Here is a 144,179-nt window from a genome sequence, read left to right on the forward strand (position 1 = left end):
GGACAGTTAAGCACTGAGGGAAGCGATTTTCACCCATCATATCCACCGCTGCTCACGTGCCATGCCAGAGCCATCTACAGCAACAACTTGCATTTATATAGCGCCTGTAATGTAGTAAAACGTCCCAAGGGGCTCACAGGAGCGATTATCAAACAGAATTTGACACCAAGCCACATAAGGAGATACTAGGACAGGTGACCAAAAGCTTGTCATAGAATGGTTACAGCACAGAAGGAGGCCATTCGGCCCTTCGAGCCCGTGCCGGCTCTCTGCAATACCACTTCAGCTAGTCCCACTGTCCCTGCCCCTTCCCCGTAGCCCTGCAAATGTTTTTCCTGCAGGTACTTATCCAATTCCCCTTTGAAAGCCGTGATTGAATCTGCCTCCACCAGCCTTCCAGGCAGTGCATTCCAGATCCTAACCACTCGCTGAGTGAAAAAGTTATTCCACACGTCGCCTTTGGTTGTTCCGCCAATCACCTTAAATCTGTGTCCTCTGGTTCTCGACCCTTCCGCCAATAGGAACAGTTTCTCTCTATCTACTCTGTCCAGACCCCTCATGATTTTGAACACCTCTATCAAATCTACTCTCAATCCTCTCTGCTCCAAGGAGAGCAACCCCAGCTTCTCCAGTCTATCGACATAACTAAAGTCCGTCATCCCTGGAATCTTTCTCGTAAACCTTTTCTGCACCCTCTCTAAGGCCTTCACATCCTTCCTAAAGTGCGGTGCTCAGAATTGGACACAATACTGCAGTTGAGGTCGAACCAGTATTTTATACAGGTTGAGCATAATTTCCACGCTTTTCTACTCTATACCTCGGTGGCAGGACATATTGAGAGAGTGGTTAACAAAGCATATGGGATCTTTGGCTTCATAAATAGAGGTATTGAGTAGAAAAATTAGAGAAGTTATATTGAACCTTTATAAAGCGCTGGTTTTTCATCCTGGATATATTGCATCCAGTCCTCGTTGTAATGTATGTACCTATAAGGGGAGAACTACTTTTTACAGCTCCTGTATACTGTAGTACCGGCAGTGACCACACCTGTATATAAACCCTGAGTAGTGATCTGTACCGTTAGTTCTAGAGTAACCCTCATTCAGTAAACACCTGTTGAATCGTTCCTGCAGTCTGTTGTCTGATTATTGAAGGACACAACATTCAGATACACGGACCTAACATTGGCGACGAGCAGATTCAAACCTACCTGCAACTCTGCATCACCTCCCAGGGATTCGCTCCTGGAGAACAGTGGAAAAATGCCGAGTCCAGAAGCACGGGCGTCGACCACGGGAAACCCCCCAGTCATCCAGCGGAGATTTGAGCATCGCAGGGGAGGCTGTCGAGAGCCAGGCTTGGCTTTCCAGTCACGGTGGTTGATGGGCCTTCAATAACCACAAAACTAGCAGTTATAGACTTAAACAAGTTGGCTTTTAATCACTAAGATCAGAGCTAACATCTCAACAGGCCGACTGGTTCACAGGAATGAGGCATACAGATCCTAGGATCTTTATGTAAGAGAAGTCAGGGGCGGAGCCAAGAGCCAAGGCCTGGAACCTCCCAGGTTAGTCGGGAAAGAGGAAGTGAAACTATACACAGTGGGGGAGGGTAATATACATGAGTGCAAAATGAATACAGGATCAAGACAAACAGATTTCATTACATTCACCCCTTCTATAGATTTAGTCCATCGGGGTGATGTTTCTTAAAAGTTGGTATAAGTGAGTCTGTCAGGAGGTTTCGCAGTTCTCAGTGATCGGCGCAAAGCCGGTCGGGGTGCCTCTAGGGGAGTGGATTCTGGTTCCTCCGCTGTCCGGGCCTCCGCAGTGTCTTCCAGGTTATCTGCAGTGTCCTCCAGGTTAAAGTTGGGTATTGATACCTCTGGGCGTCCTGTCTCTTTGTAGTGTAGGTCTTCATCGGGTAGTCTCCCATCGTTCTCTCCGCTCCCCGAGGGAGCGAGGTCTTTTATGGAAACAGTGTCCTCTCGCCCGTCAGAGTATTCGATATAGGCGTACTGAGGGTTTGCATGGAGGAGCTGTACCTTTTCCAGAAGGGGGTCCGTTTTATGGCCTCTCACGTGCTTCCGCAATAGTACTGTCCCCGGAGACGTCAGCCACGTAGGTAGAGATATGCTCGAGGTGGATTTCCGGGGGAAAACGAACATCTTTTCGTGAGGGGTAGCGTTAGTGGCAGTACATAACAGAGACCTTATGGAGTGGAGCACGTCTGGGAGGACTTCCTGCCAGCGGGAGGTCGGAAGGCCTTTTGACTTTAAGGCTAACGTGACAGCCTTCCAAACAGTAGCATTCTCCCTTTCCACTTGCCCATTACCCCGGGGGTTGTAGCTAGTGGTTCTGCTAGTGGCTATCCCCTTCTAGAGCAAGAACTGGCGCAGCTCGTCACTCATGAATGACGTCCCCCTATCGCTGTGTATGTAGTTCGGCATGCCAAACATGCAGAATAGATTACAGAGACACTTGATGACCGTGGCACTGGTCATGTCTGGGCAGGGAATGGCGAAGGGGAAGCGGGAATATTCATCAATGATATTGAGGAAGTATACGTTACGGTCGGCAGAGGGAAGGGGTCCCTTGAAGTCCAGACTTAGGCGCTCGAATGGCCGTGTGGCTTTGATAAGGTGTGCACGGTCAGGCCTGTAGAAACGAGGCTTGCATTCCGCACAGATGCGGCATGTTAAGTCTGTGTGTTATATTGCGAATTACTACACAGACCACAAGAGTAAACTTTAACAGGACTTTACTGGTTGAAGGTCAGGGCGGAACTGCCCAATAAATCATTACACAGCACTTATATACCGGTGTGGTCACCGCCGGTATTACAGTATACAGCAGCCAAGATAAAGTAGTGCAACCCTTAAAATAGTTCTCTTAAAGGTGGAACGGTTACAAAATAGTTCTCTTAAAGGTGGAAAGGTTACATACACTACAATCCTCCCTTTTTAGCTTAAACGTATATATTCCCCATTAAACATAATATCATAACATATATACACGACTTCATGTAAAAACAGTTCACAGATTCAGTCTCTGAGGCGGCGCCTCCTGCGCCTCCTGACTCGGTCCGGATAACGCCTCGGTGGCGTAGTAGTTTCTTGTTGCTGGGGTGACTCATCTAATAGTCCTTCACTGGACTTAACAGCTTGAACTTTCGTAACTGCAGAACCAGCATTGCTGACTTCTAAAGGCTCGAGTACCTTGGGAAGTTTTTCTACTTCCAGCCTGATTTGGCTCAGTTCGGAGGGACCACGTGCGTGACAGCTCAAAGTAGCAGACTGTTTCTCTTCCACTGTAATGTTCTGTAGTTCTTTGACTACCTTTGACGGAGGCTCTTTAATAGTCAGTCTCGCCTCAGATTTTGATTTCCCTGCGATAAACTGCAGCAAGCCGGTCATCTTACAAGTTGTTTGTTTCAGAGTGAGACGATGAATAGTGCCACGATGCTCAATGTCCACATCTTCAGAAGCATGAAGAATCTCACCATTTAGTATCCATTTTGGAGGCTTCACGTCTGCAACTGAAAGCTCACACTCAAGAATGGCGTCACTTGGCTCTGTCACTTCCACATCACATATGGGTTTAATGATGGCAATTGATTGCTCTTCTACATATAACTTTACTGTGCTTTGGTCATCTATGGTATCGCACATGTAGTTGCCTTCATCTTCAAAAGCGACATTATTAATAACGAGCTTCCTGTACACGTCTTCACTCCCAATCTCATATTTATTACTGGGATGAATCTCTTTGTCTTTGTAATACCACTTGACAGCAGCATTTGGCCTGGAAACCTTGCATTCGAAAATGACACGATGTTTCTCCATGCCAATCTCCTCTCTTAAGGGTTTCACAATTTTAACTGGCAATTCTTTAATTCGAAGCAAAGCTCTGGAAGTAGCGCTTTCAGCAACAAACTTGATCTCTGCAGCATCTTCAGTTTTTGCCTCTGCCACCACTTCCCTGAGTGGCTTATTACTGCTGACACTGCTCACAAAAGGGTGCTCTGTCTTCTTAGCTTTCAACTGATCGATGAATTTGACATATTCCCCTTCTTGCTCAGCTTTGATTCGTTTGGCCTCATCGCGCAGACGGTTTGTGTGTTCCTGTTCCATTTCCTCAATCAGCTGCTTCTGTTGTCTTCCCAGATTCTCCCACTCTGTGTCAAAGAACTTTTTCTTTGCATTCATCTCTTGCTCAAAACGGCGAATCATTTGTTCTAATTGCTGTTGTAATTTGAAATTGAGTTGAGTTCGAGCCCGGTGTTCCTCAGAAATGTGCATGTCTGTAGACTGGACAGACTCAGAATTCTCTGTCAAACTATGTTGTTGTTGTTCAGTAGAATTCTGTTCTGATACTTTGTTCTCTCCTGAAGCATTCATGCTCTCCTTCGTTTTTCCATCATTAGACTGCAAGTCCATTTTAGACTTGTCTTTTGCACCTGGGCTGATCTTACCATCATCAGTTCCAGAGTCTGAGCTGATCCTGGGTAGGCGGCAATCTTCCTCGCCGTCAAAGAAACTGCACGGCTCGAGTCTTCCCTCGCGATCGGACGTGATGACAGTTCTGGTGAAGTTGTAGTCGTATTCCATATCCTCGTCAGAAGATGTGCTTGGATCATCGGCTCCGTCTACCTGCCCTTGAGTTGACTGCTCTCCTCTTTTCTTCCCCGAAGGATCTCGGCAGAATGGAAAATCCTCTTCACCACATGACTTGCCACCATAAAAGGGAGTCAACCCGAAAAATGTAGTTGAGTGGGCCCGGCCACTGCGTCGGGGGTACCTCCTTTTGTTTGAATCATTATCCTGGGCTTTGTTCCCGTCACCATCCTCCTGTGAAGTCTGGTTTCCGCACTGCAGCACGTGCTTCTGAAACAGGTTTTTCACCCTTTGTTTGTAGGCTTTGTTGCACGTTGGACACCTCAGGACTTCCCGCTCATTTTCTGGACTTTCCGTCATTGCTTTTAGGGGGTGCCAGTCCATATTTATTTTCCTGATCCACTCCCGTCCCAGAAGTGGTGGACCTCCCTCAGGTAGTACATATATGTCCATTCCTTGGTGTTCCTTGCCCTTGTGTCTCACCTTGACTTTTATCCTTCCGATGGGGTATACTCTTTGCCCCGTGTATGTCTTTAATACTATCTTCGTATTCCGTAGGGGAATATGTGTGAATAACCTTTTGTAATCTTGCTTATTCATGACCGTCAACGCCGATCCGGTGTCCACTTCCATCTTCACCTGGACCCTTGCTATCTGAAGTGTGACCCAGATAGTTTGTCGGTCAGCTTCCTTACTCACATTGTGAATTCTCAGACTACCCAGTTCCTTGCTGTTGGAGTCTGAATCCGAATTCTGTTCATCCGAACTCTTCTCAGCCACCTTGTGTACCTTGCTGCACTTTTCCTGCGGTGACTTTTTGTTGCTGGTCTTCTTTCCTGACCGGCATACTTTAGCTATGTGACCAAGCTTGCCACATTTTCTACATTCCTGGTTTTTAAACCAGCATTGGTTCTGATCGTGTGTTGTCTTCCCACAACGATAACATTTCGTTGTACCCAAAGCCATTTGATCTACGCTGAGTACCGCTGCCTTCAGCTGCATTTCCGCAGTGCCTCTCGCTGCGGCTTCGTGCGATGCTGCAATAGAGACAGCCTTATCAAGTGTAAGATCATTCTCTTCAAGTAGCCGCTTTTGTGTTCCTTCTTTCGACAATCCGCACACGAATTTGTCTCTCAGTGCCTCTGTCAGTCCTTCCCCAAACTGACAGTATTTCGCTAGCTTACGCAGTTCAATTAAGTACTCCGCGTTGCTTTCCTCTTTCAGTTGCGTTCTCGCATAAAATTTGAATCGTTCCGCTAACATCAGCGGTGTGGGGTTCAAATGATCCTTCAGGACAGCAACAATATTAGCGAAAGTCTGATCCGCCGGTTTAGCTGGTGATAGAAGATGCTTCAATAGCCCGTATGTCTTCGCACCCATTGAGTTTAGTAAGGTTAATGCTTTATCTTCATTTGATATTTTATTTGCCTTACAATATATCTCTATGCGTTCTACATACATGGCCCAATCTTCCACATCGGGATCGAAATCGTTGATGTTACCACGCTTAGGCATCTTCGCAACCTTCTTGAGAAACAAAGAATTATTTTTTTTTACAAAATGGCGGTTTCCCGCGCTTGTCTTCTTCCCCGCCTCCGAAAATGACGGTTTCCCGCGTTTGCCTTTCTCTCCCGCGGCTGTCTCTTGTCACTCCCACTCGCTCGGTCTCGGTCTCCCTCGCTCGGTCTCCCTCGCTCGGTCTCGTTCTCCCTCGCTCGCTCGGTCTCCCTCGCTCGCACGGTCTCCCTCGCTTGCTCGGTCTCGTTCCCCCCTCGCTCGCTCGGTCTCGTTCTCCCTCGCTCGCTCGGTCTCCCTCGCTCTCCCGCTCGCTCGGGCTCTGTCTCTCCCGCTCGCTCGGGCTCTGTCTCTCCCTCAGCGGTTTTCAATCGTGCCTCCCAGCCCCTCTTGCAGTCCAGTCCTTTCCCCCCCGGCTGCGGCTGAGTTCTCCGCGATTTAAAAAAAAAATTTCTCCCGCGCCTTACGATCCCGGTCGCTGCGCCTCGCGGCCTCGGTAGCTGCCCGGCCTTTTTCACCGGTCGCGGTCGAGCTGTCTCTCGACGCTGTTGCATCTCCCAGCCCGCTTGTAGCCTGGTCTCTCACACCGGCTGCGTTCCCGCTTGTAGCCCGGTCTCTCACATCGGCTGCGTTCCCGCTTGTAGCCCGGTCTCTCACACCGGCTGCGTTTGCCTTCACCGTGGCTTCCATGCCCTACGCTGCCCCAGTCTCAGCGCCTCTGGCCCCGACTTCTGTCCGGCTCCTTTCCCCGGCCGTGGTCGAGTTCTCCGCCCTTATATCCTCCGTTTTTTTTATTTTCTCCCCTACTCACAGTCAACGTGGCCGACTTGCTTCTCGTCGCTGATCGGCTCACCCACCACCGTGATAGAAGGGACGATCACTGCCTGTTGCTGATGGAAGGCTTCGTGTCAGAATTCTTCCTTCTTCCTTTGCTCTGCAGACTCGAGTCTTCTCTCAGCAGAATGACGAGGGCGGATGCCTCTTCTCGACGCCCGTTAAACTGCCTTGGATGTATCTCTGCCGCAGGGTAAGATCGAACTCATCGCCACTGTTAAGTCTGTGTGTTATATTGCGAATTACTACACAGACCACAAGAGTAAACTTTAACAGGACTTTACTGGTTGAAGGTCAGGGCGGAACTGCCCAATAAATCATTACACAGCACTTATATACCGGTGTGGTCACCGCCGGTATTACAATATACAGCAGCCAAGATAAAGTAGTGCAACCCTTAAAATAGTTCTCTTAAAGGTGGAACGGTTACATACACTACACGGCAGGCTCTGGTCATTGCCCTGACCTCCTCGATGGAGTGGGGCAGATTGTGGGACTTTATAAAATGGTATAGTCGGGTGGCCCCTGGGTGAAAGAGGTCATTGTGGAGACCCTGTAATTTGTCCGTATGAATGCTGGCACACATTCCCCGCGATAGGGCGTCTAGGGGTTCATTAAGGGCTCCCGGCCTGTACATAATATCACAGTCGAACGTGGATAGTTCGATCCGCCACCTGAGTATTTTGTCATTCTTGATTTTCCCCCTTTGTTTGTTATTAAACATGAAAGCCACCGACCGCTGGTCGGTGAGCAGGGTGAAACGTTTGCCAGCTAGGTAGTGTCTCCAGTGCCGCACTGCCTCCACTATAGCCTGTGCCTCCTTCTCGACAGAAGAGTGCCTGATTTCAGGTCCCTGAAGGGTTCGGGAGAAGAAGGCCACAGGTCTCCCAGCCTGATTGAGGGTCGCAGCTAAGGCAAAGTCTGACGCATCGCTTTCGACTTGAAAGGGAATGCATTCGTCCACTGCACACACTGCAGCCCTTTCAATGTCCTGTTTAATACTGGTGAAAGCCTCCCGAGCTTCAGCTGATAGTGGGAAGGACGTCGATTTAATGAGGGGTCGGGCCTTATCAGAGTAATTGGGCACCCATTGGGCATAATACGAAAAAAATCCCAGGCACCTTTTTAAAGCTTTGGGATTGTGTGGCAGGGGCAGTTCCTTTAGGGGGCGTAATCGGTCAGGGTCAGGTCCAATTACCCCATCTTCCACCACACAGCCGAGGATACAGAGACGGGTTGTGTTGAAGACACATTTGTCTTCGTTGTAGGTTAGATTCAGCTTTAGGGCAGTTTTTAAAAATCTCGCAAGATTTAGATCGTGGTCTTGCTGGTTGTGCCCGCAGATAGTGACATTGTCCAGATAGGGGTAGGTAGCTTGTAGTTTATTCTCGTCAACCATGCGGTCCATCTCGCGTTGGAAGACCGAGACCCCATTTGTTACCCCGAAGGGCACTCTGAGAAAATGGTAGAGGCGCCCGTTCGCCTCGAAGGCGGTGTATGGGCGGTCCTCCGTTCTAATGGGGAGCTGGTGATACGCGGATTTGAGGTCGATAGTCGAGAAGACTCGGTATTGCGCAATCTGGTTGACCATTTCTGATATGCGGGGTAAAGGGTAGGGTCCAACTGGGTATAAATATTAACAGTCTGGCTGTAGTCAATTACCATCCGTTTCTTTTCGCTATTTTTAACTATGACTACTTGGGCACGCCACGGGCTGGTACTGCATTCAATAATGCCTTCCCACAGGAGTCTGTCCACTTCCGCCTTGATAAAGTGTCTGTCTTCCAGACTGTACCATCTACTTTTGGTCGCTATGGGCCTACAGTTCGGAGCGAGGTTAGCGAATAAAGCAGGCGGGCTGATTTTTAAGGTTGATAGGCCACAGGCTGTGAGTGGCGGCTGGGACCCGCCATATGCTAGCGTGACACTTTCGTGGTGGCGCTGGAAGTCCAGGCCCAAGATTACATTAACACAGAGTTCTGGCATCACGAGGAGTTTAAAATCCTTGTAGTCCGTGCCTTTTACAGTCAGTGTTACCACACAGTAGCCCAAAATGTCCGAAGTGTGGGGCTTAGCAGCCATAGCAATTCTGCTCCGTGTAGGGGTTACCGTTAATGAGTGCCGCCACACCAGGCTAGGGTGGATAAAACCCTCGGTACTCCCACAGTCAATTAAACATTTCGTTAAATTCCCGTTTACCTGTATGTCCATCATGGATTTTGTCAACGGGTGTGGCCTGGATTGATCCACCATGATCGAAGCCACTGTTGGGCCCTGGGCGGCCGTTGAGTCGGGAAAAGATGGCGGATCCCAAGATGGCGGCCTGCACAGCACGCATGAGGCGGTGACGGAGTTGGAAATCGGATTCCCCCTGCAGACTTTGCTAAAATGCCCCTTTTTCTTACATTTGAAGCATGTAGCGTCCTTCGCTGGGCATCGTTGTCTGGGGTGCTTGGCCTGGCCGCAGGAGTAGCATTTCGGGCCTCGAGACATTGCCGCTGTAGTAGGACTCCTGGGTGAACTTCTGTGTGGGGACTCTGGCGGCGTAGAGCTGGTCTGAGACCTTGATGGGGAAGATGGCTGATTCCAAGATGGCGGCCCCCTCGGCGTGCACGAGGCAGTGAGGGCCGCATAGTCGGAAGAATAAGAGTCAGAGTTTCTCTGGGCCACGTCCAGCGATCACGCAGTGGCCACTGACTTTTTTAAGTCCAGGACCTCCTTCTCCAGCAGTCTCTGCTGGATATAATTCGATTTGAGGCCCGTGATGAAGGAATCGCGGACCAATTCGTCAGAGTACGCGTTGGCCGTCACGGCCTTGCAGTTACAGTCCCGGACCAGGTCCTTTAGGCCCTGTAAGAAATCGTCCATTGATTCCTCTGGTCGCTGCCTGCGTGTAGCCAGCAGATGTCTGGCGTACACTTCGTTTACCGGCCTCTGGTATTGGGCCTTCAGGATAGTGATGGCCTCTGTGTAAGAGGTGGCGTCCCGGATGAACAAATAAATCCGATGACTTACGCGAGTAATCAGTAGACTCAGTTTATCTACCTCGCTAGCGGATGAGGCCCCCGCGAAGAGTTCAAAGCATTTGAGCCAGTGTCCAAATTGATTTGATGCTTCAGCAGAATGTGGATCCAAGTCCAGATGCTCTGGTTTTAGGAGTCGATCCATCCTAGTATTCTTTAGTGATTAAAATTGATGGGCCTTCAATAACCACAAAACTAGAAGTTATAGACTTAAACAAGTTGGCTTTTAATCACTAAGATCAGAGCTAACATCTCAACACGCCGACTGGTTCACAGGAATGAGTCTGATGCGCCTCAATAACTTCAAGGCTCAAAGTTAACTGGATAAAACAAGGCTTTTATTAGCAAAGAAAGATGCCTGTGTCTTCACCTAGCTTCACCTAGCATTCTGCTGTTCTGCTGCAAGACAAGCCTGGGCTTGTCTTAAGTAGGGCCAGGTATGGGCGGAGCCGACACACCCAATGGGGAGAAAGGGGGCGGTGCACTATATACAATACAAGGTAAAACACAGGAGCAGGCGATACAAACACAGGAGCAGGCAATACAATATATGTAGTTAAATACAGAGTCTGATGAATGACATATTTCATCACATTCACCCCTTCTACAGATTTAGTCTGTCCGGGGGTGTGATAGTCCTCTGTGACTGACGTAACGGTTGCGGTGCCGCGGGTGCCGGCTGGGTGTCCCAGGTGACCTCCTGGGTCTCTGCCGGGGGCGCCACCGGGGTTGTTGAAGGAGTAGGTGGTGGGGGTACCGTTGGCTGGTGTTCTTCCGGGGGTGATGAAAGAATAGTGGGTGGAGTGGGTGGGTAATAGCTGTTGTGGTTGTTGTCGTTGTTGCTGTTGTTGTTGTAGTCGTTGTCGTTGTTGCTGTTGTTATCGGCTGGGGCGAGGTCTTTTATGGACACAGTGTCCTCCCGTCCATTGGCGTGCCGGACATACGCATATTGTGGGTTGGCGTGGAGCAGGTGCACTGGCTCCACGAGAGGGTCCGTCTTGTGGCCCCTCACATGCTTCCGCAAAAGTACCGGACCTGGGGTGGAGAGCCATGACGGTATGGATACGCCTGAGGTGGATTTCCGGGGAAACACAAACATTAGCTCATGAGGCGTGGCATTAGTGGCGGTACACAATAGTGACCGTATTGAGTGGAGCACATCTGGGAGGACTTCCTGCCAACGGGAGAAAGGGAGGAGTGTCTGATCTCGGGCCCCTGGAGGGTCCTCGAGAAGAAAGCTACGGGCCGCCCCGCCTGGTTGAGGGTGGCCGCCAAGGCAAAGTCAGACGCATCACTTTCCACTTGAAAGGGAGTGTTCTCGTCCACTGCCTGTAGCGTGGCCCGCTCAATATCCTGCTTAATGCTTTTGAAGGCAGCATGGGCCTCAGCAGAGAGCGGGAAAGAGGATGCTTTCAAGAGGGGGCGGGCTTTATTGGAGTAGTTAGGGACCCATTGCGCATAATACGAGAATAACCCCAGGCACCTTTACAGGGCTTTGGGAGTGTTGGGCAGGGGCAGCTCCCGTAGGGGGCGTAATCGGTCGGGGTCTGGTCCGATTTCCCCATTCTCCACCACGCTGCCTAGTATGCAGAGGCGCGTGGTGTTGAAAACGCACTTGTCCTCGTTGTAAGTGAGGTTGAGTTTTTGTGCGGTTTTCAGAAACCTTGCGAGGTTTGAGTCATGGTCCTGTTGGTTGTGGCCGCAGATGGTGACGTTGTCGAGATAGGGGAAGGTTGCCTGCAAGTGGTGGTCATCGACCATGCGGTCCATCTCCCTCTGAAAGACCGAGACCCCATTCTCCCTCTGAAAGACCGAGACCCCATTCGTCACCCCAAAGGGGACTCTGAGGAACTGGTAGAGGCGTCCGTTTGCCTCGAAGGCGGTGTACGAACGGTCCTCTGGTCTGATAGGGAGCTGGTGGTACGCTGACTTGAGGTCGATAGTGGAGAACACCCGGTATTGGGCGATTTGGTTCACCACCTCGGATATGCGGGGTAGCGGGTAGGCGTCTAGTTGGGTATAGATGTTGACTGTTTGACTATAGTCAATCGCCATCCGCTTCTTCTTGCTACCCCTCACCACCACCACTTGGGCGCGCCACGGGCTGTTACTGCGTTCAATAATGTGCTCCCTCAGGAGCCTGTCTACCTCGGTCGCGATAAACCGCCTGTCCTCCCAGCTGTACCTCCTGCTTTTGGTCGCTATTGGCCGGCAGTTAGGGGTAAGGTTCGCGAATAGCGAAGGCGGCTTTACCTTCAGGGTAGCCAGACCGCACACTGTGAGGGGCGGCTGGGTCCCACCAAAATTGAGCGTGATGCTTTGGTGGTGGCACTGAAAATCCAGGCCCAAGATCACGCTCACACATAAATCCTTCATAATTAACAGTTTAAAATTATTATATACAGTGGCCTAGAAATTCACTGGCCTTAGCGCCGCTTTTGAGGCGCTAGAGGGCCTAGCGCCGAAGTTATGGCCACTTTAGAAATTGACAGGGGCCCTAAATCGGCGTTAGGCCGGTAGCGCTGCGCCGGCACCGATGACGTCATCGGTGTGCGCAGCGTCCCGGTTGCCATGGTAACCCGCCCGAACTCGGAAATTGAGTTGCGGCCGCCTCGCCCGTGGCAGCCGCAAGCAACGTTCTGGCAGAGGTGCCTTACAGAACTTTGCGCCGGCGCATTAAAGGCCCCGCGGCGGCCGGCCGCTTTCCCGCCGGCCGCCTGGCCGCAGCTCCCTCCCCGGACTTCCGCCCGCCCCCCCCGGAACAGAAGCAAGCCCGGCACTTGTCCGAGGTGCCGGGCTCATTTTTAAAAAGATTATCGCGGGCCGCGGCCGGGTGCAGGCAGCTCCTCCTTAACGGAAGGAGGAGGCCTGCACTTCCCGAGCCTGCCGCACCGCAGCGGGCGCCGCAGCGCCGGAATAGCGCCGCAATGCGGCGCGTGGCGCCAGTTTTGAGGCGCTGAGACCCCTCAGTAGCGCCGGCAGCCGTTTGGGCGCGGCGCTACTGAATTTTTGGCGCACGCAGGGGGACTTAGCGCCGGCACTAACTTCCGGCGCTAAAGCCCTCGCTGCGCCAAAACCGAATTTCTAGGCCAGTGCCTTTAACGGACAATCGTACCGCGCAGTAACCCGCAATAGTCGATATCTGGGTTTTGTCGGCCATAGAGATCATGCCCTGAGTAGGGACTATAGTTAGAGAGAGTCGTTGTACCAGACCAGGGTGAATGAAGCTCTCCGTGCTCCCGCTGTCAATTAAACATTTAACCTTGCACCCGTTTACCTCGATGTCCACCATCGATTTGGATAGTGGGTGCGGTCGGGACTGGTCCACTGTGATCGACGCCACTGTAGGGCTCTGATCGGGACAAGATAGTGGGCCACACGAGGCCGGGTAAGATGGCGTCCACGATGTCTGCTCGCGAGATGGCGGACCCCACGAGGTTGGACAAGATGGCGTCCCAGATGGCCGCTCCCACGGCGCGCACGCGGTGGTGGCGGGTTTGCCTGTGGGGTTCCCTCTGCACACCTTCCCAAAGTGCCCCTTCTTACCGCACTTATAGCAGGTGGTGCCTTTCGCCGGGCACAGGTTCCTGGTGTGCTTCGGCTGCCCGCAGAAGTAGCATTTGGGGCCCCGATGCGTCGCGGCGGTCGTAGGGCTTCTGGGGGGAGAGCAGGGCCCCGACGGTGTTGGGCTATCGGGCGGGGAAGATGTCTTCCAACATGGCGGCGCCCTTGGTGCGTACGAGGTGGCGTGGGCCGCGCGGCCTGAAGAGTAGGAGTCAGAGTTCTTCTGAGCCACATCCAGCGATCGCGCTGTGTCCACAGCCTGTGTCAGATCTAGGCCCGTTTTCTCTAGCAGTCTCTGCCGGATGTAATTAGAGCTAAGGCCTGCGATAAAGGCTTCCTGAATAAGCTCGTCTGTGTATACCGTGGCTTTCACATCTTTGCATTTGCAGTCTTTGCCAAGCACTTTTAGGGTGACTAGAAAGTCCTCTAGCGACTCTCCGGGTAGCTGTGTGCAGGTAGCAAGCAGATGCCTGGCGTACACCTCGTTGGTAGGCCGCTGATAGTGGGCCTTTAGAATGTTGCAGGCATCCAGGTAGGTGGCGGCGTCTTGGATGAGTGTAAAAACCCGGTGGCTTACCCGATTCTGCAGGATCCCGAGTTTCACATCTCCGGTGGCTTTAGAGGCTGTGACGGCTTTGGAGTTGGCCATAAAAAATTCCAAGCACTGGAACCAGTGTCCAAACCGTGCCGATGCATCCGAAGTATGCGGGTCCAAATCCAAGCGTTCCGGTTTCAAAAGTTGATCCATCGTTGAAAGTTTGCTAATAAAATTGATGCGCCTCAATAACTTCAAGGCTCAAAGTTAACTGGATAAAACAAGGCTTTTATTAGCAAAGAAAGATGCCTGTGTCTTCACCTAGCTTCACCTAGCATTCTGCTGTTCTGCTGCAAGACAAGCCTGGGCTTGTCTTAAGCAGGGCCAGGTATGGGCGGAGCCGACACACCCAATGGGGAGAAAGGGGGCGGTGCACTATATACAATACAAGGTAAAACACAGGAGCAGGCAATACAAACACAGGAGCAGGCAATACAATATATGTAGTTAAATACAGAGTCTGATGAATGACATATTTCATCACAGAGTCATACAGACCCTGGGATCTTTATGTAAGAGAAGTCAGGGGCGGAGCCAAGAGCCAAGACCTGGAACCTCCCAGGTTAGTCGGGAAAGAGGAAGTGAAACTATACACAGTGGGGGAGGGTAATATACATGAGTGCAAAACGAATACAGGATCAAGACAAACAGATTTCATTACAGTGGTCCAGCGAAACGGGTTGGCAACAGGTACTGCGCAGGCCCTTCCCGGACAGCGGCGTCTAGAGGCGACCGATGGCACAGAAAAAGGCCCAGCAGCGTCAATGGGGGAGAGAGAGAGGGTAGAGCGCACAGGGCACAGCCGGTGTTCAGGACCGAGCGGCGTCAACGGGGGAGAGAGGCGAGAGAGAGCAGAGCGCAGCCGGTGTTCAAGGGCCGAGCAGCGTCAACGGGGGAGAGAGGCACGCAGGAAAACGCGCAGAGCGCAGCCGGTGTTCAAGGGCCGAGCAGCGTCAGCGGGGAAGAAAGGAAAGCGCAGGAGACGCCATTTTAAGCCGCAGCAGGGAAGAAAGGAAAGCGTGGGAGACGCCATTTTAAGCCAGTCTAACCACACCCAAAAATGCCGAAGAGTGGCAGTATCACAGCGTTCGACAATGAAGTCAAAGATTGGACGACATATGTCGAACGCATACAAGTATGCTGCAAGGCGAATGAAGTGCCAGATGACAAGAAAGCGCTGGTATTGTTGAATTCAATGGGTGCAAAAACGTATGGCTTACTACGAAACCTAGTAACCCCAGAGAAGACACTCGGGAAAGGCGCTATCCAGAAAGGATCAGGAAGCCTCCCCAAAGACTGAATTTATAAGTAGACTATTTTCAGCTAATGTTGCATGTTAAAAGTGTTAATTGTAATTAGTTTGATATTTAATTGTTAAATGAATGTTATGGACTGTTAATCTAAAAGGGGAGGAATTGTAATGTATGTACCTTTAAGGGGAGAACTACTTTTTACAGCTCCTGTATACTGTAGTACCGGCAGTGACCACACCTGTATATAAACCCTGAGTAGTGATCTGTACAGTTAGTTCTAGAGTAACCCTCATTCAGTAAACACCTGTTGAATCATTCCCTGCAGTCTGGTTGTCTAATTATTGAAGGACACAACATCAAGATACATGGATCTAACACTGGCCACCACACTTTAGGAAGCATGTGAAGGCCCTTGAGAGGGTGCAGAGGAGATTTACCAGAATGGATGGGGGATCTTAGCTATAAGGACAGGTTGGAGAAGCTGGATTTGTTTTCATTAGAGCAAAGGAGGTTGAGGGCTGATTTGATAGAGGTGTACAAGATTATGTCGGGTTTGGATAGGCTAGACGGGGAAAGGCTCTTCCCACTAGTTGATGGCACAAGGACCAGGGGACACAGATTTAAGGAATTGGGCAAGAGATACAGGGGGGATGTGAGAAAAACTTTTTTACACAGTGAATGGTGATGACCTGGAACTCGCTGCCGACGGAAGTGGTGGAAGTGGAGACACTCAATGTTTTCAAGGGGAGACTGGATAGGCACTTGAGGGAAATAAACTTGCAGGGCTATGGGAATAAAGCGGGGGAATGGGACTGACTGGATTGCTCTAAAGAGAGCTGGCACGGACTGGATGGGCTATGGGAATAAAACGGGGGAATGGGACTAGAATATAAGAACATAAGAAATAGGAGCAGGAGTAGGCCAATCGGCCCCTCGAGCCTGCTCCGCCATTCAATAAAATCATGGCTGATCTGATCCTAACCGCCAATCTACTATCACAGAACTATCTCCTGAATCTAACAGAATTAGATAAATGAAATAGGAGCAGGATCAGGCTACACGGCCCCTGGGCCCGCTCCGCTACCCACAGGGCCATGACCGATCCGAACCTGGACTCATGTCCAAATTCCTGCCCGCTCCCCGTAACCCTTAATTCCCTTTACTTCTAGGAAACTGTCTATTTCTGTTTTAAATTTATGTAATGATGTAGCTTCTACAGCTTTTTGGGGCAGCATATTCCATGGACCTACCACCCTCTGAGTGAAGTAGTTCCTCCTCATCTCAGTTTTGAAAGAGCAGCCCCTTATTCTAAGACTATGCCCCCTAGTTCTAGTTTCACCCATCATCGGGAACATCCTCCCCGCATCCACCCGATCCAACCCCTTCACAATCTTATATGTTTCAATAAGATCGCCTCTCATTCTTCTGAACTCCAATGAGTAGAGTCCCAATCTACTCAACCTCTCCTCATATGTCCATCCCCTCATCCCCGGGATTAACCGAGTGAACTTTCTTTGTACTGACTCGAGAGCAAGTATGTCTTTTCTTAAGTATGGACACCAAAACTGTATGCAATATTCCAGGTGCGGTCTCACCAATACCTTGTACAACTGAAGCAATACCTCCCTATTTTTATATTCTATCCCCCAGCAATGAAAGCCAACATTCCATTGGCCTTCTTAATCACTTGCTGCACCTGCATACTAACCTTTTGAGTTTCGTGCACCAGGACCCCCAGATCCCTTTGTACTTCAGTACTTTCAAGTTTCTGCCATTAAGATAAGAATTTGCTCTATGATTTTTCCTGCCAAAGTGCATAAACTCACACTTTCCAGTATTGTATTCCATCTGCCAAATCTCTGCCCATTTACTTAGCCTGTCTATGTCCCCTTGCAGGTTTTTTATGTCCTCCTCACTCACTACTTTCCCTCCCATCTTAGTATCATCTGCAAACTTTGATATTTTACACTCGGTCCCCTCCTCCAAATCGTTAATATAGATTGTAAAGTGTTGGGGACCCAGCACTGACCCCTGCGGAACACCACTAGTTACTGATTGCCAGTCTGAGAATGAACCATTTATTCCAACTCTCTGCCTTCTGTTAGATAGCCAATTCTCTATCCATGCCAGAATATTACCCCCAATCCCGGGATTTTTTATCTTAAGCAATAATCTTTTGTGTGGCACCTTGTCAAATGCCTTTTGGAAGTCTAAATACACTACGTCCATTGGCTCCCCTTTATCCACTCTATATGTTACTTCCTCAAAGAACTCCAGCAAATTTGTCAAACATGACTTCCCCTTCATAAAACCATGCTGACTTTGTCCTATTAAATTATGATTATCCAAATGTCCTGTTACTGTCTCCTTAATAATGGACTCCAACATTTTACCTACCACAGATGTTAGGCTAACCGGTCTATAGTTTCCAGCCTTCTGTCTACTGCCCTTTTTAAATAAGGGTGTTACATTAGCAGTTTTCCAGTCTGCCGGGGCCTTTGCTGAGTCCAGAGAGTTTTGGAAAATTATTACCAATGCATCCACAATCCCTACCGCCACTTCCCTCAAGACCCGAGGATGTAAGCCATCAGGTCCAGGTGATTTGTCCGCCTTGAATCCCATTATTTTACCGAGTGATTTTGATCGTGTTTAGCTCCTCCCCCCCATAGCCCCCTGTTTGTCCAGTGTTGGGATATTCTTAGTGTCCTCTACTATAAAGACTGATACAAAATACTCATTCAGTGTTTTTGCCATCTCCATATTTCCCACCATTAATTTCCCAGTCTCATCCTCTAAGGGACCAACATTTACTTTAGCCACCCTTTTTCTTTTTATATAACTATAAAAACTCTTACTATCTGTTTTTATATTTTTTGCTAATTTACTTTCATAATCTATCTTCCCTTTCTTAATCAATCTTTTTGTTATTTTTTGCTGTCTTTTAAAGTTTTCCCAATCCTCTATCCTCCCACTAGATTTGGCTAGCTTATATGCCCTTGTTTTTAGTCGAATACTATCCTTAATTTCTTTACTTAGCCACGGATGGCTGTCTTTTCTTTTACACCCTTTTTCTGACTAGCTTGCTCTCAAGAGAGTCGGCACGGACTGGATGGGCTGAATGGCCTCCCTCTGTGCCGTTATGACTCTAAGACTGTACAACTCCATTCATGAAGCCCAGGATCCTGTAAGCTTTTTTAACTGCTTTCTCAACCTGCCCTGCCACCTTCAATGATTTGTGTACATACACCCCTAGTTCTGTCTGTTCATGCACCCCTTTAGGATTGTACCCTTTAGTTTATATTTCCTCTCTTCATTCCTTCTACCAAAATGTATCAGTTTTCTGCGTTAAATTTCATTTGTCACGTGTCCGCCCATTCCACCAGCCTGTCTATGTCTTCTTGAAGTCTATCACTATCCTCCTCACTGTTCACTGCACTTCAAAGTTTTGTGTCATTTGCAAAGTTTGAAATTGTGTCCTGTACAAACTTTACTCTGGCTGTGCAGTTTGGGTTTGATTGATTACCTACCGTAGTATTCGGGCCACATGGGAAGAATGGGGTGAATCGATTCATTAGCCACCCAACAATGTGCATTTTAAATCCTAATCAAAGATTTTCTGTCTGCGGTGAGAATAATTTGCCCTGTAAATAATGATTTGGCTGTCACAAACTGACCCTTAAGTCTCATGATTTTCATTGCTTTGAAAACAGCCCCAGTGGCCCAATGGATAAGGCAATGGCCTCCTAAAGCTAGGGCTTGTGGGTTCGAGTCCCATCTGGGGTGAAGTACTTTTAAGATTGGCACTATGGTATTGCCGTCAAGGCCCAGAATGTCAATGCAACCATCCAAAATAAACTTGTCGATGGCCAGGGCAGTGGTTTGCAAGTTGATGGACATTCTGAAGGGATTTGTGAGGGCAGAGCAACCGAGAGGTACGCTGGAGGTTTTAATGTGGAGAAGTGTTGTGTGGCAGAAAGCACTGGTGAAGTTGGAGGCCACCATAAGATCCAGAAATGGACGTCGGCCCAGGAGAGTGAATTTCTGGTCAGGACCCGGACAGCAGCAAAATAAACCAGTGGGACAGTCACAGACTCAACAGGTAACATGGGGGATGGGCTGCAAACTGGACAAAGTTACCTTCAAACTTAAGCAACTGAATAGAAGATCAGAGTCACAGCAGCTGAGTATTGCAGTGTAGTTTTGATGGCAGAAAAGGCCAGGAATTGGGAATCAAATTTGAGCAAAGTTCCAGGGCTCACTGATGAAAGCAAAGACCAGGCAGGGTTGGGGAATGGACAGTGGGCACGGTGTCTCCCTAAACATCTCCGCCTCGCTACCTCTCTCTCCTCCTTTAAATGTTCCTTCAAACCTACCTCTTGGACCAAGGTTTAGGGCACCTGACCTAATCTCTCCTTATGTGGCTCGGTGTCAAATTCTATTTGATAATCGCTCCTGTGAAGCACCTTGGGACATTTTACTATGTTAACGGCGCTATATAAATGCAAGTTGTTGTTGTAGGTGGCTCTGGTATGGCGCGAGCAGTGACAGATATGATGGGTGAAAATAGCTCCCATCTCTGCTGAACTTTCGAAGACTCTGAAACTGAGGCAGATGTCACATTTCGGAGCGGTCAATTGCCCTCAGGCGGGTTACATTGTGTATTCAGCCCCAGTGGCCTAATGGATAAAGCACTGGTCCTCCTAAGCCAGGGATTGTGGGTTGAAGTCCCATCTGGGGTGATGTGTTTTTAATGATTGACACAACAGCAGTTTAGGCGGGGCAAGTGGTGGAAGGTGCTGCCAGGCGGGGAGGCTGCATTAAGGAGGATTGTATTATCACCTGTAGCCAAGATTCCATCAAGGCCGTAAGGTCAATGCAATCATCCACAATAAGGAGGGAGAGAGAAGACAGGCCAGTTAGCCTGACATCAGTCATCGGGAAAACTTTGGAATCCATTATTGAGGAAGTGGCAACAATGCAATTAGAAAATCATATGATTAGGTTTTTGTGAAAGGGAAATTGTGTTTAACAAATTTATTGGGGTATTTTGAGGATGTAACTAGCAGGGTAGATAAATGGGAATCAGTGGATGTTGTATATTTGGATTTCCAAAAGGCATTCAATAAGGTGCCACGTAAAAGGTTTTATTTTTATGTGTTCCTGGGATGTGGGCATCGTTGGCAAGGCCAGCATTTATTGCCCATCCCTAATTGCCCTTGAGAAGGTGGTGGTGAGCCGCTGCTTGAGGAACTCCTGCAGCGATGTCCTGGGGCTGAGATGATTGACCTCCAACAACCACAACGCTACGCAAGATAAGATATCCTGGGGTTGGGGTAATATATTAGCATGGATAGAGGAGTGGCTAACAGATAGAAAACAGCGGGTAGGGATAAACGGGTCATTTTCCGGTTGGCAGGCTGTAACTAGTCGGGTGCTTGGGCCTCAGCTATTTACAATCTATATTAATGACTTAGATGAAGGGACCGAGGACAATGTATCCAGATTTGCTGACGATACAAAGCTAGGTGGAAAAGTAAGCTGTGAGGAGGACACAAAGAGCCTGCAAAGGGATCTAGACAGGTTAAGTGAGTGGACAATAAGGTGGGAGATAGAGAATAATGTGAGGAAAGGTGAGGTTATTCACTCTGTTAGGAAGAATAGAAAAACAGAATATTTTTTAAATGGTGAGAAACTATTAAATGTTGGTGTTCAGAGAGATTTAGGTGTCCTTGTACAGGAAACACAGAGAGTTAGCATGCAGGTACAGCAAGCAATTAGGAAGGCAAATGGCATGTTGGCCTTTATTGCAAGGGTGTTGGAACACAAGAGTAAGGAAGTCTTACTACAATTGTACAGGGCTTTGGTGAGACTACACCTGGAGTACTGGGCACAGTTCTGGTCTCCTTATCAGAGAAAGGACATACATGCCTTATGATGCAGTGCAATGAAGATTCAGCAGAATGATTCCTGGGATGAGAGGACTGTCGTATAATGAGAGATTGTGTAGAATGGGCCTATACTCCCTGGAGTTCAGAAGAATGAAACATATAAGATTCAGAGTGGGATTGACAGGCTGGATGCTGAGAGGTTGTTTCCCCTGGGTTGAGTGTCTAGAACTAGGGGTCACAGTCTCAGGATAAGGGGTCGTGCATTTAAGACTGAGATGAGGAGGAATTTCTTCACTCAGAGGGTTGTGAATCTTTGGAATTCTCCACCCCAAAGGGCTGTGGATGCTGAGTCGTGGAGTATATTCAAGGCTGAGATCGATAGATATTTGGACTCTAGGGGGAACAAGGGATATGGGGTCGGGCGGGAAATTGGAGTTGAGGTCGAAGATCAGCCATGATCTTATTGAATGGCGGAGCAGGCTCGAAGGGCTGTATGGTCGACTCCTGCTCCTACTTCTTATGTTCTTATGGCGATGGACATTGAAGTCCACCTGATGGTATGAGAGGTCATGGGGACAGGAGTCAGCGTTGAGGACTCCCAGGGCCACTCCCTCCTGTCTGTGTACCACTGGGCCGCCACCTCTGCTGGGTCTGTCCTGCTTGTGGGACGGGACATACCCAGGGATGGTGATGGAGGAGTCTGGGACCTTGGCTGATAGGTATGATCCTGTGTGGTTGCATTCTAGCCCAAGCTACAAGTTTAAAGTTACCTGGGCCCACTGACCATCCACCTCTTTGTTTACGTCAGTCAGCCCTGGAAATTTCCACGGAAATACCTCCATAAACCCTCTTGGTCACTCGGCCCTCCCAAATCCCTACTCCCGCTTCCTCGAATTGTCAATACACTTGTCCACAAGGCCCTTACCACCCTTGAGCTTATTGCGGATGGTTGCATTGACATCACAGCCTTGACGGAAACTTGGCTCACAAGTTACAATTAATGCAGCCTCCCCGCCTGGCTGTACTTTCCACCACTTGCCACGTCTAATCCGCCATAGTGTCAATCATTAAAAACGCATCACCCCAGATGAGACTCAAACACAAAATCCCTGGCTTAGGAGGCCAGTGCCTTATCCATTAGGCCACTGGGGCTGAATACTAACAGCGCCCCACCTGAGGACAATTGACCGCTCTGAAATTCCCCACATTTCTCAAATCCTGGAAAGTTAAGCACTGAGGGAAGCTATTTTCACCCATCATATCCGCCGCTGCTCACGTGCCGTGCCAGAGCCATCTGCAGCAACAACTTGCATTTATATAGCGTCTGTAAAGTAGTAAAACGTCCCAAGGGGCTCACAGGAGCGATTATCAAAGAGAATTTGACACCGAGCCACATAAATAGATACTAGGACAGGTGACCCAAAGCTTATCATAGAATGGTTACAGCACAGAAGGAGGCCATTCGGCCCGTCGAGCCCGTGCCGGCTCTCTGCAATACCACTTCAGCTAGTCCCACTGTTCCTGCCCCTTCCCCGTAGCCCTGCAAATGTTTTTCCTGCAGGTACTTATCCAATTCCCCTTTGAAAACCGTGATTGAATCTGCCTCCACCAGCCTTCCAGGCAGTGCATTCCAGATCCTAACCACTCGCTGAGTAAAAAAGTTTTTCCACACGTCGCCTTTGGTTGTTCCACCAATCATCTTAAATTTGTCCTCTGGTTGTCGACCCTTCCGCCAATAGGAACAGTTTCTCTCTATCTACACTGTCCAGACCCCACATGATTTTGAACACCTCTATCAAATCTACTCTCAATCCTCTCTGCTCTAAGGAGAACAACCCCAGCTTCTCCAGTCTAACATAACTAAAGTCCCTCATCCCTGGAATCATTCTCGTAAATCTTTTCTGCACTCTCTCTAAGGCCTTCACATCCTTCCAAAAGTGCGGTGCTCATAATTGGACACAATACTCCAGTTGGGGTCGAACCAGTGTTTTATAAAGGTTCATCATAATTTCCACGATTTTGTACTCTATACCTCGGTGGCAGGACATATTGAGAGCGTGGTTAACAAAGCATATGGGATCTTGGGCTTCATAAATAGAGGCTTTTGGTTTTGAGTACAAAAGTAGAGAAGTTATGCTGAACCTTTATAAAGCGCTGGTTGGACCACAACGGGGGTATTGCATCCAGTTCTGGTCACCACAATTTAGGAACGATGTGAAGGCCCTTGAGAGGGTGCAGAGGAGATTTACCAGAATGGATGGGGGATCTTAGCTATAAGGACAGGTTGGAGAAGCTGGATTTGTTTTCATTCGAGCAAAGGAGGTTGAGGGGTGATTTGATAGAGGTGTACAAGATTATGACGGGTTTGGATAGGCTAGATGGGGAAAGGCTCTTCCCACTAGTTGATGGCACAAGGACCAGGGGACACAGATTGACGGAATTGGGCAAGAGATACAGGGGGGATGTGAGACAAAACTTTTTTACACAGTGAATGGTGATGACCTGGAACTCGCTGCTGACGGAAGTGGCGGGAAGTGTAGACACTCAATGTTTTCAAGGGGAGGCTGGATAGGCACTTGAGGGAAATAAACTTGCAGGGCTATGGGAATAAAGCGGGGGAATGGGACTGACTGGATTGCTCTAAAGAGAGACGGCACGGACTGGATGGGCTGAATGGCCTCCATCTGTGCCGTTATGACTCTATGACTCGACAACTCTATTCATGAAGCCCAGGATCCCGTAAGCTTTTTTAACTGCTTTCTCAACCTGCCCTGCCACCTTCAATCAGTTGTGTACATACACCCCCAGTTCTGTCTGTTCATGCACCCACTTTAGGATTGTACCCTTTAGTTTATATTTCCTCTCTTCATTCCTTCTACCAAAATGTATCAGTTTTCTGCGTTAAATTTCATTTGTCACATGTCCGCCCATTCCACCAGCCTGTCTATGTCTTCTTGAAGTCTATCACTATCCTCCTCACTGTTCACTGCACTTCCAAGTTTTGTGTCATCTGCAAAGTTTGAAATTGTGTACAAACTTTACTCTGGCTGTGCAGTTTGGGTTTGATTGATTACCTACCGTAGTATTCGGGCCACATGGGAAGAATGGTGTGAATCGATTCATTAGCCACCCAACAATGTGAATTTTAAATCCTAATCAAAGATTTTCTGTGTGCTGTGAGAATAATTTGCCCTGTAAATAATGATTTGGCGGTCACAAACTGACCCTTAAGTCTCATGATTTTCATTTCTTTATCTGCAACCCCAGTGGCCTAATGGATAAGGCACTGGCCTTCTAATCAGAGATTGTGGGTTCGAGTTCCATCTCGGGTGATGTTTTTTTAAAGATTGGCACGATGATATAGCCGTGAAGGCCCAGAATGTCAATGCAGCCATCCAGAATAAACTCGTAGATGGTCAGGGCAGTGTTCGCAAGTTGATAGACATTCTGAAGGGATTTGGGAGGGCAGAGTAACCGAGAGGTATGCTGGAGGTATTTCTGTGGAAATGTGGAGAAGTGTTGTGTGGCAGAAAGCACTGGTGAAGTTGGAGGCCACCATAAGATCCAGAAATGGACGTCGGCCCAGGAGAGTGAATTTCTGACCAGGAACCCAGACAGCCGCAAAATAAACCAGTGGGACAGTCACAGACTCAGCAGGTGACAGCAGCGATGGGGGATGGGCTGTAAACTAGACAAAGTTACCTTCAAACTTAAGCAAGTGAATAGAAGATCTGAGTAGTCCAGTGGAGCAGTGTAGTATTGGTGGCAGAGAAGGCCAGGAATTGGGAATCAAATTTGAGCAAAGTTCCAGGGCTCACTGATGAAAGCAAAGACCAGGCCGGGTCGGGGAATGGACACTGGGCACGGTATCTCCCTAAACATCTCCACCTCGCTACCTCGCTCTCCTCCTTTAAATGTTCCTCCAAACCTACCTCTTTGACCAAGGTTTAGGGCACCTGACCCAATCTCTCCTTATGTGGCTCGGTGTCAAATTTTGTTTGATAATGGCTCCTGTGAAGCACCTTGGGATATTTTACTAGGTTAAAGGTGCTATATGTTATGTTCATTAATAACTAGTCGCTTTTATTAAGAACAGCTAGCTTTTGCTAGACACTTTATTGAGCACATGTGGACTAGGCACAGTATCTGTAGAGGCCTCCATCTTGACTGCTGCCTTGTGGGTAGCCTAGTGCATCAAGGGTAGCCCACTCTTATATACATACAGCACCACCTAGTGTACCATTCCAGAATGACAGGTCACTGATCATTACATCCCCCTTTCTTTGAGGTTAAACCAAATCAGTATCAATCAATATCAATCAATAACAACATAAACATCTTCAACAGTCAATGCATTTTCAATGTAGTTTTCTTTGTACTCAAAAATTAAGTCTATCAGGCTTTTTTACTTCACGTGTGGATCTTCTCAGCACACGTAAGTCTGATGTGTTTTCATGAGAGCCTGTATGTGTATTTGTGTTTGATTGTTCTGGTGGTGAGTGACAAGATTCAGTTGTGGCATTGTCATCGATTTGCTCTTCGATAGTCTCTTGTGTTTTTAGGAGGGAAAGGCGGTTCCTCCTGAGAATCTGTCCTTCCTCAGTTCTAACAGTGTATGACCTTGGTCCTACTTCCTCAAGAACTGTAGCTTTCCTGTTCCATGCATCTGGATCCTCAATCTTGACAACATCATCCCTTGTCAATGGTTTCAGAGTTTTGAATGACTTTTCATAGCGTGATTTCTGTTTCAGCTTTAACAGTTGAAGTCTCTGTCTCAGTTCCTTACTCTGCTTTTCTTTTGCACAGCAGGGTAGCGTGGTACGCAACTTGCGACCCATTAGGAGTTCAGCAGGTGAAGAACCAGAGTCTAAAGGTGAGGCTCGGTAGCTCAGCAGGGCGAGATAAGGATCAGACTTGCTTTCTGTCGCTTTCTTCAGTAGCTGCTTGAGAACTTGAACACCTTTTTCTGCCTTACCATTCGACTGAGCATACAAAGGACTGGATGTGATGTGTTGAAAGTCATAATGTGCTGCAAACTGTTGCCACTCCTTACAGTTGAAGCACGGACCATTGTCGCTAACGGCAATCCTGGGAATTCCATGTCTGGCGAAGATGGATTTCACATGCATTATGACACTGCTTGCTGTGGTGCTTGAGAGCAGCGCCATCTCAGGATAGTTAGAATAGTAGTCAATCACTATTAGATAATCTTTACCATTTAAATGAATAAGGTCCATACCAACCTTTTGCCATGGTGCTGTTGGTATGTCAGCTGCTATCATTGGTTCCTTTGCTTGTTTGTTTTGGTGTTTCTGACATGTCTCACATTTGCCTATCATGTTCTCAATGTCCTTATTTATGCCAGGCCAATAAACAGTGTCTCTTGCTCTCCTTTTGCATTTTTCAATTCCGAGGTGTCCCTCATGAATCCTTTGGGGCATGTCTTGACGTAGAGCCTGTGGAATGACTATTCTGTTCTGTTTTAGTAATAGTCCACTTGCGACACTCAATTCTGACCTTATGTGAAAATATTTTGGACAGGAAACTTTTGGCCAACCATGATGAATGTTCTCTATTACTGTTTGCAATACTGTATCTTTTACTGTTTCTTCTGCTATTTGCTTTGATTTTGCGTCTGACACGGGCAGCGCAGCAGTGACCATACTCACATGAACATCCACGTCTTCTTCAGTACAGCTCACATGACTCATTGTGGGTGCTCGGGATAGTGCACCTGCTAACATTATGTATTTGCCTGGTGTGTAGATCAGTTCAAAGTCATATCTTTGCAGCTTCATCATGAGTCGTTGAATCCTTGGAGACATCTCATTCAGGTTCTTTTTTATGATGGCAACCAGTGGGCTGTGGTCTGTCTCAACTGTGAAGGTGGGAAGTCCATATATGTAGCCATGAAACTTTTCTCGTCCAACTACCAAGCCTAGACATTCCTTTTCAATCTGGGCGTATCGACACTCAGTATCAGTCATAGACCTGGAGGCATAGGCAACAGGCTTCCAATCTTCACCCTCTGCTTGAAGCAAGACCGCACCCATGCCATCTTTTGATGCATCCGTTGACACTTTGATTCTTTTTGTTGGGTCAAAGAAGGTGAGTACAGGTGGGGTTGTCAGCACTGTTTTGAGGTTTATCCACTCTTGTTCATGTCTTTCTGTCCATGCGAACTCATTTGTTTTATGTAGCAGGTCTCGCAGACAGGCTGTCTTGGCTGACAAGTTAGGAATGAACTTTCCAATGAAGTTTATCATCCCCATGATGCGTAGCACTCCTTTTTCATCAGTGGGTCGGGGCATTTTGAGTATGGCGTTTACTTTTTCCATATCTGGCTCTGTTCCTTTACCAGATAGATTATCTCCTAGGAAAGTGACTTCCTGGACGCCAAACTGACATTTGGCTTTGTTGAGCTTCAGTCCATTCCGGCGTATGCTCTGTAGCACTATAGTCAGTCTCTCATTGTATTCTTTCAGTGTGGAACCCCAGATGATGATATCATCAACATGGACCTGAATTCCTTCCAGACCTTCAATTATGTGTTCCATCGCTCTATGAAAGATTTCAGATGCAGATATTATCCCGAAAGGCATTCTGAGGAAACAATAGCTGCCAAATGGTGTCTTGACGGTACAGTATTTGGTGCTCTCTTCATCCAGTTTTAGTTGCCAAAATCCTTGTGATGCATCGAGCTTTGTAAAGTATCTGGCACCTGACATTTCACTGGTGATTTCTTCTCGCTTGGGAATCTGGTAGTGTTCACGTTTTATGTTTGCATTTAAGTCCTTTGGATCCATGCATATTCTTAGATCATTGTTCTTTTTCTTTACACATACCATGGAGTTAACCCAGTCTGTTGGCTCTTCGACTTTCCTGATGACTCCTAGTGTGGTCATTCTATCCAGTTCATTCTTGAGCCGGTCACGCAGGGGTGCTGGAACTCTTCTTGGAGCATGTACCACTGGCTGAGCATTCTCCTTTAGCTGGATCTTGTAACTGTTTGGTAGAACTCCAAATCCTTTGAACACATCCTGGAAATTATTTACTACAGAATCCACTGAGTCATCTGGTCTGCTTATGGCACAGTTTATACGGTATACTCTCTTGACCAGTTCTAAGTCCTCACAAGCTTTGTCAGCCAGTAATGAATCAAGTCCTTCAGCCACAACAGAAAACATGAGATGATGCACTTTGTCTTTGACTGTCACTTTAAGTCTGCATACACCTAAGCTATCTATTTTCTGTCCATTATAGTCCTTCAGTAGTACTGACTTTTTCCTGTATTTTGGGCTTTTCTTTCATGTTTTTAATGTCACTCATACTGATTAAATTTGCTTTTGCCCCAGTGCCCAGTTTCAATGTAACTAATGCTCCATTTACCTGCAGTGGGATCATCCATTTGTCCTCTTTTACTGCACTAACTTTATGTTCAGCATTGTCCATATCTGAGGGCTGCATATTTTCTGTATCATTTTTGACATTGTCACATGACACCATTGATACAAAAAATGTCTCACTTAAATCAGTGTCGTCAATCACATTAACTCGTTGCCCTTTCTTTGTTTTTAGTTTTGAAAAGCATTGTTTGGCAAAGTGATTCTTTCCATTACACTTTGTGCACGTTTTTCCAAATGCTGGGCATTTTCTTAACTGGTGTTTGTAACCACAGCATTTACAATTAAAAATTTCATCCTCCGATTGCTTTTCATTTCTGTTCTGCACACGTTTCTTCCCCTTGTAGGGCACAGCACCGACAGCAGCATTATCACTCATTACAGTCGCATCATTATTGATTTCACTGAAAGTCTTCGCGTGCTTTTGAGCTCGCTCGCTGGCTTGGCATATTTTCACAGCTATTTCCAATGTTAGTTCGGTTTCTCTCAACTGACGTTCCCTGACTTTTTTTTCATGAATACCAAACACAATCTGGTCACGAATCATGGATGCTTTCAGCTCAGAGAAATTACATGCCTGTGCTTTCAGTTTCAGATCAGTTATAAAGCTATCAAAAGTCTAATTTTGCTGCTGTGTCTGATAACAGAAGAAGTACCTCTCATAGGTTTCATTCTTTTTGGGAGAACAATGTGTATCAAACTTCTTTAGCACATCGTCTAATTTTCCTCTGTTCTCCTCTGGATTAAATACAAATGTATTAAATATCTCTATCACCTGTGGACCTGCAACCGTGAGCAGCAACGCTATTTTCCTTGCGTCTGGCTTCGTACCGAATCCGATGGCAGCAATGTAGAGTTCGAATTGTTGTTTAAAAGTCTGCCAATTGTAGTCGATATTTCCTGTGAGTTTCAAACGCTCTGGTGGCTTCAAATTCTCCATGTCGCATTGCACAATATTCAGCAGATCTTACCAATCCTGGTACCATGTTATGTTCATTAATAACGAGTCGTTTTTATTAAGAACAGCTAGCTTTTGCTAGACACTTTATTGAGCACATGTGGACTAGGCACAATATCTGTAGAGGCCTCCATCTTGACTGCTGCCTTGTGGGTAGCCTAGTGCATCGTGGGTGCCCACTCTTATATACATACAGCACCACCTAGTGTACCATTCCAGAATGACAGGTTACTGATCATTACAGTATATAAATGCAAGTTGTCGTTGTAGAGGGCTCTGGTATGGCGCGAGCAGTGACAGATATGATGGGTGAAAATAGTTCCTATCTGTGCTTAACTTTCGAAGACTCTGAAACTGTGAGGGAGATGTCACATTTCGGAGTGGTCAATTGTCCTCAGGCGGGTTACATTGTGTATTCAGCATCAGTGGACTAATGGATAAGGCACTGGCCTCTTAAACCAGGGATTGTGGGTTCGATCCCTATCTGCGGTGATGTGTTTTCTAATGATTGATTAAAATGGTGGTTTTGGTGGGGCGAGTGGTGGAAAGTGCTGCCAGGCGGGGAGGCTGCATTAAGGAGGATTGTATTATCACCTGTCAGCCAAGAATCCATTACAGCCATAAGGTCAATGTATTCATCCACAATAAGGAGGGAGAGAGAAGACGGGCCAGTTAGCCTGACATCAGTCCTGGTTTTGGGAGATGCGGCCGAAGAAGCCTTGGCAAGTTATTACTGTGCATCTTGTAGATGGCACACAGTGTGCCGGAGGTGGAGGGAGTGAATGTTCAAGATGGTGGATGGGGTGCCAATCAAGCGGGCTGCTTTGTCCTGGGTGGTGTCAATCTTCTTGAGTGTTGTTGGAGCTGTACTCATCCAGGCCAGTGCAGAGTATTCCATCACACTCCTGACTTGTAGATGGTGGAAAGGATTTGGGGAGTCAGGAGGTGAGACACTCACCGCAGAATTCGGCGATGGTAATGCTGTTGAATATCAAGGGGTGGTGGTTAGACTCTCGTAAGTTGGAGATATTCGAGAATCAGAGGGCACAGATTTAAGGTGATTGGCAAAAGAACCAAAGGCGACGTAAGAACATAAGAAATAGGAGCAGGAGTAGGCCATACGGCTGCTCGGCCATTCAATAGGATCATGGCTGATCTGAATCTAGACCCACGTCCACTTCCCTGCCCTCTCCCCGTCACCCCTAATTCCCTTATCTGCTAGGAAAATGTCTATCTCCATTTTAAATGTATTTAATGTTGCAGCTTCCACAGCTCTCTGGGGTAGCAAATTCCATAGATTTACTACCCTCTGAGTAAAGAAGTTTCTCCTCATCTCAGTTTTGAAAGGGCAGCCCCTTATTCTAAGATTATGCCCCCTAGTTCTAGTCTCACCCTTCAGTGGAAAAAACTTTTTTACGCAGCGAATGGTTAAGATCTGGAATGCGCTGCCTGAAAGGGTGGTGGAGGCAGACTCAATCTTAACTTTCAACAGGGAGTTGGATAAGTATCTCAAGGAAAGAAAATTGTAGGGCTACAGGGAAAGGGCAGGGGAGTGGGACTAGCTGAGAGCCGGCACGGGCCGAATGGCCTTCTTTTGTGCTGTAACCATTCTATGATTCTATGATAGTCACTGCCTGGTACTTGTGTGGTGCCAATGTTACTTGTCACTTATCAGCCCAAGCCTGACTGTCATCCAGGTCTTGCTGTATGCGGACATGGACTGCCTCATTATCTGAGGAGTTGTGAATGGAACTGAACACTGTGCAATCATCAGCGAACATCCCCACTTCTGACCTTATGATGGAGGGAAGGTCATTGATGAAGCAGCTGCAGATGGTTGGAGCTAGGACACTGCCCTGAGGAACTACTGCAGCGATGTCCTGGGGCTGAGGTGATTGACCTCCAACATCCACAATCCAGAGTAACCAAGAGGTACGCTGGATGTATTTCCGTGGAAATGTTGGAGAATTGTTGTGGGGCAGAAAGCGCTGGTGAAGTTGGAGGCCACCATAAGATGCGGAAACGGTGGAGAAATGGATGTCGGCCCAGGACAGTGAATTTCTGACCAGGACCCAGACAGCAACAAAATAAACCAGTGGGACAGTCACAGACTCAGCAGGTAACAGCAGCGATGGGGGATGGGCTGTAAACTGGACAAAGTTACCTTCAAACTGCAGCAACTGAATAGAAGATCAGAGTCACAGCAGCTGAGTCTTACAGTGTATTCCAGTGGAGCCCAGTGGAGTAGTGTAGTATTGATGGCAGAGAAGGCCAGGAATTGGGAATCAAATTTGAGCAAAGTTCCAGGGCTCACTGATGAAAACAAAGAGCGGGCAGGGTCGGGGAATAGGCAGTGGGCACGGTATCTCCCTAAACATCTCTGCCTCGCTGCCTCTCTCCTCCTTTAAATGTTCCTCAAAACCTACCTCTTTGACCAAGGTTTAGGACTCCTGTCCTAATATCTCCTTATGTGGCTCGGTGTCAAATTTTGTTTGATAATCGCACCTGTGAAGCACCTTGGAATATTTTACTATGTTAAAGGCACTATATAAATACAAGTTGTTGTAGGTGGCTCTGGTATGGCGCGAGCAGTGACAGATATGATGGGTGAAAATAGCTCCCATCTCTGCTGAACTTTCGACGACGCTGAAACTGAGGCAGATGTCACATTTTGGAGCGGTCAATTGCCCTCAGGCGGGTTACATTGTGTATTCAGCCCCAGTGGCCTAATGGATAAGGCACTGGCCTTCTAAGCCAGGGATTGTGGGTGCGAGTCCCATCTGGGGTGATGTGTTTTTAATGATTGACACAATGGCGGTTTAGGCGGGGCAATTGGTGGAAGGTGCTGCCAGGCTGGGAGGCTGCATTAAGGAGGATTGTATTATCACCTGTAGCCAAGATTCCATCAAGGCCGTAAGGTCAATGCAATCATCCACAATAAGGAGGGAGAGAGAAGACAGGCCAGTTAGCCTGACATCAGTCATTGGGCAAATGTTGGAATCCATTATTGAGGAAGTGGTAACAATGCACTTAGAAAATCATATGATTAGGTTTTTGTGAAAGGGAAATTGTGTTTAACAAATTTATTGGAGTATTTGGAGGATGTAACTAGCATGGCAGATAAATGGGAACCAGTGGATGTTGTATATTTGGATTACCAAAAGGCATTCAATAAGGTGCCATGTAAAAGGTTTTATTTTTATTTGTTCCTGGGATGTGGGCGTCGTTGGCAAATCCAGCATTTATTGCCCATCCCTAATTGCCCTTGAGAAGGTGGTGGTGAGCCTCTGCCCTGAGGAACTCCTGCAGCGATGTCCTGGGGCTGAGGTGATTGACCTCCAACAACCACAACGCTACGCAAGATAAGGTATCCTGGGGTTGGGGTAATATATTAGCATGGATAGAGGAGTGGCTAACAGACAGAAAACAGCGGGCAGGGATAAACGGGTCATTTTCCGGTTGGCAGGCTGTAACTAGTGGGGTGCTTGGGCCTCAGCTATTTACAATCTATATTAATGACTTAGATGAAGGGACCGAGGACAATGTATCCAGATTTGCTGACGATACAAAGCTTGGTGGAAAAGTAAGGTGTGAGGAGGACACAAAGAGCCTGCAAAGGGATCTAGACAGATTTAGTGAGTGGACAATAAGGAGGGAGATAGAGAATAATGTGAGGAAAGGTGAGGTTATTCACTTTGTTTGGAAGAATAGAAAAACAGAATATTTTTTAAATGGTGAGAAACTATTAAATGTTGGTGTTCAGAGAGATTTAGGTGTCCTCGTACAGGAAACACAGACAGTTAGCATGCAGGTACAGCAAGCAATTAGAAATGGGAATAGCATTGCAATGAAATCTGTTTGTCTTGATCCTGTATTCGTTTTGCACTCATTTATATTACCCTCCCCCACTGTGTATAGTTGCACTTCCTCTTTCCCGACTAACCTGGGAGGTTCCAGGTCTTGGTTCTTGGCTCCGCCCCTGACTTCTCTTACATAAACATCCCAGGATCTGTATGACTCATTCCTGTGAACCAGTCGGCGTGTTGAGATGTTAGCTCTGATCTTAGTGATTAAAAGCCAACTTGTTTAAGTCTATAACTTCTTGTTTTGTGGTTATTGAAGGCCCATCAATTTTAATCACTAAGATAATCACCATGCTACTTCTGCGGCCAGGCCAAGCACCCCAGACAACGATGCCCAGCGAAGGACGCTACATGCTTCAAATGTAAGAAAAAGGGGCATTTTAGCAAAGTCTGCAGGGGGAATCCGATCTCCAACTCCGTCACCGCCTCGTGCGTGCCATGCGGGCCCCCATCTTGGGATCCGCCATCTTTTCCCGACTCAACGGCCACCCAGGGCCCAACAGTGGCTTCGATCACGGTGGATCAATCCAGGCCACACCCGTTGACAAAATCCATGATGGACATACAGGTAAACGGGAATTTAAGGAAATGTTTAATTGACTGTGGGAGTACCGAGAGTTTTATCCACCCTAGCCTGGTACAGCGGCACTCATTAACGGTAACCCCTACACGGAGCAGAATTGCTATGGCTGCTAAGCCCCACACTTCAGACATTTTGGGCTACTGTGTGGTAACACTGACTGTAAAAGGCACGGACTACAAGGATTTTAAACTCCTCGTGATGCCAGAACTCTGTGTTAATGTAATCTTGGGCCTGGACTTCCAGTGCCACCATGAAAGTGTCACGCTAGCATATGGCGGGTCCCAGCCGCCACTCACAGTCTGTGGCCTATCAATCTTAAAAATCAGCCCGCCCTCTTTATTCGCTAATCTCGCTCCGAACTGTAGGCCCATAGCGACCAAAAGTAGACGGTACAGTCTGGAAGACAGACACTTTATCAAGGCGGAAGTGGACAGACTCCTGCGGGAAGGCATTATTGAATGCAGTACCAGCCCGTGGCGTGCCCAAGTAGTCATAGTTAAAAATAGCGAAAAGAAACGGATGGTAATTGACTACAGCCAGACTGTTAATATTTATACCCAGCTGGACGCCTACCCTTTACCCCGCATATCAGAAGTGGTCAACCAGATTGCGCAATACCGAGTCTTCTCGACTATCGACCTCAAATCCGCGTATCACCAGCTCCCCATTAGAACGGAGGACAGCCCATACACCGCCTTCGAGGCGAACGGGCGCCTCTACCATTTTCTCAGAGTGCCCTTCGGGGTAACAAATGGGGTCTCGGTCTTCCAACGTGAGATGGACCGCATGGTTGACGAGAATAAACTACAAGCTACCTACCCCTATCTGGACAATGTCACTATCTGCGGGCACAACCAGCAAGACCACGATCTAAATTTTGCGAGATTTTTAAAAACTACCCTAAAGCTGAATCTAACCTACAACGAAGACAAATGTGTCTTCAACACAGCCCGTCTCTGTATCCTCGGCTGTGTGGTGGAAGATGGGGTAATTGGACCGGACCCTGACCGATTACGCCCCCTAAAGGAACTGCCCCTGCCACACAATCCCAAAGCTTTAAAAAGGTGCCTGGGATTTTTTTCGTATTATGCCCAATGGGTGCCCAATTACTCTGATAAGGCCCGACCCCTCATTAAATCGATGTCCTTCCCACTATCAGCTGAAGCTCGGGAGGCTTTCACCAGTATTAAACAGGACATTGAAAGGGCTGCAGTGTGTGCAGTGGACGAATGCATTCCCTTTCAAGTCGAAAGCGATGCGTCAGACTTTGCCTTAGCTGCGACCCTCAATCAGGCTGGGAGACCTGTGGCCTTCTTCTCCCGAACCCTTCAGGGACCTGAAATCAGGCACTCTTCTGTCGAGAAGGAGGCACAGGCTATAGTGGAGGCAGTGCGGCACTGGAGACACTACCTAGCCGGCAAACGTTTCACCCTGCTCACCGACCAGCGGTCGGTGGCTTTCATGTTTAATAACAAACAAAGGGGGAAAATCAAGAATGACAAAATACTCAGGTGGAGGCTCGAACTATCCACGTTCGACTATGATATTATGTATAGGCCGGGAGCCCTTAATGAACCCCCAGACGCCCTATCGCGGGGAATGTGTGCCAGCATTCATACGGACAAATTACAGGGTCTCCACAACGACCTCTGTCACCCAGGGGTCACCCGACTATACCATTTTATAAAGTCCCGCAATCTGCCCCACTCCATCGAGGAGGTCAGGGCAATGACCAGAGCCTGCCGCATCTGTGCGGAATGCAAGCCTCGTTTCTACAGGCCTGACCGTGCACACCTTATCAAAGCCACACGGCCATTCGAGCGCCTAAGTCTGGACTTCAAGGGATCCCTTCCCTCTGCCGACCGTAACGTATACTTCCTCAATATCATTGATGAATATTCCCGCTTCCCCTTCGCCATTCCCTGCCCAGACATGACCAGTGCCACGGTCATCAAGTGTCTCTGTAATCTATTCTGCATGTTTGGCATGCCGAATTACATACACAGCGATAGGGGGACGTCATTCATGAGAGATGAGCTGCGCCAGTTCTTGCTCTCGAAGGGGATAGCCACTAGCAGAACCACTAGCTACAACCCCCGGGGTAATGGGCAAGTGGAAAGGGAGAATGCGACTGTTTGGAAGGCTGTCACGTTAGCCTTAAAGTCAAAAGGCCTTCCGACCTCCCGCTGGCAGGAAGTCCTCCCAGACGTGCTCCACTCCATAAGGTCTCTGTTATGTACTGCCACTAACGCTACCCCTCACGAAAAGATGTTCGTTTTCCCCCGGAAATCCACCTCGGGCATATCTCTACCCACGTGGCTGACGTCTCCGGGGACAGTACTATTGCGGAAGCACGTGAGAGGCCATAAAACGGACCCCCTTGTGGAAAAGGTACAGCTCCTCCATGCAAACCCTCAGTACGCCTATATCGAATACTCTGACGGGCGAGAGGACACTGTTTCCATAAAAGACCTCGCTCCCTCGGGGAGCGGAGAGAACGATGGGAGACTACCCGATGAAGACCTACACTACAAAGAGACAGGTCACCCAGAGGTATCAATACCCAACTTTAACCTGGAGGACACTGCAGATAACCTGGAAGACACTGCAGAGGCCCGGACAGCGGAGGAACCAGAATCCACTCCCCTAGAGGCACCCCAACCGGCTTTGCGCCGATCACTGAGAACTGCAAAACCTCCCGACAGACTCACTTATACCAACTTTTAAGAAACATCACCCCGATGGACTAAATCTATAGAAGGGGTGAATGTAATGAAATCTGTTTGTCTTGATCCTGTATTCATTTTGCACTCATATATATTACCCTCCCCCACTGTGTATAGTTTCACTTCCTCTTTCCCGACTAATCTGGGAGGTTCCAGGTCTTGGCTCTTGCCTCTGCCCCTGACTTTTCTTACATAAAGATCCCAGGATCTGTATGACTCATTCCTGTGAACCAGTCGGCGTGTTGAGATGTTAGCTCTGATCTTAGTGATTAAAAGCCAACTTGTTTAAGTCTATAACTTCTAGTTTTGTGGTTATTGAAGGCCCATCAATTATATGTTGCTCTTCGAAGAGATTTAGGTGTCCTCGTACAGGAAACACAGACAGTTAGCATGCAGGTACAGCAAGCAATTAGGAAGGGAAATGGCATGTTGGCCTTTATTGCAAGGGTGTTGGAGCACAAGAGTAAGGAAGTCTTACTACAATTGTACAGGGCTTTGGTGAGACCACACCTGGAGTACTGTGCACAGTTTTGGTCTCCTTACCTAAGGAAGGATATACTTGCCTTAGAGGCGGTGCAACGAAGGTTCACTAGGTTGATTCCTGGGATGAGAGGGCTGGCCTATGATGAGAGATTGAGTAGAATGGGCCTATACTCTCTGGAGTTTAGAAGAATGAGAGGTGGTCTCATTGAAACATATAAGATTCTGAGTGGGATTGACAGGGTAGATGCTGAGAGGTTGTTTCCCCTGGCTGGAGAGTCTAGAACTAGGGGTCACAATCTCAGGATAAGGGGTCGGCCATTTAAGACTGAGATGAGGAGGAATTTCTTCACTCAGAGGGTTGTGAATGTTTGGAATTCTCTGCCCCGAAAGATGCTGAGTTGTGGAGTATATTCAAGGCTGAGATTGATAGATATTTGGACTTTAGGGGGAACAAGGGATATCGGCTCGGGTGGGAAAGTGGAGTTGAGGTCGAAGATCAGTCATGATCTTATTGAATGGCGGAGCAGGCTCGAAGGGCTGTATGGTCGACTCCTGCTCCTACTTCTTATGTTCTTATGGTGATGGACATTGAAGTCCACCTGATGGCATGAGAGTTCATGGGGTCCGGAGTCAGCGTTGAGGACTCCCAGGGCCACTCCCTCCTGTCTGTGTACCACTGGGCCGCCACCTCTGGTGGGTCTGTCCTGCTTGTGGGACGGGACATACACAGGGATGGTGATGGAGGAGTCTGGGACCTTGGCTGATAGGTATGATCCTGTGTGGTTGCATTCAAGCCCAAGCCACAAGTTTAAAGTTACCTGGGCCCACTGACCATCCACCTCTTTGTTTACATCAGTGAGCCCTGGAAACTTCCACGGAAATACCTCCATCAAACCTCTTGGTCACTCGGCCCTCCCAAATCCCTGCTCCCACTTCCTCGAATTGTCAATACACTTGTCCACAAGGCCCTTACCACCCTTGGGCTTATTGTGGATGATTGCATTGACATCACGGCCTTGACGGAAACTTGGCTCACAAGTTACGATTAATGCAGCCTCCCCGCCTGGCTGTACTTTCCATCACTTGCCCCGTCTAATCCGCCATAGTGTCATTCATTAAAAACACATCACCCCAGATTAGACTCAAACACACAATCCCTGGTTTAGGAGGCCAGTGCCTTCTCCATTAGGCCACTGGGGTTGAATACAAACAGCACCCCACCTGAGGACAATTGACCGCTCTGAAATTCCTCACATTTCCCAAATCTTGGAAAGTTAAGCATAGAGGGAAGCTATTTTCACCCATCATATCCGCCGCTGCTCATGTGCCGTGCCAGAGCCATCTGCAGCAACAACTTGCATTTATATAACGTCTGTAAAGTAGTAAAACATCCCAAGGGGCTCACAGGAGCGATTATCAGACAGTATTTGACACCGAGCCACATAAGGAGATAGTAGGACAGGTGACCAAAAGCTTATCATAGAATGGTTACAGCACAGAAGGAGGCCATTCGGCCCGTCGAGCCCGTGCCGGTTCTCTGCAATACCACTTCAGCTAGTCCCACTGTTCCTGCCCCTTCCCCGTAGCCCTGCAAATGTTTGTCCTGCAGGTACTTATCCAATTCCCCTTTGAAAGCTGTGATTGAATCTGTCTCCACCAGCCTTCCAGGCAGTGCATTCCAGATCCTAACCACTCGCTGAGTGAACAAGTTATACCACACGTCGCCTTTGGTTCTTCCGCCAATCATCTTAAATCTGTGTCCTCTGGTTCTCGATTCTTCCGCCAATATGAACAGTTTCTCTCTATCTACTCTGTCCAGACCCCTCATGATTTTGAATACCTCTATCAAATCTACTCTCAATCCTCTCTGCTCTATGGAGAACAACCCCAGCTTCTCCAGTGTATCCACGTAACTAAAGTCCCTCATCCCTGGAATCATTCTCGTAAATCTTTTCTGTACTCTCTCTAAGGCCTTCACATCCTTCCTAAAGTGCGGTGCTCATAATTGGACACAATACTCCAGTTGGGGTCGAACCAGTGTTTTATAAAGGTTCATCATAATTTCCACGATTTTCTACTCTATACCTCGGTGGCAGGACATATTGAGAGAGTGGTTAACAACGCATATGGGATCTTGGGCTTCATAAATAGAGGCTTTAGGTTTTGAGTACAAAAGTAGAGAAGTTATGCTGACCCTTTATAAAGCACTGGTTGGACCACAACTGGAGTATTGCATCCAGTTCTGGTCACCACAATTTAGGAAGGATGTGAAGGCCCTTGAGAGGGTGCAGAGGAGATTTACCAGAATGGTTCCGTGGATCGGGGATCTTAGCTATAAGGACAGGTTGGAGAAGCTGCATTTATTTTCATTAGAGCAAAGGAGGTTGAGGGGTGATTTGATAGAGGTGTACAAGATTATGATGGGTTTGGATAGGCTAGACGGGGAAAGGCTCTTCCCACTAGTTGATGGCACAAGGACCAGGGGACACAGATTGAAGGAATTGGGCAAGAGCTACAGGGGGGATGTGAGAAAAAACTTTTTTACACAGTGAATGGTGATGACCTGGAACTCGCTGCCGACGGAAGTGGCGGAAGTGGAGACACTCAATGTTTTCAAGGGGAGACTGGATAGGCACTTGAGGGAAATAAACTTGCAGGGCTATGGGAATAAAGCGGGGGAATGGGACTGACTGGATTGCTCGACAGAGAGCCGGCACGGACTGGATGGGCTGAATGGCCTCCCTCTGTGCCGTTATGACTCTATGACTCTACAACTCTATTCATGAAGCCCAGGATCCCGTAAGCTTTTTTAACTGCTTTCTCAACCTGCCCTGCCACCTTCAATGATTTGTGCACATACACCCCTAGTTCTCTCTGTTCATGCACCCCCTTTAGGATTGTACCCTTTAGTTTATATTTCCTCTCTTCATTCCTTCTACCAAAATGTATCAGTTTTCTGCGTTAAATTTCATTTGTCACGTGGCCGCCCATTCCACCAGCCTGTCTATGTCCTCTTGAAGTCTATCACTATCCTCCTCACTGTTCACTGCACTTCCAAGTTTTGTAATTGTGTCCTGTACAAACTTTACTCTGGCTGTGCAGTTTGGGTTTGATTGATTACCTACCATAGTGTTCGGGCCACATGGGAAGAATGGGGTGAATTGATTTATTAGTCACCCAAAATTGTGCATTTTAAATCCTAATCAAAGATTTTCTGTGTGCTGTGAGAATAATTTGCCCTGTAAATAATGATTTGGCGGTCACAAACTGACCCTTAAGTCTCATGATTTTCATTGCTTTCTGTGCAACCCCAGTGGCCTAATGGATAAGGCACTGGCCTTCTAAGTCAGGGATCGTGGGTTCGAGTCCCATCTGGGGTGATGTATTTTTAAGATTGGCACTATGATATAGTCGTCAAGGCCCAGAATGTCAATGCAGCCGTCCAGAATAAACTCGTAAGTGGTCAGGGCAGTGTTCACAAGTTGACAGACATTCTGAAGGGATTTGGGAGGGCAGAGTAACCGAGAGGTACGCTGGAGATATTTCTGTGGAAATGTGTGGAGAAGTGTTGTGTGGCAGAAAGCACTGGTGAAGTTGGAGGCCACCATAAGATCCAGAAATGGACGTCGGCCCAGGAGAGTGAATTTCTGGTCAGGACCCAAACAGCAGCAAAATAAACCAGTGGGACAGTCAAAGACACAGCAGCGATGGGGGATGGGCTGTAAACTAGACAAAGTTACCTTCAAACTGCAGCAACTGAATAGAAGATCAGAGTCACAGCAGCTGAGTCTCACAGTGTATTCCAGTGGAGTTTCCTAATATTGATGGCAGAGAAGGCCAGGAATTGGGAATCAAATTTGAGCAAAGTTCCAGGGCTCTCTGGTGAAAACAAAGAGCGGTCGGGGAATGGACAGTGGGCACGGTATCTCCCTAAACATCGCTGCCTCTCTGTCCTCCTTTCAATGTTCCTTAAAACCTACCTCTTTGACCAAGGTTTAGGACACCTGGCCTAATATCTCCTTATGTGGCTCGGTGTCAAATTCTGTTTGATAATCGCTCCTGTGAAGCAACTTGGGACATTTTACTATGTTAACGGCGCTATATAAATGCAAGTTGTTGTTGTAGGTGGCTCTGGTATGGCGCGAGCAGTGACAGATATGATGGGTGAAAATAGCTCCCATCTTTGCTGAACTTTCAAAGACCCTGAAACTGTGAGGCAGATGTCACATTTCGGAGCGGTCAATTGCCCTCAGGCGGGTTACATTGCGTATTCAGCCCCAGTGGCCTAATGGATAAGGCACTGGCCTCCTAAGCCAGGTATTGTGTGTTCGAGTCCCATCTGGGGTGATGTGTTTTTAATGATTGACACAACAGCGGTTTAGGCGGGGCAAGTGGTGGAAGGTGCTGCCAGGCGGGGAGGCTGCATTAAGGAGGATTGTATTATCACCTGTAGCCAAGATTCCATCAAGGCCGTAAGGTCAATGCAATCATCCACAATAAGGAGGGAGAGAGAAGACAGGCCAGTTAGCCTGACATCAGTCATCGGGAAAATGTTGGAATCCATTATTAAGGGAGTGGTAACAATGCACTCAGGAAATCATATGATTCGGTTTTTGTGAAATGGAAATTGTGTTTAACAAATTTATTGGAGCATTTTGAGGATGTAACTAGCAGGGTAGATACATGGGAACCAGTGGATGTCGAATATTTGGATTTCCAAAAGGCATTCAATAAGGTGCTATGTAAAAGACTTTTAAAAATTTGTTCCTGGGATGTGGGCGTCGCTGGCAAGGCCAGCATTTATTGCCCATCCCTAGTTGCCCTTGAGAAGGTGGTGGTGAGCCGCCTTCTTGAACCGCTGCAGTCTGTGTGGTGAAGGTAGTCCCACAGTGCTGTTAGGGAGGGAGTTCCAGGATTTTGACCCAGCGATGATGAAGGAACGACGATATATTTCCAAGTCAGGATGGTGTATAACTTGGAGGGGAACTTGCAGGTGATGGTGCTCCCATGCGCCTGCTGCCCTTGTCCTTCTAGGTGGTAGAGATCGCGATTTTGGGAGCTGCTGCCGAAGAAGCCTTGGCGAGTTGCTGCAGTGCATCTTGTAGATGGTACACACTGCAGCCACGGTACGCTGGTGGTGGAGGAAGTGCATATTTAAGATGGTGGCTGGGGTGCCGATCAAGCGGGCTGCTTTGTCCTGGGTGGTGTCGAGCTTCTTGAGTGTTGTTGGAGCTGTACTCATCCAGGCAAGTGCCGAGTATTCCATCGCACTCCCTGACTTGTGCCTTGTAGATGGTGGAAAGGCTTTGGGGAGTCAGAAGGCGAGACACTCGCCGCAGAATTCGGCGATGGTAAGGCAATTGAATATCAAGGGGCGGTTGTTAGACTCTCGTAAGTTGGAGATAGTCGAGAATCAGAGGGCACCGATTTAAGGTGATTGGCAAAAGAACCAAAGGTGACGTAAGAAAAAACTTTTTTACGCAGTGAATGGTTAAGATCTGGAATGCGCTGCCTGAAAGGGTGGTGGAGGCAGACTCAATCTTATCTTTCAAAAGGGAGTTGGATAAGTATCTGAAGGAAAAAAATTCCAGGGTTACAGGGAAAGGGCAGGGGAGTGGGACCAGCTGAGAGCTGGCACGGGCTCGACGGGACGAATGGCCTTCTTTCGTGCTGTAACCATTCTATGATGCTATGATAGTCATTGCCTGGTACTGTGCCTGGCGGGAACGTTACTTGCCGCTTATCAGCCCAAGCCTGACTGTCATCCAGGTCTTGCTGTATGCGGGCATGGACTGCCTCATTATCTGAGGAGTTGCGAATGGAACTGAATACTGTGCAATCATCAGCGAACATCCCCACTTCTGACCTTATGATGGAGGGAAGGTCATTGATGAAGCAGCTGCAGATGGTTGGGCCTGGGACACTGCCCTGAGGAACTCCTGCAGCGATGTCCTGGGGCTGAGGTGATTGACCTCCGACAACCACAACACTACGCAAGGTAAGGTATCCTGGGGTTGGGGTAATACATTAGCATGGATAAAGGAGTGGTTAGCAGACAGAAAACCGAGAATAAGGAAAACGGATCATTTTCCGGTTGGCAGGCTGTAACTAGTGGGGTGCTTGGGCCTCAGCTATTTACAATCTATATTAATGACTTAGATGAAGGGACGGAGTACAATGTATCCAGATTTGCTGACGATACAAAGCTAGGTGGAAAAGTAAGCTGTGAGGAGGACACAAAGAGCCTGCAAAGTGATCTAGACAGATTAAGTGAGTGGGCAATAAGGTGGGAGATAGAGAATAATGTGAGGAAAGGTGAGGTTATTCACTTTGTTAGGAAGAATAGAAAAACAGAATATTTTTTAAATGGTGAGAAACTATTAAATGTTGGTGTTCAGAGAGATTTAGGTGTCCTCGTACAGGAAACACAGAGAGTTAGCATGCAGGTACAGCAAGCAATTAGGAAGGCAAATGGCATGTTGGCCTTTATTGCAAGGGTGTTGGAGCACAAGAGTAAGGAAGTCTTACTACAATTGTACAGGGCTTTGGTGAGACCACACCTGGAGTACTGCGCACAGTTCTGGTCTCCTTATCTAAGGAAGGATATACTTGCCTTAGAGGCGGTGCAACGAAGGTTCACTAGATTGATTCCTGGGATGAGAGGGCTGTCCTATGAGGAGAGATTTTGTAGAATGGGCCTATACTCTCTGGAGTTTAGAAGAATGAGAGGTGATCTCATTGAAACATATAAGATTCTGAGTGGGATTGACAGGCTTGATGCTGAGAGGTTGTTTCCCCTGGGTTGAGTGTCTAGAACCAGGGGTCACAATCTCAGGATAAGTGGCTGGTCATTTAAGCCTGAGATGAGGAGGAATTTCTTCACTCAGAGGGTTGTGAATCTTTGGCATTCTCCACCCCAAAGGGCTGTGGATGCTGAGTCATGGAGTATATTCAAGGCTGCGATAGATAGATATTTGGACTCTAGGGGGAACAAGGGATATGGGGTCGGGCGGGAACGTGGAGTTGAGGTCGAAGATCAATCATGATCTTATTGAATGGCGGAGCAGGCTCGAAGGGCTGTATGGTCGACTCCTGCTCCTACTTCTTATGTTCTTATGGCAATGGACATTGAAGTCCACCTGATGGTATGAGAGTTCATGGGGTCCGGAGTCAGCGTTGAGGACTCCCAGGGCCACTCCCTCCTGTCTGTGTACCACTGGGCCGCCACCTCTGGTGGGTCTGTCCTGCTTGTGGGACGGGACATACCCAGGGATGGTGATGGAGGAGTCTGGGACCTTGGCTGATAGGTATGCTCCTCTGTGGTTGCATTCTAGCCCAAGCTACAAGTTTAAAGTTACCTGGGCCCACTGACCATCCACCTCTTTGTTTACATCATTCAGCCCTGGAAATTTCCACAGAAATACCTCCAGCATACCTCTCGGCTACTCGGATAAGCAGATATTAGGACAGGTGCCCTAAACCTTGGTCAAAGAGGTAGGTTTTAAGGAACATTTAAAGGAGGAGAGAGAGGTAGCAAGGCGGAGATGTTTCGGGAGATATCGTGCCCACTGTCCATTCCCCGACACTCCCCGCTCTTTGTTTTCATCAGTGAGCCCTGGAACGTTGCTCAAATTTGACTTCCCAATTCCTGGCCTTCTCTGCCATCAATACTACACTACTCCACTGGACTCCACTGGAATACACTGTAAGACTCAGCTGCTGTGATTCTGACCTTCTATTCAGTTGCTGCAGTTTGAGGGTAACTTTGTCCAGTTTACAGCCCATTCCCCATCGCTGCTGTTACCTGCTGATTCTGTGACTGTCCCACTGGTTTCCTTCTTCTTAGGCAGTCCCTCGAAACCGAGGATGACTTGCTTCCACATTAAAAATGAGTTCTCAGGTGACTGATGAGTCCAATGCGGGACCTACACACTCTGTCACAGGTGGGGCAGACAGTGGTTGAAGGGGCGGGTGGGTGGGGTGCTTGGGTTGACGTGCGCTCCTTGTGCTGCCTGCGTTTCACTTCCGCTTGCTCCCGGCGACGAGACTCGAGGTGTTCGGCGCCTTCCCGGATGCTTCTCCTCCACTTTGTGCGGTCTTGGGCCAGGGATTCCCAGGTGTCGGTGGGGATGTTACACTTATTCAAGGAGGCTTTACGGGTGTCCTTGAAGCGTTTCCTCTGCCCACCTGGGGCTCTCTTGTCGTGCCGGAGCTCCGAGTAGAGCATTTGTTTTGGAAGTCTCGTATCGGGCATGCGGACAATGTGGCCCGTCCATCAAGGCTGATCGAGCGTGGTCAGAGCTTCGATGCTGGGGATGTTGGCCTGAGCAAGAACACTGACGTTGGTGCGCCTATACTGCCAATGGATGTGCGGGTCCTTGCAGTTTATTATACCCCACTGGTTTATTTTGCTGCTGTCTGGGTCCTAACCAGTAATTCCCTCTCCTGGGCCGACATCCATTTCTCCACCGTTTCCGGATCTTATGGTGGACTCCAACTTCACCAGTGCTTTCTGCCCCACAACAATTCTCCACATTACCCGCTGTGATTATTTGCACGAACACCTTTGCACATGCGCAGTATACCGGAGCCGTGCAGGCGCGCCCGATCCACATCTGCGCAGGCGCGCTGTATCCTGGAGCCTCACCTGTGCAGCACCCAATGGTTGTGGCCTGCACTGTGGGCCCGGCGTTCCTCGGCTCCGTGCGGAGAAGATCACTCAGGGGAGCCGCTGGTGGCTGGGGAAGAGGGGGGCGGGGAAGAGCGAGGTTCGAAAGGGGAGAGAGAGAATCGACAGGGGGGGAGAGAGAGGGGGTGGAGTGGCGAATTGAGAGAGGTTCGAAGGGGGAAGAGAGAGAGGCGATTGGAGTAGAGAGAGAGAGAAGGGAGGAGACAGAGGGAGGAGTTCGGATGAGGAAAGAGAGGGGAGAGAGAGGAGAGGGAGTGAGAGAGAGGAGACTGGAGAGAGAGGAGATCGGAGAGAGAGAGGAGAAGAGAGAGAGAGGAGATCGGAGAGAGAGAGGAGAAGAGAGAGAGAGAAGGGAGGAGAGAGAGAGAGAGGAGATCGGATGGGGATAGAGTGGAAAGGGAGAGAGAGCAGGGGGAGTCAGAGAGAGGAGACTGGTGGGGGAGAGAGAGGAGATCGGAGGGAGAAGTGGGGAGGAGATCGGAGGGGGGAGTGAGGAGATTGGAGGGGGGAGAGAGGGAGATCGGAAGGGGAGAGGATCTAACGGGGGGAGAGAAGGTCAGGAACTCGGAGTGGGGGTAAAGAGCACGGAGAGCAGAGTGGGGATGGGGGAGGAACGTGATCCCGGTCTAAATCCGGAAGTCATGACACTGTCATTCCCTGAAATGAATATTTATTTGTACTGATACACAAATTAGCATTGATCCATTTGTTCTTTGTACCTTACCTCAAACTTTACTCTGGCTGTGCACAGTTTGGGTTTGATTGATTATCTACTGTGCTGTTCGGGCCACATGGGGAGAATGGGGTGAATCGATTCAGTCCCCACCCAACAATGTGCAGTTTAAATCCTAATCAAAGATTTTCTGTCTGCGTTGGGAATAGTTTGCCAGGTAAATGTAAATGCCACGACTGGAGAATTTTAGCTGTGAGGAAAGATTGGATCGGCTGGGGTTGTTTCCTTTGGAACAGAGGAGGCTGAGGGGAGATTTAATTGAGGTGTATAAAATTATGAGGGGCCTAGATAGCGTGGATAGGAAGGATCTATTTTCCTTAGCAGAGAGGTCAATAACCAGGGGTCATAGATTTAAAGTAATTGGTAGAGGGGATTAGAGGAGATCTGAGGGGAAATTTCTTCACCCAGAGGGTGGTGGGGTCTGGAACTCACTGCCTGAAAGGGTGGTAGAGGCAGAAACACTCATCACATTTAAAAAGTACTTGGATGTACACTTGAAGTGCCGTAACCTACAGGGCTACGGACCAAGAGCTGGAAAGTGGGATTAGGCTGGATAGCTCTTTGTTGGCCGGCGCGGACACGATGGGCCAAAATGGCCTCCTTCCTTGCTGTAAATTTCTATGATTCTAAATAATGATTTAGACATCACAAAATGGCCCTTAAGTCTCACGATTTTCAGCAAGTTAATTGCAGCCCCAGTGGCCTAATGGATAAGGCACTGGCCTCTTATGCCAGGGATTGTGAGTTTGAGTCCCATCTGGGGTGATGTGTTTTTAAAGATTGATAGGTGCAGCCAGGCAGGGGGAGGCTCCATTCATTGGCACCTGTCAGCCAAGTTTCGGTCACGGCCATAATATCAGTGCAATTGTCCAGAATAAGCTCATAGATGGTAAGGGCCTTGTTTACAAGTTGATGGGCGTTCTAAAGTGAGTGAGGATATGGGAGGGCAGAGTAATCCAGAGATACGCTGGAGCTATTACTGTGGAAATGTGGAGAATTGCCATGGGGCAGAAAGCACTGGTGAAGTTGGAGGCCACCACAAGACCCAGAAAGGGTGCAGAAATGGACGTCGGCCCAGGAGAGTGAATTTCTGGCCAGGACCCAGACAGCAGCAAAATAAACCAGTGGGAGAGTCACAGACTCAGCAGGTAACAGCAGCGATGGGGGATGGGCTGTAAACTGGACAAAGTTACCTTCAAACTGCAGCAACTGAATAGAAGATCAGAGTCACAGCAGCTGAGTCTTACAGTGTATTCCAGTGGAGTTTCCTAGTATTGATGGCAGAGAAGGCCAGGAATTGGGAATCAAATTTGAGCAAAGTTCCAGGGCTCACTGATGAAAACAAAGAGCGGGCAGGGTCGGGGAATGGACAGTGGGCACGGTATCTCCCTAAACATCTCCGCCTCGCTGCCTCTCTCCCCTCCTTTAAATGTTCCTTAAAACCTACCTCTTTGACCAAGGTTGAGGACTCCTGTCCTAATATCTCCTTATGTGGCTCGGTGTCAAATTCTGTTTGATAATCGCTCCTGTGAAGCACCTTGGGACATTTTACTATGTTAACGGTGCTATAGGTACTTGAGGGAAATAAACTTGCAGGGCTATGGGAATAGAGCGGAGCGATGGGACTGACTGGATTGCTCTAAAGAGAGCTGGCATTGACTCGATGGGCCGAATGGCCTCCATCTCTGCCGTTATGACTCGATGACTCTATGACGCTATTCATGAAGCCCAGGATCCCGTAAGCTTTTTTAACTGCTTTCTCAACCTGCTCTGCCAACTTCAATGATTTGTGCACATATACCCCCAGGTCTCTCTCTTCATGAACCCCCGTTAGAATTGTACCCTTTAGTTTATATTTCCTCTCCTCATTCCTTCGAACAAAATGTATCAGTTCGCTCTTTTCTGCGTTAAATTTCATCTGCCATGTGTCCGCCCATTCCACCAGCCTGTCTATGACCTCTGGAAGTCTAACACTATCCTCCTCACTGTTCACTGCACTTCCAAGTTTTGTGTCAGCTGCAAATTTTGAAATTGTGTCCCGTACAAACTTTACTCTGGCTGTGCAGTTTGGGTTTGATTGATTACCTACCGTAGTATTCGGGCCACATGGGGAGAATGGGGTGAATCGATTCATTAGCCTCCCAACAATGTGCATTTTCAATCCTAATCAAAGACTTTCAGTCTGCGGTGAGAATAATTTGCGATGTAAATAATGATTTGGCGGTCACAAACTGACCCTTAAGAGTCATGATTTTCATCATTTTTCATACAGCCCCAGTGGCCTAATGGATAAGGCACTGGCCTCCTAAGCCAGGGATTGTGGGTTCAAGTCCCATCTGGGGTGATGTATTTTTAAAGATTGGCACTACGGTATCGCCGTCAAGGCCCAGAACGTCAATGCAACCATCCAGAATAAACTCGTAGATGGTCAGGGCCGTGTTCAGAAGTTGATGGGCATTCTAACGGGAGTGGATTTGGGAGAGCTGGAGGTATTTCCGTGGAAATGCTGTAGAATTGCCGTGGGGCAGAAAGCATTGGTGAGGTTGGAGGCCACCATAAGATCTGGAAACGGCCGAGAAATGGACGTCGGCCCAGGAGTGGGAATTTCTGGCCAGGACCCAGACAGCAGCAAAATAAACCAGTGGGACAGTCACAGACTCAGCAGGTAACAGCAGCGATGGGGGATGGGCTGTAAACTGGACAAATTACCTTCAAACTGCAGCAACTGAATAGAAGATCAGAGTCACAGCAGCTGAGTCTTACAGTGTAGCCCAGTGGAGTAGTGTAGTATTGAAGGCAGGGAAGGCCAGGAATTGGGAATCAAATTTGAGCAAAGTTCCAGGGCTCACTGATGAAAACAAAGAGCGGGCAGGGTCGGGGAATGGACAGTGGGCACGGTATCTCCCTAAACATCTCCGCCTTGCTGCCTCTCTCTCCTCCTTTAAATGTTCCTTAAAACCTACCTCTTTGACCAAGGTTCAGGGCTCATGTCCTAATATCTCCTTATGTGGCTCGGTGTCAAGTTTCGTTTGATAATGGCTCCTGTGAAGCGCCTTGGGACATTTTACTAGGTTAAAGGCGCTATATAAATGCAAGTTGTTGTAGATGGCTCTGGTATGGTGCGAGAAGTGACAGAAATGATGGGTGAAAATAGCTCCCATCTGTGCTTAACATTCGAACACTCTGATTCTGAGGCAGATGTCACATTTCTGAGCGGTCAATTGTCCTCAGGCAGATTACATTGTGCATTCAGCCCCAGTGGCCTAATGGATAAGGCACTGGCCTTTTAAGCCAGGGATTGTGGGTTCGAGTCCCATCTGGTGTGATGTGTTTTTAATGATTGACACAACAGCAGCTTAGGCGGGGCAAGTGGTGGAAGGTGCTGCCAGGCGGGGAGGCTACATTAAGGAGGATTGTATTATCACCTGTAGCCAAGATTCCATCAAGGCCGTAAGGTCAATGCAATCATCCACAATAAGGAGAGAGAGAGAAGACAGGCCAGTTAGCCTGACATCAGTCATCGGGAAAATGTTGGAATCCATTATTAAGGGAGTGGTAACAATGCACTCAGAAAATTATATGATTAGGTTTTTGTGAAAGGGAAATTGTGTTTAACAAATTTATTGCAGTATTTTGAGGATGTAACTAGCAGGATAGATAAATGGGAACCAGTGGATGTCGTATATTTGGTTTTCCAAAAGGCATTCAATAAGGTGCCATGTGAAAGGTTTTATTTTTATTTGTTCCTGGGATGTGGGCGTCGTTGGCAAGGCCAGCATTTATTGCCCATCCCTAATTGCCCTTGAGAAGGTGGTGGTGAGCCGCTGCCCCGAGGAACTCCTGCAGCGATGTCCAGGGGCTGAGGTGATTGACCTCCAACAACCACAACACTACGCAAGATAAGGTATCCTGGGGTTGGGGTAATATATTAGCATGGATAGAGGAGTGGCTAACAGACAGAAAACAGCGGGTAGGGATAAACGGGTCATTTTCCGGTTGGCAGGCTGTAACTAGTGGGGTGCTTGGGCCTCAGCTATTTACAATCTATATTAATGACTTAGATGAAGGGACCGAGTACAATGTATCCAGATTTGCTGATGATACAAAGCTAGGTGGAAAAGTAAGCTGTGAGGAGGACACAAAGAGCCTGCAAAGGGATCTAGACAGGTTAAGTGAGTGGGCAATAAGGAGGGAGATAGAGAATAATGTGAGGAAAGGTGAGGTTATTCACTTTGTTAGGAAGAATAGAAAAGCAGAATATTTTTTAAATGGTGAGAAACTATTAAATGTTGGTGTTCAGAGAGATTTAGGTGTCCTCGTACAGGAAACACAGAGAGTTAGCATGCAGGTACAGCAAGCAATTAGGAAGGGAAATGGCATGCTGGCCTTTATTGCAAGGGGGTTGGAGTATAAGAGTAAGGAAGTCTTACTACAATTGTACAGGGCTTTGGTGAGACCACACCTGGAGTACTGGGCACAGTTCTGGTCTCCTTATCTGAGAAAGGACATACATGCCTTAGAGGCGGTGCAACGAAGGTTCACTAGATTGATTCCTGGGATGAGAGGGCTGTCCTATGATAGAGATTGTGTAGAATGGGCCGATACTCTCTGGAGTTTTGAAGAATGAGAGGTGGTCTCATTGAAACATACAAGATTCTGAGGGGAATTGACAGGGTAGATGCTGAGAGGTTGTTTCCCCTGGCTGGAGAGTCTAGAACTAGGGGTCACAGTCTCAGGATAAGGGGTTGGCCATTTAAGACTGAGATGAGGAGGAATTTCTTCACTCAGAGGATTGTGAATCTTTGGAATTCTCCACCCCAAAGGGCTGTGGATGCTGAGTCGTGGAGTATATTCAAGGCTGAGATCGATAGATATTTGGACTCTAGGAGGAACAAGGGATATGGGGTCGGGTGGGAAAGTGGAGTTGAGGTCGAAGATCAGTCATGATCTCATTGAATGGTGGAGCAGGCTCGAGGGGTCGAATGGCCTACTCCTGCTCCTATCTTCTACGTATCTATGTATCTGTGAGAGAGGTAGTGAGGCGGAGATGTTTAGGGAGATACCGTGCCCACTGTTCATTCCCCGACCCTGCCCGCACTTTGGTTTCATCAGTGAGCCCATCTCTGCCATTATGACTCTGACTCTACGACTCTGTTCATGAAGCCCAGGACCCCGTAAGCTTTTTTAACTGCTTTCTCAACCTGCCCTGCCAACTTCAATGATTTGTGCACATATACCCCCAGGTCTCTCTGTTCATGCACCCCCTTTAGGATTGTACCCTTTTAGTTTATATTTCCTCTCCTCATTCCGTCGAACAAAATGTATCAGTTCGCTCTTTTCTGCGTTAAATTTCATCTGCCATGTGCCCGCCCATTCCACCAGCCTGTCTATGTCCTCTTTCTTATGTTCATTAATAAATAGACATTCTTATTATGTACACAGCTAGCTTTTGCTAGCTACTTTTATTGAGCACATGTGGACTTGTACAGCATCTTGTAGAGGCTTCCATCTTGACTGCTGCCTTGTGGGTAGCCTAGCCTCATGGGTAATGTAGCCTTAATATAATATATAGCTGGGTAGTGTAGTCTTATACATACAGCTATATATCAGCTCTACTGCTCCACCTAGTGTCCACCACAGAATGACATGTTATTGATCACTACATCCTCCTTTCTTTGAGGTTTAACAAATCAATATCAATCAACTTTCAAGAAAACAATAAAGATAGTATCAGTAACACTTTTGTTAGTGCTCTATAAACATAAACATTTTCAAAACAGTCAACACATTTTCAAAGCTTTACATTGTACTCAAAGATTAAGTCTATCAGGCTCTTTTACTTCACGTGTGGATCTTCTCAACACGGGTAAGTCTGATGTGTCTTCATGAGATTGTTCTGGCGGTGAATGACAAGATGCAGTTGTGGCATTGTCATCAATCTGCTCTTGTATAGATCGAGGTCTCCTTGCGATCTTTGCTTGGAGAGGGTTTCATTGTTTCCTTCACTTTTCATGCCATGACTCTCAATGTAGTCAATGCACTCAAAAAACTGCTGGCAGCTGGATCCCATCATACAGCATAGTCCTCTCAGCAGCCTCGGCTAATGGAACACCAAAGATTGGCCTGAGGGAAGAAGGAATATCCACCGGAACTGCTTCCTGCTCTGGTGCAGGCTTCTTCGCTTTCTTTTTCTCTTTCCACTGCTTAACAACATCTGCTGCGGTTATATCTTTGGACTTTTTCTCCTTGTGTTTTTCCTCTTTGTGCTTTTCTTCCTTTGGCTTCTCTTTGACCTTAAAGTCTTTTTCTTTCTTCTTGGAGAAACTAGGCTTTTTGAAGACATGGATACCCTTTGGCCTTTGCATCCTTGATGGGCTCTCTGCTTCATCACCTGAGTCATCTGGTCTGCTTATGGCACAGTTTATACGGTAGACTCTTTTGACCAGTTCTAAGTCCTCACAAGCTTTGTCACCCAGTAGTGAATCTTCGCTTGTGACCTTTATATATTTGTTTCTTCTCCCAAGCTGGGTTTATGGCCTCTCATTCCGGCAACGGCCCGGGGATGGTTGATGAACTCCCGATTTGCTGACGATACAAAGCTAGGTGGAAAAGTAAGCTGTGAGGAGGACACAAAGAGCCTGCAAAGTGATCTAGACAGATTAAGTGAGTGGGCAATAAGGAGGGAGATAGAGAATAATGTGAGGAAAGGTGAGGTTATTGACTTTGTTCGGAAGAATAGAAAAACAGAATATTTTTTAAATGGTAAGAAACTATTAAATGTTGGTGTTCAGAGAGATTTAGGTGTCCTCGTACAGGAAACGCAGAGAGTTGGCATGCAGGTACAGCAAGCAATTAGGAAGGGAAATGGCATGTTGGCCTTTATTGCAAGGGTGTTGGAGCACAAGAGTAAGGAAGTCTTACTACAATTGTACAGGGCTTTGGTGAGACCACACCTGGAGTACTGGGCACAGTTCTGGTCTCCTTATCTGAGGAAGGATATACTTGCCTTAGAGGCGGTGCAACGAAGGTTCACTAGATTGATTCCTGGGATGAGAGGGCTGTCCTATGATGAGAGATTGTGCAGAATGGGCCTATACTCTCTGGAGTTTAGAAGAATGAGAGGTGGTCTCATTGAAACATATAAGATTCTGAGTGGGATTGACAGGGTAGATGCTGAGAGGTTGATTCCCCTGGCTGGAGAGTCTAGAACCAGGGGTCACAATCTCAGGATAAGGGGTCGTGCATTTAAGACTGAGATGAGGAGGAATTTCTTTACTCAGAGGGTTGTGAATGTTTGGAATTCTCCACCCCAAAGGGCTGTGGATGCTGAGTCGTGGAATATATTCAAGGCTGAGATCGATAGATATTTGGACTCTAGGGGGAACAAGGGATATGGGGTCGGGTGGGAAAGTGGAGTTGAGGTCGAAGATCAGCCATGATCTTATTGAATGGCAGAGCAGGCTCGAAGGGCTGTATGGTCGACTCCTGCTCCTGCTTCTTATGTTCTTCTGATGATGGACATTGAAGTCCACCTGATGGTATGAGAGTTCATGGAGACAGGAGTCAGCGTTGAGGACTCCCAGGGCCACTCCCTCCTCTCTGTGTACCACTGGGCCGCCACCTCTGCTGGGTCTGTCCTGCTTGTGGGACGGGACATACCCAGGGATGGTGATGGAGGAGTCTGGGAACTTGGCTGATAGGTACGATCCTGTGTGGTTGCATTCTAGCCCAAGCTACAAGTTTAAAGTTACCTGGGCCCACTGACCATCCACCTCTTTGTTTACATCAGTCAGCCCTGGCAATTTCCACAGAAATACCTCCAGCAAACCTCTTGGTCACTCAGCCGTCCCAAATCCCTGCTCCCACTTTCTCGAAATGTTGATCCACTTGTCCACAAGGCCCTTACCACCCTTGGGCTTATTGCGGATGATTGCATTGACACCATGGCCTTGACGGAAACTTGGCTCACAAGTTACGATTAATGCAGCCTCCCCGCCTGGCTGTACTTTCCACCACTTGCCCCGTCTAACCCGCCATAGTGTCAATCATTAAAAACACATCACCCCAGATGAGACTCAAACACACAATCCCTGGCTTAGGAGGCCAGTGCCTTATCCATTAGGCCACTGGGGCAGAATACAAACAGCACCCCACCTGAGGACAATTGACCGCTCTGAAATTCCTCACATTTCCCAAATCCTGGAAAGTTAAGCATAGAGGGAAGCTATTTTCGCCCATCATATCTGCCGCTGCTCACGTGCCGTGCCAGAGCCATCTACAGCAACAACTTGCATTTATATAGCGTCTGTAAAGTAGTAAAACGTCCCAAGGGGCTCACAGGAGCGATTATCAAACAGAATTTGACACTGAGCCACATAAGGAGATACTAGGACAGGTGACCAAAAGCTTATCATAGAATGGTTACAGCACAGAAGGAGGCCATTCGGCCCGTCGAGCCCGTGCCGGCTCTCTGCAATACCACTTCAGCTAGTCCCACTGTCCCTGCCCCTTCCCCGTAGCCCTGCAAATGTTTTTCCTGCAGGTACTTATCCAATTCCCCTTTGAAAGCCATGATTGAATCTGCCTCCACCAGCCTTCCAGGCAGTGCATTCCAGATCCTAACCACTCGCTGAGTGAACAAGTTATTCCACACGTCGCCTTTGATTGTTCCACCAATCATCTTAAATCTCTGTCCTCTGGTTCTCGACCCTTCCACCAATAGGAACAGTATCTCTCTATCTACTCTGTCCAGACCCCTCATGATTTTGAACACCTCTATCAAATCTTCTCTCAATCTTCTCTGCTCTAAGGAGAACAACCCCAGCTTCTCCAGTCTATCCACGTAACTAAAGTCCATCATCCCTGGAATCATTCTCGTAAATCTTTTCTGCACTCTCTCTAAGGCCTTCACATCCTTCCTAAAGTGCGGTGCTCATAATTGGACACAATACTCCAGTTGGGGTCGAACCAGTGTTTTATACAGGTTCATCATAATTTCCACGATTTTCTACTCTATACCTCGGTGGCAGGACATATTGAGAGAGTGGTTAACAAAGCATATGGGATCTTGGGCTTCATAAATAGAGGCTTTAGGTTTTGAGTACAAAAGTAGAGAAGTTATGCTGAACCTTTATAAAGCGCTGGTTGGACCACAACTGGAGTATTGCATCCAGTTCTGGTCACCACAATTTAGGAAGGATGTGAAGGCCGTTGTGCAGAGGAGATTTACCAGAATGGTTCCGTGGATGGGGGATCTTAGCTATAAGGACAGGTTGGAGAAGCTAGATTTGTTTTCGTTAGAGCAAAGGAGGTTGAGGGGTGATTTGATAGAGGTGTTCAAGATTATGACGGGTTTGGATAGGCTAGACGGGGAAAGGCTCTTCCCACTAGTTGATGGCACAAGGACTAGGGGACACAGATTTAAGGAATTGGGCAAGAGATACAGGGGGGTTGTGAGAAAAAAACTTATTTACACAGTGAATGGTGATGACCTGGAACTCGCTGCCGACGGAAGTGGCGGAAGTGGAGACACTCAATGTTTTCAAGTGGAGGCTGGATAGGCACTTGAGGGAAATAAACTTGCAGGGCTATGGGAATAAAGCGGGGGAATGGGACTGACTGGATTGCTCTAAAGAGAGCTGGCACGGACTGGATGGGCTGAATGGCCTCCATCTGTGCCGTTATGACTCGATGACTCTACAACTCTATTCATGAAGCCCAGGATCCCGTAAGCTTTTTTAACTGCTTTCTCAACCTGCCCTGCCACCTTCAATCAGTTGTGTACATACACCCCTAGTTCTGTCTGTTCATGCACCCACTTTAGAATTGTACCCTTTAGTTTATATTCCCTCTCTTCATTCCTTCTACCAAAATGTATCAGTTTTCTGCGTTAAATTTCATTTGTCACGTGGCCGCCCATTCCACCAGCCTGTCTATGTCCTCTTGAAGTCTATCACTATCCTCCTGACTGTTCACTGCACTTCCAAGTTTTGTGTCATTTGCAAAGTTTGAAATTGTGTCCTGTACAAACTTTACTCTGGCTGTACAGTTTGGGTTCGATTGATTACCTACCGTAGTATTCGGGCCACATGGGGAGAATGGGGTGAATCGATTCATTAGCCACCCAACAATGTGCATTTTAAATCCTAATCAAAATTTTCTGTGTGCTGTGAGAATAATTTGCCCTGTAAATAATGATTTGGCGGTCACAAACTGACCCTTAAGTCTCATGATTTTCATCACTTTCTGTGTAACCCCAGTGGCCTAATGGATAAGGCACTGGCCTTCTAAGTCAGGGATTGTGGGTTCGAGTCCCATCTGGGGTGATGTTTTTTTAAAGATTGGCACGATGATATAGCCGTCAAGGCCCAGAATTTCAATGCAGCCATCCAGAATAAACTCGTAGATGGTCAGGGCAGTGTTCGCAAGTTGATAGACATTCTGAAGGGATTTGGGAGGGCAGAGTAACCGAGAGGTATGCTGGAGGTATTTCTGTGGAAATGTGGAGAAGTGTTGTGTGGCAGAAAGCACTGGTGAAGTTGGAGGCCACCATAAGATCCAGAAATGGACGTCGGCCCAGGAGAGTGAATTTCTGACCAGGAACCCAGACAGCCGCAAAATAAACCAGTGGGACAGTCACAGACTCAGCAGGTGACAGCAGCGATGGGGGATGGGCTGTAAACTAGACAAAGTTACCTTCAAACTCAAGCAAGTGAATAGAAGATCTGAGTAGTCCAGTGGAGCAGTGTAGTATTGATGGCAGAGAAGGCCAGGAATTGGGAATCAAATTTGAGCAAAGTTCCAGGGCTCACTGATGAAAGCAAAGACCAGGCCGGGTCGGGGAATGGACACTGGGCACGGTATCTCCCTAAACATCTCCAACTCGCTACATCTCTCTCCTCCTTTAAATGTTCCTCCAAACCTACCTCTTTGACCAAGGTTTAGGGCACCTGACCTAATCTCTCCTTATGTGGCTCGGTGTCAAATTTTGTTTGATAATGGCTCCTGTGAAGCACCTTGGGATATTTTACTAGGTTAAAGGTGCTATATGTTATGTTCATTAATAACTAGTCCTTTTTATTAAGAACAGCTAGCTTTTGCTAGACACTTTATTGAGCACATGTGGACTAGGCACAGTATCTGTAGAGGCCTCCATCTTGACTGCTGCCTTGTGGGTAGCCTAGTGCATCATGGGTAGCCCACTCTTATATACATACAGCACCACCTAGTGTACCATTCCAGAATGACAGGTCACTGATCATTACATCCCACTTTCTTTGAGGTTAACCAAAATCAGTATCAATCAATATCAATCAATAACAACATAAACATCTTCAACAGTCAATGCATTTTCAATGTAGTTTTCTTTGTACTCAAAAATTAAGTCCATCAGGCTTTTTTACTTCACGTGTGGATCTTCTCAGCACAGGTAAGTCTGATGTGTTTTCATGAGAGCCTGTATGTGTATTTATGTTTGATTGTTCTGGTGGTGAGTGACAAGATTCCGTTGTGGCATTGTCATCGATTTGCTCTTCGATAGCCTCTTGTGTTTTTAGGAGGGAACGGCGGTTCCTCCTGAGAATCTGTCCTTCCTCAGTTCTAACAGTGTATGACCTTGGTCCTACTTCCTCAAGAACTGTAGCTTCCCTGTTCCATGCATCTGGATCCTCAATCCTGACAACATCATCCCTTGTCAATGGTTTCAGAGTTTTGAATGACTTTTCATAGTGTGATTTCTGCTTCAGCTTTAACAGTTGAAGTCTCTGTCTCAGTTCCTTACTCTGCTTTTCTTTTGCACAGCAGGGTAGCGTGGTACGCAACTTGTGACCCATTAGGAGTTCAGCAGGTGAAGAACCAGAGTCTAAAGGTGAGGCTCGGTAGCTCAGCAGGGCGAGATAAGGATCAGACTTGCTTTCTGTCGCTTTCTTCAGTAGCTGCTTGAGAACTTAAATACCTTTCTCTGCCTTACCATTCGACTGAGCATACAAAGGACTGGATGTGACGTGTTGAAAGTCATAATGTGCTGCAAACTGTTGCCACTCCTTACAGTTGAAGCACGGACCATTGTCACTAACGGCAATCCTGGGAATTCCATGTCTGGCGAAGATGGATTTCACATGCATTATGACACTGCTTGCTGTGGTGCTTGAGAGCAGCGCCATCTCAGGATAGTTAGAATAGTAGTCAATCACTATTAGATAGTCTTTACCATTTAAATGAGAAAGGTCCATACCAACCTTTTGCCATGGTGCTGTTGGTATGTCAGCTACTATCATTGGTTCCTTTGCTTGTTTGTTTTGGTGTTTCTGACATGTCTCACATTTGCCTATCATGTTCTGAATGTCCTTATTTATGCCAGGCCAATAAACAGTGTCTCTTGCTCTCCTTTTGCATTTTTCAATTCCGAGGTGTCCCTCATGAATCCTTTTGAGCATGTCTTGACGTAGAGCCTGTGGAATGACTATTCTGTTCTGTTTTAGTAATAGTCCACTTGCGACACTCAATTCTGACCTTATGTGAAAATATTTTGGACAGGAACCTTTTGGCCAACCATGATGAATGTTCTCTGTTACTGTTTGTAATACTGTATCTTTTACTGTTTCTTCTGCTATTTGCTTTGATTTTGTGTCTGACACGGGCAGCGCAGCAGTGACCATACTCACATGAACATCCACTTCTTCTTCAGTAGAGCTCACATGACTCATTGTGGGTGCTCGGGATAGTGCATCTGCTAACACTATGTATTTGCCTGGTGTGTAGATCAGTTCAAAGTCATATCTTTGCAGCTTCATCATGAGTCGTTGAATCCTTGGAGACATCTCATTCAGGTTCTTTTTTATGATGGCAACCAGTGGGCTGTGGTCTGTCTCAACTGTGAAGGTGGGAAGTCCATATATGTAGCCATGAAACTTTTCTAGTCCAACTACCAAGCCTAGACATTCCTTTTCAACCTGGGCGTATCGACACTCAGTATCAGTCATAGACCTGGAGGCATAGGCAACAGGCTTCCAATGTTCACCCTCTGCTTGTAGCAAGACCGCACCCAGGCCATCTGTTGATGCATCCGTTGACACTTTGATTCTTTTTGTTGGGTCAAAGAAGGTGAGTACAGGTGTGGTTGTCAGCACTGTTTTGAGGTTTATCCACTCTTGTTCATGTCTTTCTGTCCATGCGAACTCATTTGTTTTACGTAGCAGGTCTCGCAGACAGACTGTCTTGGCTGACAAGTTAGGAATGAACTTTCCAATGAAGTTTATCATCCCCATGATGCGTAGCATTCCTTCTTCGTCAGTGGGTCGGGGCATTTTGAGTATGGCGTTTACTTTTTCCATATCTGGCTCTATTCCTTTACCAGATAGATTATCTCCTAGGAAAGTGACTTCCTGGATGCCAAACTGACACTTGGCGTTGTTGAGCTTCAGTCCATTCTGGCGTATGCTCTGTAGCACTTTCGTCAGTCTCTCATTGTGTTCTTTCAGTGTGGAGCCCCAGATGATGATATCATCAACATAGACCTGAACTCCTTCCAGACCTTCAATTATGTGTTCCATCGCTCTATGAAAGATTTCAGATGCAGATATTATCCCGAAAGGCATTCTGAGGAAGCAATACCTGCCAAATGGTGTGTTGAAGGTACAGTATTTGGTGCTCTCTTCATCCAGTTTTAGTTGCCAAAACCATGCATCGAGCTTTGTAAAGTATCTGGCACCTGACATTTCACTGGTGATTTCTTCTCGCTTGGGAATCTGGTAGTGTTCACGTTTTATGTTTGCATTTAAGTCCTTTGGATCCATGCATATTCTTAGATCATTGTTCTTTTTCTTTACACATACCATGGAGTTAACCCAGTCTGTTGGCTCTTCAACTTTCCTGATGACTCCTAGTGTGGTCATTCTGTCCAGTTCATTCTTGAGCCGGTCACGCAGGGGTGCTGGAACTCTTCGTGGAGCATGTACCACTGGCTGAGCATCCTCCTTTAGCTGGATCTTGTAAGTGATTGGGAGAACTCCAAATCCTTTGAACACATCCTGGAAATTATTTACTACAGAATCCACTGAGTCATCTGGTCTGCTTATGGCACAGTTTATACGGTATACTCTCTTGACCAGTTCTAAGTCCTCACAAGCTTTGTCAGCCATTAGTGAATGAAGTCCTTCATCCACAACAGAAAACATGAGATGATGCACTTTGTCTTTGACTGTCACTTTATGTCTGCATACACCTAAGCTATCTATTTTCTGTCCATTATAGCTCTTCAGTAGTACTGACTTTTTCCTGTATTTTGGGCTTTTCTTTCATGTTTTTAATGTCACTCATACTGATTAAATTTGCTTTTGCCCCAGTGTCCAGTTTCAATGTAACTAATGCTCCATTTATCTGCAGTGGGATCATCCATTTGTCCTCTTTTACTGCATTAATTTTATGTTCAGCATTGTCCATATCTGAGGGCTGCACATTTTCTGTATCATTTTTGACATTGTCACATGACACCATTCATACAAAAAATGTCTCACTTAAATCAGTGTCCTCAATCACATTAACTCGTTGCCCTTTCTTTGTTTTTAGTTTTGAAAAGCATTGTTTGGCAAAGTGATTCTTTCCATTACACTTTGTGCACATTTTTCCAAATGCTGGGCATTTTCTTAACTGGTGTTTGTAACCACAGCGTTTACAATTAAAAATTTCATCCTCTGATTGCTTTTCATTTCTGTTCTGCCCACGTTTCTTCCCCTTGTAGGACACAGCACCGACAGCAGCATTATCACTCATTACAATCGCATCATTATTGATTTCACTGAAAGTCTTCGCGTGCTTTCGAGCTAGCTCGCTGGCTTGGCATATTTTCACAGCAATTTCCAATGTTAGTTCGGTTTCTCTCAACAGACGTTCCCTGACTTTTTTTATCATGAATACCAAACACAATCTGGTCACGAATCATGGATGCTTTCAGCTCAGAGAAATTACATGTCTGTGCTTTCAGTTTCAGATCAGTTATAAAGCTATCAAAAGTCTCATTTTGCTGCTGTGTCTGAGAACAGAAGATGTACCTCTCATAGGTTTCATTCTTTTTGGGAGAACAATGTGTATCAAACTTCTTTAGCACATCGTCTAATTTTCCTCTGTTCTCCTCTGGATTAAATACAAATGTATTAAGTATCTCTATCGTCTGTGGACCTGCAACCATGAGCAGCAACGTTATTTTCCTTGCGTCTGGCTTCGTACCGAATCCGATGGCAGCAATGTAGAGTTCAAATTGTTGTTTAAAAGTCTGCCAATTGTAGTCGATATTTCCTGTGAGTTTCAAACGCTCTGGTGGCTTCAAATTCTCCATGTCGCGTTGCACAATATTCAGCAGATCTTACCAATCCTGGTACCATGTTATGTTCATTAATAACTAGTCATTTTTATTAAGAACAGCTAGCTTTTGCTAGACGCTTTATTGAGCACATGTGGACTAGGCACAGTATCTGTAGAGGCCTCCATCTTGACTGCTGACTTGTGGGTAGCCTAGTGCATCGTGGGTAGCCCACTCTTATTTACATACAGCACCACCTAGTGTACCATTCCAGAATGACAGGTTACTGATCATTACACTATATAAATGCAAGTTTTCATTGTAGAGGGCTCTGGTATGGCGCGAGCAGTGACAGATATGATGGGTGAAAATAGCTCCTATCTGTGCTTAACTTTCAAAGACTCTGAAACTGTGAGGGAGATGTCACATTTTGGAGTGGTCAATTGTCCTCAGGCGGGTTACATTGTGTATTCAGCCCCAGTGGGCTAATGGATAAGGCACTGGCCTCTTAAGCCAGGGATTGTGGGTTCGATCCCTATCTGCGGTGATGTGTTTTCTATTGATTGATAAAACGGTGGTTTAGGTGGGGCGAGTGGTAGAAGGTGCCGCCAGGTGGGGAGGCTGCATTAAGGAGGATTGTATTATCACCTGTCAGCCAAGAATCCATTACAGCCATAAGGTCAATCTAATCATCCTCAATGTAATCATCCACAATAAGGAGGGAGAGAGAAGACAGGCCAGTTAGCCTGACATCAGTCCTGGTTTTGGGAGATGCTGCCGAAGAAGCCTTGGCAAGTTATTGCTATGCATCTTGTAGATGGCACATGGTGTGCCGGTGGTGGAGGGAGTGAATGTTCAAGATGGTGGATGGGGTGCCAATCAAGCGGGCTGCTTTGTCCTGGGTGGTGTCAATCTTCTTGAGTGTTGTTGGAGCTGTACTCATCCAGGCCAGTGCAGAGTATTCCATCACACTTGTGCCTTGTAGATGGTGGAAAGGCTTTGGGGAGTCAGGAGGTGAGACACTCACCGCAGAATTCGGCGATGGTGATGCTGTTGAATATCAAGGGGTGGTGGTTAGACTCTGGTAAGTTGGAGATATTCGAGAATCAGAGGGCACAGATTTAAGGTGATTGGCAAAAGAACCAAAGGCGACATAAGAACATAAGAAATAGGAGCAGGAGTAGGCCATACGGCCCCTCGGGCCTGCTCGGCCATTCAATAGGATCATGGCTGATCTGAATCTAGACTCACATCCACTTCCCTGCCCTCTCCCCGTAACCCCTAATTCCCTTATCTGCTAGGAAAATGTCTATCTCCATTTTAAATGTATTTAATGTTGCAGCTTCCACAGCTCTCTGGGGTAGCAAATTCCATAGATTTACTACCCTCTGAGTAAAGAAGTTTCTCCTCATCTCAGTTTTGAAAGGGCAGCCCCTTATTCTAAGATTATGCCCCCTAGTTCTAGTCTCACCCATCAGTGGAAAAAACTTTTTTACGCAGCGAATGGTTAAGATCTGGAATGCGCTGCCTGAAAGGGTGGTGGAGGCAGACTCAATCTTAACTTTCAACAGGGAGTTGGATAAGTATCTCAAGGAAAGAAAACTGTAGGGCTACAGGGAAAGGGCAGGGGAGTGGGACTAGCTGAGAGCCGGCACGGGCCGAATGGCCTTCTTTTGTGCTGTAAGCATTCTATGATTCTATGATAGTCACTGCCTGGTACTTGTGTGGTGCCAATGTTACTTGCCACTTATCAGCCCAAGCCTGACTGTCATCCAGGTCTTGCTGTATGCGGACATGGACTGCCTCATTATCTGAGGAGTTGTGAATGGAACTGAACACTGTGCAATCATCAGCGAACATCCACACTTCTGACCTTATGATGGAGGGAAGGTCATTGATGAAGCAGCTGCAGATGGTTGGACCTAGGACACTGCCCTGAGGAACGCCTGCAGCAATGTCCTGGGGCTGAGGTGATTGACCTCCAACAACCACAATCCAGAGTAACTGAGAGGTACGCTGGATGTATTTCCGTGGAAATGTTGGAGAATTGTTGTGGGGCAGAAAGCGATGGTGAAGTTGGAGGCCACCATAAGATGCGGAAACGGTGGAGAAATGGACGTCGGCCCAGGAGAGTGAATTTCTGGCCAGGACCCAGACAGCAGCAAAATAAACCAGTGGGACAGTCACAGACTCAGCAGGAAACAGCAGCGATGGGGGATGGGCTGTAAACTGGACAAAGTTACCTTCAAACTGCAGCAACTGAATAGAAGGTCAGAGTCACAGCAGCTGAGTCTTACAGTGTATTCCAGTGGAGCCCAGTGGAGTAGTGTAGTATTGATGGCAGAGAAGGCCAGGAATTGGGAATCAAATTTGAGCAAAGTTCCAGGGCTCACTGATGAAAACAAAGAGCGGGGAGTGTCGGGGAATGGACAGTGGGCACGGTATCTCCCTAAACATCTCTGCCTCGCTGCCTCTCTCCTCCTTTAAATGTTCCTCAAAACCTACCTCTTTGACCAAGGTTTAGGGCACCTGTCCTAATATCTCCTTATGTGGCTCGGTGTCAAATTATGTTTGATAATCGCACCTGTGAAGCACCTTGGAATATTTTACTATGTTAAAGGCACTATATAAATACAAGTTGTTGTTGTAGGTGGCTCTGGTATGGCGCGAGCAGTGACAGATATGATGGGTGAAAATAGCTCCCATCTCTGCTGAACTTTCGACGACGCTGAAACTGAGGCAGATGTCACATTTCGGAGTGGTCAATTGCCCTCAGGCGGGTTACATTGTGTATTCAGCCCCAGTGGCCTAATGGATAAGGCACTGGCCTTTGAAGCTAGAGATTGTGGGTTCGAGTCCCATCTGGGGTGATGTGTTTTTAATGATTGACACAATGACGGTTTAGACGGGGCAAGTGGTGGAAGGTGCTGCCAGGCGGGGAGGCTGCATTAAGGAGGATTGTATTATCACCTGTAGCCAAAATTCCATCAAGGCCGTAAGGTCAATGCAATCATCCACAATAAGGAGGGAGAGAGAAGACAGGCCAGTTACCCTGACATCAGTCATTGGGCAAATGTTGGAATCCATTATTGAGGAAGTGGTAACAATGCACTTAGAAAATCATATGATTAGGTTTTTGTGAAAGGGAAATTGTGTTTAACAAATTTATTGCAGTATTTTGAGGATGTAACCAGCATGGCAGATAAATGGGAACCAGTGGATGTTGTATATTTGGATTACCAAAAGGCATTCAATAAGGTGCCACGGAAAAGGTTTTATTTTTATTTGTTCCTGTGATGTGGGCGTCGTTGGCAAGGCCAGCATTTATTGCCGATCCCTAATTGCCCTTGAGAAGGTGGTGGTGAGCCGCTGCCCTGAGGAACTCCTGCAGCGATGTCCTGGGGCTGAGGTGATTGACCTCCAACAACCACAACGCTACGCAAGATAAGGTATCCTGGGGTTGGGGTAATATATTAGCATGGATAGAGGAGTGGCTAACAGACAGAAAACAGCGGGTAGGGATTAACGGGTCATTTTCCGGTTGGCAGGCTGTAACTAGTGGGGTGCTTGGGCCTCAGCTATTTACAATCTATATTAATGACTTAGATGAAGGGACCGAGGACAATGTATCCAGATTTGCTGACGATACAAAGCTTGGTGGAAAAGTAAGGTGTGAGGAGGACACAAAGAGCCTGCAAAGGGATCTAGACAGATTAAGTGAGTGGGCAATAAGGTGGGAAATAGAGAATAATGTGAGGAAAGGTGAGGTTATTCACTTTGGTAGGAAGAATAGAAAAACAGAATATTTTTTAAATGGTGAGAAACTATTAAATGTTGGTGTTCAGAGAGATTTAGGTGTCCTCGTACAGGAAACACAGAGTTAGCATGCAGGTACAGCAAGCAATTAGGAAGGCAAATGGCAAGTTGGCCTTTATTGCAAGGGTGTTGGAGCACAAGAGTAAGGAAGTCTTACTACAATTGTACAGGACTTTGGTGAGACCACACCTGGAGTACTGCGCACAGTTTTTGTCTCCTTATCAGAGAAAGGACATACATGCCTTAGAGGCGGTGCAACGAAGGTTCACGAGATTGATTCCTGGGATGAGAGGACTGTCCTATGAGGAGAGATTGTGTAGAATGGGCCGATACTCCCTGGAGTTTAGAAGAATGAGAGGTGATCTCATTGAAACATATAAGATTCTGAGGGGGATTGACAGGGTAGATGCTGAGAGGTTGTTTCCCCTGAATGGAGAGTCTAGAACCAGGGGTCACAATCCCAGGATAAGGAGTCGGCCATTTAAGACTGAGATGAGGAGGAATTTCTTCACTCAGAGGGTTGTGAATGTTTGGAATTCTCCACCCCGAAGGATGCTGAGTCGTGGAGTATATTCAAGGCTGAGATCGATAGATATTTGGACTCTAGGGGGAACAAGGGATATGGGGTCGGGCGGGAAAGTGGAGTTGAGGTCGAAGATCAGTCATGATCTTATTGAATGGCGGAGCAGGCTCGAAGGGCTGTATGGGCGACTCCTGCTCCTACTTCTTATGTTCTTATGGTGATGGACATTGAAGTCCACCTGATGGCATGAGAGTTCATGGGGTCAGGAGTCAGCGTTGAGGACTCCCTGGGCCACTCCCTCCTGTCTGTGTCGCACTGGGCCGCCCCCTCTGGTGGGTCTGTCCTGCTTGTGGGATGGGATATACCCAGGGATGGTGATGGAGGAGTCTGGGACCTTGGCTGATAGGTATGATCCTGTGTAGTTGCATTCTAGCCCAAGCTACAAGTTTAAAGTTACCTGGGCCCACTGACCATCCACCGCTTTGTTTACATCAGTCAGCCCTGGAAACTTCCACGGAAATACCTCCAGCAAACCTCTCGGTTACTCAGCCATCCCAAATCCCTCCTCCCACTTCCTCGAATTGTCAATACACTTGTCCACAAGGCCCTTACCAGCCTTGAACTTATTGCGGATGATTGCATTGACATCACGGCCTTGACGGAAACTTGGCTCACAAGTTACGATTAATGCAGCCTCCCCGCCTGGCTGTACTTTCCACCACTTGCCCCGTCTAATTCGCCATAGTGTCAATCATTAAAAACACATCACCCCAGATGAGATTCAAACACACAATTCCTTACTTCGGAGGTCAGTGCCTTATCCCCACCTGAGGACAATTGACCGCTCTGAAATTCCTTACATTTCCCAAATCTTGGAAAGTTAAGCACTGAGGAAAGCTATTTTCACCCATCATATCCGCCGCTGCTCACGTGCCATGCCAGAGCCATCTGCAGCAACAACTTGCATTTATATAGTGTCTGTAAAGTAGTAAAACATCCCAAGGGGCTCACAGGAGCGATTATCAAACAGAATTTGACACCGAGCCACATAAGGAAATACTAGGACAGGTGACCAAATGCTTATCATAGAATGGTTACAGCACAGAAGGAGGCCATTCGGCCCATCGAGCCCGTGCCGGCTCTCTGCAATACCACTTCAGCTAGTCCCACTGTCTCTGCCCCTTCCCCGTAACCATGCAAATGTTTTTCCTGCAGGTACTTATCCAATTCCCCTTTGAAAGCCGTGATTGAGTCTGCCTCCACCAGCCTTCCAGGCAGTGCATTCCAGATCTTAACCACTCGCTGAGTGAACAAGTTATACCACACGTCGCCTTTGGTTCTTTTGCCAATCATCTTAAATCTGTGTCCTCTGGTTCTCGATCCTTCCGCCAATATGAACAGTTTCTCTCTATCTACTCTGTCCAGACCCCTCATGATTTTGAATACCTCTATCAAGTCTTCTCTCAATCCTCTCTGCTCTATGGAGAACAACCCCAGCTTCTCCAGTCTATCCACGTAACTAAAGTCCCTCATCCCTGGAATCATTCTCGTAAATCTTTTCTGCACTCTCTCGAAGGCCTTCACATCCTTCCTAAAGTGCGGTGCCCAGAATTGGACACAATACTCCAGTTGGGGTCGAACCAGTGTTTTATACAGGTTCATCATAATTTCCACGATTTTCTACTCTATACCTCGGTGGCAGGACATATTGAGAGAGTGGTTAACAAAGCATATGGGATCTTGGGCTTCATAAATAGAGGCTTTAGGTTTTGAGTACAAAAGTAGAGAAGTTATGCTGAACCTTTATAAAGCGCTGGTTGGACCACAACGGGGGTATTGCATCCAGTTCTGGTCACCACAATTTAGGAAGGATGTGAAGGCCCTTGAGAGGGTGCAGAGGAGATTTACCAGAATGGTTCCGTGGATGGGGGATCTTAGCTATAAGGACAGGTTGGAGAAGCTGGATTTATTTTCATTAAAGCAAAGGAGGTTGAGGGGTGATTTGATAGAGGTGTACAAGATTATGACGGGTTTGGATAGGCTAGACGGGGAAAGGCTCTTCCCACTAGTTGATGGCACAAGGACTAGGGGACACAGATTGAAGGAATTGGGCAAGAGATACAGGGGGGATGTGAGATAAAACTTTTTTACACAGTGAATGGTGATGACATGGAACTCGCAGCCGACGGAAGTGGTGGAAGTGGAGACACTCAATGTTTTCAAGGGGAGGCTGGATAGGCACTTGAGGGAAATAAACTTGCAGGGCTATGGGAATAAAGCGGGGGAATGGGACTGACTGGATTGCTCTAAAGAGAGCTGGCACGGACTGGATGGGCTGAATGGCCTCCCTCTGTGCCGTTATGACTCTATGACTCTACAACTCTATTCATGAAGCCCAGGATCCCGTAAGCTTTTTTAACTGCTTTCTCAACCTGCCCTGCCTCCTTCAATGAGTTGTGTACATACACCCCTAGTTCTGTCTGTTCATGCACCCCCTTTAGGATTGTACCCTTTAGTTTATATTTCCTCTCTTCATTCCTTCTACCAAAATGTATCAGTTTTCTGCGTTAAATTTCATTTGTCACGTGTCCGCTCATTCCACCAGCCTGTCCATGTCCTCTTGAAGCCGATCACTATCCTCCTCACTGTTCACTGCACTTCCAAGTTTTGTGTCATCTGCTAAGTTTGAAATTGTGTACAAACTTTACTCTGGCTGTGCAGTTTGGGTTTGATTGAATACCTACCGTAGTATTCGGGCCACATGGGAAGAATGGGGTGAATCGATTCATTAGCCACCCAACAATGTGCATTTTAAATCCTAATCAAAGATTTTCTGTGTGCTGTGAGAATAATTTGCTCTGTAAATAATGATTTGGCGGTCACAAACTGACCCTTAAGTCTCATGATTTTCATTGCTTTCTGTGCAACCCCAGTGGCCTAATGGATAAGGCACTGGCCTTCTAAGTCAGGGATTGTGGATTCGAGTCCCATCTGGGGTGATGTTTTTTTAAAGATTGGCACTATGATATAGCCGTCAAGGCCCAGAATGTCAATGCAGCCATCCAGAATAAACTCGTAGATGGTCAGGGCAGTGTTCGCAAGTTGATAGACATTCTGAAGGGATTTGGGAGGGCAGAGTAACCGAGAGGTATGCTGGAGGTATTTCTGTGGAAATGTGGAGAAGCGTTGTGTGGCAGAAAGCACTGGTGAAGTTGGAGGCCACCATAAGATCCAGAAATGGACGTCGGCCCAGGAGAGTGAATTTCTGACCAGGAACCCAGACAGCAGCAAAATAAACCAGTGGGGCAGTCCCAGACTCAGCAGATGACAGCAGCGATGGGGGATGGGCTGTAAACTAGACAAAGTTACCGTCAAACTTAAGCAAGTGAATAGAAGATTTGAGTAGTCCAGTGGAGCAGTGTAGTATTGATGGCAGAGAAGGCCAGGAATTGGGAATCAAATTTGAGCAAAGTTCCAGGGCTCACTGATGAAAGCAAAGACCAGGCCGGGTCGGGGAATGGACAGTGGGCATGGTATCTCCCTAAACATCTCCGCCTCGCTACCTCTCTCTCCTCCTTTAAATGTTCCTCCTAACCTACCTCTTTGACTAAGGTTTAGGGCACCTGACCTAATCTCTCCTTATGTGGCTCGGTGTCAAATTTTGTTTGATAATGGCTCCTGTGAAGCACATTGGGATATTTTACTAGGTTAAAGGTGCTATATGTTATGTTCATTAATAACTAGTCGTTGTTATTAAGAACAGCTAGCTTTTGTTGGACACTTTATTGAGCACATGTGGACTAGGCACAGTATCTGTAGAGGCCTCCGTCTTGACTGCTGCCTTGTGGGTAGCCAAGTGCATCGTGGGTAGCCCACTCTTATATACATACAGCACCACCTAGTGTACCATTCCAGAATGACAGGTTACTGATCATTACATCCCCCTTTCTTTGAGGTTAAACAAAATCAGTATCAATCAATAACAACATAAACATCTTCAACAGTCAATGCATTTTCAATGTAGTTTTCTTTGTACTCAAAGATTAAGTCTACCAGGCTTTTTTACTTCACGTGTGGATCTTCTCAGCACACGTAAGTCTGATGTGTTTTCATGAGAGCCTGTATGTGTATTTGTGTTTGATTGTTCTGGTGGTGAGTGACAAGATTCAGTTGTGGCATTGTCATCGATTTGCTCTTCGATAGTCTCTTGTGTTTTTAGGAGGGAACGGTGGTTCCTCCTGAGAATCTGTCCTTCCTCAGTTCTAACAGTGTATGACCTTGGCCCTACTTCCTCAAGAACTGTAGCTTTCCTGTTCCATGCATCTGGATCCTCAATCCTGACAACATCATCCCTTGTCAATGGTTTCAGAGTTTTGAATGACTTTTCATAGTGTGATTTCTGTTTCAGCTTTAACAGTTGAAGTCTCTGTCTCAGTTCTTTACTCTGCTTTTCTTTTGCACAGCAGGGTAGCGTGGTACGCAACTTGCGACCCATTAGGAGTTCAGCAGGTGAAGAACCAGAGTCTAATTCCCTTAGCAGAGAGGTCAATAACCAGGGGTCATAGATTTAAAGTAATTGGTAGAGGGGATTAGAGGAGATTTCAGGGGAAATTTCTTCACCCAGAGGGTGGTGGGGTCTGGAACTCACTGTCTGAAAGGGTGGTGGAAGCAGAAACCCTCATCGCATTTAAAAAGTACTTGGATGTACACTTGAAGTGCCGTAACCTACAGGGCTACGGACCAAGAGCTGGAAAGTGGGATTAGGCTGGATAGCTCTTTGTTGGCCGGCGCGGACACGATGGGCCAAAATGGCCTCCTTCTTTGCTTTAAATTTCTGTGATTCTATGATTCTAAATAATGATTTGGACGTCACAAAATGGCCCTTACGTCTCATGATTTTCAGCAAGTTAATTGTAGCCCCAGTGGCCTAATGGATAAGGCACTGGCTTCCTAAATCAGGGATTGTGTGTTTGAATCCCATCTGGGGTGATGTGTTGTTAAAGATTGCCAGGGGCGAAAGGTGCAGCCGGGGGGGATTTTATCGGCACCTGTCAGCCAAGTTTCGGTCAATATCATAATATCAGTGTAATCGTCCAGAATAAGCTCGTAGATGTAAAGAGCCTAGTTTGCAAGTTGATGGGCGTTCTAAAGTGAGTGAGGATTTGGGAGGGCAGAGCAACCCAGAGTTACGCTGCAGCTATTACTGTGGAAATGTGGAGAATTGCCGTGGGGCAAGAAAGCACTGGTGAAGTTGGAGGCCACCATAAGACCCAGAAACAGTGGAGAAATGGACGTCGGCCCAGGAGAGTGAATTTCTGGCCAGGACCCAGACAGCAGCAAAATAAACCAGTGGGACAGTCACAGACTCAGCAGGTAACAGCAACGATGGGGGATGGGCTGTAAACTGAACAAAGTTACCTTCAAACTGCAGCAACTGAATAGAAGATCAGAGTCACAGCAGCTGAGTCTTACAGTGTATTCCAGTGGAGTATTGATGGTGGAGAAGGCCGTGAATTGTGAATCAAATTTGAGCAAAGTTCCAGAGCTCACTGATGAAAACAAAGAGTGGGCAGGGTCTGGGAATGGACAGTGGGCACGGTATCTCCCGAAACATCTCCGCCTCGCTACCTCTCTCTCCTCCTTTAAATGTTCCTTAAAACCTACCCCTTTTGACCAAGGTTTAGGACACCTGTCCTAATATCTCCTTATGTGGCTCGGTGTCAAATTCTGTTTGATAATCGCTCCTGTGAAGCACCTTGGGATATTTTACTATGTTAACGGTGCTATAGGTACTTGAGGGAAATAAACTTGCAGGGCTATGGGAATAGAGCGGAGGAATGGGACTGACTGGATTGCTCTAAAGAGAGCTGGCATTGACTCGATGGGCCGAATGGCCTCCATCTCTGCCGTTATGACTCTATGACTCTACGACTCTATTCATGAAGCCCAGGATCCCGTAAGCTTTTTTAACTGCTTTCTCAACCTGCCCTGCCACCTTCAATGATTTGTGCACATATACCCCCAGGTCTCTCTGTTCATCCACCCCCTTTAGAATTGTAACCTTTAGTTTATATTTACTCTCCTCATTCCTTCGAACAAAATGTATCAGTTCGCTCTTTTCTGCGTTAAATTTCATCTGCCACATGTCCGCCCATTCCACCAGCCTGTCTATGTCCTCTTGAAGTCTATCGCTATCCTCCTCACTGTTCACTGCACTTCCAAGTTTTGTGTCATCTGCAAATTTTGAAATTGTGTCCTGTACAAACTTTACTCTGGCTGTGCAGTTTGGGTTTGATTGATTACCTACCATAGTGTTCGGGCCACATGGGGAGAATGGGGTGAATCGATTCATTAGCCTCCCAACAATGTGCATTTTAAATCCTAATCAAAGATTTTCAGTCTGCAGTGAGAATAATTTGCCCTGTAAATAATGATTTGGCGGTCACAAACTGACCCTTAAGACTCATGATTTTCAGCATTTGCTGTACAGCCCCAGTGGCCTAATGGATAAGGCACTGGCCTCCTAAGCCAGGGATTGTGGGTTCGAATCCCATCTGGGGTGATGTGTTTTTAAAGATTGGCACTACGGTATAGCCGTCAAGGCCCAGAATGTCAATGCAACCATCCAGAATAAATTCGCAGTTGGTCAGGGCAGTGTTCGGAAGTTGTTGGGCATTCTAACGGGAGAGCTGGAGGTATGTCTGTGGAAATGCTGCAGAATTGCCGTGGGGCAGAAAGCACTGGTGAGGTTGGAGGCCACTGTAAAGTCTGTGTGTTATATGGCGAATTAATACACAGACTACAAGAGTAACTTTAACAGGACTTTACTATTCGAAGGTCAGGGCGAATCTGCCCAATAAATCCTTACACAGCACTTGTATACCGGTGTGGTCACCACCGGTATTACAGTATACAGTAGCCAAGATAAAGTAGTGCATCCCTTAAAATAGTTCTCTTAAAGGTGGAACGTTACATACACTACAGCCACCATAAGATCTGGAAACAGCCAAGAAATGGACGTCGGCCCAGGAGAGGGAATTTCTGGTCAGAACCCAGACAGCAGCAAAATAAACCAGTGGGACAGTCACAGACTCAGCAGGTAACAGCAGTGATGGGGGATGGGCTGTAAACTGGACAAAGTTACCTTCAAACTGCAGCAACTGAATAGAAGATCAGAGTCACAGCAGCTGAGTCTTACAGTGTGGAGCAGTGTAGTATTGATGGCAGAGAAGGCCAGGAATTGTGAATCAAATTTGAGCAAAGTTCCAGGGCTCACTGATGAAAACAAAGAGCGGGCAGGGTCGGGGAATGGACAGTGGGCACGGTATCTCCCTAAACATCTCCACCTCGCTGCCTCTCTCTCCTCCTTTAAATGTTCCTCCAAACCTACCTCTTTGACCAAGGTTCAGGACACCTGTCCTAATATCTCCTTATGTGGCTCGGTGTCAAATTCTGTTTGATAATCGCTCCTGTGAAGCACCTTGGGATATTTTACTATGTTAACGGCGCTATATAAATGCAAGTTGTTGTTGTGGAGGGCTCTGGTATGGCGCGAGCAGTGACAGATATGATGGGTGAAAATAGCTCCCATCTCTGCTGAACCTTCAAAGACTCTGAAAATGTGAGGCAGATGTCACATTTCGGAGCGGCCAATTGTCCTCAGGCGGGTTACATTGCGTATTCAGCCCCAGTGGCCTAATGGATAAGGCACTGGCCTCCTAAGCCAGGGATTGTGGGTTTGAGTCCCATCTGGGGTGATGTGTTTTTAATGATTGACACAATGACGGTTTAGGCGGGGCAAGTGGTGGAAGGTGCTGCCAGGCGGGGAGGATGCATTAAGGAGGATTGTATTATCACCTGTAGCCAAGATTCCATCAAGGCCGTAAGGTCAATGCAATCATCCACAATAAGGAGGGAGAGAGAAGACAGGCCAGTTAGCCTGACATCAGTCATCGGGAAAATGTTGGAATCCATTATTGAGGAAGTGGTAACAATGCACTTAGAAAATCATATCATTCGGTTTTTGTGAAAGGGAAATTGTGTTTAACAAATTTATTGGAGTATTTTGAGGATGTAACTAGCAGGGTAGATAAATGGGAACCAGTGGATGTTGTATATTTGGATTTCCAAAAGGCATTCAATAAGGTGCCACGTAAAAGGTTTCATTTTTATTTGTTCCTGGGATGTGGGCGTCGCTGGCAAGGCCAGCATTTATTGCCCATCCCTAATTGCCCTTGAGAAGGTGGTGGTGAGCCGCTGCCCTGAGGAACTCCTGCAGCGATGTCCTGGGGCTGAGGTGATTGACCTCCAACAACCACAACGCTACGCAAGATAAGGTATCCTGGGGTTGGGGTAATATATTTGCATGGATAGAGGAGTGGCTAACAGACAGAAAACTGCGGGTAGGGATAAACGGTTCATTTTCTGGTTGGCAGGCTGTAACTAGTGGGGTGCTTGGGCCTCAGCTATTTACAATCTATATTAATGACTTAGATGAAGGGGCCGAGGACAATCTATCCAGATTTGCTGACGATACAAAGCTAGGTGGAAAAGTAAGCTGTGAGGAGGACACAAAGAGCCTGCAAAGGGATCTAGACAGATTAAGTGAGTGGGCAATAAGGTGGGAGATAGAGAATAATGTGAGGAAAGGTGAGGTTATTCACTTTGTTAGGAAGTATAGAAAAGCAGAATATTTTTTAAATGGTAAGAAACTATTAAATGTTGGTGTTCAGAGAGATTTAGGTGTCCTCGTACAGGAAACACAGACAGTTAGCATGCAGGTACAGCAAGGAATTAGAAATGGGAATAGCATTGTAATGAAATCTGTTTGTCTTGATCCTGTATTCGTTTTGCACTCATGTATATTACCCTCCCCCACTGTGTATAGTTTCACTTCCTCTTTCCCGACTAATCTGGGAGGTTCCAGGTCTTGGCTCTTGGCTCCGCCCCTGACTTCTCTTACATAAACATCCCAGGATCTGTATGACTCATTCCTGTGAACCAGTCGGCGTGTTGAGATGTTAGCTCTGATCTTAGTGATTAAAAGCCAACTTGTTTAAGTCTATAACTTCTTGTTTTGTGGTTATTGAAGGCCCATCAATTTTAATCACTAAGATAATCACCATGCTACTTCTGCGGCCAGGCCAAGCACCCCAGACAACGATGCCCAGCGAAGGACGCTACATGCTTCAAATGTAAGAAAAAGGGGCATTTTAGCAAAGCCTGCAGGGGGAATCCGATTTCCAACTCCGTCACCGCCTCGTGCGTGCCATGTGGGCCGCCATCTTGGGATCCGCCATCGTTTCCCGACTCAACGGCCGCCCAGGGCCCAACAGTGGCTTCCATCACGGTGGATCAATCCAGGCCACACCCGTTGACAAAATCCATGATGGACATACAGGTAAACGGGAATTTAAGGAAATGTTTAATTGACTGTGGGAGTACCGAGAGTTTTATCCACCCTAGCCTGGTACAGTGGCACTCATTAACGGTAACCCCTACACGGAGCAGAATTGCTGTGGCTGCTAAGCCCCACACTTCGGACATTTTGGGCTACTGTGTGGTAACACTGACTGTAAAAGGCACGGACTACAAGGGTTTTAAACTCCTCGTGATGCCAGAACTCTGTGTTAATGTAATCTTGGGCCTGGACTTCCAGTGCCACCATGAAAGTGTCACGCTAGCATATGGCGGGTCCCAGCCGCCACTCACAGTCTGTGGCCTATCAATCTTAAAAATCAGCCCGCCCTCTTTATTCGCTAATCTCGCTCCGAACTGTAGGCCCATAGCGACCAAAAGTAGACGGTACAGTCTGGAAGACAGACACTTTATCAAGGCGGAAGTGGACAGACTCCTGCGGGAAGGCATTATTGAATGCAGTACCAGCCCGTGGCGTGCCCAAGTAGTCATAGTTAAAAATAGCGAAAAGAAACGGATGGTAATTGACTACAGCCAGACTGTTAATATTTATACCCAGCTGGACGCCTACCCTTTACCCCGCATATCAGAAGTGGTCAACCAGATTGCGCAATACCGAGTCTTCTCGACTATCGACCTCAAATCCGCGTATCACCAGCTCCCCATTAGAACGGAGGACAGCCCATACACCGCCTTCAAGGCGAACGGGCGCCTCTACCATTTTCTCAGAGTGCCCTTCGGGGTAACAAATGGGGTCTCGGTCTTCCAACGTGAGATGGACCGCATGGTTGACGAGAATAAACTACAAGCTACCTACCCCTATCTGGACAATGTCACTATCTGCGGGCACAACCAGCAAGACCACGATCGAAATCTTGCGAGATTTTTAGAAACTACCCTAAAGCTGAATCTAACCTACAACGAAGACAAATGTGTCTTCAACACAGCCCGTCTCTGTATCCTCGGCTGTGTGGTGGAAGATGGGGTAATTGGACCGGACCCTGACCGATTACGCCCCCTAAAGGAACTGCCCCTGCCACACAATCCCAAAGCTTTAAAAAGGTGCCTGGGATTTTTTTCGTATTATGCCCAATGGGTGCCCAATTACTCTGATAAGGCCCGACCCCTCATTAAATCGACGTCCTTCCCACTATCAGCTGAAGCTCGGGAGGCTTTCACCAGTATTAAACAGGACATTGAAAGGGCTGCAGTGTGTGCAGTGGACGAATGCATTCCCTTTCAAGTCGAAAGCGATGCGTCAGACTTTGCCTTAGCTGCGACCCTCAATCAGGCTGGGAGACCTGTGGCCTTCTTCTCCCGAACCCTTCAGGGACCTGAAATCAGGCACTCTTCTGTCGAGAAGGAGGCACAGGCTATAGTGGAGGCAGTGCGGCACTGGAGACACTACCTAGCCGGCAAACGTTTCACCCTGCTCACCGACCAGCGGTCGGTGGCTTTCATGTTTAATAACAAACAAAGGGGGAAAATCAAGAATGACAAAATACTCAGGTGGAGGATCGAACTATCCACGTTCGACTATGATATTATGTATAGGCCGGGAGCCCTTAATGAACCCCCAGACGCCCTATCGCGGGGAATGTGTGCCAGCATTCATACGGACAAATTACAGGGTCTCCACAACGACCTCTGTCACCCAGGGGGCACCCGACTATACCATTTTATAAAGTCCCGCAATCTGCCCCACTCCATCGAGGAGGTCAGGGCAATGACCAGAGCCTGCCGCATCTGTGCGGAATGCAAGCCTCGTTTCTACAGGCCTGACCGTGCACACCTTATCAAAGCCACACGGCCATTCAAGCGCCTAAGTCTGGACTTCAAGGGACCCCTTCCCTCTGCCGACCGTAACGTATACTTCCTCAATATCATTGATGAATATTCCCGCTTCCCCTTCGCCATTCCCTGCCCAGACATGACCAGTGCCACGGTCATCAAGTGTCTCTGTAATCTATTCTGCATGTTTGGCATGCCGAATTACATACACAGCGATAGGGGGACGTCATTCATGAGAGACGAGCTGCGCCAGTTCTTGATCTCGAAGGGGATAGCCACTAGCAGAACCACGAGCAACAACCCCCGGGGTAATGGGCAAGTGGAAAGGGAGAATGCTACTGTTTGGAAGGCTGTCACGTTAACCTTAAAGTCAAAAGGCCTTCCGACCTCCCGCTGGCAGGAAGTCCTCCCAGACGTGCTCCACTCCATAAGGTCTCTGTTATGTACTGCTACTAATGCTACCCCTCATGAAAAGATGTTCGTTTTCCCCCGGAAATCCACCTCGGGCATATCTCTACCCACGTGGCTGACGTCTCCGGGGACAGTACTATTGCGGAAGCACGTGAGAGGCCATAAAACGGACCCCCTTGTGGAAAAGGTACAGCTCCTCCATGCAAACCCTCAGTACGCCTATATCGAATACTCTGACGGGCGAGAGGACACTGTTTCCATAAAAGACCTCGCTCCCTCGGGGAGCGGAGAGAACGATGGGAGACTACCCGATGAAGACCTACACTACAAAGAGACAGGACACCCAGAGGTATCAATACCCAACTTTAACCTGGAGGACACTGCAGATAACCTGGAAGACACTGCAGAGGCCCGGACAGCGGAGGAACCAGAATCCACTCCCCTAGAGGCACCCCAACCGGCTTTGCGCCGATCACTGAGAACTGCAAAACCTCCTGACAGACTCACTTATACCAACTTTTAAGAAACATCACCCTGATGGACTAAATCTATAGAAGGGGTGAATGTAATGAAATCTGTTTGTCTTGATCCTGTATTCATTTTGCACTCATGTATATTACCCTCCCCCACTGTGTATAGTTTCACTTCCTCTTTCCCGACTAATCTGGGAGGTTCCAGGTCTTGGCTCTTGGCTCTGCCCCTGACTTTTCTTACATAAAGATCCCAGGATCTGTATGACTCATTCCTGTGAACCAGTCGGCATGTTGAGATGTTAGCTCTGATCTTAGTGATTAAAAGCCAACTTGTTTAAGTCTATAACTTCTAGTTTTGTGGTTATTGAAGGCCCATCAATTATATGTTGCTGTTCGAAGAGATTTAGGTGTCCTCGTACAGGAAACACAGACAGTTAGCATGCAGGTACAGCAAGCAATTAGGAAGGGAAATGGCATGTTGGCCTTTATTGCAAGGGTGTTGGAGCACAAGAGTAAGGAAGTCTTACTACAATTGTACAGGGCTTTGGTGAGACCACACCTGGAGTACTGTGCACAGTTTTGGTCTCCTTATCTAAGGAAGGATATACTTGCCTTAGAGGCGGTGCAACGAAGGTTCACTAGGTTGATTCCTGGGATGAGAGGGCTGTCCTATGATGAGAGATTGAGTAGAATGGGCCCATACTCTCTGGAGTTTAGAAGAATGAGAGGTGGTCTCATTGAAACATATAAGATTCTGAGGGGGATTGACAGGGTAGATGCTGAGAGGTTGTTTCCCCTGGCTGGAGAGTCTAGAACTAGGGGGCATAGTCTCAGGATAAGGGGTCGGCCATTTAAGACTGAGATGAGGAGGAATTTCTTCACTCAGAGGGTTGTGAATCTTTGGAATTCTCTGCCCCGAAGGGCTGTGGATGCTGAGTCGTGGACTATATTCAAGGCTGAGATTGATAGATATTTGGACTTTAGGGGGAACAAGGGATATCGGCTCGGGTGGGAAAGTGGAGTTGAGGTCGAAGATCAGTCATGATCTTATTGAATGGCGGAGCAGGCTCGAAGGGCTGTATGGTCGACTCCTGCTCCTACTTCTTATGTTCTTATGGTGATGGACATTGAAGTCCACCTGATGGCATGAGAGTTCATGGGGTCCGGAGTCAGCGTTGAGGACTCCCAGGGCCACTTCCTCCTGTCTGTGGACCACTGGGCCGCCACCTCTGGTGGGTCTGTCCTGCTTGTGGGACGGGACATACCCAGGGATGGTGATGGAGGAGTCTGGGACCTTGGCTGATAGGTAAGATCCTGTGTGGTTGCATTCTAGTCCAAGCCACAAGTTTAAAGTTACCTGGGCCCACTGACCATCCACCTCTTTGTTTACATCAGTGAGCCCTGGAAACTTCCACGGAAATACCTCCATCAAACCTCTTGGTCACTCGGCCCTCCCAAATCCCTGCTCCCACTTCCTCGAATTGTCAATACACTTGTCCACAAGGCCCTTACCACCCTTGAGCTTATTGCGGATGATTGCATTGACATCATGGCCTTGACGGAAATTTGGCTCACAAGTTACGGTTAATGCAGCCTCCCCGCCTGGCTGTACTTTCCATCACTTGCCCCGTCTAATCCGCCATAGTGTCAATCATTAAAAACACGTCACCCCAGATTAGACTCAAACACACAATCCCTGGTTTAGGAGGCCAGTGCCTTATCCATTAGGCCACTGGGGTTGAATACAAACAGCACCCCACCTGAGGACAATTGACCGCTCTGAAATTCCTCACATTTCCCAAATCTTGGAAAGTTAAGCATAGAGGGAAGCTATTTTCACCCATCATATCCGCCGCTGCTCATGTGCCGTGCCAGAGCCATCTACAGCAATAACTTGCATTTATATAGCGTCTGTAAAGTAGTAAAACATCCCAAGGGGCTCACAGGAGCGATTATCAGACAGAATTTGACACCGAGCCACATAAGGAGATACTAGGACAGGTGACCAAAAGCTTATCATAGAATGGTTACAGCACAGAAGGAGGCCATTCGGCCCGTCGAGCCCGTGCCGGCTCTCTGCAATACCACTTCAGCTAGTCCCACTGTTCCTGCCCCTTCCCCGTAGCCCTGCAAATGTTTGTCCTGCAGGTACTTATCCAATTCCCCTTTGAAAGCTGTGATTGAATCTGTCTCCACCAGCCTTCCAGGCAGTGCATTCCAGATCCTAACCACTCGCTGAGTGAACAAGTTATACCACACGTCGCCTTTGGTTCTTTTGCCAATCATCTTAAATCTGTGTCCTCTGGTTCTCGATTCTTCCGCCAATATGAACAGTTTCTCTCTATCTACTCTGTCCAGACCCCTCATGATTTTGAATACCTCTATCAAATCTACTCTCAATCCTCTCTGCTCTATGGAGAACAACCCCAGCTTCTCCAGTGTATCCACGTAACTAAAGTCCCTCATCCCTGGAATCATTCTCGTAAATCTTTTCTGTACTCTCTCTAAGGCCTTCACATCCTTCCTAAAGTGCGGTGCTCATAATTGGACACAATACTCCAGTTTGGGTCGAACCAGTGTTTTATAAAGGTTCATCATAATTTCCACGATTTTCTACTCTATACCTCGGTGGCAGGACATATTGAGAGAGTGGTTAACAAAGCATATGGGATCTTGGGCTTCATAAATAGAGGCTTTAGGTTTTGAGTACAAAAGTAGAGAAGTTATGCTGAACCTTTATAAAGCGCTGGTTGGACCACAACTGGAGTATTGCATCCAGTTCTGGTCACCACACTTTTGGAAGGATGTGAAGGCCCTTGAGAGGGTGCAGAGGAGATTTACCAGAATGGTTCCATGGATGGGGGATCTTAGCTATAAGGACAGGTTGGAGAAGCTGGATTTGTTTTCATTAGAGCAAAGGAGGTTGAGGGGTGATTTGATAGAGGTGTACAAGATTATGATGGGTTTGGATAGGCTAGACGGGGAAAGGCTCTTCCCACTAGTTGATGGCACAAGGACTAGGGGACACAGATTGAAGGAATTGGGCAAGAGATACAGGGGGGATGTGAGACAAAACTTTTTTACTCAGTGAATGGTGATGACCTGGAACTCGCTGCCGACGGAAGTGGCGGAAGTGGAGACACTCAATGTTTTCAAGGGGAGACTGGATAGGCACTTGAGGGAAATAAACTTGCAGGGCTATGGGAATAAAGCGGGGGAATGGGACTGACTGGATTGCTCTACAGAGAGCCGGCACGGACTGGATGAGCTGAATGGCCTCCCTCTGTGCCGTTATGACTCTATGATTCTACAACTCTATTCATGAAGCTCAGGATCCCGTAAGCTTTTTTAACTGCTTTCTCAACCTGCCCTGCCACCTTCAATGATTTGTGTACATACACCCCTAGTTCTGTCTGTTCATGCACCCCCTTTAGGATTGTACCCTTTAGTTTATATTTCCTCTCTTCATTCCTTCGAACAAAATGTATCAGTTTTCTGCGTTAAATTTCATTTGTCACGTGGCCGCCCATTCCACCAGCCTGTCTATGTCCTCTTGAAGTCTATCACAATCCTCCTCACTGTTCACTGCACTTCCAAGTTTTGTAATTGTGTCCTGTACAAACTTTACTCTGGCTGTGCAGTTTGGGTTTGATTGATTACCTACCGTAGTGTTCAGGCCACATGGGAAGAATGGGGTGAATTGATTTATTAGTCACCCAAAATTGTGCATTTTAAATCCTAATCAAAGATTTTCTGTGTGCTGTGAGAATAATTTGCCCTGTAAATAATGATTTGGCGGTCACAAACTGCCCCTTAAGTCTCATGATTTTCATTGCTTTCTGTGCAACCCCAGTGGCCTAATGGATAAGGCACTGGTCTTCTAAGTCAGGGATTGTGGGTTCGAGTCCCATCTGGGGTGATGTATTTTTAAGATTGGCACTATGATATAGTCGTCAAGGCCCAGAATGTCAATGCAGCCGTCCAGAATAAACTCGTAGATGGTCAGGGCAGTGTTCGCAAGTTGATAGACATTCTGAAGGGATTTGGGAGGGCAGAGTAACCGAGAGGTACGCTGGAGATATTTCTGTGGAAATGTGGAGAAGTGTTGTGTGGCAGAAAGCACTGGTGAAGTTGGAGGCCACCATAAGATCCAGAAATGGACGTCGGCCCAGGAGAGTGAATTTCTGGTCAGGACCCAAACAGCAGCAAAATAAACCAGTGGGACAGTCACAGACACAGCAGGAAACAGCAGCGGTGGGGGATGGGCTGTAAACTAGACAAAGTTACCTTCAAACTGCAGCAACTGAATAGAAGATCAGAGTCACAGCAGCTGAGTCTTACAGTGTATTCCAGTCGAGTTTCCTAATATTGATGGCAGAGAAGGCCAGGAATTGGGAATCAAATTTGAGCAAAGTTCCAGGGCTCTCTGGTGAAAACAAAGAGCGGGCAGGGTCGGGGAATGGGCAGTGGGCACGGTATCTCCCTAAACATCTCCGCCTCGCTACCTCTCTCTCCTCCTTTAAATGTTCCTTAAAACCTACCTCTTTGACCAAGGTTTAGGACACCTGGCCTAATATCTCCTTATGTGGCTCGGTGTCAAATTCTGTTTGATAATCGCTCCTGTGAAGCACCTTGGGACATTTTACTATGTTAACGGCGCTACATAAATGCAAGTTGTTGTTGTAGGTGGCTCTGGTATGGCGCGAGCAGTGACAGATATGATGGGTGAAAATAGCTCCCATCTCTGCTGAACTTTCGAAGACCCTGAAACTGTGAGGCAGATGTCACATTTCGGAGCGGTCTATTGCTCTCAGGCGGGTTACATTGTGCATTCAGCCCCAGTGGCTTAATGGATAAGGCACTGGCCTCCTAAGCCAGGGATTGTGTGTTCGAGTCCCATCTGGGGTGATGTGTTTTTAATGATTGACACAACAGCGGTTTAGGCGGGGCAAGTGGTGGAAGGTGCTGCCAGGCGGGGAGGCTGCATTAAGGAGGATTGTATTATCACCTGTAGCCAAGATTCCATCAAGGCCGTAAGGTCAATGCAATCATCCACAATAAGGAGGGAGAGAGAAGACAGGCCAGTTAGCCTGACATCAGTCATTGGGAAAATGTTGGAATCCATTATTAAGGGAGTGGTAACAATGCACTCAGAAAATCATATGATTAGGAATTTGTGAAATGGAAATTGTGTTTAACAAATTTATTGGAGCATTTTGAGGATGTAACTAGCAGGGTAGATACATGGGAACCAGTGGATGTCGAATATTTGGATTTCCAAAAGGCATTCAATAAGGTGCTATGTAAAAGACTTTTAAAAATTTGTTCCTGGGATGTGGGCATCGCTGGCAAGGCCAGCATTTATTGCCCATCCCTAGTTGCCCTTGAGAAGGTGGTGGTGAGCCGCCTTCTTGAACCGCTGCAGTCTGTGTGGTGAAGGTAGTCCCACAGTGCTGTTAGGGAGGGAGTTCCAGGATTTTGACCCAGCGATGATGAAGGAACGACGATATATTTCCAAGTCAGGATGGTGTATAACTTGGAGGGGAACTTGCAGGTGATGGTGCTCCCATGCGCCTGCTGCCCTCGTCCTTCTAGGTGGTAGAGATCACGATTTTGGGAGGTGCTGCCGAAGAAGCCTTGGCGAGTTGCTGCAGTGCATCTTGTAGATGGTACACACTGCAGCCACGGTACGCTGGTGGTGGAGGAAGTGCATATTTAAGATGGTGGCTGGGGTGCCGATCAAGCGGGCTGCTTTGTCCTGGGTGGTGTCGAGCTTCTTGAGTGTTGTTGGAGCTGTACTCATCCAGGCAAGTGCCGAGTATTCCATCGCACTCCCTGACTTGTGCCTTGTCGATGGTGGAAAGGCTTTGGGGAGTCAGGAGGCGAGACACTCGCCGCAGAATTCGGCGATGGTAAGGCAATTGAATATCAAGGGGCGGTTGTTAGACTCTCGTAAGTTGGAGATAGTCGAGAATCAGGGGGCACCAATTTAAGGTGATTGGCAAAAGGACCAAAGGTGACGTAAGAAAAAACTTTTTTACGCAGTGAATGGTTAAGATCTGGAATGCGCTGCCTGAAAGGGTGGTGGAGGCAGACTCAATCTTATCTTTCAAAAGGGAGCTGGATAAGTATCTGAAGGAAAAAAATTCCAGGGTTACAGGGAAAGGGCAGGGGAGTGGGACCAGCTGAGAGCCGGCACGGGCTCGACGGGCCGAATGGCCTTCTTTCGTGCTGTAACCATTCTATGATTCTATGATAGTCACTGCCTGTTACTGTGCGTGGCGGGAATGTTACTTGCCGCTTATCAGCCCAAGCCTGACTGTCACCCAGGTCTTGCTGTATGCGGGCATGGACTGCCTCATTATCTGAGGAGTTGCGAATGGAACTGAACACTGTGCAATCATCAGCGAACATCCCCACTTCTGACCTTATGGTGGAGGGAAGGTCATTGATGAAGCAGCTGCAGATGGTTGGGCCTGGGACACTGCCCTGAGGAACTCCTGCAGCAATGTCCTGGGGCTGAGGTGATTGACCTCCGACAACCACAACGCTACGCAAGATAAGGTGTCCTGGGGTTGGGGTAATATATTAGCATGGATTGAGGAGTGGCTAACAGATAGAAAACTGAGAATAAGGAAAACGGGTCATTTTCCGGTTGGCAGGCTGTAACTAGTGGGGTGCTTGGGCCTCAGCTATTTACAATCTATATTAATGACTTAGATGAAGGGACCGAGTACAATGTATCCAGATTTGCTGACGATACAAAGCTAGGTGGAAAAGTAAGCTGTGAGGAGGACACAAAGAGCCTGCAAAGGGATCTAGACAGATTAAGTGAGTGGGCAATAAGGTGGCAAATAAAGAATAATGTGAGGAAAGGTGAGGTTATTCACTTTGTTAGGAAGAATAGAAAAACAGAATATTTTTTAAATGGTGAGAAACTATTAAATGTTGGTGTTCAGAGAGATTTAGGTGTCCTCGTACAGGAAACACAGAGAGTTAGCATGCAGGTACAGCAAGCAATTAGGAAGGCAAATGGCATGTTGGCCTTTATTGCAAGGGTGTTGGAGCACAAGAGTAAGGAAGTCTTACTACAATTGTACAGGGCTTTGGTGAGACCACACCTGGAGTACTGCGCACAGTTTTTGTCTCCTTATCTGAGAAAGGAGATACATGCCTTAGAGGCGGTGCAACGAAGGTTCACTAGATTGATTCCTGGGATGAGAGGGCTGTCCTATGATGAGAGATTGTGTAGAATGGGCCGATACTCTCTGGAGTTTAGAATAATGAGAGGTGATCTCATTGAAACATACAAGATTCTGAGGGGGATTGACAGAGTAGATGCTGAGAGGTTGTTTCCCCTGGCTGGAGAGTCTAGAACCAGGGGGCATAGTCTCAGGATAAGTGGTTGGTCATTTAAGCCTGAGATGAGGAGGAATTTCTTCACTCAGAGGGTTGTGAATCTTTGGAATTCTCCACCCCAAAGGGCTGTGGATGCTGAGTCGTGGAGTATATTCAAGGCTGAGATAGATAGATATTTGGACTCTAGGGGGAACAAGGGATATGGGGTCGGGCGGGAAAGTGGAGTTGAGGTCGAAGATCAGTCATGATCTTATTGAATGGCGGAGCAGGCTCGAATGGCTGTATGGTCGACTCCTGCTCCTACTTCTTATGTTCTTATGGCGATGGACATTGAAGTCCACCTGATGGTATGAGAGTTCATGGGGTCCGGAGTCAGCGTTGAGGACTCCCAGGGCCACTCCCTCCCGTCTGTGTACCACTGGGCCGCCACCTCTGGTGGGTCTGTCCTGCTTGTGGGACGGGACATACCCAGGGATGGTGATACATAGATACATAGATACATAGAAGATAGGAGCAGGAGTAGGCCATTCGGCCCTTCGTGCCTGCTCCGCCATTTAATGAGATCATGGCTGATCCTTTAATTCAGTATCCCGTCCCCGCCTTCTCTCCGTAACCCTTAACCCCTTTTGCCCGTAGAAATATATCTAATTCCCTCTTAAATATATTTAATGAGCTGGCATACACTGCCCTCTGTGGCAATGAGTTCCACAGGTTCACCACTCTCTGAGTGAAGAAATTCCCCCTCATCTCTGTCCTAAATGGTTTAGCCCTTATCCTTAAATTATGTCCTCTAGTTCTGTTCTCACCCGCCAAGGGAAACATTCCTTCTGCATCCAGTCTGTCTAGACCTGTCAGAATTTTATACACTTCTATGAGGTCCCCTCTCAATCTTCTAAACTCCAGTGTGTACATCCCTAAACTACATAGTCTCTCCTCATAGGTCATTCCCGCCATTCCTGGTATCAGCCTGGTGAATCGCCGCTGCACCCCCTCCATGGCAAGAACATCCTTCCTCAGATGAGGCGACCAAAACTGTACACAGTACTCGAGGTGTGGTCTCACCAGTGCCCTGTACAGCTGCAGCAAGGTATCCCTGTTCCTGTATTCTAACCCTTTTGCTATGAAGGCCAGCATACCGTTTGCCTTCTTGACCGCCTGTTGCACCTGCATGCTCGCCTTCAGTGACTGGTGTACAAGAACACCCAGGTCTCTCTGTACTTCCCCCTCTCCCAATCTATTGCCATTTAAATAATAATTTGCCCTCCCGTTCCTGCACCCAAGGTGGATAACTTCGCACTTGTCCACATTATAGTGCATCTGCCATTTATCCGCCCAATCGCCCAGTCTGTCCAAATCGCTCTGGAGCTTCCTGGTCTCTTCCTCTGAGCCCACCCCCCCTCCTAGTTTAGTGTCGTCTGCAAATTTGGAAATGCTGCATCCGACTCCCTGATCCAGGTCATTAATGTAAATTGTGAACAGCTGGGGGCCCAGGACAGATCCCTGTGGTACCCCACTTGTTACTGCCTGCCATTCAGAAAATGAGCCGTTTATTCCAACTCTCTGTTTTCTATCTGACAGCCAGTTCCCTATCCACGCCAAAACTTTCCCCTTTATCCCATGAGCCTCAATTTTCCATGCTAATCTTTTATGTGGGACCTTATCGAAGGCCTTTTGGAAGTCCAGGTACACCACATCTACTGGCTCTCCCCCATCTATTCTACCAGTTACTCCCTCAAAAAATTCCAATAGATTAGTCAAGCACGATTTACCCTTTGTAAATCCATGTTGACTCTGTCCTATCCTGTCCCCATTTGCTAAGTGCTCCGCTATTTCATCCTTAATGATGGACTCCAGCATTTTGCCCACAACTGATGTAAGGCTTACAGGTCTGTAATTACCTGCTTTTTCCCTACCCCCCTTTTTGAATAGTGGGGTAACGTTAGCTACCCTCCAATCCATCGGCACTGTTCCCGAGTCTAATGAATTCTGAAAAATCATCCTTAGTGCATCCGCTATCTCTAGGGCCACCTCCTTCAGTACCCTAGGATGCATGTTATCAGGCCCTGGGGATTTGTCCACCTTCAATCCCTTTAGCTTCCTTAACACCATATCCTTAGAGATATTGATTTGCGTCAGTTCCTCCTTTGCCAATGTCCCTATTTATGATGGAGGAGTCTGGGACCTTGGCTGATAGGTATGATCCTGTGTGGTTGCATTCTAGCCCAAGGTACAAGTTTAAAGTTACCTGGGCCCACTGACCATCCACCTCTTTGTTTACATCATTCAGCCCTGGAAATTTCCACAGAAATACCTCCAGCATACCTCTCGGCTACTCGGATAAGCAGATATTAGGACAGGTGCCCTAAACCTTGGTCAAAGAGGTAGGTTTTAAGGAACATTTAAAGGAGGAGAGAGAGGCAGCGAGGCGGAGATGTTTAGGGAGATACCGTGCCCACTGCCCATTCCCCGACCCTGCCCGCTCTTTGTTTTCATCAGTGAGCCCTGGAACGTTGCTCAAATTTGACTTCCCAATTCCTGGCCTTCTCTGCCATCAATACTACACTACTCCACTGGACTCCACTGGAATACACTGTAAGACTCAGCTGCTGTGATTCTGACCTTCTATTCAGTTGCTGCAGTTTGAGGGTAACTTTGTCCAGTTTACAGCCCATCCCCCATCGCTGCTGTTACCTGCTGATTCTGTGACTGTCCCAGTGGTTTCCTTCTTCTTAGGCAGTCCCTCGAAACCGAGGATGACTTGCTTCCACATTAAAAATGAGTTCTCAGGTGACTGATGAGTCCAATGCGGGACCTACACACTCTGTCACAGGTGGGGCAGACAGTGGTTGAAGGGGCGGGTGGGTGGGGTGCTTGGGTTGACGTGCGCTCCTTGCGCTGCCTGCGCTTCACTTCCGCTTGCTCCCGGCGACGAGACTCGTGGTGTTCGGCGCCTTCCCGGATGCTTCTCCTCCACTTTGTGCGGTCTTGGGCCAGGGATTCCCAGGTGTCGGTGGGGATGTTACACTTATTCAAGGAGGCTTTACGGGTGTCCTTGAAGTGCTTCCTCTGCCCACCTGGGGCTCTCTTGTCGTGCCGGAGCTCCGAGTAGAGCATTTGTTTTGGAAGTCTCGTATCGGGCATGCGGACAATGTGGCCCGTCCATCAAGGCTGATCGAGCGTGGTCAGAGCTTCGATGCTGGGGATGTTGGCCTGAGCAAGAACACTGACGTTGGTGCGCCTATACTGCCAATGGATTTGCGGGTCCTTGCAGTTTATTATACCCCACTGGTTTATTTTGCTGCTGTCTGGGTCCTAACCAGTAATTCCCTCTCCTGGGCCGACATCCATTTCTCCACTGTTTCCGGATCTTATGGTGGCCTCCAACTTCACCAGTGCTTTCTGCCCCACAACAATTCTCCACATTACCCGCTGTAATTATTTGCACGAACACCTTTGCGGTCTTCTGCGCGCATGCGCAGTATACCGGAGCTGTGCAGGCGCGCCCGATCCACATCTGCGCAGGCGCGCTGTATCCTGGAGCCTCACCTGTGCAGCACCCAACGGTTGTGGCCTGCACTGTGGGCCCGGCGTTCCTCGGCTCCGTGCGGAGAAGATCACTCAGGGGAGCCGCTGGTGGCCGGGGAAGAGGGGGGCGGGGAAGAGCGAGGTTCGAAAGGGGAGAGAGAGAATCGACAGGGGGGGAGAGAGATGGGATGGAGAGGCGAAGTGAGAGAGGTTCGAAGGCGGAAGAGAGAGAAGAGATTGGAGAAGAGAGAGAGAGAAGGGAGGAGACAGAGCGAGGAGTTCGGATGAGGAAAGAGAGGAGGGGGAGAGAGAGAGGAGGGGGAGGAGAGAGTGGAGATTGGATGGGGGAGAGAGGAGATTGGAGAGAGAGAGAAATCAGAGAGAGAGAGGGGGTGGAGGGGCGAAGTGAGAGAGGATCGAAGAGGGAAGAGAGAGAGGAGATTGGAGTAGAGAGAGAGAGAAGGGAGGAGAGAGATAGTAGATCGGATGGGGAAAGAGAGGGGAGAGAGAGGAGAGGGAGTGAGAGAGAGGAGACTGGAGAGAGAGGAGATCGGAGAGAGAGAGGAGAAGAGAGAGAGAGAGAAGGGAGGAGAGAGAGAGACGAGATCGGAGAGAGAGAGGAGAAGAGAGAGAGAGAAGGGAGGAGAGAGAGAGAGGAGATTGGATGGGGATAGAGTGGAAAGGGAGAGAGAGCAGGGGGAGTCAGGGAGAGGAGACTGGTGGGGGAGAGAGAGGAGATCGGAGGGAGAAGTGGGGAGGAGATCGGAGGGGGGAGTGAGGAGATTGGAGGGGGGAGAGAGGGAGATCGGAAGGGAAGAGGCTCTAACGGGGGGAGAGAAGTTCAGGAACTCGGAGGGGGGTAAAGAGCACGGAGAGCAGAGTGGGGATGGGGGAGGAACGTGATCCCGGTCTAAATCCGGAAGTCCTGACACTGTCATTCCCTGAAATGAATATTTATTTGTACTGATACACAAATTAGCATTGATCCATTTGTTCTTTGTACCTTACCTCAAACTTTACTCTGGCTGTGCACAGTTTGGGTTTGATTGATTATCTACTGTGCTGTTCGGGCCACATGGGGAGAATGGGGTGAATCGATTCAGTCCCCACCCAACAATGTGCAGTTTAAATCCCAATCAAAGATTTTCTGTCTGCGTTGGGAATAGTTTGCCAGGTAAATGTAAATGCCACGACTGGAGAATTTTAGCTGTGAGGAAAGATTGGATAGGCTGGGGTTGTTTCCTTTGGAACAGAGGAGGCTGAGGGGAGATTTAATTGAGGTGTATAAAATTATGAGGGGCTAGATAGCGTGGATAGGAAGGATCTATTTCCCTTAGCAGAGAGGTCAATAACCAGGGGTCATAGATTTAAAGTAATTGGTAGAGGGGATTAGAGGAGATTTGAGGGGAAATTTCTTCACCCAGAGGGTGGTGGGGTCTGGAACTCACTGCCTGAAAGGGTGGTAGAGGCAGAAACCTCATCACATTTAAACAGTACTTGGATGTACACTTGAAGTGCCGTAACCTACAGGGCTACGGACCAAGAGCTGGAAAGTAGGATTAGGCTGGATAGCTCTTTGTTGGCCGGCGCGGACACGATGGGCCGAAATGACCTCCTTGCTTGCTGTAAATTTCTATGATTCTAAATAATGATTTGGACGTCACAAAATGGCCCTTAAGTCTCACGATTTTCAGCAAGTTAATTGCAGCCCCAGTGGCCTAATGGATAAGGCACTGGCCTTCTAAGCCAGGGATTGTGGGTTTGAATTCCATCTGGGGTGATGTGTTTTTAAAGATTGCCAGGGGCGAAAGGTGCAGTTGGGGGAGTTTTCATAGGCACCTTTCAGCCAAGTTTCGGTCAATGTCATAATATCAGTGCAATCGTCCAGAATAAGTTTGTAGATGGTAAGGGCCTCGTTTACAAGTTGATGGGTGTTCTAAAGTGAGTGAGGATTTGGGAGGGCAGAGTAACCCAGAGATACGCTGGAGCGATTACCGTGGAAATGTGGAGATTTGCTGTGGGGCAGAAAGCGATGGTGAAGTTGGAGGCCACCATAAGACCCAGAAACGGTGGAGAAATGGACGTCGGCCCAGGAGAGTGAATTTATGGTCAGGACCCAGACAGCAGCAAAATAAACCAGTGGGACAGTCACAGACACAGCAGCGATGGGGGATGGGCTGTAAACTGGACAAAGTTACTCTCAAACTGCAGCAACTGAATAGGAGATCAGAGTCACAGCAGCTGAGTCTTACAGTGTATTCCAGTGGAGTATTGATGGCGGAGAAGGCCATGAATTGTGAATCAAATTTGAGCAAAGTTCCAGAGCTCACTGATGAAAACAAAGAGCGGGCAGGGTCGGGGAATGGACAGTGGGCACGGTATCTCCCTAAACATCTCCGCCTCGCTGCCTCTCTCTCCTCCTTTAAATGTTCCTTAAAACCTACCTCTTTGACCAAGGTTTAGGGCTCCTGTCCTAATATCTCCTTATGTGGCTCGGTGTCAAATTCTGTTTGATAATCGCTCCTGTGAAGCACCTTGGGACATTTTACTATGTTAACGGTGCTATAGGTACTTGAGGGAAATAAACTTGCAGGGCTATGGGAATAGAGCGGAGGAATGGGACTGACTGGATTGCTCTAAAGAGAGCTGGCATTGACTTGATGGGCCGAATGGCCTCCATCTCTGCCGTTATGACTCGATGACTCTACAACTCTATTCGTGAAGCCCAGGATCCCGTAAGCTTTTTTAACTGCTTTCTCAACCTGCCCTGCCACCTTCAATGATTTGTGCACATATACCCCCAGGTCTCTCTGTTCATGCACCCCCTTTAGGATTGTACCCTTTTAGTTTATATTTCCTCTCCTTATTCCTTCGAACAAAATGTATCAGTTCACTCTTTTCTGCATTAAATTTCATCTGCCATGTGTCCGCCCATTCCACCAGCCTGTCTATGTCCTCTTTCTTATGTTCATTAATAAATAGACATTCTTATTATGAACACAGCTAGCTTTTGCTAGCTACTTTTATTGAGCACATGTGGACTTGTACAGCATCTTGTAGAGGCTTCCATCTTGCCTGCTGCCTTGTGGGTAGCCTAGCCTCATGGGTAATGTAGTCTTAATATAATATATAGCTGGGTAGTGTAGTCTTATGCATACAGCTATATACAGCTCTACTGCTCCACCTAGTGTCCACCACAGAATGACATGTTATTGATCACTACACTCTTGAAGTCTATCACTATCCTCCTCACTGTTCACTGCACTTCCAAGTTTTGTGTCATCTGCAAATTTTGAAATTGTGTCCTGTACAAACTTTACTCTGGCTGTGCAGTTTGGGTTTGATTGATTACCTACCGTAGTGTTCAGGCCACATGGGGAGAATGGGGTGAATCGATTCATTAGCCACCCAACAATGTGCATTTTAAATCCTAATCAAAGATTTTCAGTCTGCGGTGAGAATAATTTGCCCTGTAAATAATGATTTGGCGGTCACAAACTGACCCTTAAGACTCATGATTTTCTTCACTTTCTATACAGCCCCAGTGGCCTAATGGATAAGGCACTGGCCTCCTAAGCCAGGGATTGTGAGCTCGAGTCCCATCTGGGGTGATGTATTTTTAAAGATTGGCACTACGGTATCGCCGTCAAGGCCCAGAATGTCAATGCAACCATCCAGAATAAACTCGTAGATGGTCAGGGCCGTGTTCAGAAGTTGATGGGCATTCTAACGGGAGTGGATTTGGGAGAGCTGGAGGTATTTCCGTGGGAATGCTGTAGAATTGCTGTGGGGCAGAAAGCGGTGGTGAGGTTGGAGGCCGCCATAAGATCTGGAAACGGTGGAGAAATGGACGTCGGCCCAGGAGAGGGAATTTCTGGTCAGGACCCAGACAGCAGCAAAATAAACCAGTGGGACAGTCACAGACTCAGCAGGCAACAGCAGTGATGGGGGATGGGCTGTAAACTGGACAAAGTTACCTTCAAACTGCAGCAACTGAATAGAAGATCAGAGTCACAGCAGCTGAGTCTTACAGTGTATTCCAGTGGAGCCCAGTGGAGCAGTGTAGTATTGATGGCAGAGAAGGCCAGGAATTGGGAATCAAATTTGAGCAAAGCTCCAAGGCTCACTGATGAAAGCAAAGACCCGGCCGGGTCGGGGAATGGACAGTGGGCACGGTATCTCCCTAAACATCTCCGCCTGGCTACCTCTCTCTCCTCCTTTAAATGTTCCTCCAAACCTACCCCTTTGACCAAGGTTTAGGGCACCTGTCCTAATATCTCCTTATGTGGCTCGGTGTCAAATTTTGTTTGATAATCGCTCCTGTGAAGCACCTTGGGATATTTTACTATGTTAACGGCGCTATATAAATACAAGTTGTTGTTGTAGGTGGCTCTGATATGGCGCGAGCAGTGACAGATATGATGGGTGAAAATAGCTTCCATCTCTGCTGAACTTTCAAAGACTCTGAAAATGTGAGGCAGATGTCACATTTCGGAGCGGTCAATTGCCCTCAGGCGGGTTACATTGTGTATTTAGCCCCAGTGGCCTAATGGATAAGGCACTGGCCTCCTAAGTCAGGGATTGTGGGTTCGAGTCCCATCTGGGGTGTTGTGTTTTTAATGATTGACACAACGGTGGTTTAGGCGGGGCAAGTGGTGGAAGGTGCTGCCAGGCGGGGAGGATGCATTAAGGAGGATTGTATTATCACCTGTAGCCAAGATTCCATCAAGACCGTAAGGTCAATGCAATCATCCACAATAAGGAGGGAGAGAGAAGACAGGCCAGTTAGCCTGACATTACTCATCGGGAAAATGCTGGAATCCATTATTGAGGAAGTGGTAACAATGCACTTAGAAAATCATATGATTAGGTTTTTGTGAAAGGAAATTGTGTTTAACAAATTTATTGGAGTATTTGGAGGATGTAACTAGCAGGGTAGATAAATGGGAACCAGTGGATGTCGTATATTTGAATTTCCAAAAGGCATTCAATAAGGTGCCACGTAAAAGGTTTTATTTTTATTTGTTCCTGGGATGTGGGCGTCGTTGGCAAGGCCAGCATTTATTGCCCATCCCTAATTGCCCTTGAGAAGGTGGTGGTGAGCCGCTGCCCTGAGGAACTCCTGCAGCGATGTCCTGGGGCTGAGGTGATTGACCTTCAACAACCACAACGCTACGCAAGATAAGGTATCCTGGGGTCGGGGTAATACATTAGCATGGATAGAGGAGTGGCTAACAGACAGAAAACAGCAGGTAGGGATAAACGGGTCATTTTCCGGTTGGCAGGCTGTAACTAGTGGGGTGCTTGGGCCTCAGCTATTTACAATCTATATTAATGACTTAGATGAAGGGACCGAGGACAATGTATCCAGATTTGCTGACGATACAAAGCTAGGTGGAAAAGTAAGCTGTGAGGAGGACACAAAGAGCCTGCAAAGGGATATAGACAGGTTAAGTGAGTGGGCAATAAGGAGGGAGATAGAGAATAATGTGAAGAAATGCGAGATTATTCACTTTGTTAGGAAGAATAGAAAAGCAGAATATTTTTTAAATGGTGAGAAACTATTAAATGTTGGTGTTCAGAGAGATTTAGGTGTCCTCATACAGGAAACACAGAGAGTTAGCATGCAGGTACAGCAAGCAATTAGGAAGGCAAATGGCATGTTGGCCTTTATTGCAAGGGCGTTGGAGCACAAGAGTAAGGAAGTCTTACTACAATTGTACAGGGCTTTGGTGAGACCACACCTGGAGTACTGCGCACAGTTTTGGTCTCCTTATCAGAGAAAGGACATACATGCCTTATGATGCAGTGCAATGAAGATTCACTAGATTGATTCCTGGGATGAGAGGATTGTCCTATAATGAGAGATTGTGTAGAATGGGCCTATACTCCCTGGAGTTCAGAAGAATGAAACATATAAGATTCAGAGTGGGATTGACAGGCTGGATGCTGAGAGGTTGTTTCCCCTGGGTTGAGTGTCTAGAACCAGGGGTCACAGTCTCAGGATAAGGGGTCGTGCATTTAAGACTGAGATGAGGAGGAATTTCTTCACTCAGAGGGTTGTGAATGTTTGGAATTCTCCACCCCAAAGGGCTGTGGATGCTAAGTCGTGGAGTATATTCAAGGCTGAGATAGATAGATATTTGGACTCTAGGGGGAACAAGGGATATGGGGTCGGGCGGGAAAGTGGAGTTGAGGTCGAAGATCAGTCATGATCTTATTGAATGGCGGAGCAGGCTGGAAGGGCTGTATGGTTGACTCCTGCTCCTACTTCTTATGTTCTTATGGCGATGGACATTGAAGTCCACCTGATGGTATGAGAGTTCATGGGGTCAGGAGTCAGCGTTGAGGACTCCCAGGGCCACTCCCTCCTGTCTGTGTACCACTGGGCCGCCACCTCTGGTGGGTCTGTCCTGCTTGTGGGACGGGACATACCCAGGGATGGTGATGGAGGAGTCTGGGACGTTGGCTGATAGGTATGAACCTGTGTGGTTACATTCTAGCCCAAGCTACAAGTTTAAAGTTACCTGGGCCCACTGACCATCCACCTCTTTGTTTACGTCAGTCAGCCCTGGAAATTTCCACGGAAATACCTCCATAAACCCTCTTGGTCACTCGGCCCTCCCAAATCCCTACTCCCGCTTCCTCGAATTGTCAATACACTTGTCCACAAGACCCTTACCACCCTTAAGCTTATTGCGGATGGTTGCATTGACATCACAGCCTTGACGGAAACTTGGCTCACAAGTTACAATTAATGCAGCCTCCCCGCCTGGCTGTACTTTCCACCACTTGCCCCGTCTAATCCGCCATAGTGTCAATCATTAAAAACGCATCACCCCAGATGAGACTCAAACACATAATCCCTGGCTTAGGAGGTCAGTGCCTTATCCATTAGGCCACTGGGGCTAAATACAAACAGCACCCCACCTGAGGACAATTGACCACTCTGAAATTCCTCACATTTCCCAAATCCTGGAAAGTTAAGCACTGAGGGAGGCTATTTTCACCCATCATATCCGCCGCTGCTCACGTGCCGTGCCAGAGTCATCTGCAGCAACAACTTGCATTTATATAGCGTCTGTAAAGTAGTAAAACGTCCCAAGGCGGTTCACAGGAGCGATTATCATACAGAATTTGACACCGAGTCACATAAGGAGATACTAGGACAGGTGACCCAAAGCTTATCATAGATTGGGCACAGCACAGAAGGAGGCCATTCGGCCCATCGAGCCCGTGCCGGCTCTCTGCAATACCACTTCAGCTAGTCCCACTGTCTCTGCCCCTTCCCCGTAGCCCTGCAAATGTTTTTCCTGCAGGTACTTATCCAATTCCCCTTTGAAAGCCGTGATTGAATCTGCCTCCACCAGCCTTCCAGGCAGTGCATTCCAGATCCTAACCACTTGCTGAGTGAACAAGTTATTCCACACGTCGCCTTTGGTTCTTCCACCAATCATCTTAAATCTGTGTCCTCTGGTTGTCGACCCTTCTGCCAATAGGAACAGTTTCTCTCTATCTACTCTGTCCAGACCCCTCATGATTTTGAACACCTCTATTAAATCTACTCTCAATCCTCTCTGCTCTATGGAGAACAAACCCAGCTTCTCCAGTCTATCCACGTAACTAAACTCCCTCATCCCTGGAATCATTCTCGTAAATCTTTTCTGCACTCTCTCTAAGACCTTCACATCCTTCCTAAAGTGCGGTGCTCATAATTGGACACAATACTCCAGTTGGGGTCGAACCAGTGTTTTATACAGGTTCATCATAATTTCCACGATTTTCTACTCTATACCTCGGTGGCAGGACATATTGAGAGAGTGGTTAACAAAGCATATGGGATCTTGGGCTTCATAAATAGAGGCTTTAGGTTTTGAGTACAAAAGTAGAGAAGTTATGCTGAACCTTTATAAAGCGCTGGTTGGACCACAACTGGAGTATTGCATCCAGTTCTGGTCACCACACTTTAGGAAGGATGTGAAGGACCTTGAGAGGGTGCAGAGGAGATTTACCAGAATGGTTCCGTGGATGGGGGATCTTAGCTATAAGGACAGTTTGGAGAAGCTGGATTTGTTTTCGTTAGAGCAAAGGAGGTTGAGGGGTGATTTGATAGAGGTGTACAAGATTATGACGGGTTTGGATAGGCTAGACGGGGAATGGCTCCTCCCACTAGTTGATGGCACAAGGACTAGGGGACACAGATTGAAGGAATTGGGCAAGAGATACAGGGGGGATGTGAGAAAAACTTTTTTACACAGTGAATGGTGATGACCTGGAACTCGCTGCTGATGGAAGTGGTGGAAGTGGAGACACTCAATGTTTTCAAGGGGAGACTGGATAGGCACTTGAGGGAAATAAACTTGCAGGGCTATGGGAATAAAGCGGGGGAATGGGACTGACTGGATTGCTCTAAGGAGAGTCGGCATGGACTGGATGGGCTGAATGACCTCCCTCTGTGCCGTTATGACTCGATGACTCTACAAATCTATTCATGAAGCCCAGGATCCCATAAGCTTTTTTAACTGCTTTCTCAACCTGCCCTGCCACCTTCAATGAGTTGTGTACATACACCCCTAGTTCTGTCTGTTCATGCACCCCCTTTAGGATTGTACCCTTTAGTTTATATTTCCTCTCTTCATTCCTTCTACCAAACTGTATCAGTTTTCTGCATTAAATTTCATTTGTCACGTGTCCCCCCATTCCACCAGCCTGTCTATGTCCTCTTGAAGTCTATCACTATCCTCCTCACTGTTCACTGCACTTCCAAGTTTTGTGCCATTTGCAAAGTTTGAAATTGTGTCCTGTACAAACTTTACTCTGGCTGTGCAGTTTGGGTTTGATTGGTTACCTACCGTAGTATTTGGGCCACATGGGCAGAATGGGGTGAATCGATTCATTAGCCACCCAACAATGTGCATTTTAAATCCTAATCAAAGATTTTCTGTCTGCGGTGAGAATAATTTGCCCTGTAAATAATAATTTGGCGGTCACAAACTGACCCTAAGTCTCATGATTTTCATTGCTTTATGTATAACCCCAGTGGCCTAATGGATAAGGCACTGGCCTTCTAAGTCAGGGATTGTGGGTTCGAGTCCCATCTGGGGTGATGTATTTTTAAGATTAGCACTATTGTAGTGTCCGTGTGTTGATAGAGACACTGAAGACAGGAGTTGGTTCATCGGTGTTTACTGAGCAAAGTCTGGCGGGGGGTTCTAACGGATATACAGGCTTATGTAGCCCGAGTGGCCATTACCGGCATTACAGCACACCTGGGGCTCTTAAAGGCACATACACTACAATTCCTCCACTTTTAGTTAACCAGTGCATCATATTTTAAGTAATTATTAATTACATGTTATAAGAAAAATAATCTACACATTGCTGCAGTTAATCAAATATAAGTCAGTCTCTCAGGAGGCTTCGTGACTCGGTCCGGATAACGCCTCGGTGGTGTCGTAGTTTCTGGTGGTGTAGTAGGTTCTTTTGGCAAGGCTGATTCGGCTTGAATGCCAGTGTCGGGTTCATCGGGTTCCAGTATCACCGGATCGGAGGTAGATATGGGTATCTCTACTTCATTGTTAGACGTATAGAGTTGTGGTGTAGGTTGTCCCTTTTCGGATGAGTCTATGATTTGGTCAGCATGGCGCCTTATTATGCTTTCTCCGATGTCCACGGTATACATCAGTGGTCCTAGTCGTGTGCAGATAGTTCCAGGCTGCCATTTCTCGGTACGGTAGTCCCGGGCTAAAACTTGTTGACCTATCTGGAAGGTTCTAGTTGGCCTTTCATTCATGCCTTGAAACTGCCGGTTCTCCACGTCCCTTCTGATGTTGGGCTTGACCAAATCCAGTCGGCATCTTAGGTTTCTATTGAAGAACATCATGGCGGGAGTTTGGTTGGTAACTATATGTGTTGCATTCCTGTATGCGAATAAGAAGTTATCCACCTTTTGTTGAAGTTTTATGTCTTCATTACCCATGGCCTTTATGGCCTTCTTGAAGGTCTGGACAAGCCTTTCAGCCAATCCATTGGTGGCGGGATGGTATGGGGTGGACGTGTAGTGCTTAACCCCATTGTTTTTTAAGAACTTCCTGAATTCTTCGGACACAAATTGCGGTCCATTATCAGAACAGATCTGTTCCGGCAGCCCATTCCTGGCAAATATGGTCCTTAATACTGTGATGGTTTTTCCCGTGGTGGTGGAGGACATCTTTATTACCTCCGGCCACTTGGAGTGTGCATCAACCGCGATTAAGAACATTGAGTCCATAAATGGACCAGCAAAGTCGATGTGTACCCTTTGCCAGGGAGATGAGGGCCACTCTCATGGATGTAGAGGGGCTTGTGGTGGAGCGTTTTGGACCTTCTGGCATCCTAGGCAGCTCTTGGTCATTTCTTCGATGTCTCCATCGATACCTGGCCACCATACAAACGCCCTGGCTAGGTTCTTCATTTTCACTCCACCCAGATGCCCCTCGTGAAGCTCCTTTAGCACTTTATCCTGGCGTTTGGGTGGAATCACCACTCTGGATCCACACATCAAGGTCCCTCGGCACACTGACAGCTGTTCTCTTCTTTGCGAGAATGCTGGCAACAGTGGTTCGCCATGTGCCGGCCATCCCTTCACTGTTAAATCGTACACCCGTGAGAGAGTCGGGTCATTTCTCGTCTCCCTTTCAATGGCAGAATTTGTTACTGGTAGTCATTCCACTATGGTAGAGTGGAACATCTCCACTGGGTCTACTGTAGGTGCCTCTTCTATCGTTGGCAACGGTAGGCGTGATAAACCGTCAGCATTCCCATGCTGTTTTGTTCCTTTGTATTCTATGTTGTATTGGTGTGCCCCTAGAAAAAGGGACCACCTCTGTAGCCTTTGCGCTGTCATAATGGGAACACCCTTTTTAGGGTTGAATATGGAGATGAGGTGTTGATGATCAGTCAACAAGGTAAATTTTTGTCCGTGTAAGTAATGGTTGAATTTCTTCACTCCCCATATCAGGCTGAGTGCCTCCCTGTCGATTTGGGCATAGTTACGCTCAGCTGAGTTTAATGAGCATGACGCAAAAGCTATCGGCCGTTCTGAGCCATCAGGGAATTTATGCGATAATACTGCTCCTATGCCGTAAGGGGATGCATCGCACGCCAGTCTGATTGGCAGTGATGGGTTGTAATGTGCCAAAACTTCTTCGGATGTGATTAAGTCTTTGCATTTATGGAAGGCACGTTTACAGTCTTCGTTCCATTTCCAAATCACTCCTGTTTGTAGCAGTTCATTAAGAGGGTGTAGAAGAGTTGATAAGTTCGGTAAAAATCTATGACAGTAATTTATTAATCCCAGGAACGACCTTAATTGTGAAACATTTTCAGGTGCTGGGGCTTTTATGACCGCTTCAATTTTTTCAGGTGACTTATGCAACCCTTCCTTATTAATTATGTGGCCACAATATGATATTTGATTTTGGAAAAATTCGCACTTGGGGCGATTTGCTCGTAGGCCCCGTTCTCTCAGCCTAGTGAGCACCTGCTCCAAATTGGCAAGGTGCTCGTTGTCGTTTTCTCCTGTTACAAGGATGTCGTCTAGGTAGCATTGAATACCCGGAATCCCTTGGAGGACTTGCTCCATAGCTCTTTGCCAGATAGCTGGAGCGGATGCTACACCGAAAACCAGTCGATTGTACTGGTATAGACCTTTGTGTGTATTTATCGTGAGATATTTTTTAGAGGCCTCTTCAACCTCCATCTGTAGATATGCCTGTGCCAAGTCAATTTTGGTGAAACGTTTCCCTCCGGATAGTGAGGCGAAAATATCTTCTATCCTCGGAAGAGGATACTGTACTGTGTGAGGGACTGGGTTCAAAGTCACCTTGAAGTCTCCACAGATGCGAATTTTTCTCTGTTCTTCAGATTTATCATTATTCAATGCTTTCTTCATGACTGGAACGATGGGTGTTGCCCACTCGCTCCAATCTATTTTGGATAATACGCCTGCCTTTTCCAAATTCCCCAGCTCTGCCTCGACTGCTGGATGAATAGCGTATGGCACCGGTCTTGCCTTAAAAAACTTGGGAATTGCTGCATCTTCCACTTTTATTGAGGCGGTGATGCCTTTCAAGGTTCCTAGTTTCTCTTGAAACACTTCTTTGGCGTTGGCCAAGATGTCTTTTAATCGTTCAGGCATGATGTCATCATCGTTTTTTTCCTTACTGGTCACCGTCAGTGCCTGAATGGAGTGCCAGTCTAAACGTATCTTTCTGATCCATTCACGTCCCAACAACGATGGACCACCATCTTGTAGAATGTATAAATACAACTTTTGTATTTCTTTGCCGTTGTATACAACAGGCACCCTTATTTTTCCTTTGGGGTATACTTTCTGCCCCGTATATGTTTTTAAGATAATGGATGTGTCTTTTAAAGGTATATGCGGAAATAGCCTCTCGTAATCCTGTCGATTTATTACAGTTAGAGCTGATCCTGTGTCTAGTTCCATTTTAACTGGGGACCCTGCTATCGTGAGGGTAACCCAAATGATTTGGTAATCATCTTTGGCAAGTACATTATGTAATTTGAGACAGCTTAGTCTCTTGTTTTTGGAGTCGCTATCGCTTTTCTGGTCTTCGGAGCTACTGTCCGTCATCATTTGTACCTTTCTGTACTTTTCTTTATTGATTTTTTTTTTTCTGTCTGTGGATTTATTTTGTCCAGATCGGCATACCTGTGCAATGTGTCCAATCTTTCCGCATTGCCTGCATGCTTTGTCCTTGAACCAGCAGTCCCTCTGGTTATGGGTGGATCTGCCGCAGCGATAACATCTTTTGAAACCCTGTGTCATTTCATGGGTGCCGAAGTCCTGTGTCTCTTGTTGTATCTCTGCAGCTCCTCTTGCTGCTGCTTCGTATGATACAGCCATACTGAAAGCCTTGTCCAGTGTTAAATCTTTTTCACAAAGCAGCCTTTTTTGTGTTCCTTCACTTAAGAGACCGCAGACGAATTTGTCTCGAAGGTAATCTGCTAGTCCTGCCCCGAATTGGCAGTACTTTGATAGCTTTCTTAATTCGGTGAGGTAATCAGCGTTACTTTCATTCTTGTGTTGATTTCTCTTGGAGAATTTGAATCATTCCGCTATCAGCAGCGGTGTTGGGTTTAAGTGCTCCTGCAGGGTATCAACAATTTCTTTAAAATTCTTGTCCTTTGGTTTGGCTGGAGTGATTAAATTTCATAACAGCCCGCATGCCTTTGCGCCCATTAGGTTCAGCAGTACTGAAGCTTTTTTTTTCATCTTCTATTCCATTTGCAGTGCAATATACCTCTACTCTTTCCACATATGTGGTCCAATCCTCTATTTCGCTATCAAAAGCATCAATATTGCCAGACTTAGGCATCTTAGAAAAGATATGGCGCTTCCCACGCTTTTCTTTCTGTTCTGCAGAAAAGATATGGCGCTTCCCGTGCTTTCCCGCCGCTGCTGCCGATGACAACGCTGTTTCCCGCGGTTTCCTTTCTTTTTTAAAAATTTATTCACAGTTGGAGACTCGTTCCCGCCGGACTTTCTCTCCAGGTCTGAACGCCGACCTGCTTGCAGCGCCGGCCGTCTCCCGAGTGCTCCCTCCCAGTCCGTTACTGCTTGCCTCCGATTTCGCTGCCTGCCTTATCTGTAGAGCCAGCCGCTGGAGCCCCAGCCTGACGCCCAGGAAGGATTAGCGCAGTACCTGCCACCAGCTTGGCCAGCTGGTGAAACCACAGCTTCTCTCACTTTCTTGAGTCTTCTGGACGCCCGAGGAATCGATGTTCTTGAGGTGCTGCCGAATTGCAGGTAAGTCCGTTTCCACTTCGTCGCCACTGTTGTGTGTGTGTTGATAGAGACACTGAAGACAGGAGTTGGTTCATAGCTGTTTACTAAGCAAAGTCTGGCGGGGGAGTTCTAACGGATATACACAATATACAGGCTTATATAGCCCGAGTGGCCATTACCGGCATTACAGCACACCTGGGGCTCTTAAAGGCACATACACTACAACTATGATATAGCCGTCAAGGCCCAGAATGTCAATGCAGCCATCCAGAATAAACTGGTAGATGGTCAGGGCAGTGTTCGCAAGTTGATAGACATTCTGAAGGGATTTGGGAGGGCGGAGTAACCGAGAGGTATGCTGGAGGTATTTCTGTGGAAATGTGGAGAAGTGTTGTGTGGCAGAAAGCACTGGTGAAGTTGGAGGCCACCATAAGATCCAGAAATGGACGTCGGCCCAGGAGAGTGAATTTCTGACCAGGAACCCAGACAGCAGCAAAATAAACCAGTGGGACAGTCACAGACTCAGCAGGTAACAGCAGCGATGGGGGATGGGCTGCAAACTAGACAAAGTTACCTTCAAACTGCAGCAACTGAATAGAAGATCAGAGTCACAGCAGCTGATGTGCATTTTAAATCCTAATCAAAGATTTTCTGTCTGCGGTGAGAATAATTTGCCCTGTAAATAATGATTTGGCGGTCACAAACTGACCCTTAAGTCTCATGATTTTCATTCCTTTGTATACAGCCCCAGTGGCCTAATGGATAAGGCACTGGCCTCCTAAGCCAGGCATTGTGGGTTCGAGTCCCATCTGGGGTGATGTATTTTTAAGATTGGCACTATGGTATTGTCGTCAAGGCCCAAAATGTCAATGCAACCATCCAGAATAAACTTGCAGATGGTCAGGGCAGTGTTTGCAAGTTGACAGACATTCTGAAGGGATTTGGGAGGGCAGAATAACCGAGAGGTACGCTGGAGGTGTTAATGTGGAGAAGTGTTGTGTGGCAGAAAGCACTGGTGAAGTTGGAGGCCACCATAAGATCCAGAAATGGACATCGGCCCAGGAGAGTGAATTTCTGACCAGGAACCCAGACAGCAGCAAAATAAACCAGTGGGACAGTCACAGGCACAGCAGCGATGGGGGATGGGCTGTAAACTAGACAAAGTTACTGTCAAACTGCAGCAACTGAATAGAAGATCTGAGTAGTCGAGTGGAGCAGTGTAGTATTGATGGCAGAGAAGGCCAGGAATTGGGAATCAAATTTGAGCAAAGTTCCAGGGCTCACTGATGAAAGCAAAGACCAGGCCGGGTCGCGGAATGGACACTGGGCACGGTATCTCCCTAAACATCTCCGCCTCACTACCCACTCCTTCTTTAAATGTTCCTCCAAACCGACCTCTTTGACCAAGGTTTAGGGCACCTGACCTAATCTCTCCTTATGTGGCTCGGTGTCAAATTTTGTTTGATAATGGCTCCTGTGAAGCACCTTGGGATATTTTACTAGGTTAAAGGTGCTATATGTTATGTTCATTAATAACTAGTCGTTTTTATTAAGAACAGCTAGCTTTTGCTAGACACTTTATTGAGCACATGTGGACTAGGCACAGTATCTGTAGAGGCCTCCATCTTGACTGCTGCCTTGTGGGTAGCCTAGTGCATCATGGGTAGCCCACTCTTATATACATACAGCACCACCTAGTGTACCATTCCAGAATGACAGGTCACTGATCATTACATCCCCCTTTCTTTGAGGTTAAACAAAATCAGTATCAATCAATATCAATCAATAACAACATAAACATCTTCAACAGTCAATGCATTTTCAATGTAGTTTTCTTTGTACTCAAAGATTAAGTCTATCAGGCTTTTTTACTGGTGCTGCACCCGCTGAATGCTCTGTTGCGGAAAGAAGTGCCATGGAAGTGGAGCGAGGACTGTAAGAAGGCCTTTCGCAAAAGCAAGGCATTGATCACCTCTGAGGAAGTGTTGGCTCACTTCAATCCAACGCTACCTCTTCGTCTAGCTTGTGATGCTTCCCCTTATGGTATTGGAGCAGTACTCTCACACAAGTTGCCAAATGGCTCGGAAAGGCCAGTCGCATTTGCATCCCGATCATTGACCTCCGCTGAGCGCAATTATGCTCAGATAGATAGGGAGGCTCTCAGCCTTGTGTGGGGAGTAAAGAAATTCAATCATTACCTGCAGGGCAAGAAGTTTACATTGCTGACAGACCACCAGCCGTTGGTATCCATATTCAACCCTAACAAGGCCGTTTCCACTATGACAGCGCAAAGGCTACAGAGGTGGTCCGTGTTACTAGGGGCACACCAATATGACATCGAATACAAAAGGTCCAAACAGCATGGAAATGCTGATGGGTTATCGCGCTTACCGTTGCCAGTGGTAGAAGAGGCGAATACAGTGGACCCAGTGGAGATGTTCCACTCAACCATAGTGGAATGTCTACCAGTAACAAATTCTATGATCGAAAAGGAAACAAGAAATGACCCGACTCTCTCGCGAGTCTATGATTTAACGGTGGAGGGATGGCCAGCACATGGCGAACCAATGTTGCCAGCATTTTCGCAAAGAAGAGAACAGCTGTCAGTGTGCCGAGGAACCTTGATGTGTGGATCTAGAGTGGTGATTCCACCCAAACTCCAGCATAAAGTGCTAAAGGAGCTTCATGAGGGGCATCTGGGTGGAGTGAAAATGAAGAACCTAGCCAGAGCGTTTGTGTGGTGGCCAGGTATTGATGGAGACATCGAAGAAATAACCAAGAGCTGTCTAGGATGCCAGAAGGCCCAAAACGCCCCACCACAAGCTCCTCTGCATCCATGGGAGTGGCCCTCATCTCCATGGCAAAGGGTACATATCGACTTTGCTGGTCCATTTATGGACTCAATGTTTTTAATCGCGGTGGATGCACACTCCAAGTGGCCGGAGGTAATAAAGATGTCCTCCACCACCACGGAAAAAACCATCACAGTATTAAGGACCATATTTGCCAGGAATGGGCTGCCGGAACAGATCTGTTCTGATAATGGACCGCAATTTGTGTCCGAAGAATTCAGGAAGTTCTTAAAAAGCAATGGGGTTAAGCACTACACGTCCGCCCCATACCATCCCGCCACCAATGGATTAGCTGAAAGGTTTATCCAGACCTTCAAGAAGGCCATAAAGGCCATGGGTAATGAAGACATAAATCTACAACATAAGGTAGATAACTTCTTGTTGGCGTACAGGAATGCAACACATGCGGTCACAAACCAAACTCCCGCCATGATGTTTTTCAATAGAAGACTAAGATGCCGGCTGGATTTGATTAAGCCAAACGTCAGAAGGGACGTAGAGAACCGGCAATTTCAAGGCATGAATGAAAGGCCAACTAGAACCTTCCAGATAGGTCAACAAGTTTTGGCCCGGGACTATCGTACCGAGAAATGGCAGCCTGGAACTATTGGAAAAAGGCTAGGACCGCTGATGTATACCGTGGACATTGGTGAAAGCATAATAAGGCGCCATGTTGACCAGATCATAGAGTCATCCACAAAGGGCCAACCTACTCCACAACTCTATATGCCTAATGTTGAAGCAGAGATACCCAGAGCATCTACCTCCGATCCGGTAATACTGGAATCAGATGAACCTGACACTGTCCTTCAAGCAGAATCGACCTTGCCAGAAGAACCTACTACACCACCGAAAACTACTACACCACCAAGGCGTTATCCGGACAGAGTCAGGAAGCCTCCAGAGAGACTGAATCTGTGAACTGTTTTACATAAAGTTGTATATATGTTATGATGTTATATTAATGGGAATATATATATACTGTTAACCTAAAAAGGGAGTAGTGTATGTAACGTTCCACCTTTAAGAGAACTATTTTAAGGGTTGCACTACTTTATCTTGGCTACTGTATACTGTAATACCGGTGGTGACCACGGTATATAAGTGCTGTGTAAGGATTTATTGGGCAGATTCGCCCTGACCTTCGAATAGTAAAGTCCTGTTAAAGTTACTCTTGTAGTCTGTGTATTAATTCGCCATATAACACACAGACTTTTCAGTGGCCTCCAACCTCACCAGTGCTTTCTGCCCCATGGCAATTCTGCAGCATTTCCACAGACATACCTCCAGCTCTCCCGAATCCACTCCCGTTAGAATGCCCAACAACTTCCGAACACTGCCCTGACCAACTGCGAATTTATTTTGGATGGTTGCATTGACATTCTGGGCCTTGACGGCTATACCGTAGTGCCAATCTTTAAAAACACATCACCCCAGATGGGATTCGAACCCACAATCTCTGGCTTAGGAGGCCAGTGCCTTATCCATTAGGCCACTGGGGCTGTACAGCAAATGCTGAAAATCATGAGTCTTAAGGGTCAGTTTGTGACCGCCAAATCATTATTTACAGGGCAAATTATTCTCACTGCAGACTGAAAATCTTTGATTAGGATTTAAAATGCACATTGTTGGGAGGCTAATGAATCGATTCACCCCATTCTCCCCATGTGGCCCGAACACTATGGTAGGTAATCAATCAAACCCAAACTGCACAGCCAGAGTAAAGTTTGTACAGGACACAATTTCAAAATTTGCAGATTACACAAAACTTGGAAGTGCAGTGAACAGTGAGGAGGATAGTGATAGACTTCAAGAGGACATAGACAGGCTGGTGGAATGGGCGGAGATGTGGCAAATGAAATTTAACGCAGAAAAGAGCGAACTGATACATTTTGTTCGAAGGAATGAGGAGAGTAAATATAAACTAAAGGTTACAATTCTAAAGGGGGTGCATGAACAGAGACCTGGGGGTATATGTGCACAAATCATTGAAGGTGGCAGGGCAGGTTGAGAAAGCAGTTAAAAAAGCTTACGGGATCCTGGACTTCATGAATAGAGTCGTAGAGTCATAGAGTCATAACGGCAGAGATGGAGGCCATTCGGCCCATCGAGTCAATGCCAGCTCTCTTTAGAGCAATCCAGTCAGTCCCATTGCTCCGCTCTATTCCCATAGCCCTGCAAGTTTATTTCCCTCAAGTACCTATAGCACCGTTAACATAGTAAAATGTCCCAAGGTGCTTCACAGGAGCGATTATCAAACAGAATTTGACACCGAGCCACATCAAGGAGATATTAGGACAGGTGCCCTAAACCTTGGTCAAAAGGGTAGGTTTTAAGGAACATTTAAAGGAGGAGAGAGAGGCAGCCAGGCGGAGATGTTTAGGGAGATACCGTGCCCACTGTCCATTCCCCAACCCTGCCCGCTCTTTGTTTTCATCAGTGAGCTCTGGAACTTTGCTCAAATTTGATTCACAATTCATGGCCTTCTCCGTCATCAATACTCCACTGGAATACACTGTAAGACTCAGCTGCTGTGACTCTGATCTTCTATTCAGTTGCTGCAGTTTGAAGGTAACTTTGTTCAGTTTACAGCCCATCCCCCATCGCTGCTGTTACCTGCTGAGTCTGTGACTGTCCCACTAGTTTATTTTGCTGCTGTTCTGGGTCCTGGCCAGAAATTCACTCTCCTGGGCCGACGTCCATTTCTCCACTGTTTCTGGGTCTTATGGTGGCCTCCAACTTCACCAGTGCTTTCTTGCCCCACGGCAATTCTCCACATTTCCACAGTAGTAGCTCCAGCGTAACTCTGGGTTGCTCTGCCCTCCCAAATCCTCACTCACTTTAGAACGCCCATCAACTTGCAAACTAGGCTCTTTACATCTACGAGCTTATTCTGGACGATTACACTGATATTATGATATTGACCGAAACTTGGCTGACAGGTGCCGATAAAATCCCCCCCGGCTGCACCTTTCGCCCCTGGCAATCTTTAAAAACACATCACCCCAGATGGGATTCGAACCAACACTCCTGAATTTAGAAGAACAGTGCCTTATCCATTAGGCCACTGGGGCTACAATTAACTTGCTGAAAATCGTGAGACTTAAGGGCCATTTTGTGACGTCCAAATCATTATTTAGAATCATAGAATCATAGAAATTTAAAGCAAAGAAGGAGGCCATTTTGGCCCATCGTGTCCGCGCCGGCCAACAAAGAGCTATCCAGCCTAATCCCACTTTCCAGCTCTTGGTCCATAGCCCTGTAGGTTACGGCACTTCAAGTGTACATCCAAGTACTTTTTAAATGTGATGAGGGTTTCTGCCTCCACCACCCTTTCAGACAGTGAGTTCCAGACCCCACCACCCTCTGGGTGAAGAAATTTCCCCTCAAATCTCCTCTAATCCCCTCTACCAATTACTTTAAATCTATGACCCCTGGTTATTGACCTCTCTGCTAAGGGAATTAGATCCTTCCTATCCACTCTATCTAGGCCCCTCATAATTTTATACACCTCAATTAAATCTCCCCTCAGCCTCCTCTGTTCCAAAGGAAACAACCCCAGCCGATCCAATCTTTCCTCACAGCTAAAATTCTCCAGTCGTGGCATTTACATTTACCTGGCAAACTATTCCCAACGCAGACAGAAAATCTTTGATTGGGATTTAAAATGCACATTGTTGGGTGGGGACTGAATCGATTCACCCCATTCTCCCCATGTGGCCCGAACAGCACAGTAGATAAACAATCAAACCCAAACTGTGCACAGCCAGAGTAAAGTTTGAGGTAAGGTACAAAGAACAAATGGATCAATGCTAATTTGTGTATCAGTACAAATAAATATTCATTTCAGGGAATGACAGTGTCATGACCTCCGGATTTAGACCGGGATCACGTTCTTCCCCCATCCCCACTCTGCTCTCCGTGCTCTTTACCCCCCTCCAAGTTCCTGACCTTCTCTCCCCCCGTTAAGTCCTCTTCCCTTCCGATCTCCCTCTCTCCCCGCTCCAATCTCCTCTCCCCCCTCCGATCTCCTCTCCCCTTCCGATCTCCTCACCCCCCTCCAATCACCTCTCTCCCCCTCCGATCTCCTCTCCCCCTCCGATCTCCCTCTCTCCCCCTTCCAATCTCCTCTCTCCCCCTCCGATCTCCTCTCCCCTTCCGATCTCCCTCTCTCCCCCCTCCAATCTCCTCACTCCCCCTCCGATCTCCTCTCTCCCCTTCCGATCTCCCTCTCTCCCCCCTCCAATCTCATCTCTCCCCCCTCCGATCTCCTCTCCCCCTCCGATCTCCCTCTCTCCCCCCTCCAATCTCCTCTCTCCCCCCTCCGATCTCCTCTCTCCCCCTCCGATCTCCCTCTCTCCTCCCTCCGATCTCGTCTCTCCCCCCTCCGATCTCCTCTCTCTCCCCTCCAATCTCCTCTCTTCCTTCCCCCTCCGAGCTCCTCCCCATTCTCCCTCCGAACTCCTCTCTCTCTCTCCCCTCCTCTCTCCCCCCTCCGATCTCCTCTCTCTCTCCCCCTCCTCTCTCTCTCCCCTCCTCTCTCTCCCCCACCGATCTCCTTGCTCTCCCCTCCTCTCTCTCACTCCCCGTCCTCTCTCTCCCCCTCCTCTCTTTCCCCATCTGATCTCCTCTCTCTCCTCCTCCTCTCTCTCTGATCTCTCCCTCTCTCCGATCTCCTCTCTCCCCCCTCCAATCTCCTCTCTCTCACTCCCCATTCTCTCTCTCCTCCTCCTCTCTTTCCCCATCTGATCTCCTCCCTCTCTCCGATCTCTCTCTCTTCTCCTCTCTATCTCCTCCTCCTTTCTCTCTTTCCGATCTCCTCTCTCCCCCCTCCAATCTCCTCTCTCTCACTCCCCATTCTCTCTCTCCCCCTCCTTTCTTTCCCCATTTGATCTCCTCTCTCTCCCCAATCTCCTCTCTTCTCCCCTCTCTCTCTCTGATCTCTCTCTCTCTCCAGCCTCCTCTCCCTCTCTCCCTCTCCTCTCTTTCCCCATCCGATCTCTTCTCTCTCTCTCCTCCCTTCTCTCTCTCTTTCTTCTCCAATCTCTTCTCTCTCTTCCCCCTTCGATCCTCTCTCACTTCGCCTCTCCATCCCATCTCTCTCTCCCCCCGTTGATTCTCTCTCTCCCCTTTCGAACCTCGATTTTCCCCACCCCCCTCTTCCCCGGCCACCAGCGGCTCCCCTGAGTGGTCTTCTCCGCACGGAGCCGAGGGACGCTGGGCCCACGGTGCAGGCCACAACCGTTGGGTGCTGCACAGGTGAGGCTCCGGGATACAGCGCACCTGCGCAGACGGAGATCAGGCACACATGCACGGCTCCGGTCTACGGCGCATGTGCGCAGAAGGCCACAAACGTGTTCGTGCAAATAATCACAGCGGGAAATGTGGAGAATTGTCGTGGGGCAGAAAGCACTGGTGAAGTTGGAGGCCACTATAAGATCCGGAAACGATGGAGAAATGGACGTCGGCCCAGGAGAGGGAATTACTGGTCAGGACCCAGACAGCAGCAAAATAAACCAGTGGGACAGTCACAGACTCAGCAGGTAACAGCAGCGATGGGGGATGGGCTGTAAACTGGACAAAGTTACCTTCAAACTGCAGCAACTGAATAGAAGATCAGAGTCACAGCAGCTGAGTCTTACAGTGTATTCCAGTGGAGCCCAGTGGAGCCCAGTGGAGCAGTGTAGTATTGATGGCAGAGAAGGCCAGGAATTGGGAATCAAATTTGAGCAAAGTTCCAGGGCTCACTGATGAAACCAAAGTGCGGGCAGGGTCAGGGAATGAACAGTGGGCACGATATCTCCCTAAACATCTCCGCCTCACTACCTCTCTCATAGATACATAGATACATAGAAGATAGGAGCAGGAGGAGGACATTCGGCCCCTCGAGCCTGCTACACCATTCAATGAGATCATGGCTGATCATCCAAATTCAGTACCCTGTCCCTGGTTTCTCCCCATATCCCTTGATCCCTTTAGCCTTAAGAAATATATCTAACTCCTTCTTGAATATATTTAATGAATTGGCCTCTACTGCCTTCTGTGGTAGAGAATTCCACAGGTTCACCACTCTGGGTGAAGAAATTCCTCCTCATCTCTGTCCTAAAGTTTCTCTCCCCTCCATTCAGATGCTCCTTAAATCCTACCTCATTGACCAAGGTTTGGGACACCTGCCCTAATATCTGCTTATCTGAGTGACCAAGAGGTATGCTGGAGGTATTTCTGTGGAAATTTCCAGGGCTGACTGATGTAAACAAAGAGGCAGTTGGGCTGTGGGCCCAGGTAACTTTAAACTTGTAGCTTGGGCTAGAATGCAACCACACAGGATCATACCTATCAGCGAAGGTGCCAGACTCCTCCATCACCATCCCTGGGTATGTCCCGTCCCACAAGCAGGACAGACCCACCAGAGGTGGCGGCCCAGTGGTACACAGACAGGAGGGAGTGGCCCTGGGAGTCCTCAACGCTGACTCCTGACCCCATGAACTCTCATGCCATCAGGTGGACTTCAATGTCCATCACCATAAGAACATAAGAAGTAGGAGCAGGAGTCGACCATACAGCCCTTCGAGCCTGCTCCGCTGTTCAATAAGATCATGACTGATCTTCGACCTCAACTCCACTTTCCCGCCCGACCCCATATCCCTTGTTCCCCCTAGAGTCCAGATATCTATCTATCTCAGCCTTGAATATACTCCACGAATCAGCATCCTTCGGGGTGGAGAATTCCAAAGATTCACAACCCTCTGAGTGAAGAAATTCCTCCTCATCTCAGTCTGAAATGCACGACCCCTTATCCTGAGACTGTGACCCCTGGTTCTAGACACTCCAGCCAGGGGAAACAACATCTCAGCATCTACCCTGTCAATCCCACTCAGAATCTTATATATTTCAATGAGATCACCTCTCATTCTTCTAAACTCCAGAGAGTATAGGCCCATTCTACACAATCTCTCCTCATAGGACAGCCCTCTCATCTCAGGAATCAATCTAGTGAATCTTCATTGCACTGCATCATAAGGCATGTATGTCCTTTCTCTGATAAGGAGACCAAAACTGTGCCCAGTACTCCAGGTGTGGTCTCACCAAAGCCCTGTACAATTGTAGTAAGACTTCCTTACTCTTGTGCACCAACACCCTTGCAATAAAGGCCAACATGCCATTTGCCTTCCTAATTGCTTGCTGTACCTGCATGCTAACTCTCTGTGTTTCCTGTACGAGGACACCTAAATCTCTCTGAACACCAACATTTAATAGTTTCTCACCATTTAAAAAATATTCTGCTTTTCTATTCTTCCTACCAAAGTGAATAACCTCACCTTTCCTCACATTATTCTCTATCTCCCTCCTTATTGCCCACTCACTTAACCTGTCTAGATCCCTTTGCAGGCTCTTTGTGTCCTCCTCACAGCTTACTTTTCCACCCAGCTTTGTATCGTCAGCAAATCTGGATACATTGTACTCGGTCCCTTCATCTAAGTCATTAATATAGATTGTAAATAGCTGAGGCCCAAGCACCCCACTAGTTACAGCCTGCCAACCGGAAAATGACCCGTTTATCCCTGCCCGCTGTTTTCTGTCTGTTAGCCACTCCTCTATCCATGCTAATATATTACCCCCAACCCCAGGATACCTTATCTTGCGTAGTGTTGTGGTTGTTGGAGGTCAATCACCTCAGCCCCAGGACATTGCTGCAGGAGTTCCTCAGGGCAGCGGCTCACCACCACTTTCTCAAGGGCAATTAGGGATGGGCAATAAATGCTGGCCTTGCCAACGACGCCCACGTCCCAGGAACAAATAAAAATAAAACCTTTTACATGGCACCTTATTGAATGCCTTTTGGAAATCCAAATATACGACATCCACTGGTTCCCATTTATCTACCCTACTAGTAACATCCTCAAAATGTTAAACACAATTTCCCTTTCACAAAAACCTAATCATATGATTTTCTGAGTGCATTGTTACCACTCCCTTAATAATGGATTCCAACATTTTCCCGATGACTGATGTCAGGCAAACTGGCCTGTCTTCTCTCTCCCTCCTTATTGTGGATGATTGCATTGACCTTACGGCCTTGACGGAATCTTGGCAACAGGTGATAATACAATTTCCTTAATGCAGCCTCCCCGCCTGGCAGCACCTTCCACCACTTGCCCCGCCTAAACCACCGTTGTGTCAATTATTAAAACACATCACCCCAAATGGGACTCGCACCCACAATCCCTGGCTTAGGAGGCCAGTGCCTTATCCATTAGGCCACTGGGGCTGAATACACAATGTAACCCGCCTGAGGGCAATTGACCGCTCCGAAATGTGACATCTGCCTCAGTTTCAGAATCTTCGAAAGTTCAGCAGAGATGGGAGCTATTTTCACACATCATATCTGTCACTGCTCGCGCCATAGCAGAGCCACCTACAACAACAACTTGCATTTATATAACGCCGTTAACATAGTAAAATGTCCCAAGGCGCTTCACAGGAGCGATTATCAAATAGAATTTGACACCGAGCCACATAAGGAGATATTAGGACAGGAGCCCTAAACCTTGGTCAAAGAGGTAGGTTTTAAGGAACATTTAAAGGAGGAGAGAGAGGCAGCGAGGCGGAGATGTTTAGGGAGATACCGTGCCCACTGTCCATTCCCCGACCCTGCCCGCTCTTTGTTTTCATCAGTGAGCCCTGAAACTTTGCTCAAATTTGATTCCCAATTCCTGGCCTTCTCTGCCTTCAATACTACGCTACTCCACTGGGCTCCACTGGAATACACTGTAAGACTCAGCTGCTGTGACTCTGATCTTCTATTCAGTTGCTGCAGTTTGAAGGTAACTTTGTCCAGTTTACAGCCCATCCCCCATCGCTGCTATTTCCTGCTGAGTCTGTGACTGTCCCACTGGTTTATTTTGCTGCTGTCTGGGTCCTGGCCAGAAATTCACTCTCCTGGGCCAACGTCCATTTCTCCACCGTTTCCGCATCTTATGGTGGCCTCCAACTTCACCACCGCTTTCTGCTCCACAACAATTCTCCAACTTTTCCACGGAAATACATCCAGCGTACCTCTCAGTTACTCTGGATTGTGGTTGTTGGAGGTCAATCACCTCAGCCCCAGGACATTGCTGCAGGCGTTCCTCAGGGCAGTGTCCTAGCTCCAACCATCTGCAGCTGCTTCATCAATGACCTTCCCTCCATCATAAGGTCAGAAGTGGCGATGTTCGCTGATGATTGCACAGTGTTCAGTTCCATTCACAACTCCTCAGATAATGAGGCAGTCCATGTCCGCATACAGCAAGACCTGGATGACAGTCAGGCTTGGGCTGATAAGTGGCAAGTAACATTGGCACCACACAAGTACCAGGCAGTGACTATCATAGAATCAGAGAATGGTTACAGCACAAAAGAAGGCCATTCGGCCCGTGCCGGCTCTCAGCTAGTCCCACTCCCCTGCCCTTTCCCTGTAGCCCTACAATTTTCTTTCCTTGAGATACTTATCCAACTCCCTGTTGAACGTTAAGATTGAGTCTGCATCCACCACCCTTTCAGGCAGCGCATTCCAGATCTTAACCATTCGCTGCGTAAAAAGGTTTTTTCCACTGATGGGTGAGACTAGAACTAGGGGGCATAATCTTAGAATAAGGGGCTGCCCTTTCAAAACTGAGATGAGGAGAAACTTCTTTACTCAGAGGGTAGTAAATCTATGGAATTTGCTACCCCAGAGAGCTGTGGAAGCTGCAACATTAAATACATTTAAAATGGAGATAGACATTTTCCTAGCAGATACGGGAATTAGGGGTTACGGGGAGAGGGCAGGGAAATGGATGTGAGTCTAGATTCAGATCAGCCATGATCCTATTGAATGGCCGAGCAGTCGTATGGCCTACTCCTGCTCCTATTTCTTATGTTCTTATGTCACCTTTGGTTCTTTTGCCAATCACCTTAAATCTGTGCCCTCTGATTCTCGAATATCTCCAACTTACCAGAGTCTAACCACCACCCCTTGATATTCAACAGCATTACCATCGCCGAATTCTGCGGTGAGTGTCTCACCTCCTGACTCCCCAAAGTCTTTCCACCATCTACAAGACAGGAGTGTGATGGAATACTCTGCACTGGCCTGGATGAGTACAGCTCCAACAACACTCAAGAAGATTGACACCACCCAGGACAAAGCAGCCCGCTTGATTGGCACCCCATCCACCATCTTGAACATTCACTCCCTCCACCACCGGCATGCCGTGTGCCATCGACAAGATGCACAGCAATAACTTGCCAAGACTTCTTCGGCAGCATCTCCCAAAGCCAGGACTGATGTCAGGCTAACTGGCCCGTCTTCTCTCTAACTCCTTATTGTGGATGATTACATTGAGGATGATTACATTGACCTTATGGCTGTAATGGATTCTTGGCTGACAGGTGATAATAGAATCCTCCTTAATGCAGCCTCCCCGCCTGGCAGCACCTTCCACCACTCGCCCCACCTAAACCACCGTTTTATCAATCATTAAAAAACACATCACCGCAGATAGGAATCGAACCCACAATCCCTGGTTTAAGAGGCCAGTGCTTTATCCATTAGTCCACTGGGGCTGAATACACAATGTAACCCGCCTGAGGACAATTGACCACTCCGAAATGTGACATCTCCCTCACAGTTTCAGAGTCTTTGAAAGTTAAGCACAGATAGGAGCTATTTTCACCCATCATATCTGTCACTGCTCGTGCCATACCAGAGCCCTCTACAACGACAACTTGCATTTATATAGTGTAATGATCAGTAACCTGTCATTCTGGAATGGTACACTAGGTGGTGCTGTATTTATATAAGAGTGGGCCACCCACGATGCACTAGGCTACCCACAAGGCAGCAGTCAAGATGGAGGCCTCTACAGATACTGTGCCTAGTCCACATGTGCTCAATAAAGTGTCTAGCAAAAGCTAGCTGTTCTTAATAAAAACGACTAGTTATTAATGAACATAACATGGTACCAGGATTGGTAAGATCTGCTGAATATTGTGCAACGCGACATGGAGAATTTGAAGCCACCAGAGCGTTTGAAACTCACAGGAAATATCGACTACAATTGGCAGACTTTTAAACAACAATTCGAACTCTACATTGCTGCCATCGGATTCGGTACGAAGCCAGATGCAAGGAAAATAGCGTTGCTGCTCACGGTTGCAGGTCCACAGGTGATAGCGATATTAAATACATTTGCATTTAATCCAGAGGAGAACAGAGGAAAATTAGATGATGTGCTAAAGAAGTTTGATACACATTGTTCTCCCAAAAAGAATGAAACCTATGAAAGGTACATCTTCTGTTCTCAGACACAGCAGCAAAATGAGACTTTTGATAGCTTTATAACTGATCTGAAACTGAAAGCACAGACATGTAATTTCTCTGAGCTGAAAGCATCCATGATTCGTGACCAGATTATGTTTGATATTCATGATAAGAAAAGTCAGGGAACGTCTGTTGAGAGAAACCGAACTAACATTGGAAATTGCTGTGAAAATATGCCAAGCCAGCGAGCTAGCTCGAAAGCACGCGAAGGCTTTCAGTGAAATCAATAATGATGCGATTGTAATGAGTGATAATGCTGCTGTCGGTGCTGTGTCCTACAAGGGGAAGAAACGTGGGCAGAACAGAAATGAAAAGCAATCGGTGGATGAAATTTTTAATTGTAAACGCTGTGGTTACAAACACCAGTTAAGAAAATGCCCAGAATTTGGAAAAATGTGCACAAAGTGTAATGGAAAGAATCACTTTGCCAAACAATGCTTTTCAAAACTAAAAACAAAGAAAGGGCAACGAGTTAATGTGATTGAGGACACTGATTTAAGTGAGACATTTTTTGTATGAATGGTGTCATGTGACAATGTCAAAAATGATACAGAAAATGTGCAGCCCTCAGATATGGACAATGCTGAACATAAAATTAATGCAGTAAAAGAGGACAAATGGATGATCCCACTGCAGATGAATGGAGCATTAGTTACATTGAAACTGGACACTGGGGCAAAAGCAAATTTAATCAGTATGAGTGACATTAAAAACATGAAAGAAAAGCCCAAAATACAGGAAAAAGTCAGTACTACTGAAGGACTATAATGGACAGAAAATAGATAGCTTATGTGTATGCAGACTTAAAGTGACAGTCAAAGACAAAGTGCATCATCTCATGTTTTCTGTTGTGGCTGAAGGACTTGATTCATTACTGGGTGACAAAGCTTGTGAGGACTTAGAACTGGTCAAGAGAGTATACCGTATAAACTGTGCCACAAGCAGACCAGATGACTCAGTGGATTCTGTAGTAAATAATTTCCAGGATGTGTTCAAAGGATTTGGAGTTCTACCAATCACTTACAAGATCCAGCTAAAGGAGGATGCTCAGCAAGTGGTACATGCTCCACGAAGAGTTCCAGCACCCCTGCGTGACCGGCTCAAGAATGAACTGGACAGAATGACCACACTAGGAGTCATCAGGAAAGTCGAAGAGCCAACAGACTGGGTTAACTCCATGGTATGTGTAAAGAAAAAGAACAATGATCTAAGAATATGCATGGATCCAAAGGACTTAAATGCAAACATAAAACGTGAACACTACCAGATTCCCAAGCGAGAAGAAATCACCAGTGAAATGTCAGGTGCCAGATACTTTACAAAGCTCGATGCATGGTTTTGGCAACTAAAACTGGATGAAGAGAGCACCAAATACTGTACCTTCAACACACCATTTGGCAGGTATTGCTTCCTCAGAATGCCTTTCGGGATAATATCTGCATCTGAAATCTTTCATAGAGCGATGGAACACATAATTGAAGGTCTGGAAGGAGTTCAGGTCTATGTTGATGATATCATCATCTGGGGCTCCACACTGAAAGAACACAATGAGAGACTGACTAAAGTGCTACAGAGCATACGCCGGAATGGACTGAAGCTCAACAAAGCCAAGTGTCAGTTTGGCATCCAGGAAGTCACTTTCCTAGGAGATAATCTATCTGGTAAAGGAATAGAGCCAGATATGGAAAAAGTAAACGCCATACTCAAAATGCCCCGACCCACTGACGAAAAAGGAGTGCTACACATCATGGGGATGATAAACTTCATTGGAAAGTTCATTCCTAACTTGTCAGCCAAGACAGCCTGTCTGCGAGACCTGCTACGTAAAACAAATGAGTTCGCATGGACAGAAAGACATGAACAAGAGTGGATAAACCTCAAAACAGTGCTGACAACCACACCTGTACTCACCTTCTTTGACCCAACAAAAAGAATCAAAGTGTCAACGGATGCATCAACAGATGGCCTGGGTGCGGTCTTGCTACAAGCAGAGGGTGAACATTGGAAGCCTGTTGCCTATGCCTCCAGGTCTATGACTGATACTGAGTGTCGATACGCCCAGATTGAAAAGGAATGTCTAGGCTTGGTAGTTGGACTAGAAAAGTTTCATGGCTACATATATGGACTTCCCACCTTCACAGTTGAGACAGACCACAGCCCACTGGTTGCCATCATAAAAAAGAACCTGAATGAGATGTCTCCAAGGATTCAACGACTCATGATGAAGCTGCAAAGATATGACTTTGAACTGATCTACACACCAGGCAAATACATAGTGTTAGCAGATGCACTATCCCGAGCACCCACAATGAGTCATGTGAGCTCTACTGAAGAAGAAGTGGATGTTCATGTGAGTATGGTCACTGCTGCGCTGCCCGTGTCAGACGTAAAATCAAAGCAAATAGCAGAAGAAACAGTAAAAGATACAGTATTGCAAACAGTAATAGAGAACATTCATCATGGTTGGCCAAAAGGTTCCTGTCCAAAATATTTTCACATAAGGTCAGAATTGAGTGTCGCAAGTGGACTATTACTAAAACAGAACAGAATAGTCATTCCACAGGCTCTACGTCAAGACATGCTCAAAAGGATTCATGAAGGACACCTCAGAATTGAAAAATGCAAAAGGAGAGCAAGAGACACTGTTTATTGGCCTGGCATAAATAAGGACATTGAGAACATGATAGGCAAATGTGAGACATGTCAGAAACACCAAAACAAACAAGCAAATGAACCAATGATAGTAGCTGACATACCAACAGCACCATGGCAAAAGGTTGGTATGGACCTTTCTCATTTAAATGGTAAAGACTATCTAATAGTGATTGACTACTATTCTAACTATCCTGAGATGGCGCTGCTCTCAAGCACCACAGCAAGCAGTTTCATAATGCATGTGAAATCCATCTTCGCCAGACATGGAATTCCCAGGATTGCCGTTAGCGACAATGGTCCGTGCTTCAACTGTAAGGAGTGGCAACAGTTTGCAGCACATTATGACTTTCAACACATCACATCCAGTCCTTTGTATGCTCAGTCGAATGGTAAGGCAGAAAAAGGTGTTCAAGTTCTCAAGCAGCTACTGAAGAAAGCGACAGAAAGCAAGTCTGATCCTTATCTCGCCCTGCTGAGCTACCGAGCCTCACCTTTAGACTCTGGTTCTTCACCTGCTGAACTCCTAATGGGTCGCAAGTTGCGTACCACGCTACCCTGCTGTGCAAAAGAAAAGCAGAGTAAGGAACTGAGACAGAGACTTCAACTGTTAAAGCTGAAGCAGAAATCACACTATGAAAAGTCATTCAAAACTCTGAAACCATTGACAAGGGATGATGTTGTCAGGATTGAGGATCCAGATGCATGGAACAGGGAAGCTACAGTTCTTGAGGAAGGAGGACCAAGGTCATACACTGTTAGAACTGAGGAAGGACAGATTCTCAGGAGGAACCGCCGTTCCCTCCTAAAAACACAAGAGACTATCGAAGATCAAATCGATGACAATGCCACAACTGAATCTTGTCACTCACCACCAGAACAATCAAACATAAAGACACATACAGGCTCTCATGAAAACACATCAGACTTACCTGTGCTGAGAAGATCCACACGTGAAGTAAAAAAGCCTGATAGACTTAATTTTTGAGTACAAAGAAAACTACATTGAAAATGCATTGACTGTTGAAGATGTTTATGCTGTTATTGATTGATATTGATTGATACTGATTTTGTTTAACCTCAAAGAAAGGGGGATGTAATGATCAGTGAACTGTCATTCTGGAATGGTACACTAGGTGGTGCTGTATGTATATAAGAGTGGGCTACCCATGATGCACTAGGCTACCCACAAGGCAGCAGTCAAGATGGAGGCCTCTACAGATACTGTGCCTAGTCCACATGTGCTCAATAAAGTGTCTAGCAAAAGCTAGCTGTTCTTAATCAAAACGACTAGTTATTAATGAACATAACATATAGCACCTTTAACCTAGTAAAATATCCCAAGGTGCTTCACAGGAGCCATTATCAAACAAAATTTGACACCGAGCCACATAAGGAGAGATTAGGTCAGGTGCCCTAAACCTTGGTCAAAGAGGTAGGTTTGGAGGAACATTTAAAGGAGGAGAGGGATGTAGCGAGGTGGAGATGTTTAGGGAGATACCGTGCCCAGTGTCCATTCCCCGACCCGGCCTGGTCTTTGCTTTCATCAGTGAGCCCTGGAACTTTGCTCAAATTTGATTCCCAATTCCTGGCCTTCTCTGCCATCAATACTACACTGCTCCACTGGACCACTCAGATCTTCTATTCACTTGCTTAAGTTTGAAGGTAACATTGTCTAGTTTACAGCCCATCCCCCATCGCTGCTGTCACCTGCTGAGTCTGTGACTGTCCCACTGGTTTATTTTGCTGCTGTCTGGGTTCCTGGTCAGAAATTCACTCTCCTGGGCCGACGTCCATTTCTGGATCTTATGGTGGCCTCCAACTTCACCAGTGCTTTCTGCCACACAACACTTCTCCACATTTCCACAGAAATACCTCCAGCATACCTCTCGGTTACTCTGCCCTCCCAAATCCCTTCAGAATGTCTATCAACTTGCGAACACTGCCCTGACCATCTACGAGTTTAGTCTGGATGGCTGCATTGAAATTCTGGACCTTGACGGCTATATCATCGTGCCAATCTTTAAAAATACATCACCCCAGATGGGACTCGAACCCACAATCCCTGACTTAGAAGGCCAGTGCCTTATCCATTAGGCCACTGGGGTTGCACATAAAGTGATGAAAATCATGAGACTTAAGGGTCAGTTTGTGACCGCCAAATCATTATTTACAGGGCAAATTATTCTCACCGCAGACAGAAAATCTTTGATTAGGATTTAAAATGCACATTGTTGGGTGGCTAATGAATCGATTCACCCCATTCTCCCCATGTGGCCCGAATACTACGGTAGGTAATCAATCAAACCCAAACTGTACAGCCAGAGTAAAGTTTGTACAGGACACAATTTCAAACTTTGCAAATGACACAAAACTTGGAAGTGCAGTGAACAGTGAGGAGGATAGTGATAGACTTCAAGAGGACATAGACAGGCTGGTGGAATGCGCGGCCACGTGACAAATGAAATTTAACGCAGAAAACTGATACATTTTGGTAGAAGGAATGAAGAGAGGAAATATAAACTAAAGGGTACAATTCTAAAGTGGGTGCATGAACAGACAGAACTAGGGGTGTATGTACACAACTGATTGAAGGTGGCAGGGCAGGTTGAGAAAGCAGTTAAAAAAGCTTACGGGATCCTGGGCTTCATGAATAGAGTTGTAGAGTCATAGAATCATAACGGCACAGAGGGAGGCAATTCAGCCCATCCAGTCCGTGCCGGCTCTCTTTAGAGCAATCCAGTCAGTCCCATTCCCCCGCTTTATTCCCATAGCCCTGCAAGTTTATTTCCCTCAAGTGCCTATCCAGCCTCCCCTTGAAAACATTGAGTGTCTCCACTTCCGCCACTTCCGTCGGCCGCGAGTTCCAGGTCATCACCATTCACTGTGTAAAAAAGTTTTGTCTCACATCCCCCCTGTATCTCTTGCCCAATTCCTTAAACCTGTGTCCCCTGGTCCTTGTGCCATCAACTAGTGGGAAGAGTCTTTCCCCGTCTAGGCTATCCAAACCCGTCATAATCTTGTACACCTCTATCAAATCACCCCTCAACCTCCTTTGCTCTAACGAAAACAAATCCAGCTTCTCCAACCTGTCCTTATAGCTAAGATCCCCCATCCACGGAACCATTCTGGTAAATCCCCTCTGCACCCTCTCAAGGACCTTCACATCCTTCCTAAATTGTGGTGACCAGAACTGGATGCAATACTCCAGTTGTGGTCCAACCAGCGCTTTATAAAGGTTCAGCATAACTTCCCTACTTTTGTACTCAAAACCTAAAGCCTCTATTTATGAAGCCCAAGATCCCATATGCTTTGTTAACCACTCTCTCAATATGTCCTGCCACCGAGGTATAGAGTAGAAAATCGTGGAAATTATGATGAACCTTTATAAAACACTGGTTCGACCCCAACTGCAGTATTGTGTCCAATTATGAGCACCGCACTTTAGAAAGGATGCGAAGGCCTTACAGAGAGTGCAGAAAAGATTTACGAGAATTATTCCAGGGATGAGGGAGTTTAGTTACGTGGATAGACTGGAGAAGCTGGGGTTGTTCTCCATAGAGCAGAGAGGATTGAGAGTAGATTTGATAGAGGTGTTCAAAATCATGAGGGGTCTGGACAGAGTAGATAGAGAGAAACTGTTCATATTGGCGGAAGGGTCGAGAACCAGAGGACACAGATTTAAGATGATTGGTGGAAGAACCAAAGGCGACGTGTGGAATAATTATTTCACTCAGTGAGTGGTTCGGATCTGGAATGCACTGCCTGGAAGGCTGGTGGAGGCAGATTCAATCACGGCTTTCAAAGGGGAATTGGATAAGTACCTGCAGGAAAAACATTTGCAGGGCTACGGGGAAGGGGCAGGGACAGTGGGACTAGCTGAAGTGGTATTGCAGAGAGCCGGCACAGGCTCGACGGGCCATTCTGTGCTGTAACCATTCTATAATAAACGTTTGGTCACCTGTCCTAGTATCTATTTATGTGGCTCGGTGTCAAATTCTCTGATAATCGCTCCTGTGAACCGCCTTGGGATGTTTTACCACTTTACAGACGCTATATAAATGCAAGTTGTTGCTGCAGATGGCTCTGGCACGGCACGTGAGCAGCGGCAGATATGAGGGGTGAAAATAGCTTCCCTCAGTGCTTAACTTTCCAGGATTTGGGAAATGTGAGGAATTTCAGAGCGTTCAATTGTCCTCAGGTGGGGTGCTGTTAGTATTCAGCCCCAGTGGCCTAATGGATAAGGCACTGGCCTCCTAAGCCAGGGATTATGTGTTTGAGTTTCATCTGGGGTGATGCGTTTTTAATGATTGACACTATGGCGGATTAGTCAGGGCAAGTGGTGGAAAGTACAGCCAGGCGGGGAGGCTGCATTAATTGTAACTTGTGAGCCAAGTTTCCGTCAAGGCTGTGATGTCAATGCAACCATCCGCAATAAGCTTAAGGGTGGTAAGGGCCTTGTGGACAAGTGTATTGACAATTCGAGGAAGCGGGAGTAGGGATTTGGGAGGGCCGAGTGACCAAGAGGATTTATGGAGGTATTTCCGCGGAAATTTCCAGGGCTGACTGACGTAAACAAAGAGGCGGTTGGGCAGTGGGCCCAGGTAACTTTAAACTTGTAGCTTGGCTAGAATGCAACCACACAGGATCATACCTATCAGCCAAGGTCCCAGGCTCCTCCATCACCATCCCTGGGTATGTCCGTCCCACAAGCAGGACAGACCCACCAGAGGTGGCGGCCCAGTGGTACACAGACAGGAGGGAGTGGCCCTGGGAGTCCTCAACGCTGACTCCGGACCCCATGGACTCTCATGCCATCAGGTGGACTTCAATGTCCATCACCATAAGAACATAAGAAGTAGGAGCAGGAGTCGACCATACAGCCCTTCGAGCCTGCTCCACCATTCAATAAGATCATGACTGATCTTCGACCTCAACTCCACTTTCCCGCCTGACCCCATATCCCTTGTTCCCCTTAGAGTCCAAATATCTATCGATCTCAGCCTTGAATATACTCCACGACTCAGCATCCACAGCCCTTTGGGGTGGAGAATTCCAAAGATTCACAACCGTCTGAGTGAAGAAATTCCTCCTCGTCTCAGTCTTAAATGCACGACCCCTTATCCTGAGACTGTGACCCCTAGTTCTAGACACTCAACCCAGGGGAAACAACCTCTCAGCATCCAGCCTGTCAATCCCACTCTGAATCTTATATGTTTCATTCTTCTGAACTCCAGGGAGTATAGGCCCATTCTACACAATCTCTCATTATAGGACAATCCTCTCATCCCAGGAATCAATCTAGTGAATCTTCATTGCACCGCCTCTAAGGCATGTATGTCCTTTCTCTGATAAGTAGACCAAAACTGTGCGCAGTACTCCAGGTGTGGTCTCACCAAAGCCCTGTACAATTGTAGTAAGACTTCCTTACTCTTGTGTTCCAACACCCTTGCAATAAAGGCCAACATGCCATTTCCCTTCCTAATTGCTTGCTGTACCTGCATGCTAACTCTCTGTGTTTCCTGTACGAGGACACCTAAATCTCTCTGAACACCAACATTTAATAGTTTCTCACCATTTAAAAATATTCTGTTTTTCTATTCTTCCTAACAAAGTGAATAACCTCACCTTTCCTCACATTATTCTCTATCTCCCTCCTTATTGTCCACTCACTTAATCTGTCTAGATCCCTTTGCAGGCTCTTTGTGTCCTCCTCACAGCTTACTTTTCCACCGAGCTTTGTATCGTCAGCAAATCTGGATACATTGTACTCGGTCCCTTCATCTAAGTCATTAATATAGATTGTAAATAGCTGAGGCCCAAGCACCCCACTAGTTATAGCCTGCCAACCGGAAAATGACCCGTTTATCCCTACCCGCTGTTTTCTGTCTGTTAGCCACTCCTCTATCCATGCTAATGTATTACCCCAACCCCAGGATACCTTATCTTGCGTAGCGTTGTGGTTGTTGGAGGTCAATCACCTCAGCCCCAGGACATCGCTGCAGGAGTTCCTCAGGGCAGCGGCTCACCACCACCTTCTCAAGGGCAATTAGGGATGGGCAATAAATGCTGGCCTTGCCAACGATGCCCACATCCCAGGAACAAATAAAAATAAAACCTTTCACATGGCACCTGTAGTGTATGTACCCGTCTACCTTTAAGAGATGTAACCGTCCACCTTTAAGAGAACTACTTTTGGTGTTGCACTACTTTGTTGGCTTCTGTATACTGTAATACCGACGGTGACCACACCGGTATATAAGTGCTGTGTCAGGAGTTATTGGGCAGATTCGCCCTGACCTTCGAATAGTAAAGTCCTGTTTTAAGTTACTCTTGGAGTCTGTGTATTAATTAACTAAACAACCCACAGACTTTACAGTGGCGACGAGTCCGATCGTACCCTGCGGCAACAATACTTCCGAAGCAGTTAACGAGCGTCGAGAAGAGGCAACCGCCCTCGTCATTCTGCTGGGACAAAACTCGAGTCTGCAGAGCTGGAAAGGAGGAAGAATTCAGAGACAAAGACTTCCATCAGCAACAGGCACTGACTGTCCCTTCTGCCACGGTGAGGAGTGAGCCGATCAGCACGAGAAGCAAGCCGGCCACGGTGACTGTGAGTAAGGGAAAAGTAAAAAGAATAACCGGAGGATAAGGGCGGTGCACTCGACCACGGTCGAGGGGGAAAGGAGCCGGACAGAAGTCGGGCCCAGAGGCGCTGAGACTGGGGCAGTGTGGAGCAATGAAGCCGCGGTACAGACAGGCTGGGGACGCAACGGCGTCGTGAGACAGCTAGACCGCGACCGGCGAAAAAGGCCAGGCAGCGACCGAAGCCACGAAGCGCTGCGACCGGGAGCGTAGGCGCGGGAAGATATAAAAACTCAGCCGCAGCCGGGGAGGGAAGCACCGGACTGCGAGAGGGCTGGGAGGCGCGATTGGGAGCCGAGCGAGCGGGAGAGGCAGAGCCGACCAAGGGAGACTGAGCGAGAGCCAGTCCAGCGGCTGAAACTGTTCGCCGTCAACGGGGTGTACCCAGCGCCGGTAGAGCCGAGCGAGCGGGAGAGAGACAGAGCCCGAACAAGGGGAACTGAGCGAGAGCCAGCCCAGCGGCTGAAACTGTTCGCCATCAACGGGGTGTACCCAGCGCCGGTTGCCCTGCCGAGAAAAAGGAAAGCACTGAAGCCGACGCGCAGGCTGTGAACCTGAAAGCCAGCGGCCGTCGCCCGTGGGGAAAGTGTACCCCTCCCGCCAGGGGAAGAAACGCGGGAAGCCGCCATTAGGCGGAGAAAACGACAGAAGCGGGAAACCGCCATTGAAGTGGGCGGGGAGAGAAGATAAGCGCGGGAAACCGCCATTTTCGCGGGAACCGCCATCTTGGGAAAAAAAAAGAAAATTTAAAGAAATAATTCGTGGTGTTATCAGGAAGAGAGGAAGATGCCTAAGCGTGGTAACATCAACGATTTTAATTCCGAGGTAGAAGACTGGGCCACGTATGTGGAACGCATTGAGGTCTATGGTGAGGCCAATAAAATAGAAGAAGATGACAAAGCTATAACCTTGCTAAACTCGATGGGCGCGAAGACATACGGGCTCTTGAAGCATCTACTATCACCAGCTAAACTGGCGGATCAGACTTTCGATGATATTGTGGCTGTTCTGAAGGATCACTTGAACCCCACACCGTTGATGTTGGCGGAACGATTCAAATTCTATGCGAGAACGCAAAGGAAAGACGAAAGCAACGCAGAATACTTGGTCGAACTGCGTAGACTAGCGAAACACTGCCAGTTTGGAGGGAATCTGACAGAGGCATTGCGAGACAAATTCGTGTGCGGAATGTCGAAGGAAGAAACACAAAAACGACTGCTCGAAGAGAACGATCTTACACTTGAGAAGGCTGTCCTTATTGCTGCATCGAACGAAGCCGCAGCGAAAGGAACGGTGGAAATGCAGCTAAAGGCAGCGGCACTCAGGGTGCAGCAAATTACTTCGGGTACAAGAAATGCTATCGTTGTGGGAAGACAACACACGACCAGAACCAATGCTGGTTTAAAAACCAGGAATGTAGGAAATGTGGCAAGCTCGGTCACATAGCTAAGGTATGCCGGTCAGGAAAGAAGACCAATAATAATGAGTCACCACAAAGGAGGTACAGAAAGGTACATGAGGTGACTAGGAAGAGTCCGGAAGAACAGAATTCGGACCCACACTCCAACTGCAAGGAACTGGATAGTCTGAGAATTCACAATGTGAGTAATGAAGCTGACCGACAAGCTATCTGGATCACACTACAGATTGCAAAAGTCCAAGTGAAAATGGAAGTGGACACCGGATCGGCGTTGACGGTCATGAATAAGCATGATTATAAAAAGTTATTCAAGCATATTCCCCTACGGGATACGGAACTAGTATTGAAGACATACACGGGGCACAAAGTATACCCCATCGGAAAGATAGAAGTCAAGGTGAGATACAAGGACAAAGAGCACCAAAGGATGGACCTGTATGTGTTGCCTGAGGGAGGTCCACCACTTCTGGGACGGGAGTGGATCAGGAAAATAAAGATAGACTGGCATTCACTAAACACCATGACGGTAGATTCCGGAAAGGAAGATGTCAAACCTGAACGGTTGTCCAGAATATTAGACGAAGCTAAAGAGGTATTCCAGCAAGGACTGGGAACACTGCGAGGAATTAAAGCAAAGGTTAAGATTGCAGAACATGCAAGCCCAAAATTTTTCAAAGCCAGATCGGTACCTTACGCGATACGACCTGCTGTGGAGGCAGAACTGGAAGAACTTGAACGATCAGGGGTACTGTCAAAAGTGGACTGGAGTGAGTGGGCCACGCCCATTGTTCCCGTCATGAAGTCTTCACCAAGTGACAAGCCAGGGGGACCGGGGAAGGTCCGCATCTGCGGAGACTTCAAGATCACAGTGAATCCGGTGCTTCACACGGTACAATACCCGCTTCCGCGGATTGAAGATATCTTTGCTTCGTTGGCTGGAGGGAAACACTTCACCAAGATAGACCTGGCACAGGCATACTTACAAATGGAAGTCGAGGAAGAGTCGCGTCAGTACCTCACCATCAACACACACAGAGGCTTGTATCGTTATAATAGGCTGGTTTTTGGGGTAGCTTCGGCTCCAGCAATTTGGCAGAGGGCCATGGAGCAGGTATTACAAGGAATTCCAAGCACGCAGTGTTACTTAGACGATATCCTGATTACGGGAGAAGACGAGGAAGAACACCTCACAAATTTGAAACTGGTGCTCACTAGGTTGAAGGAATATGGCCTTCGAGTTAATCGCAAGAAATGTGAGTTCTTCCAAAAACGGATCTCGTACTGCGGTCATGTCATTGACCGAGAGGGGCTGCACAAGTCACCTGACAAGATAGAAGCTGTCGTGAAGGCCCCCGCTCCGGAAAACGTATCACAGTTAAGATCATTCTTGGGGTTGATTAATTATTATCACACGTTTCTGCCGAATCTATCCACGGTGCTGCATCCGCTGAATGCTCTGTTGCAGAAAGAAGTACCATGGAAGTGGAGTAAGGAATGTAAAAAGGCCTTTTGCAGAAGCAAGGCGTTGATTACCTCTGAAGAAGTGTTGGCTCATTTCAACCCAACGTTACCTCTTCGTCTAGCTTGTGATGCTTCCCCCTATGGAATTGGAGCAGTACTTTCACACAAGTTACCAAATGGCTCGGAAAGGCCAGTGGCATTCGCGTCCCGATCATTGACCTCCGCGGAGCGAAATTATGCTCAAATAGATAGGGAGGCCCTCAGCCTTGTGTGGGGCGTAAAGAAATTCAATCATTACCTGCAGGGCAAGAAGTTCACATTACTGACAGACCACCAGCCGTTGGTGTCCATATTCAACCCTAACAAGGCCGTTTCCACCATGACAGCGCAAAGGTTACAGAGGTGGTCCGTGTTACTTGGGGCACACTAATATGACATCGAATACAAAAGGTCCAAACAGCATGGAAATGCTGATGGGTTATCGCGCTTGCCATTGCCGATAGTAGAAGAAGCGACTACAGTGGACCCAGTAGAGATGTTCCACTCATCCATAGTGGAATGTCTACCAGTAACAAATTTGATGATCGAAAACGAAACAAGAAATGACCCGACTCTCTCACGAGTCTATGATTTAACGGTGGAGGGATGGCCAGCACAGGGCGAACCAACGCTGCCAGCATTTTCGCAGAGAAAAGAACAGTTGTCAGTGTGTCGAGGAACCCTGATGTGTGGATCTAGAGTGGTGATTCCACCCAAACTTCAACAGAAGGTGTTAAAGGAGCTGCACGAGGGACATCTGGGTGGAGTGAAAATGAAGAACCTAGCAAGAGCGTTTGTGTGGTGGCCAGGCATTGATGGGGACATCGAAGAAATCACTAAGAGCTGTCTAGGATGCCAGAAGGTCCAAAACGCCCCACCACAGGCTCCTCTGCATCCATGGGAGTGGCCCTCATCTCCTTGGCAAAGGGTACACATCGACTTTGCTGGTCCATTTATGGACTCAATGTTTCTAATAGCGGTGGATGCACACTCCAAGTGGCCGGAGGTAATAAAGATGTCCACCACCACCACGGAAAAAACCATCACAGTGTTAAGGACCATGTTTGCTAGGAATGGGCTGCCGGAACAGATCTGTTCTGATAATGGACCGCAATTTGTGTCCGAAGAATTCAAGAAATTCTTAAAGAGCAATGGGGTTAAGCACTACACGTCAGCCCCATACCATCCCGCCTCCAATGGATTGGCTGAAAGGTTTGTCCAGACCTTCAAGAAGGCCATAAAGGCCATGGGTAATGAAGCCATTAACTTACAACATAAGGTGGATAGCTTCTTGTTGGCGTACAGGAATGCAACACATGCGGTCACAAATCAAACTCCCGCCATGATGTTTTTTAATAGACGACTAAGATGCCGGCTGAATTTGCTTAAGCCAAACGTCAGAAGGGACGTAGAGAACCGGCAATTCCAGGGCATGAATGAAAGGCCAACTAGATCTTTTCAGATAGGTCAACAAGTTTTGGCCCGGGACTACCGTACCGAGCAATGGCAGCCTGGAACTATTGGAAAAAGGTTAGGGCCGTTGATGTATACGGTGGACATTGGGGACAGTATAATAAGGCGCCATGTTGACCAGATCATAGGGTCAGCCACAAATGGCCAATCTACTCCACCACCTTACACGGTTAATGTTGAGACAGAGATACCCAGAACACCTACCTCAGATCTGGTAATACTGGAATCAGATGAACCTGACACTGTCCTTCAAGCCGAATTGACCTTGCCAGAAGCACCTGCTACCCCGCCGGGAGTTACGACACCACCGAGGCGTTATCCGGACAGAGTCCGGAAACCTCCAGAGAGACTGAATCTGTGAACTGTCTTGCATAAAGTTGTATATATGTTATAATGTATGTTTAATGGGGAATCAGTATGTTGTAAGCTAAAAAGGGAGGATTGTAGTGTATGTACCCGTCTACATTTAAGAGATGTAGCCGTCCACCTTTAAGAGAACTACTTTAGGTGTTGCACTACTTTGTTGGCTTCTGTATACTGTAATACCGACGGTGACCACACCGGTATATAAGTGCTGTGTCAAGAGTTATTGGGCAGATTCGCCCTGACCTTCGAATAGTAAAGTCCTGTTTTAAGTTACTCTTGGAGTCTGTGTATTAATTAACTAAACAACCCACAGACTTTACAGCACCTTATTGAATGCCTTTAGGAAATCCAAATATACGGCATCCACTGGTTCCCATTTATCTATCCTGCGAGTTACATCCTCAAAATACCGCAATAAATTTGTGAAACACAATTTCCCTTTCACAAAAACCTAATCATCTGATTTTCTAAGTGCATTGTTACCACTCCCTTAATAATGGATTCCAACATTTTCCCGATGACTGATGTCAGGCTAACTGGCCTGTCTTCTCTCTCCCTCCTTATTGTGGATGATTGCATTGACCCTACGGCCTTGATGGAATCTTGGCTACAGGTGATAATACAATCCTCCTTAATGCAGCCTCCCCGCCTGGCAGCACCTTCCACCTCTTGCCCCGCCTGAACCATCATTGTGTCAATAATTAAAAACACATCATCTCAGATGGGGTTTGAACCTACAATCCCAGGCTTAAAAGGCCAGTGCCTTATCCATTAGGCCACTGGGGCTTAATAAACATTGGGGCAGTAATTCCTCCCCAAACGCGTGAGTACGGAAGTGGTACTCACGCGTCTGGCCGGAGGAAATGCCGGTTTTCAGCATGCACAGCGCATGCGCTGAAAACCAGCATTTCCTCTCCTCCAGCGCAAGAGTTGAAGAGGCTTGCACGTGTGATGTAGGGGGCAGCGCGTGCGTCTTGGATTTCCTCGGTTTTGGGGGATTTGCGCATGTCTAAAGGCCTCCGATCTTTATGCTTGTAAAAAGCACTCGTAAGTATTTATTTTTACAGGTAAGTGGTGTTTTAGTGTAATTTAGAATTTTTTTTCCCACAGGTTTATTATTTTAAAGAATCTACAATAAGGTAAGTTTAGTTTTCGACCCTTTTTATACAAAATTTATTTTTTCAAAAAAAAAAATTATTGTTTAAATTATTTTTTTTAACTCATTTATACTTAATTTAATGATTGGGATGTTTTTTAAATTTTTATTTAAAGTTTAAATAGTGTTTTGGGCCCCCGTAGTTTTCATGAGTTTGACAGTTCTTACTCTCAAACTCATGAATGAACCTTCCCCTCCCCTGATTGGTTGCACAGTGCTCACCTGATCCCAGCCGGCACATCGCGCTAACTACACCGCTGGATCAGGTAAACACTGCGCGCTGACATCTGAACCGGGCCTGTCACAGGAAATGCAAGCAGGCCCGGGCTTCAGATGTCAGCGCGCAGGGTGAGTGCAGATCGGGGGTTTGCACGCGCAGCAAGCCCCCGACACCAAGTTCTGGGCCAATGTAACCTGCCTAAGGACAATTGACCGCTCCGAAATGTGACATCTGCCTCAGATTCAGAGTCTTCGAATGTTAAGCAGAGAAGGGAGCTATTTTCACCCATCATATCTGTCACTTCTCGCGCCATACCAGAGCCATCTACACAACTTGCATTTATATAGGGCCTTTAACCTAGTAAAATGTCCCAAGGCACTTCACAGGAGCGATTATCAAACGAAATTTGACACCGAGCCACATAAGGAGATATTAGGACAGGAGTCCTAAACCTTGGTCAAAGAGGTAGGTTTTAAGGAACATTTAAAGGAGGAGAGAGAGGTAGTGAGGCGGAGATGTTTAGGGAGATACCGTGCCCACTGCCCATTCCCCGACCCTGCCCGCTCTTTGTTTTCATCAGTGAGCCCTGGAACTTTGCTCAAATTTGATTCCCAATTCCTGGCCTTCTCTGCCATCAATACTACACTGCTCCACTGGACTCCACTGGAATACACTGTAAGACTCAGCTGCTGTGACTCTGATCTTCTAATCAGTTGCTTAAGTTTGAAGGTAACTTTGTCCAGTTTGCAGCCCATCCCCCATTGCTGCTGTGTCTGTGACTGTCCCACTGGTTTATTTTGCTGCTGTCCGGGTCCCGGACCAGAAATTCACTCTCCTGGGCCGACGTCCATTTCTGGATCTTATGGTGGCCTCCAACTTCACCAGTGCTTTCTGTCACACAACACTTCTCCACATTAGGTGTACAAAATGATGAGGGGCATAGATAGGGTAGACAAAGAGGAACTTTTCCCCTTAGTAGGGGGGTCAATGACAAGGGGGCATAGATTCAGGGTAAGGGGCAGGAGATTTAGAGGGGATTTGAGGAGGAACTTTTTCACCCAGAGGGTGGTTGGAATGTGGAACTCAATGCCTGAAAGGGTGGTAGAGGCAGGAACCCTCACAACATTCAAGAAGCATTTGGATGAGCACTTGAAATGCCATTGCATACAAGGCTATGGACCAAATGCTGGAAAATGGGATTAGACTGGACAGGGATGGATGGGCGGCGCAGACACGATGGGCCGAAGGGCCTCTTTCTGTGCTGTAAACCTCTATGACTCTATGACTCTATTAACACCTCCAGCATACCTCTCAGTTACTCTGCCCTCCCAAATCCCTTCAGAATGTCTATCAACTTGCGAACACTGCCCTGACCATCTACGAGTTTATTCTGGATGGTTGCATTGACATTCTGGGCCTTGACGGCAATACCTTGGTGCCAATCTTAAAAGTACATCACCCCAGATGGGACTCGAACCCACAAATCCCTGGCTTAGAAGGTCCAGTGCCTTATCCATTAGGTCACTGGGGCTGTATACAAAGCAATGAAAATCATAAGACTTACGGGTCAGTTTGTGACCGCCAAATCATTATTTACAGGGCAAATTATTCTCACCGCAGACAGAAAATCTTTGATTAGGATTTTAAATGCACATTGTTGGGTGGCTAATGAATCGATTCACCCCATTCTTCCCATGTGGCCCGAATACTACGGTAGGTAATCAGTCAAACCCAAACTGCACAGCCAGAGTAAAGTTTGTACAGGACACAATTTCAAACTTTGCAGATGACACAAAACTTGGAAGTGCAGTGAACAGTGAGGAGGATAGTGATAGACTTCAAGAGGACATAGACAGGCTCGTGGAATGGGCGGACATGTGACAAATGAAATTTAACACAGAAAACTGATACATTTTGGCAGAAGGAATGAAGAGAGGAAATATAAACTAAAGGGTACAATCCTAAAGTGGGTGCATGAACAGACAGAACTAGGGGTGTATGTACACAAATCATTGAAGGTGGCAGGGCAGGTTGAGAAAGCAGTTAAAAAAGCGTACGGGATCCTGGGCTTCATGAATAGAGTTGTAGAGTCATCGAGTCATAACGGCACAGATGGTGGCCATTCAGCCCATCCAGTCCGTGCCGGCTCTCTTTAGAGCAATCCAGTCAGAAAAAGGGTGTAAAAGAAAAGACAGCCATCCGTGGCTAAGTAAAGAAATTAAGGATAGCATTCGACTAAAAACAATGGCATACAAGGTAGCCAAATCTAGTGGGAGGATAGAGGATTGGGAAAACTTTAAAAGACAGCAAAAAATAACAAAAAGATTGATTAAGAAAGGGAAGATAGATTATGAAAGTAAATTAGCAAAAAATATAAAAACAGATAGTAAGAGTTTTTATAGTTATATAAAAAGAAAAAGGGTGGCTAAAGTAAATGTTGGTCCCTTAGAGGATGAGACCGGGAAATTAATGGTGGGAAATATGGAGATGGCAAAAACACTGAATGAGTATTTTGTATCAGTCTTTACAGTAGAGGACACTAAGAATATCCCAACACTGGACAAACAGGGGGCTATAGGGGGGGAGGAGCTAAACACGATCAAAATCACTAAGGAAGTGGTACTCGGTAAAATAATGGGACTCAAAGCGGATAAATCACCTGGACCTGATGGCTTACATCCTAGGGTCTTGAGGGAAGTGGCGGTAGGGATTGTGGATGCATTGGTAATAATTTTCCAAAACACTCTGGACTCAGCAAAGGTCCCGGCAGACTGGAAAACTGCTAATGTAACACCCTTATTTAAAAAGGGCAGTAGACAGAAGGCTGGAAACTATAGACCAGTTAGCCTAACATCTGTGGTAGGTAAAATGTTGGAGTCCATTATTAAGGAGACAGTAACAGGACATTTGGATAATCATAATTTAATAGGACAAAGTCAGCATGGTTTTATGAAGGGGAAGTCATGTTTGACAAATTTGCTGGAGTTCTTTGAGGAAGTAACATATAAGGTGGATAAAGGGGAACCAATGGACGTAGTGTATTTAGACTTCCAAAAGGCATTTGACAAGGTGCCACACAAAAGATTATTGCTTAAGATAAAAAATCACGGGATTGGGGGTAATATTCTGGCATGGATAGAGGATTGGCTATCTAACAGAAGGCAGAGAGTTGGGATAAATGGTTCATTCTCAGACTGGCAATCAGTAATTAGTGGTGTTCCGCAGGGGTCAGTGCTGGGTCCCCAACTCTTTACAATCTATATTAACGATTTGGAGGAGGGGACCGAGTGTAACATATCAAAGTTTGCAGATGATACTAAGATGGGAGGGAAAGTAGTGAGTGAGGAGGACATAAAAAACCTGCAAGGGGACATAGACAGGCTAAGTAAATGGGCAGAGATTTGGCAGATGGAATACAATACTGGAAAGTGTGAGTTTATGCACTTTGGCAGGAAAAATCATAGAGCAAATTATTATCGTAATGGCAAGAAACTGGAAATTACTGAAGTACAAAGGGACCTGGGGGTCCTGGTGCACGGAACTCAAAAGGTTAGTATGCAGGTGCAGCAAGTGATTAAGAAGGCCAATGGAATGTTGGCTTTCATTGCTAGGGGGATAGAATATAAAAATAGGGAGGTATTGCTTCAGTTGTACAAGGTATTGGTGAGACCGCACCTGGAATATTGCATACAGCTTTGGTGTCCATACTTAAGAAAAGACATACTTGCTTTCGAGTCAGTACAAAGAAGGTTCACTCGGTTAATTCCGGGGATGAGGGGATGGACATATGAGGAGAGGTTGAGTAGATTGGGACTCTACTCATTGGAGTTCAGAAGAATGAGAGGCGATCTTATTGAAACATATAAGATTGTGAAGGGGTTGGATCGGGTGGATGCGGGGAGGATGTTCCCGATGATGGGTGAAACTAGAACTAGGGGGCATAGTCTTAGAATAAGGGGCTGCTCTTTCAAAACTGAGATGAGGAGGAACTACTTCACTCAGAGGGTGGTAGGTCCATGGAATATGCTGCCCCAAAAAGCTGTAGAAGCTACATCATTACATAAATTTAAAACAGAAATAGACAGTTTCCTAGAAGTAAAGGGAATTAAGGGTTACGGGGAGCGGGCAGGAATTTGGACATGAGTCTAGGTTCGGATCGGTCATGGCCCTGTGAGTAGCGGAGCGGGCCCAGGGGCCGTGTAGCCTGATCCTGCTCCTATTTCATGTGTCTAATTCTGTTAGATTCAGGAGATAGTTCTGTGATAGTAGATTGGCGGTTAGGATCAGATCAGCCATGATCTTATTGAATGGCGGAGCAGGCTCGAGGGGCCAATTGGCCTACTCCTGCTCCTATTTCTTATGTTCTTATGTTCTTATGTTCTAGTCCCATTCCCCCGCTTTATTCCCATAGCCCTGCAAGTTTATTTCCCTCAAGTGCCTATCCAGTCACCCCTTGAAAACATTGAGTGTCTCCACTTCCACCACTTCCGTCGGCAGCGAGTTCCAGGTCATCACCATTCACTGTGTAAAAAGGTTTTTCTTACATCCCCCCTGTATCTCTTGCCCAATTCCTTAAATCTGTGTCCCCTAGTCCTTGTGCCATCAACTAGTGGGAAGAGCCTTTCCCCGTCTAGCCTATCCAAACCCGTCATAATCTTGTACACCTCTGTCAAATCACCCCTCAACCTCCTTTGCTCTAATGAAAACAAATCCAGCTTCTCCAACCTGTCCTTATAGCTAAGATCCCTCATCCATTCTGGTAAATCTCCTCTGCACCCTCTCAAGGGCCTTCACATGCTTCCTAAAGTGTGGTGACCAGTGTTAGATCCGTGTATCTTGATGTTGTGTCCTTCAATAATTAGACAACCAGACTGCAGGGAACGATTCAACAGGTGTTTACTGAATGAGGGTTACTTTAGAACTAACTTTACAGATCACTACTCAGGGTTTATATACAGGTGTGGTCACTGCCGGTACTACAGTATACAGGAGCTGTAAAAAGTAGTTCTCCCCTTAAAGGTACATACATTACAATTCCTCCCCTTTTAGATTAACAGTCCATAACACTCATTTAACAATTAAATATCAAACTAATTACAATTAACACTTTTAACATGCAACATTAGCTGAAAATAGTCTACTTATAAATTCAGTCTTTGGGGAGGCTTCCTGATCGTTTCTGGATAGCGCCTTTCCCGAGTGTCTTTTCTGGGGTTACTATGTTTCATAGTAAGCCATACGTTTTTGCACCCATTGAATTCAACAATACCAGCGCTTTCTTGTCATCTGGCACTTCATTCGCCTTGCAGTATACTTCTATGCGTTGGACATATGTCGTCCAATCTTCGACTTCATTGTCGAAAGCTGTGATACTGCCACTCTTCGGCAATTTTGGGTGTGGTTAGACTGGCTTAAAATGGCGTCTGCCACGCTTTCCTTTCTTCCCCGCTGCGGCTTAAAATGGCGTCTCCTGCGCTTTCCTTTCTTCCCCGCTGACGCTGCTCGGCCCTTGAACACCGGCTGCGCTCTGCGCGTTTTCCTGCGTGCCTCTCTCCCCCGTTGACGCTGCTCGGCCCTTGAACACCGGCTGCGCTCTGCTCTCTCTCGCCTCTCTCCCCCGTTGACGCCGCTCGGTCCTGAACACCGGCTGTGCCCTGTGCGCTCTACCCTCTCTCTCTCCCCCATCGACGCTGCTCGGCCTTTTTCTGTGCCGTCGGTCGCCTCTAGACGCCGCTGTCCGGGAAGGGCCTGCGCAGTACCTGTTGCCAGCCCGTTTCGCTGCACCACTGTAATGAAATCTGTTTGTCTTGATCCTGTATTCGTTTTGCACTCATGTATATTACCCTCCCCCACTGTGTATAGTTTCACTTCCTCTTTCCCGACTAACCTGGGAGGTTCCAGGTCTTGGCTCTTGGCTCCGCCCCTGACTTCTCTTACATAAAAATCCCAGGATCTGTATGACTCATTCCTGTGCACCAGTCGGCGTGTTGAGATGTTAGCTCTGATCTTAGTGATTAAAAGCCAACTTGTTTAAGTCTATAACTTCTAGTTTTGTGGTTATTGAAGGCTCATCAATTTTAATCACTAAAGAATACTAGGATGGATCGACTCCTAAAACCAGAGCATCTGGACTTGGATCCACATTCTGCTGAAGCATCAAATCAATTTGTACACTGGCTCAAATGCTTCAAACTCTTCGCGGGGGCCTCATCCACTAGCGAGGTAGATAAACTGAGTCTACTGACTACTCGCGTAAGTCATCGGATTTATTTGTTCATCCGGGACGCCACCTCTTACACGGAGGCCATCACTATCCTGAAGGCCCAACACCAGAGGCCGGTAAACGAAGTGTACGCCAGACATCTGCTGGCTACATGCAGGCAGCGACCACAGGAATCAATGGACGATTTCTTACAGGGCCTAAAGGACCTGGTCCGGGACTGTAACTGCAAGGCCGTGACGGCCAACGCGTACTCTGATGAATTGGTCCGCGATTCCTTCATCACGGGCCTCAAATCAAATTATATCCGGCAGAGACTGCTGGAGAAGGAGGACCTGGACTTAAAAAAGGCAGTGGCCACTGCGCGATCGCTGGACGTGGCCCAGAGAAACTGTGACTCTTATTCTTCCGACCATGCGGCCCTTACCGCCTCGTGCGCGCCGAGGGGGCCGCCATCTTGGAATCAGCCATCTTCCCCATCCAGGTCTCAGACCAGCTCTACGCCGCCGGAGTCCCCACACAGAAGTTCACCCAGGAGTCCTACTACAGCGGCAATGTCTCGAGGCCCGAAATGCTACTTCTGCGGCCAGGCCAAGCACCCCAGACAACGATGCCCAGCGAAGGACGCTACATGCTTCAAATGTAAGAAAAAGTGGCATTTTAGCAAAGTCTGCAGGGGGAATCCGATTTCCAACTCCGTCACCGCCTCGTGCATGCTGTGCGGGCCGCCATCTTGGGATCCGCCATCTTTTCCCGACTCAACGGCCGCCCAGGGCCCAACAGTGGCTTCGATCACAGTGGATCAATCCAGGCCACACCCGTGAAATGGTCAACCAGATTGCGCAATACCGAGTCTTCTCGACTATCGACCTCAAATCCGCGTATCACCAGCTCCCCATTAGAACGGAGGGCCGCCCATTAACCGCCTTCAAGGCGAACGGGCGCCTCTATCATTTTCTCAGAGTGCCCTTCGGGGTAACAAATGGGGCCTCGGTCATCCAACGTGAGATGGACTGCATGGTTGACGAGAATAAACTACAAGCTACCTACCCCTATCTGGACAATGTCACTATCTGCGGGCACAACCAGCAAGACCACCATCTAAATCTTGCGAGATTTTTAAAAACTGCCCTAAAGCTGAATCTAACCTACAACGAAGACAAATGTGTCTTCAACACAACCCGTCTCTGTATCCTCGGCTGTGTGGTGGAAGATGGGGTAATTGGACCGGACCCTGACCGATTACGCCCCCTAAAGGAACTGCCCCTGCCACACAATCCCAAAGCTTTAAAAAGGTGCCTGGGATTTTTTTCGTATTATGCCCAATGGGTGTCCAATTACTCTGATAAGGCCCGACCCCTCATTAAATCGACGTCCTTCCCACTATCAGCTGAAGCACGGGAGGCTTTCACCAGTATTAAACAGGACATTGAAAGGGCTGCAGTGTGTGCAGTGGACGAATGCATTCCCTTTCAAGCCGAAAGCGATGCGTCAGACTTTGCCTTAGCTGCGACCCTCAATCAGGCTGGGAGACCTGTGGCCTTCTTCTCCTGAGCCCTTCAGGGACCTGAAATCAGGCACTCTTCTGTCGAGAAGGAGGCACAGGCTATAGTGGAGGCAGTGCGGCACTGGAGACACTACCTAGCCGGCAAACGTTTCACCCTGCTCACCGACCAGCGGTCGGTGGCTTTCATGTTTAATAACAAACAAAGGGGGAAAATCAAGAATGACAAAATACTCAGGTGGCGGATCGAACTATCCACGTTCGACTATGATATTATGTACAGGCCGGGAGCCCTTAATGAACCCCCAGACACCCTATCGCGGGGAATGTGTGCCAGCATTCATACAGACAAATTACAGGGTCTCCACAACGACCTCTGCCACCCAGGGGTCACCCGACTATACCATTTTATAAAGTCCCGCAATCTGCCCCACTCCATCGAGGGGGTCAGGGCAATGACCAGAGCCTGCCGCATCTGTGCGGAATGCAAGCCTCGTTTCTACAGGCCTGACCATGCACACCTTATCAAAGCCACACGGCCATTCGAGCGCCTAAGTCTGGACTTCAAGGGACCCCTTCCCTCTGCCGACCGTAACGTATACTTCCTCAATATCATTGATGAATATTCCCGCTTCCCCTTCGCCATTCCCTGCCCAGACATGACCAGTGCCACGGTCATCAAGTGTCTCTGTAATCTATTCTGCATGTTTGGCATGCCGAACTACATATACAGCGATAGGGGGACGTCATTCATGAGTGACGAGCTGCGCCAGTTCTTGCTCTCGAAGGGGATAGCCACTAGCAGAACCATGAGCTACAACCCCCGGGGTAATGGGCAAGTGGAAAGGGAGAATGCTACTGTTTGGAAGGCTGTCACGTTAGCCTTAAAGTCAAAAGGCCTTCCGACCTACCGCTGGCAGGAAGTCCTCCCAGACGTGCTCCACTCCATAAGGTCTCTGTTATGTACTGCCACTAACGCTACCCCTCACGAAAAGATGTTCGTTTTCACCCGGAAATCCACCTCGAGCATATCTCTACCCACGTGGCTGACGTCTCCGGGGACAGTACTATTGCGGAAGCACGTGAGAGGCCATAAAACGGACCCCCTTGTGGAAAAGGTACAGCTCCTCCATGCAAACCCTCAGTACGCCTATATCGAATAATCTGACGGGCAAGAGGACACTGTTTCCATAAAAGACCTCGCTCCCTCGGGGAACGGAGAGAACGATGGGAGACTACCCGATGAAGACCTACACTACAACGAGACAGGACGCCCAGAGGTATCAATACCCAACTTTAACCTGGAGAACACTGCAGATAACTTGGAAGATACTGCGGAGGCCCGGACAGCGGAGGAACCAGAATCCACTTCCCTAGAGGCACCCCAACCGGCTTTGCGCCGATCACTGAGAACTGCAAAACCTCCTGACAGACTCACTTATACCAACTTTTAAGAAACATCACCCCGATGGACTAAATCTATAGAAGGGGTGAATGTAATGAAATCTGTTTGTCTTGATCCTGTATTCATTTTGCACTCATGTATATTACCCTCCCCCACTCTGTATAGTTTCACTTCCTCTTTCCCGACTAACATGGGAGGTTCCAGATCTTGGCTCTTGGCTCCGCCCCTGAATTCTCTTACATAAAGATCCTAGGATCTGTATTACTCATTCCTGTGAACCAGTCGGCGTGTTGAGATGTTAGCTCTGATCTTAGTGATTAAAAGCCAACTTGTTTAAGTCTATAACTTCTAGTTTTGTGGTTATTGAAGGCCCATCAACCACCTTGACTGGAAAGCCAAGCCTGGCTCTCGACAGCCTCCCCTGCGATGCTCAAATCTCCGCTGGATGGCTGTGGGGTTTCCCGTGGTCGACGCCCATGCTTCTGGACTCGGCCTTCTTCCACTGTTCTCCAGGAGCGAATCCCTGGGAGGTGATGCAGAGTTGCAGGTAGGTTTGAATCTGCTCGTCGCCAATGTTAGGTCCGTGTATCTGAATGTTGTGTCCTTCAATAATCAGACAACAGACTGCAGGAACGATTCAACAGGTGTTTACTGAATGAGGGTTACTCTAGAACTAACGGTACAGATCACTACTCAGGCTTTATATACAGGTGTGGTCACTGTCGGTACTACAGTATACAGGAGCTGTAAAAAGTAGTTCTCCCCTTAAAGGTACATACATTACAACCAGGACTGGATGCAATATATCCAGGATGAAAAACCAGCGCTTTATAAAGGTTCAATATAACTTCTCTAATTTTTCTACTCAATACCTCTATTTATGAAGCCCAAGATCCCATATGCTTTGTTAACCACTCTCTCAATATGTCCTGCCACCGAGGTATAGAGCAGAAAAGCGTGGAAATTATGCTCAACCTATATAAAACACTGGTTCGACCTCAACTGGAGTATTGTGTCCAATTCTGAGCACCGCACTTTAGGAAGGATGTGAAGGCCTTAGAGAGGGTGCAGAAAAGATTTACGAGAAAGATTCCAGGGATGACGGACTTTAGTTATGTCGATAGACTGGAGAAGCTGGGGTTGATCTCCTTCGAGCAGAGAGGATTGAGAGTAGATTTGATAGAGGTGTTCAAAATCATGAGGGGTCTGGACAGAGTAGATAGAGAGAAACTGTTCCTATTGGCAGAAGGGTCGAGAACCAGAGGACACAGATTTAAGGTGATTGGTGGAAGAACCAAAGGCGATGTGTGGAATAACTTTTTCACTCAGCGAGTGGTTAGGATCTGGAATGCACTGCCTGGAAGGGTGGTGGAGGCAGATTCAATCACGGCTTTCAAAGGGGAATTGGATAAGTACCTGCAGGAAAAACATTTGCAGGGCTACGGGGAAGGGGCAGGGACAGTGGGACTAGCTGAAGTGGTATTGCAGAGAGCCGGCACGGGCTCGACGGGCCGAATGGCCTCCTTCTGTGCTGTAACCATTCTATGATAAGCTTTTTGTCACCTGTCCTAGTATCTCCTTATGTGGCTTGGTGTCAAATTCTGTTTGATAATCGCTCCTGTGAGCCCCTTGGGACGTTTTACTACATTACAGGCGCTAGAAAATAAAAGTTGTTGCTGTAGATGGCTCTGGCATGGCACGTGAGCAGCGGCGGATATGATGGGTGAAAATAGCTTCCCTCAGTGCTTAACTGTCCAAGATTTGGGAAATGTGAGTAATTTCATCGCGGTCAATTGTCCTCAGGTGGGGTGCTGTTAGTATTCAGCCCCAGTGGCCTAATGGATAAGGCACTGACCTCCTAAACCAGGGATTGTGTGTTTGAGCCTCATCTGGGGTGATGTGTTTTTTATGATTGACACTATGGCGGATTAGACGGGGCAAGTGGTGGAAAGTACAGCCAGGCGGGGAGGCTGCATTAATCGTAACTTGTGAGCCAAGTTTCCGTCAAGGCTGTGATGTCAGTGCAACCATCCGCAATAAGCTCAAGGGTGGTAAGGGCCTTGTGGACAAGTGTATTGACAATTCGAGGAAGTGGGAGTAGGGATTTGGGAGGGCCGAGTGAACAAGAGGTTTGCTGGAGGTATTTCTGTGGAAATTTCCAGGGCTGACTGATGTAAACAAAGAGGTGGATGGTCAGTGGGACCAGGTAAATTTAAACTTGTACCTTGGGCGAGAATGCAACCACACAGGATCATACCTATCAGCCAAGGTCCCAGACTCCTCCATCACCATCCCTGG

At 47.3% G+C, this 144,179-nt stretch overlaps 14 non-coding genes across 14 annotated transcripts; 11 read left to right on the forward strand and 3 right to left on the reverse strand.

The window, feature by feature from the left end:
- The first annotated feature begins 32,363 nt into the window (after positions 1-32,363).
- On the forward strand, positions 32,364-32,436 carry trnar-ucu (transfer RNA arginine (anticodon UCU)). The gene has a single exon. It is a non-coding gene; the product is annotated as a tRNA-Arg (tRNA).
- An 8,174-nt stretch (positions 32,437-40,610) lies between these two features.
- On the forward strand, positions 40,611-40,683 carry trnar-ucu (transfer RNA arginine (anticodon UCU)). Its single transcript has one exon. It is a non-coding gene; the product is annotated as a tRNA-Arg (tRNA).
- Positions 40,684-48,996: 8,313 nt separating this feature from the next.
- Positions 48,997-49,069, forward strand: trnar-ccu (transfer RNA arginine (anticodon CCU)). Its single transcript has one exon. It is a non-coding gene; the product is annotated as a tRNA-Arg (tRNA).
- Positions 49,070-56,977: 7,908 nt separating this feature from the next.
- trnar-ucu (transfer RNA arginine (anticodon UCU)) lies at positions 56,978-57,050 on the forward strand. Its single transcript has one exon. It is a non-coding gene; the product is annotated as a tRNA-Arg (tRNA).
- Positions 57,051-64,817: 7,767 nt separating this feature from the next.
- trnaq-uug (transfer RNA glutamine (anticodon UUG)) lies at positions 64,818-64,890 on the forward strand. Its single transcript has one exon. It is a non-coding gene; the product is annotated as a tRNA-Gln (tRNA).
- A 7,958-nt stretch (positions 64,891-72,848) lies between these two features.
- Positions 72,849-72,921, forward strand: trnar-ccu (transfer RNA arginine (anticodon CCU)). Its single transcript has one exon. It is a non-coding gene; the product is annotated as a tRNA-Arg (tRNA).
- Positions 72,922-74,043: 1,122 nt separating this feature from the next.
- On the forward strand, positions 74,044-74,116 carry trnar-ccu (transfer RNA arginine (anticodon CCU)). The gene has a single exon. It is a non-coding gene; the product is annotated as a tRNA-Arg (tRNA).
- Positions 74,117-82,297: 8,181 nt separating this feature from the next.
- Positions 82,298-82,370, forward strand: trnar-ucu (transfer RNA arginine (anticodon UCU)). Its single transcript has one exon. It is a non-coding gene; the product is annotated as a tRNA-Arg (tRNA).
- An 11,500-nt stretch (positions 82,371-93,870) lies between these two features.
- trnar-ccu (transfer RNA arginine (anticodon CCU)) lies at positions 93,871-93,943 on the forward strand. The gene has a single exon. It is a non-coding gene; the product is annotated as a tRNA-Arg (tRNA).
- Positions 93,944-98,368: 4,425 nt separating this feature from the next.
- trnar-ucu (transfer RNA arginine (anticodon UCU)) lies at positions 98,369-98,441 on the forward strand. The gene has a single exon. It is a non-coding gene; the product is annotated as a tRNA-Arg (tRNA).
- A 5,430-nt stretch (positions 98,442-103,871) lies between these two features.
- On the forward strand, positions 103,872-103,944 carry trnar-ccu (transfer RNA arginine (anticodon CCU)). Its single transcript has one exon. It is a non-coding gene; the product is annotated as a tRNA-Arg (tRNA).
- Positions 103,945-107,408: 3,464 nt separating this feature from the next.
- trnar-ccu (transfer RNA arginine (anticodon CCU)) lies at positions 107,409-107,481 on the reverse strand. The gene has a single exon. It is a non-coding gene; the product is annotated as a tRNA-Arg (tRNA).
- A 6,694-nt stretch (positions 107,482-114,175) lies between these two features.
- Positions 114,176-114,248, reverse strand: trnar-ccu (transfer RNA arginine (anticodon CCU)). Its single transcript has one exon. It is a non-coding gene; the product is annotated as a tRNA-Arg (tRNA).
- A 7,759-nt stretch (positions 114,249-122,007) lies between these two features.
- Positions 122,008-122,080, reverse strand: trnar-ucu (transfer RNA arginine (anticodon UCU)). The gene has a single exon. It is a non-coding gene; the product is annotated as a tRNA-Arg (tRNA).
- Positions 122,081-144,179: the final 22,099 nt, after the last annotated feature.

This window comes from Somniosus microcephalus, chromosome 28, assembly GCF_052327205.1.
Source record: "Somniosus microcephalus isolate GS21.2 chromosome 28, FLI_Smic_1.0, whole genome shotgun sequence".
Lineage (NCBI taxonomy): Eukaryota > Metazoa > Chordata > Chondrichthyes > Squaliformes > Somniosidae > Somniosus > Somniosus microcephalus.